This window comes from Notolepis coatsorum (assembly GCF_963971535.1).
Source record: "Notolepis coatsorum genome assembly, chromosome: 14".
Classification (NCBI taxonomy): domain Eukaryota; kingdom Metazoa; phylum Chordata; class Actinopteri; order Aulopiformes; family Paralepididae; genus Notolepis; species Notolepis coatsorum.
The window spans coordinates 80,820,536-80,964,714 of NC_140178.1; the positions used below are offsets into that span (position 1 = coordinate 80,820,536).

General features: G+C 45.1%; 3 protein-coding genes across 4 annotated transcripts; 2 read left to right on the forward strand and 1 right to left on the reverse strand.

Moving 5' to 3' along the window:
• Nucleotides 1-5,845: 5,845 nt before the first annotated feature.
• On the reverse strand, nucleotides 5,846-14,703 carry ankrd40 (ankyrin repeat domain 40; the record flags this gene model as incomplete). The annotated part of the gene is made up of 5 exons (XM_084329156.1): nucleotides 14,147-14,703; nucleotides 10,703-10,851; nucleotides 9,821-10,450; nucleotides 8,976-9,157; nucleotides 5,846-5,872 (listed from the first exon to the last, which is right to left on the reverse strand). Exons 1-5 carry the CDS (start codon nucleotides 14,278-14,280, stop codon nucleotides 5,846-5,848), a joined length of 1,122 nt encoding a protein of 373 aa, XP_084185282.1. The 5' UTR covers nucleotides 14,281-14,703.
• A 405-nt stretch (nucleotides 14,704-15,108) lies between these two features.
• On the forward strand, nucleotides 15,109-67,025 carry drc1 (dynein regulatory complex subunit 1 homolog (Chlamydomonas); the record flags this gene model as incomplete). Its single annotated transcript, XM_084329157.1, has 17 exons — nucleotides 15,109-15,242; nucleotides 15,441-15,528; nucleotides 16,874-16,986; nucleotides 18,748-18,931; nucleotides 28,671-28,808; nucleotides 34,019-34,105; nucleotides 34,395-34,517; nucleotides 35,406-35,545; nucleotides 36,105-36,236; nucleotides 36,341-36,653; nucleotides 36,882-37,004; nucleotides 54,087-54,176; nucleotides 54,440-54,526; nucleotides 55,656-55,828; nucleotides 56,682-56,828; nucleotides 66,136-66,238; nucleotides 66,625-67,025. The coding sequence occupies 17 exons, from the start codon at nucleotides 15,109-15,111 to the stop codon at nucleotides 66,679-66,681; spliced, it is 2,232 nt and encodes a 743-aa protein (XP_084185283.1). The 3' UTR covers nucleotides 66,682-67,025.
• Nucleotides 67,026-91,634: 24,609 nt separating this feature from the next.
• Nucleotides 91,635-115,068, forward strand: luc7l3 (LUC7-like 3 pre-mRNA splicing factor). 2 transcript variants are annotated; one of them, XM_084328433.1, is made up of 11 exons: nucleotides 91,635-91,863; nucleotides 92,570-92,639; nucleotides 92,756-92,795; nucleotides 93,278-93,422; nucleotides 94,407-94,481; nucleotides 96,713-96,817; nucleotides 102,268-102,429; nucleotides 105,031-105,416; nucleotides 111,480-111,718; nucleotides 112,302-112,528; nucleotides 114,355-115,068. In XM_084328433.1, the coding sequence occupies exons 1-10, from the start codon at nucleotides 91,765-91,767 to the stop codon at nucleotides 112,493-112,495; spliced, it is 1,515 nt and encodes a 504-aa protein (XP_084184559.1). In that variant the 5' UTR covers nucleotides 91,635-91,764; the 3' UTR covers nucleotides 112,496-112,528; nucleotides 114,355-115,068. The 2 variants fall into 2 exon arrangements, with proteins under 2 accessions (XP_084184559.1, XP_084184560.1); XM_084328434.1 differs by having other exon boundaries at nucleotides 92,573-92,639.
• The last annotated feature ends 29,111 nt before the right edge of the window (nucleotides 115,069-144,179 follow it).

Consider the following 144,179-nt stretch of genomic DNA (forward strand, 5'->3'; position numbering starts at 1 on the left):
ATGAGGCCTGTGGAAGAGTGGCCCATGAAGTCCGCGGCAGAGGTAGCGGCTAACACCAGAGAGGCTGTGTGTAGGCTCCAGAGGAGGGCGTTCACAGCAGTTCTTACTCGAGCCCAGCTGAAAAAGGCGTCAAGTTCGTCCGAGAAATCTCCGAACGAGGCGGACAAGGCTCCCGGGCTCGAAGAGCCCTCTAGCGAGTCCGGAAGCGAGGAAAAGCTCTGGGGGGCAGCCATCGTCAATCTCGTCAAACCTGAGAAGTTCAGCAGCTTGACCAAGCTCTGTGGAGTGATCAGCTGGGTCCGCCGAGCGGTGAACAAGTGGCTAATCCGAGGAAGAGCCATAGAGAGAGCAGAGTGGGAGGCCAAGCACTCAAAAGAGAAAGAGGGCAAGCCTGTCCTCGACGCATGGGAGCTTGGGGCCGCTTTCCGAGAACTTTGTTTGGCAGCTCAAAAAGGGGTAGCATTCCCTGAGTCAACACTGAACAGGCTCGTGGTAGTCAGGGAGGTGTCTGGGCTTCTGGTGTGCTTTGGAAGGGCCCGGGCAGCGGGGGAGTCAGGAGTGCCTCTGGTTCCCTATAGAGCTTGGGTCAGCACCCTCGTGGCGCGAGAGTCTCATGAAACCAACCATGAGGGAGTCGCTGGTACTATGTTGCGGATGAGGAGGAAGGCTTGGGTGGTTCAGGCTCAGCGGGTTGCAAGGAAGGTTGGCGACTGTTGCGTCTCCTGCCGGAAGACCAGAGCAAAGATGTGCCAGCAGGTTATGGCTGACCTTCCCTCCGAGCGGACTGAGCCGGCTGCCCCATTTGAGTTTACAACTCTGGATCTGTTTGGCCCATACATGGTCAGGGATGTGGTAAAGAAGAGGTCTAGGATGAAAGTCTGGGGTGTGGTGTTCTCTTGTATGGCTTCTAGAGTTATGCACGCCGATATGGTGGAGGGACTGTCCACAGAGAGCTTCATGGGCACTTACCAGAGATTCACAGCGCTCAGAGGACACCCAAAGAAAATCTGGTCAGACCGGGGCACAAACTTTGTTGGAGCTCGGCCTGCACTGAAGGAACTCTATGTTTTCCTAGAAAGTCTCGACAAGGATGAAGTAAGGGGAAAGGCTGCCAGACAAGGAACCGAGTGGATCTGGGTGTTCCACCCAGCCGACTCACCTCACAGGAATGGTGCGGCGGAAGCAGCAGTCCGCATTCTCAAGCAAGCGCTGAGTAATGTGGGAGGTGGCGGGGACCTCACAGGACTAGAGTTCCAAACTATGCTCTACATGGCAGCCAACTTATCGAATGAGAGACCGATCGGCGCCAGACTCCAGGTCCAAGATGACGCGGTAGAGGTGATCACCCCCAACACCCTGCTACTGGGGAGGGCTGGACCCACAGGGGACTCACGGAGCTACGAGTTCCAGGGCTACCCATTTGTGAGATTGAGAGCAGTCCAGACTGAAGTAAACAAGTTCTGGCAGCGGTGGAGCCAGCTTGCTGGACCAGGCTTGTTTATCAGGCCTAAGTGGCATAGTAAGGCTCGCAATGTGGCAGTCGGAGATCTTGTTTGGCTTGCCGATCAGAACGCGCTAAGGGGTCAGTTCAGACTGGGCCGGGTTGTGGAGGTGGCCCCTGACGTGAATGGGGTCGTCCGTGATGTCAAAGTGAGAACGTGCCCCAGCTGTCCAGTGGCCTCGGGCAAGCGTCCGGAGAAGATCAGCAGCGATCATAGACTCTCTATTGTCCTCAGCAGAGACGTCCGAAGACTCGTGGTGCTCTTACCTGTAGAAGAGCAATAACAGCACCCCATGAGAAGGTTGATCCGAAGATTCCACCGCCAAAGGAGAGCGGTTATTTGTTGTGGTCTCCTTGGGTCTAAAGTCCAGGATACCAAGTGGGAGGTGTGCAGCTTTCTATTGTGGTGGTGGAGTTTAGGTGCACTTTAGTCTGTGTGTGTAAATAAGTAATGTTTTGTGGTGTTTTTTATGCTGTGCGTTTATGTGAATGTTGATAGTAGTGGTAGTTGAGCTATGATTATAATTATGTTTTCATTTTCGGATGTATGGAGGCACTGTATGCTTGATTAAAGTTGTGAATGGAGATGTAGTCATTTCACATGTGATCCAGGGGAACGTAGCGAGGAGTGGGCTGTAATTGGTCGAGATACGTCACGTGGTGTCAGTGAAACTGTATACAGGAAGTTGCGGGGAATTTGACAGCAGCGAAGGGAGACGATTGAGAACCGGTGAGTGGATGTGTGTAAGCGATTTGTTTTAAGAATGATAGTAGTATTGTGGTAGTTATTGATTGAATGTGTCTCGTTTCAAGGTTTGTAACCTGTTGGAGGAAGAATTAAAAGCTTTTTGCAACTGAGTGGCATCCTGTTCATCCCTTCACCCCAGCTGCGGGTGTAAAGCAGCACACTGAACTTCCTTAACTGTCTCAGGTGGTAGAGGCGCTGCTTCGCCTTTTTTACGACTGAGTCTATGTGTGTTGTCCATGTCAGATCCTCTGAGATGTGGACTCCCAGGTACTTGAAACTGCTCACCCTGTCCACGGTAGCCCCGTTTATCCTCAGTGGTGTGGGTGTCCCCTGCTGTCTCCTCCTAAAATCCACGATCAGCTCCTTGGTTTTACCAATGTTCAGGAGCAGGCTGTTGTCCTGGCACCAGCGTTCCAGTACCTCAACCTCCTCCCGGTAGGCCTTCTCGTCGTTGTCCGAGATCAGCCCCACCACCACTGTGTCGTCCGCAAACTTCACTATGGAGTTGGAGCTGAACTTGGCCACACAGTCATGTGGGTATAGTGAGTACAGCACGGGGCTCAGAACACAGCCCTGGGGGGACCCGATGCTCAGGGTGATGGTGTTGGAGGTCTGACCCCCCACCCTGACCGCCTGGGGCCTTTCACTCAGAAAGTCCAGTATCCAGGCGCTCAGAGCGGAGCTCAGACCCAGCTCGATCAGCTTGTCCACCAGTCTGGTGGGGACTATGGTGTTGGAACGCTGCGCTGTAGTCAATGAACAACAGTCTCACATAGCCCCCCTTCTGGCGGTCTAGGTGAGAGAGGGTGCTGTGCAGTACTTGGGAGACCGCATCATCAGTAGAGTTGTTCCGATACCGATACCAGTATCGGAAATGCCGCCGATACTGCCTAAAATTCTGGTATCGGTATCGGCGAGTACCCTCTAATTCTGCGCTCCGATACCATATGACATAATTTATCAACAACACTGCGGTCTGCTGAGTGAGCATTATAAAACAAACGTGTTTTTAACCGACCGTGAATTAAAGTGTCAATGCCATTTGTCATTTTAACAGCAGATACTTTCTTAAGTTAAATGCCATCGTCCCGACAGAGCGCTGTTGACGGGAGCTCTGATGGGTTCCCTTGGTGGTGTTATTAGCATTGAACAGCTAACCGAAAGCTAGCGTTAACTAACGTTAAAGTTTTAGCTTTAACGTTACCTTGGCTAAAGTTGGGGCTATTCATAATCCAGCAATAATGGCTGCAGACCTGCAAACAAAGTACAGCAAGTTGGCACACGAGTATTCCAATGTAAATCACATTTTCACCAGTAACGTGAGTCTTTCCATCTACCGGTAGCTCATGCTAGCTAACCTAGTTCACGTTAACGTCGTCACTGATCGACCACCTCGCGTACAGCCATATCGGTGACAATGTTTAGCTTTTAGTGCCAAATGATAAGAGTCTGAGGCGGAGTCTCAAAAGAGAATGTTGAATATTTATTGTGCAAAAATCCCAACAGAGCCTCTGCTACTTAAACGGAGCCTTGTGGAAGCAAGTGCAGCAACGAATAATGTCCGTGTGGAACTAATGTGCCAACAACCTTTCCGTGGGTGAACTCATTGAGATAGTTTTCAATTACTGATACTAATACTAATCTATACAATCACCTGTTGTTGAATAAATACCATTACTTTATAGTTATTACTAAAAAACAGTATATATAAAACAGTAGCTGTATAAAAAAAAAATAAAAAAAAACGTTTTATAATATATATTTATATATTATTATTTTGTATGTATGCACTGGTATCGGATCAGTATCGGTATCGGCCGATACCCAAAGCTTAGGTATCGGAATCGGATCGGGAAGGAAAAAATGGTATCGGAACATCTCTAATCATCAGTGGACCTGTTTGGCCTGTATGCAAATTGCATAGGGTCCATATCACTGGGGAGGGAGGCACAAATGTGATCCTTGACCAGCCTCTCAAAACATTTCATGGCCACAGAGGCGAGTGCCACCGGTCTGTAGTCATTGAGACCTGTTGGGGAGGATTTTTTTGGTACCGGGATAATGGTAGACATCTTGAAGCAGGCAGGGACCACTGACTCCGCCAGGGATAGATTAAATATGGTGAACACAGGGGCTAGCTGGTTAGCACAGGACTTAAGTATGCGCCGTGTTATTCCATCTGGGCCAGCAGCCTTTCTGGTGTTCACCTGCATAAATGCTCTTCTCACACTGTGTTCCGTCAATGAGAGAGCGTCCCGCCCCCCCGCGGATGCCCCCCTCCAGAACAGCCGGCGCGCCAGTGATGTCACTAGCCGGTGAGCTAGCGTCGCCACTGTTTGCCCCAAACCATGCGTAAAAGGAGTTGAGCTGGTCCGCGAGAGAGGCGGTGTCGCTCCCCATTGAGGGGGCGCTGACTTTGTAGTCAGTTATCGTCCTCAGTCCCCGCCATAAGCCTCGTGTCATTCTGTGCCATTTGTGCCTCCATTTTGTCAGCATACGTCCTCTTAGCAAGTTTAACAGCCTTGCGCAGAGTGTAGACTGTTGTCTTGTACTCTTCCATGTTTCCTGTCTCTCTGCCCAGGTTGTAAGCAGTGGTGCGAGTTTTCAGAGCTGCTCTGATAGTACTGTCCACCCACGGTTTCTGGTTCGGGAACACCCTCGCCTTCTTTGTGGGGACGATACTATCAGCTAAGGTTGCCATGAAGCTAACAACAGTGACTTGGTTGTGGGCGAGTGCTCTTACCACTGGACTAAACCACCCACATCTCCTGATCAGTGGCGGCCGGTGCTACGTATAGTAAGAGGGGGGGGGGGGGGGGGGGTAAATTTCTTTTTTACATCATTTGTGCAATAGTCAATTTTGGTGAGTTGTTTCTATACAATTCACTTACGACATAAGTCATAACGCCGCGCGTACTGCGTTGTGTGTGAGAGAGAGAGAGAGAGATAGAGTGAGAGAGAGAGAGAGATAGAGTGAGAGTGAGAGAGAGAGAGAGAGAGAAAGAGAGAGAGAATTTTTTTTATCGCATATATTTATTATCTACAAAGCAGGCATGGCCATTGGCCAGCCCACCTCATTTCACTGTATTCCTTGTGTATGTATGTGACAAATAAACCTCTTGAATCTTGCCATATTCAATCAGTTTCAGTAACTACAGAACAGTACATATTGTAATAGACTCACTTGTTGTTGTTTTGTGGTCCGGGCTTGAACTTTCCATGATAAAAAGTGTCCATATAAATCCATTTTGTTAGCTCCAACATTGTCTGAATGTACAGTATCTCGTGATTATCTCTCCGACTCCTGAGAATACACTTCTTATTACCGAACCAGCTAAACGACTGAGTATAGCCTAGTTAAGCTAACTCAGATCTGAAATGAAAATACTCCTGGCTCCTCCTACAAGCATTATTTTCTGTCTGACGACTGACGAGTGACACAGTGGCGCACTGAGCTTGCTTCGAGCGCTAGAAAACCACGCCCCCAGACATAATATTTGAAGACCCTAATAGGCTAAATGTATTTGCTTGATCCATTTACATTGGCTGTGACGATACATTGGGCTGCAGTGACGCGCACTCAGTGAGCATTAAGTCTAGCACTCAGGCTTGGAGGTAGATGTCTATCAGGAGAGAGTGACGTGAATCACGCACAAAACAATGATTTATATTTGATATATTAACCCTTTATTCGCCAAGGACGAGTCATTCTCCGCCATGCGTAATCTGCCAATGACGCCGTAAGGCGTCTTTGAGATCAATATTTCAAAAATCTGTGATGGCAATCATATTTTACCCACGGAGACTTGGGATCTCCTGTTGATCTCCTCTCAACTCTCCAACGGTTCAAGAGCGCCATCTGGTGGCCGATCGGCGGATCGCCCAAACAGGAAGTGACGCGCCGGAAGTGGTGCTCATCCATATTCGGTCCGGGCACTCGCTATCGTTAGCGGGACTCTAGCTCGACACACTGGACAGCGATCAGTTGCCAATAACTCGATAAACAACATGATTTGGACGTATATACTATTATACAACCTGGAAATGGATCGCATATATCAACATCCCATAATCGAGAACTTTCTGCTCCACGCGGACCACCCAACGGTCAGAGGAAGATGCAGTAAGTTTCAGCGTGTTTGATTATTATTAAACGTATAAACTGCTGTGATCTATGTATCGCCCATACTAAATAAATGATAGATACTTGAAGTTGAATGGGCCATAGTAATGTCAATTTAGCAATACAATTTAAAAAGTTATAGCCCTGCAAAGAAGGGGAACATCTCCATAGACTTATAGTGGTGGCAGATAGGGGATTAAGATCAGAATAATCCCTGGCAGATAAAGGGTTAACATTATTGTGCATTTTAAACACAAACACTTAAAATTAGTAATTATTATTATTTTAAGCATGTTTATTGTATTTTTAGAGTCCAAAATCTACATCCAAAAAAAGAAGTCTTCTTATCCTTCTCTCTCCACCAGCGGGGGTGGCGCCCAAGCGCCCTCTATGGACCAGCCGCCACTGCTCCTGATACAAAGACAGCAGTACTATGATGGTTCATTTGAACATTTAATGGTTATGGTTAAGAAATAAAGTTAGGGTTAAGATTAGACATTAAGTTTGACGTCTATGGTTAGCTTATGGTAACAGTGTGGTTAAGGTTATCAGAAAAGTGTGTCTTGGTAGTCTTGAGGTAAATAAACTCGGCTCTCATGTGGGCGCCCTGGGTTCGCTCCCCAGCAGGGGAACTCAAACATTTTCTGAAAATGTTAAAAGCTTAAATTTTTTTTAACATATTTACTTATTTGTAATATGTACACATTGTAAAATGTGTATACAATACATACATATACTACTTATGGCTATAACATAAAATACAATATGTACCTTTTTTCCTGTAGTCGATTAGTACTTTAAGTGAGATCAGGCTGCAGAAGCTCACTGGCAAAAGGGGTAGATTTTGCTTAAAAGTTAAGCTATCTTAAATCTGATGAGAGGAAAATGCTATGGGCATGACCCTTTTAAAGGGGGTCCCTTGACTTCTCACCTCAAGATATCTGAATGATTGTATTATTGTATTGTGTTTTGATTGTTATGTTAAAAAAAAAGAAAAAAAAGATTTGATTTGATAAAAAAAATAAAAATAAAGATATCTGAATGAAAATGGGAGCAATCTGCCTTTTCCTGCTCCAAACTATCGTTATTATGTCGGCCTTTAGAAATCCACTATCGATCGACCTCTAATCTCAAAGCCACTTTGCATGCGAGATACATATCAAAACACTGTCACAATTGAATACATACATCTGTACGATCACAATGCATTTGTGTGGTGCTCCTCCTTGCAGGAAGCCATAATTATGTTGATGCTGTGTCTTTCCTTTGCCTTGTCTCACCCTTTAGACAGCTGAGCTGTGGCTAATGAAGTGGAATAGTGGATGTAGCCTGGAGGGCGTGGGGGGGGTCAGACCTGCCTCTGCTCAGGTACATCAAAACATTCCCTGAACGGACTGAGAGCAGGGGACACAAACAGGCTGGACAAGCTGGTCAGGAAGGCCAGTAGCGTGGTTGGGGTGGAGCTGGACTCTCTAGCGAGGGTGGCAGAGAGGAGAGCCTTGCTAAGCTCCAGACCATCAGGGAAAACCCCTCCCACCCACTATACACAGACTTGGCTGACAGGAGGAGCATGTGCAGTGCTAGGCTCACACTACCTAAATGCAGCACTGAACGGCACAGGAAGTCCTTCATTTCAACAGCCATCAGACTATTATAATGCATCACTGTGCTTCACTGAGCACAGAGTGACAGTTACCAGCTTCCTGAACTCTTAGTTTTGAAACAGCACTGTGCAATATTACACCTACTGTAGACTTCAGTATATTTTTACTGTATTTATTTACTGTATATTTTATTCAATTTTTATTCTATTCTTAGGCTATTTGTTTTGTTATTTTTATTCGTGACTTGTTATGTCTAAATGTTTAATGTTGAGCGATTTGCAGTGTCAAATTTCCCTCGGGATAATAAAAGTATTTCTATTCTATTCTATTCTATTAGGTCGTAATATAATATTGGAGGTGTATGAGGCTAATGTTATTAAATGTTATTTCGTTTTTAAGAATTGTAAAGGCTAGGCAAAAATAAGCATGTGCTTCAGCCTATTCCTTTTTTCGGTCATTGAGTTTGGATTTTGTGTGTGAGCTTACTTTGAATATGTACATTTGTGATTTTTTTCTTTTTTTCTTTTCGTTTTGAAAGTCCACACGTGTGTTTTTGATTTATCTGTAAACAAAGACCGAAAATAAAACTATTCATCATCATCATCACACTGTTGCGGAAGAATGAACAATGAACTTCATGTGAGCCGACAGATCAAGTTTCAGCTGGCTACAGAATGAATGCGTATGAGCATCACATTGATAGAAAAAGTGTAGAATGCTGTAATTTCTCTTATTATTTTGATTGATTTATAGAGTTATAATTTAACCCATCTCTGATGTTTTGATTTGTTCAATGTCAATATTTACCTTCACCATCAGCAGTGTCTAAAGGTATTTTTGTTTTGAGGATTAGGCGCCGATTCGACAAAATCGTATGTAGTTGAATCCCGACCTTCATTTCATTTATTTCAACTGATGGAGGAGTATGCATGCTTGCCATGTGTGTATGGCAGGACACTAGAAGATAATACAATTATCTATCTCTATCTATCTATCTACCTTTCTTAGCATGGTGTTGGGCAGCTTGCGTATCTTCTCCACGTGCTCTGTGCTGATGTCCAGCTCGCGGCAGCAGACCCTCAGCAGGGAGCGGTAGGTCAGCTCTTGGCGGTCCAGCTCCACCTCGATGAAGTCGTTCTCCCGCGCGTTGGGGTTCTGGATGCGTACCTTCAGCACCAGCTCTGGGCAGGGAGGAAGCATCAGTGTTACACTGTTACATACACACACAATGCATTATTACTAAGGACCGATATGAATAAAACAAATTTATATGACAATAACATTTTGTACATGCTATTTTTGTACATAATGTAACAATCCTTTACTGCGTCATTGTCACATTGAAGTAAAGTGACCCAAACAAACTCAGCACGGCCAAAAAAAGTAAACACACACACAACGGCAGTTACACAGAGAAATAATGATCAGGTTCAGTTGTTCACAACTTCACATCGGTCCAGTTTTACTCATCGGACCGATACCGGTATATGAAAAAATCACTATCATCGGCCGATACCAGTATGGTCAATGATATATCATGCATCCCTAATTATTACTGGTATGCACTTGATAAAAAGTAAGTGCAAACACAAGTGTCTGTGACCGTGTGGAAGAATCATGGATCAATCGTTGGATTAGATTGAAAACTATTGTAATATGAAACAAGTGTGATCAGACACCAAGGCTTTTTAGGTAGACACCTGCATAAAAAAATAAACCCTTATTGCTTTTCATTTAGCCGACGGTTCATTCTGAATCTGTACTGAGTGGGTGGGTCAATGACGCGCGACGAACCTTCTCACCCAGAAAAGCCTTTCGGAAGCGAGCGCTCCCCACCTCCTCACCTTGCACATTGACAGGGAAGGTGCTTGTGAAGAAGAAGGGCTGGAAGGCTGGCACGGGCCCTCCGTTCTGGCCACAGCTCAGCTGCTGGGGGGGGATGGACGGCTGCCGGCTCATGGCGGGGTTGGTGCTCGGGGCCTGGCTCCCGCTGCTGCTGGCCGTGCTGGTGCTGGGGGAAGCCAGCGGAGGCGAGCATGCGGTCCCATTGTGAGTCACCCCGTGGGGGTAGTCGGTGTGGTTGACCAGGTGGGGCTCTACCGACAGGTCCATGGGAAGGGTCCCATTAACGGCAGAGTGGTGGTGGTGGGAGGAGGAGGATGAGGCCGTACTCTGCACCACGCCATTTTGCTCAGCCACCGGGATGAAAGCCCCCGTCTGGGCCTGGCTGTGGGTCGTGGGAGCATTGTGGACAAGGCTCTGCAGCTGCTGAGGTTGGTGGGTGGGCGACAGGGAGGCCGGGTCGCTGTGCTGGTCCTCGCCATGGTCCCCGGAGCCGTTCTGGGCCAGAAGTTGGGCTAGGATGTCCTCCGCCTTATTGTCCATCTTGCTGTACATGAAGGGCGGGTTGGACAGATAGTTGGGAATGATTGGCAATTCAGGCTCCTTGACTTCAGGCATGTCCTCCACCTCAACTGTGACAGACAATACAATGTTAGTTATGTAGCACAGAATAGTCCAAACCATTGACTTGTAGCTTTTACCCCCAGTCATTATCAAACCCAGTCAATTCCAGCTATCAACACTCAAGGCTAGAATCCATATGTGGCCATATGTGTGAAGGAACGATCCATATTTATTACACATTAATACAATGTAATTTCATGTATCTACACCGAGGTGTCGTAAATACATAACTAAATGTGAAACAGAAATGCACAGTGCACCTCCTAACAGTCGTTTGATCTCTGGTCTGGAGGTGAGCTGGGAGGCCAGCTCGTCTTTCGCAGTGACAATGTCTTTGTCTGCACCCGAGTTGAGTAGGTAGGACACGACATTCTTGTGGTTCCTCTTGCATGCCCAGTGCAAGCACGTCCTGGAAAAGGAGGGGGGGGGGGGGGGGGGGGGTGATGGTGAGATAATACGATTTCAGTAAATGTAATTAACTGACTGCCCTTTACACATGGATCAACTTCAATCGCCATATTTTAAAGCCAGGGACACGTGAGTGAGGCAGACCCTTGACAAGTCACTTTTATAAAGTAAAACACCTTGACCTGGCATATCGCGCTGGGAAGGGAACGGCTCCCATCTACCTCCAGGTCAATGGTCTCTAACTACACACCCTATGTCTATGTCTTGTCGTACAAAACGTGTAAGTCGCTTTGGATAAAAGTGTCAGCTAAATTACTAAATGCATTATTATTTCCATATCATGTTTCCCACTGAGCTCGTTCTACTTTACTAAGATAGCCATAGTACTTGCTTCCCCCCCCCAGCCCCAAAGCCAACTTTGCAGGAAATTAATTGTGAATGTCAGATCCCTGCTTACACAAGCAAGACAAGACACCCTGGCTGGTCAGGCTGATAACAAGAAGCTAACGTTAGCTGCTGACTGAAGCTTTTTTTAATCCCCTGTAAACCTGTGTATGGCACGTACTCTAATGGCAATAGAAGAGGGCTCTCGGTGTGGGCAAGTTTCAAGCAACAGTGGCAATACTGTTATACACAACATGACAGTTAAGACTCTGGTTTGATTGATTGATTGAATTGATTGATTGATTGATTGATTGAAAACTTTATTAACAGATTGCAGAATGGGTACAATACAGTACAGCTCAATACACACAATTGTTAAGGGGATGCAGACCAGAAAAAGACTTTCGTCTTGTTTACATCAGGGTCCCCCATTTTCAATTCATCAGGACATATATGACATACATGACATACAGATAGACAGTACTGCTACATCTATACATTTATGACATACCAGATTTGCAAATACAGTACTGTTTGTGATACAAAAAGAGAGTATATACATTTGACGTAAAAACTGTACATTGGAGGAGGTTGGGTGGGGGGGGGGGTAGGAGGGGTTGGGGGGGAACACTGTACAACTGTACAAGCAAAACTGTACATTGGAATATTGACAAAACCATACTAGGTAATTTACTGTACATTGGAGGGGGTTGGGTTAGGACATTTACAGGGGCCAGTTTCGAATTGCAGTCTCCCGTAGGTGTTCTTTGAGAGTGGTTTTGAAAGTGGGTAGTGATTCACATTCCTTTACAGCTTTGGGTAGGGCGTTCCACATTGATGTGGCATAATTGCTAAACATGTTTAGTCCCTTGTTCGAGACGAATCTGGGTTTAACATGATTTGTGGAGCTCCCTCTGGTGTTGTGATCGTGGTATTCACTGACCTTTGGGAAGTATTTTGACATGTACATGGGTACCTTGGTCGTGTAGTGTATCTTGTAGACCAGGCCCATTGCAAGTTGTTGTACTCTGTCGTCTACTCTAAGCCATCCTAGGTTGTCAAAGTGGGCAGGGGTGAGGTGGGTTCTAGGAGTAAGGTCAAGCAGTAGTCTGACCAGTTTGTTTTGAGATGTTTGTAATTTTGTTTTTAGCGCCTTTGAGGTGCTTTGGTACCATGAGGTGCAAGCATAGTCGTAGTACCCTTGAATGAGTGCTCCTGCCAGAGTCTTCAGGGTATTCTTGTTTACCAGAGAGGAGATCCGGTACAAGAATCGAGTTCGTTGGTTGACTTTTTTTATTACATTGGATGCCATTTTGTCACAGGAAAGATTAGCCTCTAGGATGGAACCCAGGTAGGTAATTTCATCTTTCCTTGTGACAATATTGTCACCCACTGTAACTGAGAAGCCGTCGGTCTTGCTGAGTTTGTTATTTGAACCGAAGAGAATGGACTCTGTTTTGCCCATGTGTAATGATAGTTTGTTATCAGCGAGCCATATGCAGATTTTGCCTAGTTCCGAGCTGAGGGTTTTTTCAACCTATAACTTGTTCTTGTCAGAGACCAGCAAGGCTGAGTCGTCCGCAAACAGGAACAAGTTGCAGTCACAAGCTGACGACATGTCATTTGCATAAATTAGGAACAGTAGCGGTCCTAGTATGCTTCCTTGTGGAACACCACAGCTGACTGGGAGGGGGGGGGGGGATAGGGTACCGTTTACCTCCACCATCTGTTCCCTCCCCTCAAGGTAGGATTGCATCCAGCTCACTGATAAGACTATCAAAACCAATTGCTTTTAGCTTGTCAATCAGAATGGAGTGATTGACAGTGTCAAAGGCCTTTTGTAGGTCCAGCATGACCATGCCGCAGTATTTGCCCGCGTCTACCTCTTGTTTGATGTGGTCGTTCAAATAGAGAAGGCATGTGTCAGTGGAGTGGGATGTTCTGAAGCCAGATTGGAATTCGTAGATTAGATTTTTTTCCGCTAGGTACTTTTCGACCTGTTCGTAGACTATTTTTTCCATGACTTTCGAGATGAAGGTAAGAATAGAAACAGGGCGGTAGTTGCCTGGGTCTAATTTGCTGCCCTTTTTGTGCAGAGGGGTCACCCTTGCAATTTTTAAGTCCTTGGGGACGTGTCCCTGTTTTATGGAGAGGTTTATTATGTGTGTGATGACTGGGGTGATGGCGGCTGCTGAGTCTGAGGAATTTGGAGGGGATGTTGTCATGGCCAGTGGCCTTGTTAGGTTGGAGGGCGCTCAGTTTTTTGAGTACCTCATCTGTTGTTACCATTTCCAGCTTGAAGTCGTCCTTGCGGACCCCTAGGTTTTTGTAGTAAGCTACTATGTGTTCTACCCCATAATGCCCTGAGTGGGAGGGTAGTTTGTTTACCAGTGTTGTGGCTATGTTTGTGAAGAAAATGTTTAAGTAATTGGCTACATCCAGCTTGTCTGTGATGAGCGTGTTGGCCGTCTTGTATGTTTGAGAATCTGGTTTTAAGTTTTTTACTGCAGCCTAGTTGATTATTGAGTAATTTCCAAAGTTCACATGGTTTGTTTTTGTTTTCCTCAGTTTTGTCATTGATGAAATTCTTTTTTGCAGTTTTGATCATGGAGTTTAAGTCGTTTCTTAGTCTGTTTCTTTCCAGTTTGAGTTCATGGTCACCACCACACAACCTTACTAGGGGTGAATGAATGAATGAATGAATGAATGAAAACTGTATTTAACAGATTGCAGAATGGGTACAATACAGTATGGCTCAATACACACAATTGTTAAGGGGATCATGCAGACCAGAGAAATACTTTAGTCTTGTTTACATCAGGGTCCCCCATTTTCAATTCATAGTTGGTAATTGCAAGGCAGACTAAAACGAAGCTAGCGCTCGACGTGCTTTATGAAAGCCACTACTTTACCATCCATTTATTTCGTTCTGCGAGTTGACATTGACTCCACTCTCCACCAAGTCCCGCACTTCGTCGAGGTCTCCGAGGGCAGACGCCTCCCTCAGTCGCTCCTGCAGCTCCTTGTCCAACGACGCGGTTGACATTTTGAAATGGACGATTCGCTTAACGTGATCATAGGAGACACAAATGCCCTTTTGTTTGTCTAAGTCGTTCACACTAATCACCGGTGTCGTTGTCAACCGATTCTATTCGACTGTGTTTAAAAGTGTCTTGGAAAGTCGAGAAGAAGTGACGACAGCGTTAAGCTAACTAACTATAAGCCACCCCGGCGGCCACCTAGCTTGACAGGTCGCTAGCTTCGGCTAACGCAACTTCTTCTTGTTGATAATACCGTAACGACACGTCAGCCTCGGTGGACAGATAACGTTAGCAAGTAATTCCTCCGCAATTACGTCGATTAGGGATACTATTATTGTTGCACACACATTTTATTTACAACACTCGAATTGGCCACGATGGAAATCTTCATGTCGGTGTTGTCAACACTCCGTCCGTCGGTGTTGCTGCCAAAGACCACCGCCACCCCGGGGGACATGTTTCAGTGTAACAACTGTGAGCAACTGTTAGTTCCTCTCTGGGAAACTCAGAACACACGTAGTCATGGAGATTATAAGTCACAAGCGTTCTTCTGCAAAATGTCTAAAGTCACAATGAATGCAAACAATGTAACTTTTATGTTACTGAATATATCTATAAATAACATTATAATAAAAAATGCTGAACATTACCAGTATACTGGTTGTCTATGGACAATGCCATGGCAACAGTTACAGTCATCAAGAGAACCGTCTCCATAGCAACGTTTACCAAACTTGTTACTGATGTGCTACTAACTGGTACGGTGGTACTACCGACCCTACTAAAGCTAAGGTACTCTTCAAAGGTAGTGTTTTCAAGTGTTTTCTCCAAACATGAGTCAAGCTGGCGACTCTAATGAGGATCCAGAAGAAGCGGCCGCTGAGCCCTCTCTGGACTCTGAAAGTTCACAGGAGAGAATTGCTGCTCGTCGCCTCAAACATGCACGAAAAAATGAAGCCAAGCAAAGGTACGATAGCTTTAGCTAGCTAACTGGAGTAAGTAATTATTGCTGACTGAATTACATGATAGGCATTTGCAGACAAGCGTTGTCTGTGGCCCATGGTGTACTGCAGAGGTAGCTTGGGCAAGCTAAACTGTAGATATGTGCAGAGCTATTCGTTTCCCCATTTATGTGCATCATCACCTTTGATACCCCCTTCCTTAGACAAGAGCGGGGAGATGACGCTGGTGAGAAGAAGGAGACCAAAGAGAAGGCGAGGAAAAGCCAGCAACAAGTGGAACACAGTGAAAGGGTTTGTTGATCCATCAGCAATAAGTCACCACATTCTCTGCACATATCAATACAAAGTTCAAGTTTAAGTTTTGTTTTATTTGTCACATATAAAGACAAGTACATACATTATTACAGTGAAATGCTTGGTTCTGTATATGAGCCCCCTGAGAATGTGCTCCATACAGTAAACAAGTACAAATAATAAAGTCCAAACACTATACAAAATATACAATACAAACCAAGGTACAACCTAAAGTACAGAATGCAAACTTAAAAAAATAAAAAATAAAAAATGCTCAAATGAGGTATGGATGTAGTGCAAATAATGGTGTAGTGTTAAAAAGTGTCTAAAGTGAATGTTAAAGACTCACTTCACAACATAATTTTTTTTATATTGCCCTGTGTAACTGTAACGGAGGTACCGCAGTCTATCCACAGTCACGTGGTACAAGTAGTTCGGTGGCTGTGGATGGTAAGCGGTACTGCAAGTAAACTCACTCCCCAGAGGCATCCAAACTGAGCGCTTAGGAGGGATATCCTTTCTTGGCGCAGCGGTTTGTGATGTCGGCCCCGGTGCGGGAGACCGGGGTTCAACTCCCACTCAGGGCAATCCCTTAAAGGAAAACTCCAACATTTTGGGAAATTAGCTTATTTAACATCTTCCCTGGAGTTAGACAAGAAGATACATACCTTTTTTGTCTCTGTGCGTGCATTTTAGCTTTGGGAATAGACGCTCCGTTAGCATAGCTTAGCTTCATCACTGGAAGTGAGTAGGGGCCGGAGCCTTACAGTGCCTTACAGTGTATTGCAAGGTCTGACATTGACCAAACTTGATATGCATGACCTTGGTGGGCTCTAGGTCAACTCCTGAAAAGGGGGTCAATGTCAGACCTTGCAATCAAAAGTTAGGGGGCACACTGAAATTATGGCAAGGGTTATTAGCCCCCTAACTTTTGATTGCAAAGTCTGACATTGACCCCCTTTTCAGGAGTTGACCTAGAGCCCACCAAGGTCATGCATATCAAGTTTGGTCAATGTCAGACCTTGCAATACACTGTAAGGCACTGTAAGGCTCCGGCCCCTACTCACTTCCAGTGATGAAGCTAAGCTATGCTAACGGAGCGTCTATTCCCAAAGCTAAAATGCACGCACAGAGACAAAAAAGGTATGTATCTTCTTGTCTAACTCCAGGGAAGATGTTAAATAAGCTAATTTCCCAAAATGTTGGAGTTCCCCTTTAACAGGAGTCGAATCGGAATTTGAGACACAACGCAGAGCAATACGGTTACATAACCCTATAAGTCATTAAATGCTCAATGTATGTCGTTGTAACTGTTGGGCCTGTTATGTCTGCTCCGTCACAGAGAATGATCGACTTGCATAGTGGTGGGACCGCGTTGGTGAGCAACATCCAGGTAGCAGCTGATGCCAGAGAGTCCCAGAGAAGGGCAGAGATGCAGGAGGCTCGCATGCTCAGGTGATATCTTGTTCAGAGCGCTCCCTTTAGCAAATTACTTCTTGTTTTCACATGCACTATTTTGTGTCCCAAATGTTATTAAACTGAATGGAATAGGAGGGACATAAAATGGCTGCAGAGGGGCATTGTGACATCATGTGAAAACAAAGGGTAGGATGGTGGATGATTGTGTTTAATATGATTATAAGATGGTTTGACTCAATTTGTATTTTTATTTATTCATTATTTAACCAGGGTAATCACGTTGAGATTGACATCTCTTTTTTAAGTTGGCCCTGGCCAAGAAGGCAGCACACAGCTAGTTTTGCATACAGAACAACATAAAACAATCACAAATAAAAGCAAGAAAGTAAAAGCACTCCATTGTGACTGGCTGAGAGGTGGGCATTCATTCCTTGAAACAATCGACTAAAATCAATCAATCAATTCAATCAATCAATCAATCAATAGAAGCAGAAACCAACTTGTAGTATTATATTATTGTTTAGTGTCTTATTTATGTTTGAACTCTAGGGGGCACCCCACCTCTATAAGTAACCTATAGCTGATCACTGTAATTCATGCACCTGTTTTAGGAGATACGTTTTTCCTACCTGTTTCACTGTTTGGAACTGACAAATAGAGCAATTGACAACTGTTCTGATTTAACCTTTCATTCACTATCATTCATTTTTGGACAATAAAACCCTGCAAACTGTACCAGCCACAACTTGGACATTCTTCTATATTTACATCACAAACTTTGTTACTGAGTAGAGAACTAATTATGGGTGCATCGTGACGCCTGTCAACACAATCGGGGAGTGACAGTCGGCCACTACAGCAACATTATGTTTCCATGTTCCTTTAAACACTGGGCTTTTGTGGTACCAGGGAATTTGAGATATTGCTAAAATATGCACATTTCAAAATTATGTTGTTTGTTGGTAAGCTGTTGTATAAGAGGGAAAGAATTACTTGTGTCTGGGACGTTTCACATTTGAATTTCTCTTTCAAGATTCAGATTCAGATTATTTTAATCGCCATTATGTTTACAAAAAACACATAGGAACGCGATACGACATATATACAGTACAGTGCATACACTTTATTTTTCACAAAAAAATATTAAAAAGTGCAAAACAGTGAGACAAGAACTAAGGGAAATACATTTTCTCATCAGGCGTTCAAACTGTAAAACATTTGCCTCTTTATTTTCCCTTGTGAAGGACATTTGGAATGGGACATAAGTTTCCTTTTTATTCATGCCTTGTGTAATTCACAATTTACAATTAAGTAATTTAGCTGATGCTTTTATTCAAAGCGACTTCCATATTGTGAACAAGAAGTCAGCAGGAGGGGTACATCTCTAAGGCAGCCTAGGGTCAGTGGCATTGTTCATCAAATAGTATCAAGCTTGAGTGTTACACTCTGAGTGCATAGTAGTATTGACATATTAGCAAGATAGTTAGTAGTATAAGAATAGTAGCATAGTATTAGGGTACATAATAGTAAAAAGTCAGTAACCTAAGGTTATTTTATATATATCAAAAAAAAATTCAGATAATATTTCAGCTGTCCCGACTGTGGTGGGGAGTTCATTCCACCATTGGTAAATTGTAGAAATATTTCCCATAAGACTTCCCCCACAGATTTTCTTTTTGTCCTCATTATGCAGTATATCATATTTTTCTGGGCTTGATTGAGGTCTGTCAAAATGCCTCTCACCTTTTCAGTCATTGAGATTGCACTTATAAATCCCTATCCTCATCCTCTGCCCAGAGTGGAGAAGCTAGAGAACGAGGCCAAGTCCAGCCTGGAGCAGTTTAAGGAGGTTACCAGGAAGTGGACCGAGGCTCAGCAGAAGGTGCTTCTTCAGGAGCGGTGGGAGGCTCTGAACAGCCAGCAGCAGCTGTGTGCTCAGATTCTCGAGAACAAGAACAAACTCATCAATGACCTCCAGCAGGTACTGTTAACACTGAGAGATCCGAGTCCAATAAAGAGGCAATTAGCCAATTTTTTTACCTGAATCCTATCGTTCTGTTGTCATAGCTGCAACTCACTAGAAGTCTGCTCTCCTCGGGTTATCGTCATTTGGCAGAGTTTCAAAGGGTAGCAGACGTGCCCAAGCTCTCGAAAATGTCATGTATGTTGTGTATGTCATAAATGTCTATATGAATTGAAAATGGGGGACCCTGATGGAAACAAGACAAACGGCTTTCTCAGGTCTGCATCCCCTTAACAATTGTATGTATTGAGCCGTACTGTATTGTACCCATTCTGCAATCTGTTAATTAAAGTTTTCATTCATTCATTCATTCGAGACACAGAACATGTTGGCAAGTTCTATGTCTAATTATCACATGTCCTCCTCACAGCAGAACAATAGGATCCTGGTTACAAATCTGCAAAATGAGGATTTCAAACGCCAGGTTACTGTAGATGTAACTCATTCAAGCACGACAGTATTTAGATAACAACAACAATGCTTTATTGTTTATTCTGCAAATACAGTCAAGGCACAGGCATTTGTTTTGGTGCAATGATGCAAAAGCCTATGAACAATCTACAAATGTACCACAGTACTACACAAGTACCACAGTACTACAAGGAGTACAACAGTACTACAGACACACATGGACATGGGTCAATGACAGCAGGACCTCACGTACAATGTACGTGGGACGGCATGACAAACAACAGACAGCAGACAGTACGCATTACTTTACATAAATACATTTAGTGCTACATCATGGTTGTGGCTGTGGAGGGAAGTGAAGTCAGTGTCCAGTAGTACCTTAGTCCTGTGTACTGTAAGGTGAAGTGTCCAGTAGTACTTTAGTCCTGTGTACTGTAAGGTGAAGTGTCCAGTAGTACTTTAGTCCAGTGTACTGTAAGGTGAAGTGTCCATTAGTACTTTAGTCCTGTGTACTGTAAGGTGAAGTGTCCAGTAGTACTTTAGTCCTGTGTACTGTAAGGTGAAGTGTCCAGTAGTACTTTAGTCCAGTGTACTGTAAGGTGAAGTGTCCATTAGTACTTTAGTCCTGTGTACTGTAAGGTGAAGTGTCCAGTAGTACTTTAGTCCAGTGTACTGTAAGGTGAAGTGTCCATTAGTACTTTAGTCCAGTGTACTATAAGATGAAGAGTCCATTAGTACTTTAGTCCAGTGTACTGTAAGGTGAAGTGTCCAGTAGTACTTTAGTCCAGTGTACTGTAAGGTGAAGTGTCCATTAGTACTTTAGTCCAGTGTACTATAAGATGAAGATTCCATTAGTACTTTAGTCCAGTGTACTATAAGATGAAGAGTCCATTAGTAGTTTCAAGTTCAAGTTCAAGTTTCAAGTTTCTTTATTAGTTGACATGCAAAAATACAGAATACCCTCACATGGAATGCTTTTTTCTGTTATGCCCCTATGAGGATCATAGGACGCTTGGATCATACACATACAGCTCATTACAGTAATATTCCACAATTATTACATTTTAGATAGTAATAATGGTACAGAGCATAAAAACACCTACATGCGCTTTGATGATGCATGTAGGGCTAGCCTTGAGACAAACATATGCGTATTCACCACCGCAAACAGACTGGCAGCCGACCTAGGCGCCGCTATGTGCGGAAGGAGGGGGGAGGGGTTGGGGGGGAGGGTAGGGGGGTTGGAGAGGGCTGGGGAAAGGAACGCCGTGAACCGGTCCTTATCTCCCTCGACTCCCGACTTGACCTTGAGGATTCCACTCTCCTCAGCGTCCAGGAATTTGTTGTGACTGACTGGCCACATTTCTTCCAGCCCCGTCGATTTAAATTTGATTATGAATAGAGTGAATTATAACTCTATTGATTTGAGTGGAGTGAGTTTTAACAACTCCGTCCAAATGACTGAATGCATTAGTCCAAGTGTCTTGGTCAGTTGATTTTGGTAGGTCCTGTGCGTGGTAAACGGATCCAAAATCTTCTTATTGCAATCCAAAAACTTCGATAATCCAAATGTGTTATGGTTTGTAACCGACCCCAATCGCACAACACAAGACAGGTATGATGGTTTGCCAAGAAACAGATATTTATTGAGAGACAGGGAAAAAAGGGCACTGTCCCTTTAAGGGAGAACACCGATACAGGAATATAACAAGAGGGGAAAAACTAGGTGCCTTTAAGAGGCGGGCAGGAAAAGGGTACACTAAGGGAAGGTTAATGAACGCTAGGGGAAACATTAAAGGAACGCTAGGGGAAGGTTAAAGGAACAGAGGAACTAGAGACTAGGAGATGTCGGGACAAGGAGAGCTAGGGAACAGGAGAACTGGGGACTAGGAGAACTAGGGACAAGGAACTAGGTGGAACTAGAAGGGGAGAACTTGGGACCAGGAACTAGGTGGAACTAGAAGGGGAGAACTAGGGACAGAGGGGACTGAGGCCCGCGGAGGCGGGCTGGGGACAGGGAGGAACAGGGGACTGGTGGGAAAACATCTGGGCCGCTCTGCAGAACAGAGGAGAGGGTTAATATTCAAAAGGGAACAAACGGAGCAGATGCAGAACAGTCCAAATAAACAAAGTAACAAAGTAATAATATCTTCGTGTGACAAACACACAGGGGGAGATGTAATGTCCAAAAATACTATCTAAGTGAGAACAAAAACAGAGTGGGAGATGAAATGTCCAAACTACTAACTAAGTGAGAACAAAAGAGGCATTACGCTGGGTGAGTGACTTAACAATCAAAACTCACCCAAGCGTATGCGTAATGGTACAGGAACAGCAGCGGGACGAGGGCAAGAGGCATTACGCTGGGTGAGTGACATCACAATCAAAACTCACCCAGGCGTATGCGTAATGGTACAGGAAACGCAGCGGGACGAGGGCAAGAGGCATTACGCTGGGTGAGTGACATCACAATCAAAACTCACCCAGGCGTATGCGTAATGGTACAGGAAACGCAGTGGGGCGAGGGCATCGCCACCGGGTGGCTGGCTGTCCGAGCCGAGGAACAGAGTGCTGGAACAGCGGCGGTGGCGAGGGTGTCGTCAACCGGGTAGCCGCTGTCGGAGCCGAGGAACAGAGTGCTGGAACAGCGGCGGTGGCGAGGGTGTCGTCACCGGTAGCCGACTGTCGGAGCCGAGGAACAGAGTGCTGGAACAGCGGCGGTGGCGAGGGTGTCGTCACCGGTAGCCGACTGTCGGAGCCGAGGAACAGAGTGCTGGAACAGCGGCGGTGGCGAGGGTGTCGTCAACCGGGTAGCCGCTGTCGGAGCCGAGGAACAGAGTGGCGCGCCACACCTTGGTGTGCACGTCGGAACCGAGAGACGCATCGGGGTGCGTCTGCGAGGAGGAGTGTGCCAAGCACGAGGATCTTTGGAAGATGCGCGTTGCGCGCTGGAGACTGGAGAGCGTGCCAAGCCCTTGAAGATGCGCGTTGCGCGCTGGTGACTGGAGAGCGTGCCAAGCTCGAAGGTCTGGAAGATGCGCGTCTGCGCTGGTCTGGAGAGCGTGCCAAGCTCGAAGGTCTGGTAGATGCGCGTCTGCGCGCTGAGGTCTGGAGAGCGTGCCAAGCTCGAGGGTCTGGAAGATGCGCGTCTGCGCTGGTCTGGAGAGCGTGCCAAGCTCGAAGGTCTGGTAGATGCGCGTCTGCGCGCTGAGGTCTGGAGAGCGTGCCAAGCTCGAGGGTCTGGAAGATGCGCGTCTGCGCTGGTCTGGAGAGCGTGCCAAGCTCGAAGGTCTGGTAGATGCGCGTCTGCGCGCTGAGGTCTGGAGAGCGTGCCAAGCTCGAGGGTCTGGAAGATGCGCGTCTGCGCTGGTCTGGAGAGCGTGCCAAAGATGCGCGTCTGCGCTGGTCTGGAGAGCGTGCCAAGCTCGAAGGTCTGGTAGATGCGCGTCTGCGCGCTGAGGTCTGGAGAGCGTGCCAAGCTCGAGGGTCTGGAAGATGCGCGTCTGCGCTGGTCTGGAGAGCGTGCCAAGCTCGAAGGTCTGGTAGATGCGCGTCTGCGCGCTGAGGTCTGGAGAGCGTGCCAAGCTCGAGGGTCTGGAAGATGCGCGTCTGCGCTGGTCTGGAGAGCGTCAGGACGACAGCTGCGCGGGGGGTCTGAAGTGGATGACTGGGATGCCTCCCGTGGAAGTCTAGGGAGCGCAGACCAGTCCCACTCTCAGGCAACGGCGACAGCAGGCGAAGGCTGGAGCATACATCTCTACGCCGGAGAATCAATACAGCATAGGCAGAACAGAGGACCTCCCGAAAGAGTCTAGATGTTTGAGAATATGATACGGCATGTTTACAACACGACCCCACGCCGAAACGAGGGGAAGAGCCCTGGTATTTAAAGCCCACAGGGGAACTAATTAGCCTGCCACCACAGGTGCGAGAGGTAATTGATAATAGTCCAGGTGTGGCCACTGAGAGTAAACAAGAGTAAAGAACGAGAGGGTGGGGGCTAGAGAGAGTGAGTGAAAAAGGAATTCCTAACAGTAGGCTTAAAGAAAACAGAGAAAGTTGGTGAGCAGCGGACAAAACCTCACAAAATGTTCACGTCTTCAAGTTGGTAGCCCGATTGAAAGAGGCAGAGAGGGTTAGGCTTATTCTGCTTTCTTGACGAAAATATGCAATCCACTGATTAGATCCATTTCGAATTGATTTGGGTGATTCCGTTGAAGAAGGTAGAGTCGACACGTCAAGACCGGCTTCAGGGAGGCAGTGAGCGGCGGTGATAGGAACGACCTTGAAGGCCTAGAGAGAGGAAAGAAATGCGACTTGTCTCTGCAAGAGGTGGGAAGGGAGTCCAGTGTACTATAGTCCAGTGTACTGTATGATGAAGTGTCCATTAGTACTTTAGTCCAGTGTACTGTAAGGTGAAGTGTCCATTAGTACCTTAGTCCAGTGTACTGTAAGGTGAAGTGTCCATTAGTACCTTAGTCCAGTGTACTGTAAGGTGAAGTGTCCATTAGTACCTTAGTCCAGTGTACTGTAAGGTGAAGTGTCCAGTAGTACTTTAGTCCAGTGTACTGTATGATGAAGTGTCCATTATTACTTTAGTCCAGTGTACTGTATGATGAAGTGTCCATTAGTACTTTAGTCCAGTGTACTGTAAGGTGAAGTGTCCATTAGTACCTTAGTCCAGTGTACTGTAAGGTGAAGTGTCCATTAGTACCTTAGTCCAGTGTACTGTAAGGTGAAGTGTCCAGTAGTACTTTAGTCCAGTGTACTGTATGATGAAGTGTCCATTAGTACTTTAGTCCAGTGTACTGTATGATGAAATGTCCATTAGTACTTTAGTCCAGTGTACTGTAAGGTGAAGTGTCCATTAGTACCTTAGTCCAGTGTACTGTAAGGTGAAGTGTCCATTAGTACCTTAGTCCAGTGTACTGTAAGGTGAAGTGTCCATTAGTACCTTAGTCCAGTGTACTGTAAGGTGAAGTGTCCATTAGTACTTTAGTCCAGTGTACTGTATGATGAAGTGTCCATTATTACTTTAGTCCAGTGTACTGTATGATGAAGTGTCCATTAGTACTTTAGTCCAGTGTACTGTAAGGTGAAGTGTCCATTAGTACCTTAGTCCAGTGTACTGTAAGGTGAAGTGTCCATTAGTACCTTAGTCCAGTGTACTGTATGATGAAGTGTCCATTAGTACTTTAGTCCAGTGTACTGTATGATGAAGTGTCCATTAGTACTTTAGTCCAGTGTACTGTAAGGTGAAGTGTCCATTAGTACCTTAGTCCAGTGTACTGTAAGGTGAAGTGTCCATTAGTACCTTAGTCCAGTGTACTGTAAGGTGAAGTGTCCATTAGTACCTTAGTCCAGTGTACTGTAAGGTGAAGTGTCCATTAGTACCTTAGTCCAGTGTACTGTAAGGTGAAGTGTCCAGTAGTACTTTAGTCCAGTGTACTGTATGATGAAGTGTCCATTAGTACTTTAGTCCAGTGTACTGTATGATGAAGTGTCCATTAGTACTTTAGTCCAGTGTACTGTAAGGTGAAGTGTCCATTAGTACCTTAGTCCAGTGTACTGTAAGGTGAAGTGTCCATTAGTACCTTAGTCCAGTGTACTGTAAGGTGAAGTGTCCAGTAGTACTTTAGTCCAGTATACTGTAAGGCAGGGGTTCTCAACCTTTCTGCTGCCAAGGCACCCCTGTGTCCAATAAAATATTCCAGGGCACCCCTATATACGATAAAGACTTTTCCGGTCCTGTCTTTTTTGCTACAATGATGACAAAAGTGCTTGCTTTCAAAATAAGGTCTAAACGGCGTTTCAGGTCTAAATGGCTTAGTACGGTTGACATTACACTGCTTTTAGTAGTAAATCAAATAGCATATATTTTTAAATAAAATTTCAGAAAATTATCACTAAAGTGCTATCTGTTACAGCTGCACTGTTTTCCATAAAAATTGCACATTTGGATAAGTGTGACCATTTCTCAAAAACAGAAAATCACGTATTTCTTTTAAATACAGAAAAGGATCACCAAGTTACCATTTCTCAAAAAATATAAATAAATACATAAGACTAGACAATTCCGCGCGGGGAAATTGTGAAAGTGTGGGTGATGCCTGTGCACCGCCGGCCAACGGGAGAGGGTCTATATTCCTCCGGAGGACAGCTAGCTAGCCGTTGTGGACACTCACCTTTCTAGACAGTCGGCCAAGCATCTTGTATGAGAAATGGACCAAAATTTCCCGTTTAAAGTCGCTTTGTAGCCAAGCGGTCCTGTTCCAAGATGCACAATGAGAAAGATCTGTTAAAGATCTTCTTCTTCTTCTTATTTGAATTTCCGGCAGTGTAGACGCATCGTGGCGTATTACTGCCCTCCGCAATTCTTTTTATGGGCTCTTCTTCTTCTCCTTCTTCTCCTTCTTCACCGTCTTTTTCTCCTTCTACTGGATCCCGTCATCAACTACATTGTCCATTGGAGTGCAGCTAATGCTGCTACTTCCTGTCTGGGCCCCCCTCCGCGGGACCCTCCTCTAAAGATCTTCTTCTTCTTCTTCTTATTTGAATTTCCGGCAGAGTAGACGCATCGTGGCGTATTACTGCCCTCCGCAATTCTTTTTATGGGCTCTTCTTCTTCTCCTTCTTCTCCTTCTTCACCTTCTTTTTCTTCTTCTACTGGACCCCGTCATCAACTACATTGTCCATTGGAGTGCAGCTACTGCTGCTACTTCCTGCCTGAGCCCCCCTCCGCGGGACCCTCCTTGCCCCCTGCTATCTTATCCTGGGCTGCTTTGTCCCTCGCAGCCTTGTCCCTCGCAGCCCCCTCAGCCAATTCTTTACACACCTCCTTCCAGTCCAGACCTGAATATAATATAGAACACAAATGTTCTAGAATGTTCTATTATGACATCATACTGTGACATCACAAATGTTCTAGAATGTTCTGCCATTCATTCCTTATGGACCAAAATGTCCTGCTTAAAGTCGATTTGTAGCCAAACGGTGCGGTGAAACCTTCCAAAAACGAATAGCAACTCAAGTTGGACCAAGCCGGTTGTTATACCTTACACGTGTATGTGGTGCGAAAGCTCTGGGAGGAGTTAGCGGACAAAAATCGGCGGAATAAATAATAAATAAATAGTATAGATTACAATAGTGTGGTTCACCCACACTAATAAGCACTCGTTCACTCAGTGGACATTTCTAGCTCAATGCGAGGTCTGCTGCTGCTGCTGGCTAATAATACTGTCAATACGTGGGGAGATCTTTGACAAGGCAACACGCATGTCATCCTCAAGGCTCAACTTGGCCCTATATTTTGTTTTCAGAGCTGTCATGGATGAAAAGCCAGCTTCACACCGATATGTGGTGCTGAATGGTATCATGAGATACTTGGTACTCAGCACCACACTCAGACCAACATGTTTCCAGGGGCACTTCACTGAAACGAGCTCTTTAGGTGGTATCAGATGAGATTTCAATGAGTTCTTCCAAGAGTTTGGATGGAGATGTGTCAGGAAGCTTTGTCTCAATGTTGTCTGTAAGAGTAACTTGGTGATCCTTTTCTGTGTTTTATTAAATAATGATTTTCAGGGTGCCAGGGTGGTGCACGGCCGTCCCGGGTTAGACTCCCGGACCCGGCGACCTTTGCCGAATGTCTTCCCCCATATCTCTCTCCCATCCTTCCTCTCTGCCGGACTTGTCCAATAAACAAATGAAAACGCTACCAAAACATATTAAAAAGAATTATGATTTTCAGTTTTTGAGAAATGGTCAAACTTATCAAAATGTGGTATTTTCATGGAAAACAGTGCAGCTGCAACAGATAGCACTTTAGTGACAATTTTCTTTAATCATATTAATTTTTTTTTGAGAAATCTCAAGGCACCCCTGGCAGCTCTCTGAGGCACCCTAGTGTGCCTAGGCACCCCTGTTGAGAACCGCTGCTGTAAGGTGTCATAAACTGAACTGGATAAGTAGCTTAATAGGGCACTGACACAATTCCTGAGTGGCAGTTGAGAGGCTGAGTGTACAATGCAAGCACATGTTTCCGATATCTGCGGGACAGCTTTGTTATTGTGTACACTTCATGTTCATGTCTGCATCTCATTCATTCATTCATTCATTCATTCAAACCTTTATATAAGTTGTGATATTGTCGTTGAGGTTACCCTCATTCACGATGACTTATACACAGACAAATTGAAATAAACACAAGACCAAAACAAGAAAGAATAATCAGCTAAAACAAATGCACACTAAAACGGAGTGGTTTGTGATCATGGTTCAAAAACTGTCCAAAGGTTACGCAAATGTCAACCTTTAGGGTGTGTGTGTGTGTGTGTGTGTGTGTGTGTGTGTGTGTGTGTGTGTGTGTGTGTGTGTGTGTGTGTGTGTGTGTGTGTGTGTGTGTGTGTGTGTGTGTGTGTGTGTGTGTGTGTGTGTGTGTGTGTGTGTGTGTGTGTGTGTGTGTGTGTGTGTGTGTGTGTGTGTGTGTGTGTGTGTGTGTGTGTGTGTGTGTGTGTGTGTGTGTGTGTGTGTGTGTGTGTGTGTGTGTGTGTGTGTGTGTGTGTGTGTGTGTGTGTGTGTGTGTGTGTGTGTGTGTGTGTGTGTGTGTGTGTGTGTGTGTGTGTGTGTGTGTGTGTGTGTGTGTGTGTGTGTGTGTGTGTGTGTGTGTGTGTGTGTGTGTGTGTGTGTGTGTGTGTGTGTGTGTGTGTGTGTGTGTGTGTGTGTGTGTGTGTGTGTGTGTGTGTGTGTGTGTGTGTGTGTGTGTGTGTGTGTGTGTGTGTGTGTGTGTGTGTGTGTGTGTGTGTGTGTGTGTGTGTGTGTGTGTGTGTGTGTGTGTGTGTGTGTGTGTGTGTGTGTGTGTGTGTGTGTGTGTGTGTGTGTGTGTGTGTGTGTGTGTGTGTGTGTGTGTGTGTGTGTGTGTGTGTGTGTGTGTGTGTGTGTGTGTGTGTGTGTGTGTGTGTGTGTGTGTGTGTGTGTGTGTGTGTGTGTGTGTGTGTGTGTGTGTGTGTGTGTGTGTGTGTGTGTGTGTGTGTGTGTGTGTGTGTGTGTGTGTGTGTGTGTGTGTGTGTGTGTGTGTGTGTGTGTGTGTGTGTGTGTGTGTGTGTGTGTGTGTGTGTGTGTGTGTGTGTGTGTGTGTGTGTGTGTGTGTGTGTGTGTGTGTGTGTGTGTGTGTGTGTGTGTGTGTGTGTGTGTGTGTGTGTGTGTGTGTGTGTGTGTGTGTGTGTGTGTGTGTGTGTGTGTGTGTGTGTGTGTGTGTGTGTGTGTGTGTGTGCGTGCGTGTGGTCAGGAGCTGAAGGTTAGTGATGGCCACTATGTGAAGGACCTGAGGAAACAGTCGGACGAGGTGAACCTGATGCTTGAGAGGATGGAGGAGCAGATCAATACCCTGATGAAGACCTACAGGGAGGAGCTGGACCAGATTGAGGTAGGCTACTGTAGGTCCGGACCGAATTACAAAAATTTTGATTGACATAGTGGCCCACCAATCCAATCTGTCTTCATGCACTACTTCCTCCTCCCACGTCAGTGCTCTGACAGGACAGTAGATTGGAGCAGAGAGCAGCGTTTGACCTAACATTACAATACTTAAAGTTGAAGAATATTTAAAGGGGAGGGGGGCGGGGGGTTAAATGGTTGTGTTGGTGAAGCTATCATAACTAAGGGAGGCAAGAGATGCAGACATTAAGCCATCAGTTAGACCCTTAATTAAACATTGAGAGAACTTGGAAGACAATATCTCTCTGTACCTTTGTTGTGCTGTGTTTGGCCTTTGGGCTACGCTGCCAGTCACATTAGTGCTTGTGTGTTGACTGACTGTAGAATGCTGTGTTGACTGACTGTAGAATGCTGTGTGTTGACTGACTGTAGAATGCTGTGTGTCGACTGACTGTAGAATGCTGTGTGTCGACTGACTGTAGAATGCTGTGTTGACTGACTGTAGAATGCTGTGTTGACTGACTGTAGAATGCTGTGTGTTGACTGACTGTAGAATGCTGTGTTGACTGACTGTAGAATGCTGTGTGTCGACTGACTGTAGAATGCTGTGTGTTGACTGACTGTAGAATGCTGTGTGTCGACTGACTGTAGAATGCTGTGTGTTGACTGACTATAATGCTGTGTGTTGTCTGACTGTGTGTTGATTGACTGTAGAATGCAGCGTGTTGTCGGACTATAGAATGCAGCGTGTTGTCTGACTATAGAATGCTGTGTGTTGTCTGACTGTGTGTTGACTGACTGTGTGTTGATTGACTGTAGAATGCAGCGTGTTGTCGGACTATAGAATGCTGTGTGTTGTCTGACTGTGTGTTGACTGACTGTAGAATGCTGTGTGTTGACTGACTATAGAATGCTGTGTGTCGACTGACTGTAGAATGCTGTGTGTCGACTGACTGTAGAATGCTGTGTGTCGACTGACTGTAGAATGCTGTGTGTTGACTGACTGTAGAATGCTGTGTGTTGACTGACTGTAGAATGCTGTGTGTTGTCTGACTGTGTGTTGATTGACTGTAGAATGCAGCGTGTTGTCTGACTATAGAATGCTGTGTGTTGTCTGACTGTGTGTTGACTGACTGTAGAATGCTGTGTGTTGACTGACTATAGAATGCTGTGTGTTGACTGACTGTAGAATGCTGTGTGTCGACTGACTGTAGAATGCTGTGTGTTGACTGACTGTAGAATGCTGTGTGTCGACTGACTGTAGAATGCTGTGTGTTGACTGACTGTAGAATGCTGTGTGTTGACTGACTATAATGCTGTGTGTTGTCTGACTGTGTGTTGACTGACTGTAGAATGCTGTGTGTTGACTGACTATAGAATGCTGTGTGTTGACTGACTGTAGAATGCTGTGTGTTGACTGACTGTAGAATGCTGTGTGTCGACTGACTGTAGAATGCTGTGTGTTGACTGACTATAGAATGCTGTGTGTTGACTGACTGTAGAATGCTGTGTGTCGACTGACTATAGAATGCTGTGTGTTGACTGACTGTAGAATGCTGTGTGTTGACTGACTGTAGAATGCTGTGTGTTGACTGACTGTAGAATGCTGTGTTGACTGACTGTAGAATGCTGTGTGTTGACTGACTGTAGAATGCTGTGTGTTGACTGACTATAATGCTGTGTGTTGACTGACTGTGTGTTGATTGACTGTAGAATGCTGTGTGTTGTCGGACTATAGAATGCAGCGTGTTGTCTGACTGTGTGTTGACTGACTGTAGAATGCTGTGTGTTGACTGACTATAGAATGCTGTGTGTTGACTGACTGTAGAATGCTGTGTGTTGACTGACTGTAGAATGCTGTGTGTTGACTGACTATAGAATGCTGTGTGTTGACTGACTGTAGAATGCTGTGTGTTGACTGACTATAGAATGCTGTGTGTTGACTGACTGTAGAATGCTGTGTGTTGACTGACTGTAGAATGCTGTGTGTTGACTGACTGTATAATGCTGTGTGTTGTCTGACTGTAGAATGCTGTGTGTTGACTGACTGTGTGTTGATTGACTGTAGAATGCTGTGTGTTGTCGGACTATAGAATGCAGCGTGTTGTCTGACTGTGTGTTGACTGACTGTAGAATGCTGTGTGTTGACTGACTATAGAATGCTGTGTGTTGACTGACTGTAGAATGCTGTGTGTTGACTGACTGTAGAATGCTGTGTGTTGACTGACTATAGAATGCTGTGTGTTGACTGACTGTAGAATGCTGTGTGTTGACTGACTATAGAATGCTGTGTGTTGACTGACTGTAGAATGCTGTGTGTTGACTGACTGTAGAATGCTGTGTGTTGACTGACTGTATAATGCTGTGTGTTGTCTGACTGTAGAATGCTGTGTGTTGTCTGACTGTAGAATGCTGTGTGTTGTCTGACTGTAGAATGCTGTGTGTTGTCTGACTGTAGAATGCTGTGTGTTGTCTGACTCAGGGGCGTATCTAGACCCAGCACTTCAGTAGGGCACAGATGGGCACCAAAAGCTATGAAGCGGGAGCGCTTAGCGCGACCGCGGAAACATTTTTGCCCGGTTTTGGCCGGTTTGTGGGCGAAAATGGGTGGATTTTGTAACTATTTTTTTTTTAACTTTATTTCGGTTTTAGGGTTAGGTTAGGGTTATGTTATTTAATTATTTTGGGGAGCCAGCCCCCCAAACTCCTGAAATGCATAGAAATCTATGAAATAAATAAAACAATCTGACATTTATATTAAAAAGAGCTAGCCCCCCAAACCCCTAAAATACATAGAAATCTATGCATTTTGGAACAGTTACTATATATATAGTCAAGAAAGCATTTAGTCATACTTAAAGTTTAAAGTGCTTTACTTGAATTGAACATTGCATTGAACATTGAACATTGAGGAGACATCATTAGAAAGCACAATGTATGTTTCCATAGTTACGCAGATGACACACAATTGTACATCTCCGCTGAACCTAATGATCACTTAGCATAAACAAATGGATGACGAACAACTTCCTAAAATTAAATGAGGGCAAAACTGAAATCCTTCTAGTCGGTCCTATAACAAAAAGAGAAATGTTACAGAGCAATATGGGGCAACTTACTCCTTGGATCAAACCCGAAGTTACAAGTAAGTAACCTACACTGGCTTCCGGTAACATTTAGAATTGATTTCAAGGTCCTCCTCCTTATATACAAAGTATAAACATTGCGATCATCTACTCTTGGTCTATTGAAGGTTCCAAGCCACAGTCTAAAGAAAATCGGGGATGCAGTGTGGTAATATTGCCTTGGAATTTCATAATTAATAGGTGTGAATAAATTGGAGAACCATAAATATAAAGCCAGATGTACCTTTCAATAGCAGAGTGGACTTAGTGGCTAAACAGTCTCAACTGTCAGTTGAGACAGCTGCATCAGATAACAGCTGCAACAGTTACTTCAACCCCCACTCAAGCAATGACTAAATTAGAGAACTAACGACACCTTCTCGAACTGACTGTATGTAAATGCTGATCAGAGAACACTAACTCACAAACAAAGTAATCGATTAATCAACTGTTTAGTATCAAAAGGTCTTATATGATGTCTGGTATCAGTCTTGGAAAGCACTGACTGTACTTGGATGATATTAGACATCTATAGCCATATAGAAGGAATGTTAAAGTTATATATTATTCATTTAAGAGGAGATTTCTGTTGGGACAGACCCAATCAGGAAGACACTGACGGGGGCCACTAGCGTCCCCCTCTGGGTATTGAGTCAAGATCCACACGGGAGATCAAAGGGGGGGGCAGCCGGCCTCCCCCCAGAGAAACCCAGAGGGAGGGGCTGCCAGCGCCCACCGGACACCCCCACAAGAAGACGCCGCTGGATTGGACCAGCGATATGTATTATTGGCTAGAAATGATAGTATATAGGGCCCTACACAGGGTTATTCAGGAGCTCTCGGACCCAACCAGGGGTCTGGGGGCTCCCCCACCGCTTCGAAACGACCCAGAAACAACCGTGAGCTGATGCATTGTACGTGAGTAACTCATGGGAAACACCAAATGGTTGTTTATAGATTAGAGTAATGTTGTACAGATCCCTGATCTGTAAACCAGATTTACTCATGTATAATGTGTACAGTAAACCATGTATGTTCAAATTATGTTAACCAAGTGACTGTTTGATGTGCAGTATTTAGGTTTGAAGATGCAAACCTGATTGTGATATTTCTGTACAACAGACAGCTGTTAAATATTCTCTGATCATCTGTTGTATGTAGAAGTCAACCTTCTATTCACCTTGAACTCCTGGCTCTGATCAAATAAATCAGCTGAGTTGAACTACAATTCTGGTTTGTCTGGCGTACACGTTTTATTCTTCATCTGCATTAAGCCAGATGTGGAGACCAACCATTCTATCAAGTATGAATCTTTCCTCCTCCTTCCAGATAATCAATCTCATTGTAATTGTGCTACAATAACCACAAATTATTGTAGAACGTCTGTGGGATTTTACTACAGAAATGGTGCCGTGACCCGGATTGCTAACTATGCACCAAAGTTATGGAACACACTACCTATGGACATTAGGGAAGCTAGATCTCTTAATATTTTCAGAAATAAGCTAAAAACGTACCTCTTCACCATAGCCTTCTAATACACCCCGCTGTTGATTGTACTGTAGCACTATTTTACTCTGGCCATTCTATTGCATACTTTTACTATCTACTATTCTATTATTGCACTGTATTATTGGTGTGCAAACCAATCAACTTACAAAAAAGAGCCTGTTGGAGGATTTCAACAAGATAAATGCGACAACAGTGTAAAATATTTCACTATAATATTTAAAAGCAAAGTAAAAAATATTATAATAATTATTTGATCATGTTAAATGATCATTTGATCATGTTAAAAAAGGGAAAATAAAAAACATTTGTTAAAAAAAAAAAAAAAAAAATTAATCAGTGGGGCACAGATGCTCATCAGTAGGGCACGTGCCCTACTGATAGTGGTCTAAATACGCCGATGGTCTGACTATAGAATGCTGTGTGTTGTCTGACTGTATAATGCTGTGTGTTGTCTGACTGTAGAATGCTGTGTGTTGTCTGACTATAGAATGCTGTGTGTTGACTGACTATAGAATGCTGTGTGTTGTCTGACTATAGAATGCTGTGTGTTGACTGACTGTAGAATGGCTCTGAGCAAGAACGCAAGATGCTCCTGACTGGGAACAGGAAGAAGTGGGAGCAGCACATGACCAAGCGCCGGGACAAAGAGGTAGGATGACTCTCTCTCTCTCTATCTCTCTCTCTCTCTCTCTCTCTCTCTCTCTCTCTCTCTCTCTCTCTCTCTCTCTCTCTCTCTCTCTCTCTCTCTCTCTCTCTCTCTCTCTCTCTCTCTCTCTCTCTCTCTCTCTCTCTCTCTCCAGATCTTTATCTGTTTTTTATCTGTTAACATTTTTCTCCATCCCCCCCTCCCTCCCATCCATCTATCCATTCCTCCCTCCATTTATACATACATCCCCCCTTCAATCCCTCCATCCCTTCTCCCCTCCATCCTCCTGCAGCTGTACAACCTGAATGATAGGATGAAGAAGGTGGAGGAATATGAGGATCTGCTTCAAGAGCTGAGAGCAACGTATACAGAGAAGTACAATGAGGACAAGCTGGAACTGGACACTGAAGTTCAGGTTAGCACACACACACACACACACACACACACACACACACACACACACATACAGTACACACACACACACACACACACATGTACAGTACATGTACACGCACGCACACACACACACACACACGCACACCCACACACACACACACACACACACACACACACACACACACACACACACACACACACACACACACACACACACACACACACACACACACACACACACACACATACATGTGTACACACATGTATCCTGTATTGGGGTCAATATGTTTTTAGAACATCTATGGATACAAAAATAATCTTCTCCACCACACTGTCTGGCTACCTATTAGAGCAGAGATACCATAGAACAATATCACACTGTCTGGCTACCTATTACAGCAGTGATACCATATAACAACATCACACTGTCTGGCTACTTATTACAGCAGAGATACCATAGAACAATATCACACTGTCTGGCTACTTATTACAGCAGAGATACTATAGAATGGAGTGGTATTGCATGATATGGACATTTTCACAGATATTGCACTTGCAATGTACCATCATTTTAGGTTTAGGCCGTGAGCCAGTAGGGTTGGTCGTTACCATCTTGGGGGACTAACTTTCATAGTGCTTTTTGGGAAGGTATATACACCCCTACTGCTAGAAAAAATTTGATAGCAATGCAGCAGTTGCCACCAAATGTGTGCCATCACATCTTTTATAATGCTACCAAGCATATTTTTCAGGCCTCCTGTCCGAAATTACATGCCCCAAATTAATAATGATAGTTCCTGAACCATAAGGCCTATATGCATGTTTCTGGTCTCCTTTGATTAGGTAACAAGCTAGGGCATATGAATCCACAACTCTGCGGGACATTGTTTATTTTTTCTCTGTGTAGGAAATTCAGCAAGACCTGCAGCAGACGAAGGCCTTCAATGAGCTGACCCAGGAGCAGTTGGAGTACAACAAATATGTACTGCAGAAGAGAGATGAGGAGAACTCCATCATCAGGTCCAACCAGAAGAGGAGGATCAACAGGTAACTCGCACACACTGGCCTGGATTCATGGGAAATAATAGGCCCACTGATCTAAGATCAGCAACCACATCACAGACCATAGAAACGTCACAGTGACTTAAAAGGGAATGGGTTTCTCTTTTATTTGTAGAAAGGTTTCAAATTCAGATTCTCTTATTGTCACAGCGAAAAACGTGAGATGCTTGTTTTTCCCGGCTCCTCAACCGTAGTAGATTTGTAAACACAATACACAACGATTTATACAAACTATACTATACAATACAGGTTGCTTTACTGCAGAGTAAAATGAGAGGTTGGGAAGCTGATCGAGAGAGACGATCGAGGTGTCAGGAAATCGAGTGAGGGTAGAGCTAAGCATCATTATGACCTGTCTGTATGTATGTGACCCCCCACCCACTCACTCACTCACTCACTCACTCACTCACTCACTCACTCACTCACTCACTCACTCACTCACTCACTCACTCACTCACTCACTCACTCACTCACTCACTCACTCACTCACTCACTCACTCACTCATTCAATACTCTTGACTGAAGTGTGATGTATATGTCCCAGATTGCAAGATGTGCTGAACAACCTGAAGAAGGATTCCAGCCAGAAGAAGCATTCTAAAGAGGAAGTCCATGACATGTCTGAGGACTACAAGCGTGCCAATCAGCAATACAAACACACCCAGAAGAAGAGCAGGTAAAGTCTGGCCATATTCATATAAAATATGTTTATGGAAGTGTGATGTTGCTTCTATAGTGTCCTCAATCCCTCTCCTTCCCCTCATTCCATCTCCCCTCCAGACACTTTGCGGTCATCGACGCCAAGCTCTTCGAGGAGGTGCGGCTCATGAACGAGGAAGAGGTGAAGCAGCTGCTGAGGAAGGCCCTGGACATCGACCGGCTCATCTATGAGCAGCAGCTAGGTCTGGTCTGGGAGCGTCCTTGCATGGCCTTCATGGAGCGCTCTGGCCCCATCCAGCCTCAGAAACAGGCCCAGAGGACCGCCTGCCATACCGCCTCCCTGCTGATCGGTACCGGGGAGACCAGTCAGGCGAGCCTGGGGATGAGGGACACCTCCGTTGGGCCTGAACTTGGCTCTGCCACTGACAGCATGGTAAATATCATTCCATCTACTAATCTGTCAATTATGGGGAAAGACGTCTGATGTATATTTGTTCATTATACATTACACATGTCGTCTTATCTTATTTCATCTCATCTCATATAATCTTATCATCTAATTGTCTTGTCTTGTCTTGTCTTGTCTTATCTTATATTATCTGACCTGACCTTACCTTACCGTACCATAACGTACATTACCATACCTTACCTTACCGCCAAGGAGAGCATGGTGGAGAGCAGCAGCAGGATAGAGACGGAGAAGGAGGAGAGCACAGGGGACGAGAAGGAGAACGTGTCGATGAAGACGGTTAAGAAACTGCTGGAGTTGCTCTGTGACGAGGCGGTGAGTAGGGCAGTATATTGATATTTATCGTTCATCATCTGTTAGTGATATATATATTTTCTTCTTAATTTTGTATACATTTATTTAATATTGTAAATTGTGATGCACACTTTTATCATCTAAATCAATCATAAAAAGGTCAACACATCATATAGGCTAGCCCGACATGAAAACGAATGAAGTAGCTGCAGTTCTGTTAGCCAGTGACAACAAGGGTAACAGTGATGACATCTCATACTCTCCCTGTCACGGCTCGGCATATTGAACCCAATATGCAGAAGAAGAGAAAAGGCAGACCGGTCTTGTTAAAACCCAGTATGGGTATATTTAATAAGAAGTAAAAACAGGTATCCAGGCAGAGGTCGATTTACACAGGGGAGAATCTCATATAGTCCAGGGACATGTGCGGGACAGGATAGTCAGCCAGGCAGAGGACAGGAAGAAACAGGCTTGATCCGGGGACACATGGAAAGTTGGGTGGACACGTAGGGAGCGGGGTAGCCAGAGACACACAGCGGTTGATGACACGATTTACGCGGAACGGACCGATGAACTTTCATGAACGCTAATTTCCAACATTCCACCTTAAGAGGAAGGTCGTGGGTAGATAGTACCAGTAGCCGAGTTCTGGAGCGAGTTGTGTGTGTACTCCACCCAAACCAGCTGCCGACTCCAGGAGGTAGGCTTGGAGGCGACAACACAGTGTAGAGTCATCTCCATATCCTGGTTGGCACGCTCAGTCTGCCCGTTAAGACAGCGGGTGACAACCAGAGGATAAACTGGCTGATGAGCCAATGAGGGAACAGAACCCCCACCAGAACTGTGATGAAAACTGTGGTCTCCGATCCGACACCACATCCTGGGGGAGACCATGGAGTCGAAAGACATGCTGGACCATCATGGAAAACCGGTCTAATATGGTTAGGACGGCGGTTTTACCGTCTGAAGAGGGAAGTCCTGTGACAAAGTAAATGGAGATGTGTGACCATGGCCTGCATGGGACGGGTAGCGGGTGGAGGAGCCCAGATGGAGCTGAGTGGGTTGCAGGCGGTACAGGCCAATACGAAAGCCCATGTGTCTGACTCCATGGTAGGCCACCAGAATAGTTGCCACAGAAACATCAGAGTGCGGCTAACCCCGGGGTGATAGGTGAGTCTGGAGGAGAGCCGAATGAGCGGAGTCCGCAACGAACAGGCGGTTAAGCGGACCATTGCCGGGGTCAGGGTCGGAACCAGACTCCTCCGCCGAAAAGAGACGGGGGCATCAACATTCTGTGAGGCTGGGCGATAGGACAGCATGAAGTTGAACCTCCCAAAAAACAAAGCCCACCGGGCCTGACGAGAATTGAGACGCTTCGCTGACTGAAGATAGGAGATGTTCTTGTGATCGGTCCAAACGATAAAGGGGAGAACCGTTCCCTCTAGCCAGTGGCGCCACTCCTCTAGCGCCAGCTTCACAGCCAACAGCTCCCTGTTGCCAACATCATAGTTCCTCTCCGCTGGGGATAGACGTCGAGAGAGGAAAGCATGCAGATGGAGCTTATTGTCTGTATGGGACCTCTGGGACACAACAGCTCCCGTATCCGAAGCGTCAACCTCCACCACAAACTGTAAGTTGGGATCGGGCTGGACCAAGACTAGCGCGGAGACGAAGCAGCATTTGAGGTCGAGAAAAGCAGCATACGCCTCAGGAGACCAACGGAAAACGGAGTTAGTTGAGGTGAGAGCACAGAGGGGTGCGGCGACGCAGCTATAGTTGCGGATGAATCGCAGATAAAAATGTGCAAAGCCCAGGACTGTAACTGCTTCACGGAGGAGGGTTGGGGCCACTGGGTGACCGCAGAGACCTTAGCGGGGTCCATCTGTACCTGCCCCTCGGAGATGATATAGCCCAAATAGGATACAGAGGATACATGGAACTCGCACTTTTACGCCTTAACGAAAAGCTTAACAGCCGTTGGAGAACTAGGCCAACATGACATTGATGAGTCTCCAGGTCCTTGGAGAATATTATAATGTCGTCCAGGTACACGAATACGAACTGTCCATTCATGTCCCTGAAGACGTCATTCACCAGATTCTGGAAGACTGCTGGGGCGTTGGTAAGGCCGAACGGCATCACGAGATACTCAAAGTGGCCGATAGGGGTATTAAAAGCAGTCTTCCACTCATCATCCTCCCGAATGCGAACGAGGTGGTAAGCGCTGCACAGATCCAACTTGGAGAAGACGGTGGCACCATGCAGAGGACCAAAGGCAGAGCTGATGAGGGGCAGCAGGTACTTATTCTTTACCGTGATGTTATTAAGACCCCGGTAATCAATACGCGGTCTTAAGGTTCCATCCTTCTTGCCGACAAAGAAGAACCACCGCAGGAGACGACGAGGGATGAATCAAGCACCAGGGATTCCTGGATATACTTTTCCATCGCTTCCTGTTCCGGGCGCGAGACGTTATACAGACGACTACTGGGCAGGGGAGCCCGCGGCAGGAGGTCAATGGCGCAGTCAAGTTCAAGTTCTTTAATAGTTGTCATACAGAAGTACAGAATACTTTCATACAAAATGCTTCTTACTGTTACGCTCCAGAGACTGTGCTAGACAAGATAGTATCAAATAACATAATAACATAATATAGCATGAATTTAGAAGAAGAAAATGAGGTCACAGTGTTCGGTATAGACATATGTACAATGTTCTGAGTTACCATATAATATACAATACACAATACTATGCAGTGTACTAATGTACAGTACTATCTAGTGCAAAGCAGAAATGGGATGAGGTACAATTTTAGGTACAATTTACAGTAAGGTGTACGAGTTGTAGTGCAATCCTTCATCCATAAATATAAAGTGTGGGGAGTGGGTGCTACAGTGTGTTTGTTTAAAGTGGGTGTGTGCTATAAGTGTGTGGAGTGGGTGCTACAGTGTGTTTGTTTAAAGTGAGTGTGTGCGTGTGGATGTGTGTGCTATGTGCGTTTGGTGGTTGTTGTTGTGTAGTGTTCATTCATTGTTCGTTTAGCAGCCTGATGGCCTGGGGATAGAAGCTTCTTCTGAGTCTTTCTGTGCTCGCCTTGAGACTCCTGTATCGCTTGCCTGACGGCAGCAGTTCAAAGAGGCAGTTGTTCGGGTGACTGGAGTCTTTAATGATTCTCTTAGCCTTGCCCTTGCAACGCTTGTAGTAAATGTTCTGGAGGGTGGGGAGCCCCCCTCCAATTGTGCGTTCGGCTGAACGTGTCACTCTTTGTAGTCTGCTTTGGTCATGTGCAGTGCTATTCCCAAACCAGGAGGTGATGTTGCCGGTCAAGATGCTCTCTATTGTACATGAGTAGAAGTTCTTAAGGATCTTCTGGCTGACTTGGAACTTCCTTAGGCGCCTGAGGAAGTAGAGGCGTTGTCGTGCCTTCTTCACAACACTGTTAATGTGTGTGGTCCATGTCAAGTCCTTGGATATGTAGGCTCCGAGGTACTTAAAGCTGTTGACTCTCTCAACCGGTGCCCCGTCGATGCTGAGGGGGCTGTAGTCCTTGACCCCCGACCTCCTGAAGTCCACAATCATCTCCTTTGTTTTGCTGACGTTCAGGGAGAGGCTGTTTTCCTGGCACCATCCCGCCAGGACCTTGACCTCTTCCAGGTAGGCCCTCTCGTCGTTGGCAGAGATCAGGCCCACCACCACTGTGTCGTCAGCAAATTTGACGATTGTATTTCTACTCCGCTGAGCCACACAGTCGTGTGTGTACAGGGAGTAGAGGAGGGGACTCAGAACACAGCCCTGGGGGGCCCCTATGTTGAGGGTGATGGATGAGGAGGTGCAGTTGCCTGCTCTCACCACCTGGGGTCTGCCAGTCAGGAAGTCCAAGACCCACTGGCAGAGGTCATAGCCCAAGCCCAGGTCCCTGAGCTTGGCTATGAGTATGGAGGGGACTATGGTATTGAATGCCGAGCTGTAGTCGATGAATAGCATTCTCACATAGTTCCCCTGCCTCTTGTCCAGGTGTGATGCAGCTGTGTGCAGCACATGGGATATGGCGTCCTCCGTGGACCTGTTGGGGCGGTATGCAAATTGCAGGGGGTCCATGTTGATGGGGAGGGAGGAGCAGATGTAGCCCTTTACTAGCTTCTCGAAGCACTTCATGGCTATGGAGGTGAGAGCTACAGGGCGGTAGTCGTTGAGGCAAGCAGGCTTGGATTTTTTGGGTACAGGGATAATAGTGGACTTCTTCAGGCAGGTGGGGATGACAGCCTGTTCTAAGGACAGGTTAAATATGTCAGTGAATACTGGGGCCAGTTGGTCGGCACAGACTTTTAGGACGCGGCCGGGGATGCCGTCTGGACCTGCTGCCTTCCTGATATTCACTTTTTTAAAGGTCCGCCTCACCTCATGCTCTGTTACCCTGAACACTGCGCCTCCATCAGCAGCCGACCCCCCCCCCCCCCATTGCCGAGGCTTGTGAGCTGGTGTTGTTATTACCAGCATCAAACCTCGCATAGAAGGTATTGAGGTCATTTGCTAAGGAGATGTCACTGTTCAGTTTGAGGGAGGCGCCTTTGTAGTCTGTCATCGTTTTGAGCCCCTGCCACATAGCTCTAGAGTCAGCTTGTTCAAACTGGAGTTCAATTTTATCCCTGTAGCGTCGTTTGGCCTCTGACACAGTCCTCCTTACGTTGTATCGCCCCACCTTGTGGTCATTCATGTTGCCTGCCTCTAGGCCGTCGTTGTATGCTTTGGTGCGCTCTCTCAGAGCTTCACGGACGGATTTGTCTACCCAGGGTTTTTGATTTGGGTAAACTTTCATTTTGGTAGTGGGGATTGTTTCTTTCACCCTAGTACAAACATAGTCCAGCACTGTCTCCGTGTAGGCATTAATGTTATCTGTGTCGCGGAACACATTCCAGTCTGTGTTGTGAAACACTGACCGGATCGTATCCTCTGACGTCACATCCCATTTCTGCACCTCTCGCGAGACTACGGGAGTACTTTTAATTCTCTGTCTGTACTTCGGTGTAAGAAAAATTGATGCGTGATCTGACTTACCGAAGCCACTATCAGAATGAGCCTTGTAGCCACCTTTAAATTGCGTGTAACAGTGATCTAGGATGTTACCGCCTCTGGTGTTGCAAGTCACATGCTGATAGAAGTCGGGCAATACCTTTCTCAGATTGGCGCTATTGAAATCTCCCAGAACTAAAATGGCGGCGTTAACATTCGCCTCTTGGATTCTATTTACCTCGTCGTGTAGTCATATGGCCGATGGTGCGGCAGAGACATCCCCCGTTGTTTGGAGAACACAGCAGCAAGGTCATGATACGGCCTGGGAACGGAAGACAAGAGCGAGAGAGCAGCCAGGCAGGGACTGTGACACCCCCCACTTCTGCTGAACCTTGTGATAAAGATGCTAGGTAGTGTGGAGCAACTCCGCCCGGTGATCAAACCCCACCTAGACCCACTCCAGTTCGCCTACCAGCCCCGACTGGGGGTAGAGGATTGTCATCTACCTGCTGAACAGAGCCTACACTCACCTAGACAAGCCAGGGAGCACTGTGAGAGTCATGTTCTTTGATTTCTCCAGTGCTTTTGATACCGTAAGGCCTGGGCTGCTGGGTGAGAAGTTGGAGGCGATGCAGGTAGAGGCCCCCCTGGTGTCCTGGGTTGTTGACTATCTGACGGGCAGACCACAGTACGTGCGCCTACGGAGCTGTGTGTCAGACAGACTGGTCAGCAACACCGGGGCCCCGCAGGGGACAGTCCTCTCTCCCTTCCTCTTCACTGTCTACACCAACGACTTCCACTATTGGTCAGAGTCCGGCCACCTTCAGAAGTTTTCTGATGACCCTGCGATAGTGGGATGCAGGGGCGTAGCTGGGGGGCGGGGGGGGGCAGGTTAGGGGGCAGGTTAGGATGATTCCAAGGGCCCAGAACTGGGGGGGGGGGGGGGGGGGCAGAGAACACTATTATTATCTTTTTATTAATATGGTTTTATTATTATCCTAAAGTAAGTTGATGTAGTTGACTCAAAAGTATAATTGCCTGTATTAAAGAAAAACGTCACAAAAGAAACAAACAGGTGGTTGTTACTCTGTTTGACAGAATGAGCACCCCTCCCTTCATTCATTGCATGATGGTTCAGTCCATGCACAGCAGCGCAAGCAGCTTGCAGCGTGAACAGTCAGACTGACAGGAACATGTCCTCTCTACAGCTCATGAATCAGGAGCTCAGAAATGAAAGAAAAAAACATCAGCATTGCAAGAGGAAAATAATAAAAAGAGGTTGACAGCTAGTCGCCAAGTATTTTCACAAGAAAGGTATTTATTCACAGAACTTGTTTTGAAGCCCATAACAGCTTGGCCAACATTTTGTGGCTGACGTTAGCTACCTGTTGCTATAAAAAATTTGATCAGTGTAGATGAGCCCAGTGAATTTGTATCCAGCAGCTATGCCCTTTTGCTATGGCTAGCTAACCTAACCTGTATAATGTTACATGCTAATCACATCTGCTCTAATGCACAGAGATGCAGCTTCAGGATCAGTACCCCTTCCCTCAGGCCAGCTCCCAGTTGAAGGAGAGGGAGGTAAGCAGCAGGGCTTGGGGTTAATACACAGATTTTAAATATGCTTACCATGCATTGAATACAAGGTAATATTCACATTTAGTTACTCTAGTTCTTCCAGTAATTGCAATACCATTGACCACTGGCACATTACATTGAGGTTGTTACAGTAGCTATAGCTAGATTTGAGCAATTGGAAAAGATCTATACAAATTATTATTATTATTATTATTATTATTATTATTATTATTATTATTATTATTATTATTATTATTATTATTATTATTATTATTATTATAACAATTAAGAGATAGCTCGAGCTGTACTGTGTTATTACTATTATAGGGCATTTTATAAATTATGTACACTATGGATACTCTAGAGCCAGGGCCCTCGAGCAAGGCAGCCAACGAGGAGAGCAGAGGTGAAGAGGCAGAAGTACCAGTACAAGAAGAAGTTGAGGACCATGAAAGCAGCACAGATGAGGAGGAAGCAGCTATGGACAGTCAATGTCGGGGACAACGTGAGGCTCCGACACAGGATTCCACAGATACTGAGCCAGCTGTAGTGGTGTCTGAGGTAGAATTGAATTGAATTGAAAACCTTTATTTATCCCAGAGGGGAGATTCAGATTACAGCAGTCCATTACAGCATAACAGAAATTTTAAAACAGTTAGTGGAAACAGTTAATACATACACGTATTACTATGTGTTAAAAACAAGATGGACAAATACATAGGGATAAAAAGAGCTAAAATAAGGCTAAAATAGAGATAAAAGTGGTGAGAAGAAAAGGAAACAAGTCCAATCATGATGTTAAATAATTAAATGAATTGGTTACAGTCCACAACCCAGCTCCTCCAGTCCACGGCAGTTAGCCCGCCCTGGCCCTGCCTGGTTGTGGAGCCTGATTGCCACCGGCACAAAGGACGGAAGGTTATGTATATAACCTAGTTATGAGTACTGGCTAAGCGTCCCGCTCTTAAGCCTATCGAGATATACCTCATCTCATGTACCTATTGTACTCCATCAACGAAAAAAACAAGTACACCCACACCTGCCAGGTCCCGCCCCTATGGAGGCGTAGCCTATAAGACAGTAGGCATGGTCACCAAACACTCTTCCTCGCCAAAAATCCCGTTTCCAGTAAAAGATCCCTCAAAAGGGAACTCAGGGCCGCTTAAGAGCGGGACGCTTAGCCAGTACTCATATAACTAGGTTATATACATAACCTTCCGTTATATTATCGTACTTGGCCATCGCGTCCCGCTCTTAAGCCTATCGAGATATGGGGTAGAGCAGACGCGAGGCCCGACAAATGTACCCCCTGAGGACCCGTAAGCCCACATCAAGGGGTTTGGGGAGCCCCGTCACCCCATCCTTCCTAATGAAGGGGGGGCGCAGTCAACTCCACCTGAGTGCGAGCAAGAGGGAACTAGAACCCCTTGAACACACAGCACAGGCGGAACCACGTGTGACCTAACACACTGTGGCCCATACCCACACACTCCTGCTACCCTACCAAAGGACGGGAAGCAGGAAAGGCCACAGACCCCAGAACCGCCTGGGAGACAGAACCCCTGGTCATGTCCATGAGGTAAAACCTTACAAAGGGGCCCGGGGAGGACCATGAAGCTGCAGCACAGATGTCCTCCACCGAGGCCCCACCCAGGAGAGCGGCAGAGGCAGCCACCCCACGAGTGGAGTGCGCCCTGACGCCCCCAGGGGGATCCAGCCCGGCCAACGTGTAGCAGAGGGCAATGCCCTCGCACAACCAATGGGACAGGCGCTGTTTCGATAGTGCCTTACCGGCACGAGAACCACCAAGACAGACAAAAAGCTGATCGGTAACCCTGAGGTCCTGAGTACGGCTGAGGTAAATTCCCAAGCACGGACCGGACATGACAGGTGAAGGCGCGCATCTAACTCACTAGCGTGAGGAGGCGGACGAAACGCCTGAACCACAATATCCCTGGAGCGGAAGGAACTCCGTATATTTTTAGGCACGAAGGCAGGATTAGGCGGCAGAGTGGCACCGCAATCGGAACGAAAGACAGGCACTCTGGTCGTACCGAGAGAGCACAAAGCACACCCACGCGTTCAGCGGAGGTGACGGCCAGCAAGAACGCGGTCTTGAACGACAGCTGTTCCAACGGCGCTTGCTCAAGAGGCTCAAACGGGGCCAAGGACAACCGACGAGGACCAATTGAAGATCCCAACTCGGAGCCAAAGAGCGTTGCACCGGCTTAACGCGTCGAGCGCCAAGCAGGAAACGCTTCACAAGAGGGTGGCTGAACAAGACATCCCCCTCAAATCCCTCATGATAGGAGGATATAGCTGCTGCATATACCCTCACCGTCGAAGCCGACAGTCTATCAAGGAGAGACTGGAGGTGACTAAGGACAGCATCCAGGGGGCAAGAGACTGGGTCCCGGCCCCCCGCCTTACACCACACATACGCCATCTGCCCGCGTAAAGCGCGACAGTGGAGGGAGCATGCGCATTCCGGATGGTATCAACCACAGAAGGGTCCATCTTCTCCAGACTACCAGTAGCTGGATCAGGACCGGGAACCACACAGCTGCGCCCCGGTCCGGCACCATCAGGAGCAAGAACCTGCGCCCCTCAACGTACCCGTCCCAACAACTGACCTAACAGATGTATGGGGAAGAATCCCAGGCGGCACGGCATCGGTCCCTGACCTGCCTGGCTATGTCCGGACGTAATCCCCACCCGTCAGGATGAGGACCGCCCCGCGACAGTACACCTGTACCCACATTCACCCTGCCGGGGATGTGGGGAGCCCTCAGGCCGCGCAGATGGAGGACGCCCATAGCCAGCCGCCCGCCGCCTGGTGCAGACGGGGGGAGCGTACTCCTCCCTGTCTGTCGATATACGACACTGACGTCGTATTGTCCGTCCTGATCAACACCGTTTGAGGACCAGAAGGACTGCTTTCAATACCAACACATTGAACGTAGCGCAGACCGGGCAGCATGGTTTGCCAGCTGCCCCCTACGGCGTTGGCCCGACGCGTCACCAGCGAGGGAGGCGTCGGTGAAAAACGTGACGTGACGTCAGAGCGTGTCGACAACACGCTCTGAGAGGGATGCCCATAGCACTCCAACCGTTGACTGGGAAGAGGAGTACTCTACTTCCAGTCTACAGCAAACCCCAGGCTGGTAGGGACCTGCCTGGTACGTGACCCGACGATCCACCTTGACCGCGAAGGACCAGAACGTCGTCAGGGCAGAATACACTTCGTAACCCCTGACGACGCAGAGGCCCCAGTGCGGCCTCCACGCACTTGGTGAAGATGCAGGGAGCCAGAGAAAACCGAATGGCAGCCTCTGGTACGCATACGCTAACCCTGCAAAGGAAGCGTAGGTAAGCCCTAGGATGGAAGATCGGAGATGCGAATATGCATCCTACAGGTCTATGGAGGAGAACCAGACCCCCACCTGACAGTGTTCAACAGGTAGGAGACGATCCAAAAAATGCTGAACCTTCCCATGGGACAGGTCCAGCATGGGTCTGACACCCCCCCCCTCCCGATTTCTCAGGCACCAGAGAACACCGGGAAGAGAACGCCACAACGATGGCTTGCTTCGTCCACAGAGATTGGATCTCATTGACCAGAGCTGTCACTGCTGGTGACCCTGACAATAGGGTCTGTACCAAACCCGAAAACGGGTGGGGTTGTGTAAACACAAGTCCCCGCCTCAGCATTCTCTCCATCCACCTCGACATATGGTACTGCCGTAGTCATATGTGATGACACTCCCAACGCACCCGCCGCCATGTGGCGCAGGTCCGCCAGGAACTGTAGATAGTCGCCCCGGTCCCACCCGCTGTGCGTAGCCAACCCTGGACCCTTGCGAGCAGAGCGTTTCGTGGAGTCGGTCGGAACCTGACACTACCCACGAGGCAATCGCACCCAAGGGGGGACCCCGACAGAAAGGGCCGTTTGATACGGGGGAAGCTGACATCAATCTAGGTGACAAAAAAAAAACACTGAACACCCCTCCAGAACATGCTGAGGAGTTGTTCTGCAGCCGGACATGCAAGGCGTGAGGACCCCATGGGTTCCACACACCGTAGCCCTGCAGTGATATTACTACCACCCAAATCACGTGCGCCTGCGAAACCACTGCCAATCTTTCAGGAGTGGGAGGCACCAACATGATACCTGGCCTGGCGAAGGCGAGGCCGGGGAAGCCCGCACTGTGTGCCTCAAAAGGTTTCGAGCCCCCCTGCTTACAACACTTATAGTTGACAGACGTAACACCAGGCTCAACCAACACAGGTTATGGTGTGGGAGCCGCTTGACAGCACAACATTCTCAAAAACAGACCCAGGCTCAGCCATCAACTGGGTGTCAGCCCCTGTCCCCATGAGAAGCGAAAAGTGGGGCCGCCCGCGCTTCAACGAAGGCACGCGGCCCGCAGCCAAAGGAAACAATCAGAGCCCCCTTTTTCCGCTGGTGTTGGGGGAGGGAGTGATCGGAGAGCGGGCTGCTCGCGGCAGGACGTCGACGGCTTGTTGTTCAAGCCGAGCCCATCCAACATGGCCGATCCCTCGGCCGCCAAGGCTGTCGGCCTTGTGGACACCTGTCGATTCAACGCCCAGGATACCTCTGGCGGGGGAAACATGGCCGCCTGTCGAGGGCCTCGTCATTGCCGCTGATGAGGCCGTGCTCTCTCTTCTTCCGGCTGCGCGGTGTGAGGCGGTGTGGGGCCTAGGACAATACCGCCCGCGCTCCAGCAGAAGACCAAAAATCCCCTGCGGAGAGGGGAACCCTGAGCGGTTAGTTTGCGGCTAGGTCAAAGCTAATAACGTCAACAACCTCCGATGTGTCGATGTCGGCTGGCCCTCAAGGCCCCGCCACCAGACACCATTTTTTTGATAGAAAAAACAGCAATTCGAACACAGTTACTAATCGCTGCCAATTCCATACCGTGGCGGTACAGGCTTTAGCAGCCCACCAGCCACTCGCCAGGCCGACCCACCTCATGGCGTCGGCCGGGCGGGGCACTGTCTCAATATGTCAAAAGCAAAGGACTGATGTTAACACGGAGCACCATTGGTGGTTGCAAACAGCAACCTCCACTGTGGTGTGCACCATGAAGGGGTTAAATGAATAAAAGAACTAACACCACAAAATACTGTAGAATGAGCAAGCCCATGTACACAACGTTAAAGGGAGGCGGACCAGAGAGAACCAGTCCCGCATTCATTCATAATATTCACAACAGCACACCAGCCCTAGCTTAGCCCATTTACCCAAAAAGGTAAACAAAGCCCCCCCCGCACTACTCCCCCAATAGACACCGATTGACCGTCAGCATGAATGGTTGAGAGGAGAGAAAGCTGTAGCATAGACAGACATTCTCGTAGCGGAGAGACAGAACAAAACAGTAGCCCACTACACTACTATAGCATAGCGTTCAACGCTACTATGGACAGAAAACAGTCAGCTGAGCCACAACACGGGCCGCCGCTAAGTCCCATCCTGCAGTAGTATAGCTCTACTGCCATCCGCCGGGCCTCAAGCATCGGCTTCCGGGTGGAAACACCGTTCAAAACCCCGCCGGGGCACAGGAATAACGCTACCTGGCTAGGCTACCTAGTCACGGCACACCCTGTTGTCAACCCATTTACCCGTAAAAAGGGTAAAATAGGACTCAGCAAAACCCCCACATTAGCTACCGACTGACCTTCATCGATGAACCGGGCAAGAGGAGGGAAAAGCGGCAAAATCCCACGGCGGAGATATTAGAACAGCGTAGCAGTAGTGTTAGCATATAGCATTAGCATTAGCATGTAGCGTTAGCATTAGTTGTTTAACAGCACGCTTCCAGAATCGTTTGGAACCCGTCCACTGCAGTGAACCGTTCACCAAACCATCCCGCCCCTGACGCCGACACACAACATGGTTGTGTAACAAAACAACCCAGCACTAACATCAATGCCTGATGACACAGGGCCTACCTGTGTACAAGCTGGCTCGATAGCCAACCTTGCACGCTGCTCCTGGATCTGCTGTCACCAGACGAGGAAACATCAGAATAGGCCCGACGTGTCGCTGAAACATGCCCCGAAGATTCCAGGGGTAAGCAAACCTCCGGTAAGCATTCAACATTACGCAATTTCTCTAATCTTTTCATAACAACTAGTTACATAAGGTGCACTGCGACCGTGATGGAAACGAAAATAGAGGAAGAGTGTTTGGTGACCATGCCTACTGTCTTATAGGCTATGCCTCCATAGGGGTGGGACCCGGCAGGTGTGGGTGTACTTGTTTTTTTCGTTGATGGAGTACAATAGGTACATGAGATGAGGTATATCTCGATAGGCTTAAGAGCGGGACGCGATGGCCAAGTACGATAATATAACTGCCCGAAGCGCTTTGTGGTATGTCAGGGGGGATAAGTCTGTGGCTAAACATGGACCGCATTGCGGTCAGCTCATCATGGAGGGGGTGGCATGGGGTTCTCAAGGATAGCATACAGCTTTCTCCTCGTCGTCCCCCACCACCTCCAGACTGTCCAGGTCCGCTCCCACCACAGAGCTTGCTTTTTTTTACCAGTTTGTTTATTTTGTCTGTGTTGGTGTTGCGCCCCCAGCATACCACAGCGAAGAAGAGGGCACCAGCAACCACAGTACTGGTAGAACATCTGCAGCAGTTTGCTGCAGACATTAAAAGACCTGAGCCCTCTCAGGAAGAACAATCTGCTCTGTCCCTTCCTGTAGGGCCTCGGTGATGTCCGTCCAGTCCAGTTTACTATCACTTGACCCAGGGTTGTTCCCAGCCTAGTGCGACTCAAGGTTCTTTAGTAGACTATTGCATTGGTCCATTCATTGAAGATGAACGCAATGCCACATCCTTTACTAGGCTCACCCACCAACAGTTCAGGTGCTGAACTGCTGATCCAAATGTATAGGTAAAAACCATATTATGCGTTTATCAATCAAATCAATCAAAAAGAGACGCACATACATATACACACCTGAGATATACACTCACACAGGTGGCAGAGACGCACATGGATACGAGACACACACAGAAGGTAGGATTACAGTCACGTACCTGAGAGATGCACACACACACACGTATGAGACATACACACATACTTACGTGAGACACGTACCCACATACACATATCTGAGACACACATTCATACATGTTCTCACGCACACCTACATATATTTGAGACGCATCCTCTCACATGCACTATGGAGAAAGATGGCATCCCGATAGAAGATGCAGCACATACCTGCTCGCAGGTAGATCGGTCTACATGTAACGTATGTGCATCAGGGATATATATGCACAATGTATAGTAATGTTTTTTAATTTCCATGTCAGTTGTTAATGTGGTTGTATGAGTCTTTTGTATGTTTTGTATGATGTTACGAAAAAGAAAAAGACAAATCTTGGATGTTGCATATTATGCTGTGGAAAGATGTCTTGTGAATATTGGAAAGATTTGTGCAAAAATATAAAAAAAAATAAAATCAATCAAAAAATCTGACGTGCGCTCGCATGGGTTGGGGGCCCACAAACACATTCTTTCATGGGGCCCAGAATCTACAGCTACGCTCCTGGTGGGATGTATAAAGGACGGTGATGAGAGGGAATACCGGGAACTGGTAGTGGACTTCGTCATATGGTGCGATAAAAACCACCTGCAGCTAAATGTGGCGAAGACCAAGGAACTGGTTGTGGAGCTGGGGAGGAGGAGGAGTGCACCTATGACCCCCGTTTCCATCAGGGGAGTTGATGTGGACATGGTTGAGGTGTACAAATACCTCGGTGTGCACATCGACAACAAACTGAACGGGTCAAAACACGCAGAGGCACTGTACAAGAAGGGCCAGAGCCGACTCTACTTCCTCAGAAGGCTGAGATCCTTCAATGTCTGTACAAGGATGTTGAGGATGTTCTATGAGTCGGTGGTGGCGGGCGCCTTCTTGTACGCTGTGACCTGCTGGGGCAGCGGACTGAGAGCAGGGGACACAAACAGGCTGGATAAGCTGGTCAGGAAGGCCAGTAGCGTGGTTGGGGTGAAGCTGGACTCCCTAGCGAGGGTGGCGGAGAGGAGGAGCCTTGCTAAGCTCCAGGCCATCAGGGAAAACTCCTCCCACCCACTATACACAGACTTGGCGGACAGGAGGAGCAGGTTCAGTGCCAGGCTCACACTACCTAAATGCAGCACTGAACTGCACAGGAAGTCCTTCATTCCAACAGCCATCAGACTATACAATGCATCACTGTGCCTCACTGCATCACTGAGCACAGAGTGGCAGTTACCAGCTTCCTGGACTTAGTTTGAAACAGCACTGTGCAATATTACACCTACTGTAGACCTCAGTATATTTTTACTGTATTTATTTACTGTATATTTTATTCCATTTTTATTCTATTTTACTCTACTCTTATCTTAGGCAACTTGATTTGATTTGTTTTATTATTTTTATTCGTGACCTGTTCTGTCTAAATGTTTAAATGTTTAAATGTTGAGCGATTTGCAGTGTCAAATTTCCCACAGGATAATAAAAGTATTTCTATTCTATTCTATTCTATTCCCAAACCCAATAAATAATGCATCTATAACAACAAACAAAACTACTTCATTAGATTAGATTAGATTAAAATGCATTGTTGTTATATAGCATAAGTACAGTACAGCGAAAATAAGTTTGGCATCCAACCAGAGTGCAAATGTACCAGTAAAGTGCACTAGTAATATTCAATGTACAGGTGATTAAACTGGGTGTACCATATATAAATTAGTACTACTGGGTGTAGTGCTAATCAGATAGATGTACAGAGTTGTAATACCAATATGTACAGTGATATTGTATCTATCTATTGAGCTATATTTTATTTAGTTTATATCCCACATAATTTGATTCAACCTCTTATACAGTCGTACAGCCCTGGCCTATATTTTATTTCATAAATATATTATTCCATTGTGCTTAACGTAGCTCATATTTCATTTTATTTTACTCAACCACTTTATTGTATTATCTGTCTGTTAATGTCTGTCCGCTAATGTCGCACCAGTAACGTCCAAAGCAAATTCCTTGTATGTGAAAAGTATACTTGGCAATAAAGACCTTTCTGATTCTGATTCTGATTCTGATTCTGATTCTGATACGGGTATAAAGACAGTATGGTCGTAGGTCATACTGGCCAGCGTAACTAGTAAGAGTAGGTAAGGGATATGTACAGATATAGATATAGTATCTACACATATGTAAAACGATTATGTACAGGTATGTACAGACAGGTGGATATATATACGGTAAGAATAAATGTATATAGTTATATGGGTTATATGCAAGTGTATAAGTAGGTATATGGGAGGATTATATGAAGACAGATATGTGTATATATAATATATTAGGGATGCTCGATATTGGCTTTTTTACCTATACCGATATTGTCCAACTCTTAATTTCCTATACCGATATCAACCGATACCGATATATGCAGGGGTCCCCCCCCCCCCCCCCCCCCCCCAAACGGAATAATTTCAGGTAATTAACATTACATATCTCTTGTCATGGAATTAACACAACATTATGCATACTTTTGACAATAAATAAAATCAGAATCTGTTCTTACTTGCTTGCCTGGGTAAATAAAGGTTAAATAAATGTTTAAAAAAAAAAAAAAAATTTATCGATACCGATATTTTCCGATATCACATTTTTATGCCAATATCGGCCGATAATATCGGACATCCCTAATATATATATGTGGTAAATATAAATATATAATGTAAGTTATATTATCCTTATAACAAAGATATCTGTGGAGAAATAAATTCAAAACTAGATAGTGTTGCAAGCTCACAGGTGGTTGAAAGACGAACACAGCAAGCTGACAGTGTCTTTGTTGCCTAGAAACATTTCAAACCTTTATTTACACTCAAACACTTGAGGTTCCCCTCATTTTCAAATGTGTCGAGCTTACATTTAATACGTTAAATAATAAAAACAGATCAATATGAAGGTAAGAAAAAAGTTCCGAAAATAAAACAAGTAGCCTGCACAACGATAAAATAGGCATCAGGAAAATAGGCATCAGCAGGAAATATCCATGATGCAGGAGGTGCACGGTTGACTTTGTGTTTGTTTGTTTTATTGTATTTTTTTTATTCAAGTGTAGTGCTTGAAGATTGAATTTGCATGTCATATTTGTGTCTACTCATCATCAAATCTGTTAAAACAATTACACTGTGAACGAGGAAGGTTTAGAATCATAGCCCTAAACTGACCATAGGTCAGCAGAGAATCGGCTCATGCTGAAGATCATTCCAGGAAGTTGGAACATCCAAACATAAGGTGGATAATAACGAATGAGTTCACATCTATGTTGTTGATGTACGTGTCGTTGATATACTGTAACAAGTAAGCTGAGCCTGACCCCAAAAATGGCTGGACCAAACCGATACATAAAAAGAAAACTGCCCACTCTCAACGGTTGACTAATGGTTCCTCCCCCACCCTCCATCCCAGGGCTTCCTGATAGAGAGTAAACTCCTGAAGCTGCTGTCTCCCCTCGAGAAGGACAAGCAGTCCCTCATGAAGTTGGACTCCATCTTCCCTGTGAGTTCATATTGCCCCCCCCCCTCTCTGTCCTAGAGAAACCTTGGAGACAATGCATGCGTGTGTGTTCCGGTGTGTGTGTGTGTGTGTTGAGGATAATTGCATGCCAATTAAAGACCTCTGAGCAGGTCCTGCATTATTATTATTATTATTATTATTATTATTATTATTATTATTATTATTATTATTATTATTATTATTATTATTATTATTATTATTATTATTATTATTATTATTATTATTGTTGTTGTGTCTTCCTCCAGGCCATGGGAGTTAAGAGCGAGGAGGATGTGTACAAGCTGGCCAAGTTTTTGATGAAATACAAACGCCAGTGGAGGGAACAGTCTGAGGTAAGAAGCAGGGGCGGTGGAAAATATTCAAATTAGAGCTGGCCCGGCTGGGACTTTATCGCATTAATTGTGATTAATTAACTTTACTGCTCCCGGCAGCCCTTGGGGGGAAGGACGACGGGATGGGTTAAGAGCAGAGCTCAATCGCATCGGCGACCCTGAGAAAAACAATTGCATGTGTGTGTGTGTGTGTGTGTGTGTGTGTGTGTGTGTGTGTGTGTGTGTGTGTGTGTGTGTATTCCTCTGTGATATGGGATTAAAATGTGATTCATTTCGATTAATTAACTATAAAGTCTCAAATTAATTGGATTACACTTTTTTAATCGAGTCCCACCACTAATTCAAATAGAACTCAATCTGTAACATTTTACTCCAGATCGATTAAATTAATTTAAATTGGTGTGTTGATTAAATGGTCCATGTGGGATGCAGCGTGACTCTTTATCCATTAGAAAATATACTTTATTCTTAAAACAATGACATTTCAGTCGCTGGGGACATTCATCTGACAATGTCCCAGCAACTGAAATGTCACTCTTTTAACCAGAATGAAGTATATTTTTTTATAGAGCGTTGTGTCTCATCCTTCATGGATTCTACACCATTTGTTTGAGCCCAAACCTTTTACCTCAAGCCCTGCCCTCTTTTCTTGATCCTCCAATCACAACTGTTGCTTCCCTTTGTGATTGGAGGATCAAGAAAAGAGAGCGGGGCTTAAGATATGTCCATTATTAACATAATGCTCCGAACTAATAACTTGGTGTAAGTTATTAAATTCCTGCTGACTGAATCAGTCCAATCACATTTGTATACTGATCACACTTTTAAAAGAAACTATAGAAATGTATTTAAAATAATCAAACCAAACTGTACGTATGAATGGACCCTCAGAAGAGAAGAAGTCTTTATTTGTCATGCAACAACACACGCATGTAAGATGGGCAACACACAGGAACACACATGCATTGGGTCGCCGATGAAATGCCTCTCTGCCCTTGACCCACCCTGTCACCCTTCCCCCCAAGAGCAGCTGGGAGCAGACAGTATTTGTTACTTGAAGATGAAACTGAAGATTATTTTAAGTTACGAGTTACAAAAATATTGTAGTTACCACCGTCTCCACCAATAGCACCAGTGCTCCCTCTGCCAGCAGGATGACTGTACAGAGGAGAGTGAGTCCAGTGCCCAGGCAAAAGGAGGAGACAGCAACAGTGCCGTTAGTAGCATGACCTTTGACCTCATCCATCCTGATGATGTCCTTGCCGCGTTGAAAGCCTTCACAGCCCAGCACAGAAAATCCAGGTCGGCACCAATTAACCTGAAAGGACCAGTTAGGTTTTCACACGTTTCATTACAAGCCCAGTATGCCTCTCTATGTAGTTCCAATGAATGAAGAACCATGTAACTCTATTTTAAGTTTTCAGGGGAACAGTGTTTTCAAATATCACTGTAAGTTACGTTAGAATGTTGTGGCCATTTAAAGACAGACGTTGACGTGATTTGGATTGACTTTACAACTGCAAATACATGGGTTGTCCAAAAAATGTCATCTAAATCCATTTAGGTGACTTAGGTTTTTCAGTGCAAGGGTTCATTTGTGGAAACAATTGGACGGAAACATACACAGTCCACATCCAAAAATGCTACCTTGCCTCTCTCAATTCAATTCAATTCAATTCAAATGGGCTTTATTGACATGGGAAACATACGTTTACATTGCCAAAGCCAAACAAAACAAAACAATCAAACAGAGAAAACAAAAGAAATCAGTACATTACAGACGGAATTTCTTGTACAGTCTTTATGGTGGTTGCATTCTGCTGGATCTCTCTCTCTCTCTCTCTCTCTCTCTCTCTCTCTCTCTCTCTCTCTCTCTCTCTCTCTCTCTCTCTCTCTCTCTCTCTTTATCCCCCCATCTCTCTCTCTGACTAAATGCACTGTACCGATTTACATGTCGTAACAAAGTGATAAATGAAGTGACCTATCTCAAGCCCCACTCTTTTTTCTTGATCCTCCAATCACAACATGCTGAGGTTTGTCAGAGGAAAGCAACAGCTGTGATTGGAGGATCAAGAAAAGAGGGTGGGGTTTGAGATAGGTAAATTGTTTTCCACCCAGATAAGTTGGTTCTCATCTCCTTCTGATGTGATTTCAGGGAGGGTTTAGGGCCCCATCAGGCCACTATGCCCCATCAGGCCACTATGCAGAGTCAGGATGCAGCCTACTGGGAGAGCATGGTTGACATCCCTGCGGCCAAACGCAAGGTCTGGGATGCACTGGGTAATGCACAAGAGAAGTACCAGTAAGTAACATGCATGCACACTAGGTGTAACTGAGGGGTACAATTCCCTGACTGTATTGAGAGTATGGTATTATTAAACCACTACTTAGTTATGTACTTTAATTACTGGCCATACAGTACACGGTATATCTGGTGAACACCCACACAAGAATACAACAATGACACCTAAAGTTCTATTTGGAGGGATTTATTATTATAGCAACGGTAGGTTACAGAATGAGAATTATGAATGGCGCTTATAAGGCGAAGAACACTTAAGTAGGTCAAGAGCGTAAGTCCATGAGCATAATAAGATGGGTATAACTGACGCCACCTGTAGCATAAGAATTACATAAGGCACACTCGTAGTCAGCTGGAGACACTAGGGGGTTCCCTCCGGTTGTAAGCCGGCAGGGTAGAAGAATGTTCGGGAGCAAAGTCTGAATCAACGCGGAATAAAGAAGCTCCAGCTACGGGAGGCGGTACATTACTCCCTTGATCGGCAGACAAAAGCAGCAGCTATAATCCAGTATGCGCGACAGCATGGATGAAAGCCAGCCAGCCTCGGGTCCTAGAGGCGGGCTCGAGGGTGCTCCTCACAGGGGTAGATCCCACACGACAGTGGGGTAGACGGTTCTCTGCTCCAGCAGCCACAGTACCAAAGCAATATAATCCAGCCGGAAAAGGCTCTGCATTCGCCGGTGTAGATTCTCCTGTGCACTATACTTCACATTAACTAGGTCGAACTTGACGTTATTTCACTAAACTCTGACACTTTTACTATCCTATTCGCACATGTTATAAGTGCTCTATTTAGACGCAAAGTTGCTCACTTCACTTGGTCGTTGACTCGTGGTGAAGGCTTTAACGTTTTTGGTATAAGACTACTGGTAATGAACAAACGATACTTTGAACGAACGAACTGAATGAACGAATGAACTGCTGCTGCTTTCCACCTGCGCCGTATTTATATGTAAGGTGAATTATCTAGTGCCAACCTCAGTTCTGTCTCGTATTACTGCGCAAACCTGGACATGTTGAGACATGCCTTGGCGGTGGCTTTGAACTCGCCATTGGGGGTATGGTCGTTGGCGCCTAGGGGTCGCTGTCTAATAGGAGAACGAATATTATGGTCTGGCCTGTACCTAGGTAAAGGGATATTCCGTGTATATATACAAAGAATATACAAGGGATATCAAACGATATACAAATATTATACATGGGATCTCAAGTAATAAATATATATATTCGGTTTAATCTGACCCTTTGTAACAGCCGCCTCCTAATTAGTCCGCACCTAATTAGATAAGCAGAGACAGATTAACCGTCTTGTCCACTACTCAATGTCCGTTGTGGGGAGTAGGGCAATTCACAAAGTCAGTGGGTCATGATCGTCAGCAAGGGAGTCAGGGAGCCTTGGCAACTCTATCAGCCTCGCCACGGGTCGGGTGTATGTCCGTCCCTGGATAAGAACTTCTGCCGCTCTGACCTTTCCGTCGGCACCAGTGATCACTTTGCTTACGCGGCCGGCCGGCCACGCAGCTCGGGGTAGTGACTGGTCTATGATCATGACGATTGTGTCCACTTTTAAGTTGTCCCTGTCCTTGACCCGCTTCTGACGGGCTGGACGGGATGGTAGGGGGCTTAGGAGGAAGCGGGCCTGAGACTGGTTGATCTGTGCTTGGCTGTGCCTCCACATCCTCCGTCTGTTCCTCTTGTTTGGTCTGTACCCCATCTGAGGAGGGGCCGGTTCCGGCCGCCCCATCAAGGAGTCGCTTGGGGTGCTGGGTTCGAGGTCAGCTACGTCTGGAGCGCAGCTGAGGGGGGTGGAGTTCGGAACTCCCTCTTGTGCCCACGGTTCTCTCACAGGCCTCTCGCCTAATGTCAATAGCCTCTCAACGGGCTGTACGAGAGAGTGGCCGGTGTCGCTCACCTTTGTGTGCAGGCAGCGTGTAGACGTGGGTTTACTGTCAAGTCCGTAGAAAGGGCCCTGGAGCGTCCACCCCAGTCGGGTCTGAACCGCGACTGGGCATCCTTTGGGTCCGATGTGGGCCGCCTCAATTGGGAGAATGAGGTCCGCGTGGTCGGAGCCGATGAGCAGGGTCGGTGTGGCGCCGTCGATGAGCGGTATAGGTAGTTGACGTAGGTGCACGTACTTCGCCATCAGCTGTGGGATGGGGTAGGTGTACTGTGACAGGCCTATGTCGTGGCTGGTGAAGACGTTAGTGATACTATACTGCTTCTCGGGCTGGTCCACCGCTGCTATCTTGAAGGAGACATTTTCACCCTTTATGGTCTTCTGGTCTCTTCTGATGGTACGGATTGTCATTGTTCCTTTGGCACCCCGCAGGCCCAACTGGGCTGCGGCGGAAGCGAGGAGGAGAGTCTTTTCAGACCCATCGTCTAGGACAGCGTAAGTGTCCAGGACCTTGTCCTCGTAGCTCAGGAGCACTCTGACCACTTTGATGAGCACTCGGGGGGTCCCGCTATGCTGGTCTATATGGAGCACTCCTGTTGGTGGGTTGCCTTGGATCTTCTGGAGTGGTGCCGACTCGCGGTCGTCCGAGTAGCACCGTGACTCCCAGTGTCTACTGTAGCAGTCGGTACACCAGGGGGCGGTCTGGTGGATCTTCGGTACTGGTGCCACCGCCTCGGCCTGATACATTACCGTGACGGGCCCACTTTGTTGTCCTGGCGGACGATTGTTGATGTCATGCAGGACCTCCAAGTGGGCGCCGTCACACTTGCTGCATCTCTTCTTTAAGCGGCACTCAGCTGCCATATGGCTGCGCACGCAGCGGAAGCAGCGGCGGTTGGCCTTGATCCACTGACTCACCTCGTCCGTGGTCAGCTTCTTGAAAGTGTCACATTGATACAGCCGATGTCCCCCTTCACAGTACTGGCATTCAATCTTCCACTCCTCTTTCGTCGAGGGGGTGTTGTGGTTCTTGTGCTGCGGTACTGATTCTGCTTGGTGCATAACGGTCACCGACCGGCGGTTATCATTTGATCCCCGAGGTCCATCTCTTGGGCTTGGTCCACTCCACACAAACGTGTCCAGTCGTAGGCTGCTGACCTCCCTGGCGAGGAAATCAGATAGGTCTAGGAGGGATGCCTCTGGGCCGTTGGGGTCGCGGTGGTCTCTCTGCCGCCGAAAACGCTCTTGGCGGGCTGGAGGGAGCTTCTCTAATATCCGTTCTACATTAGAGTTAGCATACAGTTCATGTCTCCCTTTTTCCCTTTGGGACCCCAGCATCCCTACCAGGGATTGTACCTTGATAGAGAGGTCATCCAATGCTCTATTGTCTTTGGCTGGGGGGAGACGGTCAATGTCTCTTATTTCTTGTATCACGTAGTCCCATATGCGTCCATAACGCTGGTCGAGGGCCACTAGAGCCGCGGAGTATGGGGTGCTTGAGTTGGAATATGCCAGCGCTATATTATGCGCTCTGGGCACCTTGAGATGCTTGAGGAGGATGGCATATTTGTACGACTCATCGGGGACGTCGGACATCATAGTCTCCAAGCACATCCGTAATTCTGTGTACTGTGCTCTGTCCTCGCGCGTAAAGTCTGGGAACGTCGGTGTGCCAAGGTACGATGCCATGGATGGCTGGCACATCGGTGAGCGTTGGGGAAGAGGCCTCCTGGGCGAGTCTCCCCGTACGTGTTGTCGTGGGTTGGTACTTGGTGGGTACCAGGGGCCGGGTACCCAGGTGCTGTTCCTCGGTGCTGACTGTACGTCAAACTCACCCGTGAGTTGGGTCGGGGGTTTGTAGTGCAGTGGCTCGGGGCTGACGTCGGGGCTGTACTGGGCCTCCTGGTCCAGAGTACGTTGCTGCTGGTCGGCTTGACATTCCTCCTCTTCCTCTTCCTCTTCCTCTGCTAGGTCCTGGAGTCTTCTAGTCAGTCTCTCGGCTACGTAGGCCGGTTCTTCCCGGTGGCTGGGTCTCGTATGGACCGGTCGGGGAGGGGGTTCGGAGACGTAGACAGGATCCTCCTGTTGGCGGGGTCGCTTGGTCGGGTAGGGGAATGTGCCCTAGACCCTTGTCGTGATGATCTCCGGGAGCTCCGTGCGGAGAGAGGGGGTGTCGCCATGGCAATCAATTGTTCTATCATCTGCGCCTGCAGCCGGTCGCGCTCTGCTTCGCGCTGGGCATGGGCGGCGTCGCGCTCTGCTTCGCGGGTGGCATTGGCGGCGTCGCGCTGTGCATTGGCGCTGGCATGGGCGGCGTGGAGCTGTGCATTGGCGGCGTCGCGCTGTGCATTGGCGGCGGCGTGCTGTGCATCGGCGCGGCCTCTTTCGATGTTCTCTTCCGTCTGAAGGCGTCTGGTCTCCAGTCTTATGCGGTCGTCTTCACTCCTTTGTTGCGCCTGGAAGCGCTCTCGCTCGATTGCAGCGTGTTCGCGCTCGCTCGTCTGTTGAGCCTGGAGGCATTCTCTTTCCATGGTAGAATGTTCGCGCTCACTTAGTTGTTGCGCTTGAAGTCGATCGCGTTCGGTGGAGGCTGCCAGGGTGGCGATGAATGCCTGCGCCAGCATCTTGTCCGCTTCACTGGGGGAAGACACTGACGGAGGTGATCGGCTTCTGGCAGTGCTCGTTGGAGATCTGTTCTCTGGGCGCGCCTCGAGATCCATCTCCTGGGCGCGCTTCTCTTCTCTTGGTTGTGTGTCGGGTTCTGTCCCCGGAGCGCTTTCTTTATCCTGGAGCTCTCCGGGGACTATTCCGTTGACGTTGTCTGGGGGTATAGTCATGTCATGTCCCCCCTGGTCCCCCCCGTGAGCTTGGTCAGTTACGTTAGAACTCACTGGGTTCTCTACTGGCAGGGTCGCCTGGTCGGTAGGTTTTGACATGCTTTGACTATCCGCTTTATTTATTTTATCCGCATTTAACGTCTTTATAAAGCTAGGTATTAGACTGACAGCGTATGCCTCTAGATAGGGAGGTGGCTGACGTCTGCGCTGCGGGCGTTCTAGCTCGGGAGAGCTGCTTGGGGAGTGTTCACCGCTGGCCATGGTTAATATCAATATTATATTAGATATTACACTGATACCCTCCGGCTCGAAGGACCGATTGTAACTGAGGGGTACAATTCCCTGACTGTATTGAGAGTATGGTATTATTAAACCACTACTTAATTATGTACTTTAATTACTGGCCATACAGTACACGGTATATCTGGTGAACACCCACACAAGAATACAACAATGACACCTAAAGTTCTATTTGGAGGGATTTATTATTATAGCAACGGTAGGTTACAGAATGAGAATTATGAATGGCGCTTATAAGGCGAAGAACACTTAAGTAGGTCAAGAGCGTAAGTCCATGAGCATAATAAGATGGGTATAACTGACGCCACCTGTAGCATAAGAATTACATAAGGCACACTCGTAGTCAGCTGGAGACACTAGGGGGTTCCCTCCGGTTGTAAGCCGGCAGGGTAGAAGAATGTTCGGGAGCAAAGTCTGAATCAACGCGGAATAAAGAAGCTCCAGCTACGGGAGGCGGTACATTACTCCCTTGATCGGCAGACAAAAGCAGCAGCTATAATCCAGTATGCGCGACAGCATGGATGAAAGCCAGCCAGCCTCGGGTCCTAGAGGCGGGCTCGAGGGTGCTCCTCACAGGGGTAGATCCCACACGACAGTGGGGTAGACGGTTCTCTGCTCCAGCAGCCACAGTACCAAAGCAATATAATCCAGCCGGAAAAGGCTCTGCATTCGCCGGTGTAGATTCTCCTGTGCACTATACTTCACATTAACTAGGTCGAACTTGACGTTATTTCACTAAACTCTGACACTTTTACTATCCTATTCGCACATGTTATAAGTGCTCTATTTAGACGCAAAGTTGCTCACTTCACTTGGTCGTTGACTCGTGGTGAAGGCTTTAACGTTTTTGGTATAAGACTACTGGTAATGAACGAACGATACTTTGAACGAACGAACTGAATGAACGAATGAACTGCTGCTGCTTTCCACCTGCGCCGTATTTATACGTAAGGTGAATTATCTAGTGCCAACCTCAGTTCTGTCTCGTATTACTGCGCAAACCTGGACATGTTGAGACATGCCTTGGCGGTGGCTTTGAACTCGCCATTGGGGGTATGGTCGTTGGCGCCTAGGGGTCGCTGTCCAATAGGAGAACGAATATTATGGTCTGGCCTGTACCTAGGTAAAGGGATATTCCGTGTATATATACAAAGAATATACAAGGGATATCAAACGATATACAAATATTATACATGGGATCTCAAGTAATAAATATATATATTCGGTTTAATCTGACCCTTTGTAACACTAGGGGTGTAACGACCTTCGGTTCAGTATGCGCTGTGTATCGAACAAATGCAACGGTATGTTAACCACCAACGGAACGCACCTGCAGAACTTTTTTTTGCGTGCAGAATTGAATTCAAAACTCCATGTTCACCCCTTCCCAAAATATAACTTGTGCAAAGGGGCAGATGTTCATTCAGCCCATGCACAACACTGAGAGATTACCTGCAATTTAGCATAGCCTCATAGTGTGGCGAACACACACACACACACCCACACACCCTCTCTCTCTCAGTGCATGACCCTCTCTGCGCCGCCCCCTATCTCCCTGTCTCCGGCTGTCTCGGAGCGAGTGTTGAACGTCCCGTGATTAAGACGGGGAGGACGCAACCCTCTTTGCGCCACCCCTGTGCCTCAAATAGATCCGCTATCAGCTCTATCTTTAATCTTTCAAAATGTTCAGTTGCTATCGCTATCAGCTCTATCTTAAATCTTTAAAAATGTTCAGTTGCTATTGCATTGCACTCATCTGTGTTTCACTACACACATGAGTGCATGCTTACCAACTGTCCGCAGGGTGCGAACCATGGGTAAGCTCGGTGAGTCTTTGGCTCCCCTAGATCAGACATCAGCTCCCCTGAAAACATGATTTGTGAATTTTTGGGGGGTCTCTAAATTACTGAAAATAAATGCTATTTTTGCCATGCATTTCTAATTTTTCTGTAATTTTCTGTATCATCATCGTGTATAATTATAAACGTAGGCTATTTTGATGTATGATTAATGATTCGCGCATTAATTCACACACACGTAATATGGCAACATGCATGCTATTCTTGCAATTACCATTTGGAGCGCGGCGGCGCTGCAGCCTGCAGGCACGCACAAATCAAACTTGACCCACGTTGTAACCTGTGAGTGACAGGATAGTTTGACAGGTAAATAAGGTAATCACTCAGGATAATGTCGAAACGAAAAATGCAACAAGTAAGCCTTTTAACCAATTTTGGTTTCACGAAGAAGGGGAAGCAGCCAATCGACTTGACAGAGCAGGAGGCGGGATCATCTACGTCTTCGATAGCAGACAAATTGACAGCTGCCGACGATGCTGTTACACCTGCTGCTGGCGCTGCTGCGGTGGGGACTATGTCTCCGACAACGCCCGGTGACCGTGCCGGCGCCGGCGGTCGTATCAGAACACAGGATAGCCCTATACTAAGTCAGGAGTCGGAGAGATAATCACGATACTGTAGACAGTGTTGGATCTATCCAATCTAACTAAATGGATACTTTTTTTTATCATGGAATGTGCTGTGCAAGCCCAGACCGTCCAGACGGCCGGACCACAACAACAAGTGAGTCTATTACAACATGTGTTCTGTAGTTACTGAAACTGATTGAATATATGACAAGATTCAAGAGGTTTATTTGTCATATACATACCTACACAAGGCCTACTACAGGCTATGTCGAGTACAGAAAGCGATCACAGTATCCTCCGACAGTCCGACTCCTCCCTGCGAGGCCCCCCAACTATGTTTGTTTCTGAAGTGTGTGTGTGTGTGTGTGTGTGTGTGTGTGTGTGTGTGTGTGTGTGTGTGTGTGTGTGTGTGTGTGTGTGTGTGTGTGTGTGTGTGTGTGTGTGTGTGTGTGTGTGTGTGTGTGTGTGTGTGTGTGTGTGTGTGTGTGTGATATATAGAGAAAGAAGGGGGGCTTTGGTAGACTATTGCATTGGTCCATTCATTGAAGATGAACGCAATGCGACATCCTTTACTAGGCTCACCCACCAACAGTGCAGGTGCTGAACTGCTGATCCGAATGTATAGGTAAAAACCATATTATGCATTTTCATCAATAAATAGATGGCCAAAAAAGAATTCTCTCACGCGCTTACGCGCGCTCGCATTCACTGGGGGCCTACAAATACATTCTTTCATGGGGCCCACAATCTACAGCTACGCCCCTGCTCCCGGCTCCCCCGAAGGTCCGTCTGCAACACTACTATCACCGACATCTAAGAAGGGAGATCCCCCCTTGAATGGCCCTTCTAAGGTTTCTCTCCCCCACACTGCCTGTGGTGCATTTTTTCCTATTGCTAGGTTTTAGTGAGTTTTTCCTTACCTTCACGTGGGGTATGTCTGGGAGTGTTTGCATTCATTCATTTATTTTGCATTTATTTTAAATTTGTTGGACCTTATGGTGTTCTTGTTTTGTTCTTGACTTATTGTTATGTTTCTTGTTGACTTGTTTAAAGAAGACGTGTCTGGCCCATGGGGACATTAACGTGTGTTGTCGGGCCTTACAAATAAATTTGATTTGATTTGATTAGGATTGGTGCTAGATTGAGAAGGGGCTGTCTCTCTGAGATCAAATTAATGATCGTTTACAACATATAGAATGGTCAACACACAGCAACGTGCCTCCGAACAAGGTGTGATAAACATGAAGTGATATATTTTCCTTGCATGAAACGGGACCTGCATGATGCTTCTTTCTCTATTCAATAACGTTTTACCCTGAGGGATGATTTACAATAAAGTGTTAAAAAAGAAGGCTACTTACATTCTTGACGCCAGAACTCCCAAAATAGCTTAGCATAAAAAAGAAGGTAGGCCAGCTGTAGTTTACATAGCTTACATAAAACTGTCTCGAGGTTCCACAAGTTAATCAAAATCTGAAGTATTTCCAATCGGGGTTTGAGATTGCTCAGAGTGCAAATCACTGTTTTAGCGACCGGTTGTTGTTATTAGTACTCGCACGTTCAGCTCAATGACGTTGCGTGTCTCCTATCCGTCATGCAGTGCATTCAGGCCCACAATCTAATATATATATATTTTTTAGAAATCGATTATTAATTTGAATATATAATATTCGTTGACAGCCCTACTTAACAGTTACTGCATCACCCCTGAATGGAACATGGAAAGCTAAATGTACGTACCGAACCGTGGTTTTTGTGTATCGTTACACCCCTAATGCACACACACAGACACACAATTCACATACACCTAAACCCAACTAATTGATTGTTTTTCTGTGTTCCCAGCACTGTCCTGACTGAGAGGTCTAAACTCATCACGGACACACAGAGTCTGAAGCAACACAACACTGAGCTACGGTTGCTACTGCAACAGTTTTTGAACTCAAAGGTGTGTGGGTGTGTGGGTTTGCATTTTGTGTGTTGTGTGTATATTCTGGCATCTGTCTCTCTTTGCTATGCTGGGTTCACATGTCATGTTAAAGGGATGCTTTGACATTTAGAATTGACTCTGTTTATATTAAATGGAATGTTAGTATTGTCAGCATTCCTCATTGAAACAGGCATAGGGCACAGCTAGAATTTGAAATTAGCTGTACCCTGTGGTTTCAATGAGTGGATGCTAACCATGCGTGTGTGTGAGTATTTTGTTCTGCTAGGGAAACTGAAGGAAGAGTATACAAACTTTTCTCCACAAGTCCCTGGGGAAGAATTAGTAACCATTCCTTTAACTCTTATTCTTAACCATGTCTGGCCTTTGATTCTTCTTTCTGATAGATCAATGCAGAGCTGAAGATCCCGCCCACCCAGATGATGCAGCTGGCTCCTAAATGACAAGAGAGTAATCAGAGGAGCTGTAAAAGAGTGTATTCAAAGTGTATTATGAAGATAATATAGAAAATAAGTTGTGTTAAAATAAAGCCTTTGTTGTGGATATTATTGTAGTTTATTTGTACCCTTCCAAAGCAGATGATATGTACAGTAAACATAGGCCAAGTTCAATATCCAAAACAAAAAAGATTGATCAATATCATATCTAAGAGCCTGTCAAATTGCCTGTTTTTCATCAGCATCATCACAAAGACGGGTCTGTATTTTGGCAACAAGTAGAGTTTTGCCCCAGTTGAATTATATGGGATTCACCAAGCCAGCTGGCTCAAACCACTGAATTAATACTATAGAATAAAGATCTCTTGATTGTTATAGTCTGTTGATAAATAATATGATAAGACCACTTGCTAATGTCCTCCACCTACTCATTAGGACTAGAATAATTTTGACTGTTTGTTATTTCGTTTATGTGATTGATATTGTAGGCCTATAATATTCGATTGCAGACATCTTGGTCGCAAACGACAGGTGATTGTAATCAAATAGTGGATATTCTGTGGAAATGTAACGTTCAAAAAAAAAAAAAAAAAAAAAATATATATATATATATATATATATACACCAAATGAGGTTAAAGGTTGTAAATTATTTGGTAAATAATTCCAGTAGGAAGGGGCCCTAAAAGTAAAAGCTATTTTACCAGTTTCTGAGGAAACTTTTAGAACATAAAAGAAAATATGACCAGAATATGTGTATACTGATCAACTGCTTCAGATAACCGGGGTAATTGAAGTAAATACACTTAAAGATTAATTGAAGCCAATAGAAGTGTATACTAATATCACTCGTATATCATCACTATTATTATTTTTACCTCTTAAATCTGTCTTTGTTTCAACACTTACTGGTGGTCTCTTCCACACATGCATATATTTTGGTTTACCTGTTTTTTTATGTTTCCCCCACGCCCCTTCCCCAAGCATAGCTGTCTCTTAATGATATGGTACAGACATGATGCTAATTGAGAACGTGTTGTAAAGTATATCTGCATATCTGTACTGTCTTGATTTTGTGCTGAATAAAAAAAAACAAGTTGGAAGAAGTGTCTCCTATATAGGGAAGGCTAGTCGAGTGCATCTGACGTAACGGTGATTCGTTTGATAAGCAAATCTATACAGGCTATTCTTAAGGGACCCCCCAAAGTACCAGAAAATACCAGAAAATACCCCAAAGTATACCCCAAAATACCAGAAAATAACCCAAAGTATACCCCAAAATACCCCAAAGTACCAGAAAATACCCCAAAGTATACCCCAAAATACCAGAAAATACCCCAAAATACCCCAAAAGACCCCAAAGTACCCCAAATACCCCAAATTATACCCCAAAGTACCAGAAAATACCCCCAAATACCCCCAAAGTATACCCCAAAGTACCAGAAAATACCCCAAAATACCCCCAAAGTATACCCCAAAGTACCAGAAAATACCCCAAATTTTGGGGTATTTTCTGGTATTTTCTGGTACTTTGGGGTATACTTTGGGGTACTTTGGGGTATTTTGGGGTATTTTCTGGTATTTTGGGATATACTTTGGGTAGGGATGCTCGATATTGGCTTTTTTACCGATACCGATATTCCGATATTGTCCAACTCTTAATTTCGATACCGATACCGATACCGATATCAACCGATACCGATATATGCAGGGTTTCCCCCCAAAAAAACTGAATAATTTCAGGTAATTAATAATTTCACTGGATGCATTCAAAAGGCTTTCTAAATGTAAGCATTATCTGTGCAAAATATGATAATTAAAAAAGTTAAAATTAACATTACATATCTCTTGTTGTTGAATTAAACCAACATGCATACTTTTGACAATAAATAAAATAAGAATTGGTTCTTACTTGCTTGCCTGGGTAAATAAAGGTTAAATAAATGTAAAAAAAAAAAAAAAAATTGATACCGATATTTTCCGATATCACATTTTACTGCCGATATCGGCCGATAATATCGGACATCCCTAACTTTGGGGTATTTTCTGGTACTTTGGGGTATACTTTGGGGTATTTTCTGGTATTTTGGGGTATTTTCTGGTACTTTGGGGTGATTAGTAGGACCCTTCAGGGACAAAAGTTCAATATGAGGTTTAAACAACAGTTCAGAATCTATCCACGGACCCATAGCAGGTATTATCATTAAATGACAACCATGGCCAATGAACTGTGGCATTGTAAATGGACAAAAAATTTCAGTATAGCCCTTTTATCCAAAGCGATTTACAACTTATGCCTCACAGTCACCCATTCACTCACACACCAACAGTGGAGGCAGTCATGCTAGGTTCCGAACTGCTCATCGGGAGCAGTTAGGGGTTAAAGTGTCTTGCTCAAGCACACTTCGACACGCTGCCCGGAGGAGCCGGTATTTAACAGGGAGCCTTCCAATTACCAGACGACCACTCTATATCTGAGCCACTGTCGCCCCCATCAATAAATTAACCCAATCTCCCTGAGTCCAAGCTTCTCTATCTCGACAAGGCCACATTTCAATATTCATACGATTCACATTTCTCTCCACAGCCGATAAAAGGATGTTTGCAATGATAATATACAGTATATTATCACAGTAATTATCACGCAAGCATACACACAAAAGCACCTTAGTGACTGCTGCTAACTTAGGGCTGGGCGATATGGCCAACATTTTTATCACGATAACATTTTTCATATCGTTCGATATCGATAATTAGCGATATTTTTATTAGTATTAAAAAAAGTTAAATTTTTTTTGTATTATTATTTAAACAACAAATGTTTATTTTGCAGCAATTCTTTGTCGTTGCCGCCATCTTTAGTGTTACAGCCCCTCACACTCCAGTTCTCATGGCTGTAGCTGGTTTGAAAGCGAAACTACCAAAAAAAGTGGCTGTGGCTCCAGGGGATTTGAACAGTTCTGGCTCTGCTAGTTTCTTTTCTATCTTTTGGTGCTTTTTTGGTGGACAAACCACCAAAACATGCACCGTGACTCGCGACTGGATACTAGCTCTGCTAGCACACATAGCCTACTGTGTACAGATGGTTTCAAACTGTATTTTAAATTAGAAAGCTAACAAAATAAAAAAATGGACAAGAGATAAATTAATCTTAATTTGGTCAGTATTCTCATTTGGACAAGCAAAGCCATTACTTTAAGTTGCACTGCAGGCAAGAAAGACAAGTCTGTCCACTGTCTCTGGTTTTAAAGCTGCCTTGTTGCAGGTCACAATACAGAAAAAAATCAATAATAATAAAAAAAAAAATATTATCGATATTATTTTTATTATTGATTATTATCGATTATTAAAATATATCGTGATAATTATCGTTATTGTTGTGAAGGATCAGATTAAACCGAATATGTATATTTATTTATATATATATATTTAATTGTATTTGTATATCGTTTGATATCCCCTGTATATTCCTTGTACAATATGCATTGAATATCCCCGTTTCTACTAAACAGCCCATAATAGTTTCATTCTACCATTGGACTAGAACCTGGCGCCAGGTTGCCATACCCCTAGGTTCAAGTTCAATCGTGCCGCCTAACATGTCGAGGCAGCCCCCGGTTCCGCGCAGTAATATGCCGGGCGAAATACGTGTGGTACTATTTGTTCATAGCGCATATATATATGACGCTCGTAAAGTAGAACTTTCTTTTAGTCCAGTTCTTTACCCTCCAACAGAGTGACAGACGCAAAAGCCTCCCCACGAAGCACGTGCGGTGTAGTAGGGCCTACTTGGCCCAGAATAGGCATTGAGATATCGTGTAGATTAATAGTTGAATGGTCATAGTTTGGCACCATACCGTCGAGTTGGACGTATTCTATTAAGCTAATAATAGTCTATTTATGTATGGTGCATCGTTCGGTTCGAGTTCTACAGTTATCAGTACCCCCCTCGTTCCTGACGTTATCTGGACGCTTATCCAGGCTGGTCAGACCCCTAGTGGTGATTGCATCCGAGGAGCTCCGGGTCAAGAGCGACTGGACCTGTATATTGGATTACTCTACCCGACGACGGCGAGCCTTCCACGGCTCTTGGATTATGCTTTATGTGCTTTGATTATTCCATGGATAAAGGCCAACACTGTCGAGTGTTGGAATTACCCCCCGGAGAGGACTACAGGTGAGGCGGCGCTCTACACGTGAGGTCGCACCACGTCTCTCCGTTGTGGACCGGCAGATACCGTTCCACAGAGGGTCCAGCTGTGTTCGTCTACGGCCCGAGGTTCTGTGGGCACTGGGTCTAAGACTTTGGATTCTCCCAAGACACCGTCGGCCAGATGGGATACCGCCAGCGACTTCTCTAACCCCCCCCTCCTACTGTCTTACAACCAGCGGAACCCCCCCCCCCCCCCCCCCTTAGTGTATCCAGCTATAATTATTTAAGTACTATCGCTATCGTTTCCTAAATATTCCAGGTTGTATACTTACTCCCTGCGCAACCAGAGATTGGACATTCAATGTTGATTTACCTACGAATACTCATTTGCCATAAAAGTGCATACTTAACATTTCAAATCATAAATGTAATTAAGTGAATATTCTGTACACCCTTTGCTGTATTAAATATTCGATTTGGTCCATTTGTGTTGGTTCGTTTCATCAGGTGGGAAAGTGTTCATCATACTTATATCTTGTACTGGGTGGCCAGAAGTTAAAGTACATGAGGTAGTGGTATTAAATATCATATCTAACAATACAGTCAGGGAATTGTACCCCTCAGCTACAATTGGTCCTTCGAGCCGGAGGGTAACTAGTGTAATATTAATATAGTGTTATTAATATCGAAATGGCCTATGATGAACACTCCACGAAACGATCCTCCTAACCTAGAACGCCCGCGGCGCAGACGACAGACACCTCAGTACTTAGAGGCTTACGCTGTCAGTCAACTACCTAGCCTTCGACAAACGGTAAACGTAGTAAAAGTAGAAAGTAAAATTATGTCTGACCTTAACGACCAGGTTTCCCCGACCACAGAGGCCCTAGTAGGTCCTAATGTAACTGACCAAGCCCACGGTGGAGACCAGGAGGGAATTGACATGCCTTTACCCCCCGCCACTACTAAAGAAGTAGTCCCCGACACGCCCCGGGAGGAAGACAACCCTACAGAGAGAGAACTCTGCACGGAAGAAGAAGAGGAGAGCGTCGAGGAACTAGAGCTCCAGGACTCCCCAACGAGTACCCCCAGGAGCGGTTCACGCAGGAGCGGCTCACCTCCACTACCGCCTTCCCCCAGCGAAGCGGAGAGGATACTACAACAGGCGTTCCTCGTCAGCCTGACAGCCTCTACCGAACGCGATCGGCTCCAAGCACAGACGCTTAGCGAGCGCGAACGTCTCCAAGCCCAGGCGACCAGCGAGCGCGAACACCTCCAAGCACAGCAACGGAGCGAAGAACAGCGCACAAGTCTGGAGATGAGACGCTTCCAGATGGAAGAGAATATGGCAAGAGACCGCGCCGACGCCCAGCGCACCGCTGCCGGTGCCCAAAGAGACGCAGAGCGCGACAGACTACAAGCGCAACTAATAGAGCAGCTGATCAAAAGGACAACTCCCTCTCCCTCCGCCAGGGGCTCAAGGAACTCGTCGAGACAGCAGTCAAGAGCAGCGTCACCGCAACGAGCAAGCGACCCTGAACTTGACCAACAGACCGAGTCTAGACCCCCCGCAGACCCCCTTCCCATACCGGTCCAAGCGAGACCCAGCTACAAGGAAGGAGCGGCCTACACTGCGGAGAAGCTAAATAAACGATTACAAGATCTGGAAGATTTGATAGAAGAAGAAGAGGGAGAAGAGGAGAACCAAGCCCGACGACAGCACAGTACTCCACCGGACCAGGAGGTCCCATACAGTCCAGGCTATACCCCCGCGGCGCTGCGCTACAGACCCCCGACTCTATTTACGGGTGAGCACGACGCACGACCAGCCCCGAGGAACAGTACCTGGACCAGCGGGCCATGGTACCCTGCCAGTACCGGCCCACAGCGAGGCGCAAGAGGGGACTCGCCCAGGAGGTCTCTCCCCCAACGCTCGCCGATGTATTCGCCATCCACGGCGTCATACAACGCCACGCCATCAATCCCAGACTTCGCCTATGAGAGTCGAGCACAGTACACGGAGCTCCGGATGTGCTTAGAGACAATGCTGGTGGATGTCATTGATGAACGCCACAAGTATGCAATATTATTGAAGCACCTGAAAGTACAGCGAGCACACAATATAGCGCTAGCCTATGCTACCTCCTCGACCCCATACACAGCGGCCCTTGCAGCGCTGGATCAAAGATATGGACGTATATGGGATTACGTAATCCAGGAGATAAGGCATATTGACCGCCTACCCCCAGCCACAGACAATCGCTCACTAGATGACCTGTCAATCAAAGTGCAGTCCCTGGTGGGGATGCTGGGAGCTCAACGGGAGAAGGGCAGGCATGAGCTGTACGCCAACTCTAACGTTGAGAGGATTTTGGAGAAGCTGCCACCCGCAAGACAGGAGCGCTTTCGGCGGCAGAGGGACTACCGAGATCCCGACGGCCCCGAGCCATCCCTCCTTGATCTGGCCGACTTCCTGGCGAGAGAGGTCAGCAGCTTACGACTGGACACCTTCGGGCGGAGCACGCCAAGCTCCAGAGAGGGACCCAGGAGAATAAATGATGGAAGAAGATCGGTGACTGTCATGCACCAATCAGAGTCAGTACCGAGCAGTAAGAGTCACAGCACCCCCTCGAGGAAGGAGAAGTGGAAGATAGCGTGTCCCTACTGTGAGAAAGAACACTGGCTGTCACAATGTGACACATTCACAAAGATGAATGCAGAAGAAGTGAGCCAATGGATAAAGTCCAACCGGCGCTGTTATCGATGTGCGCGGCCCCACATGGCAGCCGAATGCCGCCTAAAGAAAAGGTGCAGCCGGTGCGATGGAGCCCATCTAGATATACTACACGATAGTAACGGAAGACGGCCTACACCTGCACCACGGAGCGGCACCAAGGCAAGTGTCATGTACATTGACCCCGCCAGCAGCAACGGAGCTCAAGTGCTCTTAAAGGTAGTCCGTGTGACATTGAGCTACCAGGATAAAGTCATGGACACTTACGCCGTCCTTGATGACGGGTCAGAGAAGACCCTTCTGCTCGCCTCCGCTGCGACTCAACTGGGACTGCGGGGGAGCAAGAACGAAATGATGATTCGGACAATAAGAAGAGATTTAAAGACGATAAAGGGCGAGAATGTCTCCTTCACTATCGCAGCCAACGGGCAGCCAGAGCGACAGTACAAGATCACAAATGCTTTCACCAGCCAAGAAATAGGACTCTCGCAGTACACCTACCCTGTCACCAAGTTGATGGATAAATATGTGCACCTGCGCCAATTACCTATCCCGCTCATAAACGGCACTACCCCGACCCTGTTGATAGGCTCCGACCATGCAGAACTCATAGTCCCGATTGACCGGGTCCATACCGGTCCCCGAGGCTGTCCTGCAGCCGTCGAGACCCGCTTAGGATGGACATTACAAGGCCCCCTCGCTAAATCTCTCAACCGAACCGCAGCCACTAGCTGCTTCCACTCCCGAACGACAGAAGAAGACACCACTCTCCTGCAGCATGTCGAGAGGCTATGGACCCTAGAGACAATGCCCTTTAAGAACGAAAAGAAAGACATTCGCTCTAAAGAAGACATTTACGCCATCCACCTACTCGAGCAGGGGACAAAGAGAGTCACAGTCGGCGGAGTGATGAGATACGCAACTCCACTCCTGAGGAGAGAGGGAATGCCCCCCTTTCACGCAAAGAAAGACGCCACGGAGCGCTATCTACTGAACACAGAGCGGCGCCTAGTCAAAGACCCCGCTCAACAGAGTGTGTACCGAGCTGAGATTGAGAAGCTAATCACAGCGGGACACGTAACAAAGATTGACATTAAAGAGGCCGATCAGACGACCGAATCATGGTACGTGCCGCATCACAAGGTCCATCACAATGGCAAGGATCGCATTGTGTTTAACTGCAGCTACCAGATCGGATCCCAAAATCTGAATAAAGAGCTCTTGCCCGGCCCCACACTCGGCCCCTCCCTACTAGGCGTGCTACTGCGCTTCCGCCAGGACAAGGTGGCTATAAGCGGGGATATCAAAGGGATGTTCTTGCAAGTGAGACTAGTAGAGGAGGACAAGCCTCTGCTACGGTTCCTATGGAGAGAGAAGATCGGAGATGAGAACCCATCTATCTACCAGTGGGAAGTACTCCCCTTCGGAACCACATGCAGCCCGTGCTGTGCTACATTTGCACTACAGAAACACGTCACAGAGGACCCAGCAGCAGATGAAGAGGTCCAACACAGTGTGAAGAACAGTTTCTACGTAGACAACTGTCTACAAAGCGTCTCGACTCAAGAAGAAGCCGAGGCTCTCCTAATCAAGTTACGCGCCTCCCTGATCAAAGGAGGCTTTGATCTCAGGCAGTGGGCCAGCAGTGACCCGCACGTATTGCGCAGCCTCTCCTCCGCAGACAAGGCTGCCAGCAGCGAGACCTGGATGGCGACAATCCCAGGAGAAGCCCAAGAAATGACACTAGGATTAGTCTGGCGCTTCAAAACAGACTCGCTCCACTATAGACACAAACCCTTGGCTACAGAGCAAGGAAGGTCGGCGGCGATACCGACCACCAGACGGAGTGTGTACAGAACACTCGCCAGACAATATGACCCGTTGGGATGTATTCTACCTTACACCACCAGGGCAAAGATGATTGTACGAGCACTATGGGACAAGAACCAGGGCTGGGACGACCCAATACCCGCACACCTTGCCTCAACATGGAGAGAGTGGGAGACGGAACTCCGCTCACTCCCAGGTGTCAACATACGCTGCAGCTACTTCCCATCCACAGTGAGGCCAGAGACATGCGAGATTGAGCTACACGTCTTCAGCGATGCCTCCGAAGTAGCCTACGGATCGGTTGCTTATTTGCGGGCCCAAGAGATGGGAGGAGAGATACACACTGCTTTCATACTGGCCCGCTCAAGGATAGCCCCACGTAAGCAACAATCTATCCCACGTCTAGAGCTCTGCGCAGCCCTCGCAGGAGCGCATCTAGCCACGTTAATCCAACGTGAACTCACCATTCCGGTGCATAGAACAATCTTGTGGTCAGATTCCACGACAGTACTCACATGGATTAAGTCTGATTCATGCAGATACAAAGTCTTCGTGGGAGTCAGAGTCACCGAGATTCAGGAACTAACAGGAGAAGCAAGCTGGAGATATGTGGATACCAAACACAACCCAGCTGACGTCATCACCCGGGGAATGTCCCTGGATGACCTAACCCGTCACAACATCTACAGTGACGGACCAGCATTCCTCCAGCTCCCGGAAGGAGATTGGCCCACGCCCACCCCGAGGGAAGCAAGTAGCGAGGAGGCTGAGAACAAGAAGCCTATGTTCTGTGGACTGAGCACTGTCGCCTCCACAGACCCGAACATAGATGACTGCATTACCCTAGAGAGTGCGCAACAAAGGACCTTCCTGCGGCACCACCCAGAGATTCAGTCCACCACTGACATGTCAGCAGCTGACTACGAAGAAGCAGAACTTCTTCTACTACAACGAGCCCAGAGAGACTCGTTCCCCGATGAGCTAGACTGTCTACAGGGAGGAAACCCCGTCCCATCAGACAGCAGACTGATTCACCTGGCACCAGAGAGTGACGCACATAATCTCATCAGAGTGGGTGGTCGCCTGCGGAGAGCCCCCGATCTACCAGATGACATTAAGCACCCGATCGTCTTGAACAGCCAACACAAGGTCACAGAGCTGATCATAAAGAAATACAACGAGGATGTGCACCACGCCGGAGCAGAGAGAGTCTTCGCGGAGATCAGACGTCGTTATTGGATATTACAAGGGAGAGAAGCAGTACGGCGCTTCCAGCGAACCTGTCTAGACTGCCGTAAGTGGCGCGCGCAGCCCAGCATACCACGGATGGCTGACCTACCCCCCTGTCGCCTCCGAATCTGCGACAAGCCATTCCACTCCACAGGCATGGACTGTTTTGGCCCGTTGTATATAAAAAGAGGAAGAGGCACCGAGAAGCGGTGGGGTATTGTATTCAAATGCATGACCACCAGAGCGATACATATCGAGCTCCTTCCGACCATGAGCACAGACTCATTCCTTATGGCCTTCCGGAGATTCATATCACGGAAAGGACAACCGTCTACATTGTTGTCTGATCACGGGACCAACTTCAAAGGCGGAGAAAGAGAGCTGAGAGAGAGCTTCCAAGCTATGGGCCCAGAACTTAAGACCCACCTCGCTCCAGCCCAGGTTGACTTCCAGTTTAATCCCCCGAACGCACCCCACTTCGGTGGAACCTGGGAACGAGAAGTACGTTCTATAAAGACAGCCCTGTATGCCGTACTCGGAGCCCAGACTGTGGCAGAGGAAGTCCTAATGACAGTCCTCACAGAGATCGAGGGAGTATTGAACTCCAAACCCCTCGGTTACGTCTCCAGTGATGTAGCAGATGTCGACCCAGTCACCCCCAACACACTCCTAATGGGGCGGCTGGACCCCGCGCTACCCCAGACAATGTACAGGCCCGAAGAAGCGAACGGCCGAAGAATGTGGAGGTACAGCCAAGTACTAGCTGACAAGTTTTGGAGCAGCTTCCTACTTCACTACCTACCGTCTCTACAGACCCGCCAGAAGTGGGTAAAAGAGAGAGACAATTTGACAGAAGGAACAGTCGTCATGATAGTTGACCAGTCACTCCCCAGAGCTATGTGGCCGGCTGGCCGCGTAAGCAAAGTGATCACCGGTGCCGATGGCAAGGTCCGAGCAGCTGAAGTACTCGTCCAAGGGCGCACCTACACACGGCCCGTGGCGAGGCTCATAGAACTGCCCCGACTCCCAGATACTATCGATGATGACCATGACCCTATGACTTTGTGAGTTGACTGACCTTACAGCGGACCTTGAGTGGAAGACAGTGCGGTTAATCTGTCTCTGCTTAGCTAATTAGGTGGGACTAATTAGGGTGCGGCTGTTGTGAAGGATCAGATTAAACCGAATATGTATATTTATTTATATATATATATTTAATTGTATTTGTATATCGTTTGATATCCCCTGTATATTCCTTGTACAATATGCATTGAATATCCCCGTTTCTACTAAACAGCCCATAATAGTTTCATTCTACCATTGGACTAGAACCTGGCGCCAGGTTGCCATACCCCTAGGTTCAAGTTCAATCGTGCCGCCTAACATGTCGAGGCAGCCCCCGGTTCCGCGCAGTAATATGCCGGGCGAAATACGTGTGGTACTATTTGTTCATAGCGCATATATATATGACGCTCGTAAAGTAGAACTTTCTTTTAGTCCAGTTCTTTACCCTCCAACAGAGTGACAGACGCAAAAGCCTCCCCACGAAGCACGTGCGGTGTAGTAGGGCCTACTTGGCCCAGAATAGGCATTGAGATATCGTGTAGATTAATAGTTGAATGGTCATAGTTTGGCACCATACCGTCGAGTTGGACGTATTCTATTAAGCTAATAATAGTCTATTTATGTATGGTGCATCGTTCGGTTCGAGTTCTACAGTTATCAGTACCCCCCTCGTTCCTGACGTTATCTGGACGCTTATCCAGGCTGGTCAGACCCCTAGTGGTGATTGCATCCGAGGAGCTCCGGGTCAAGAGCGACTGGACCTGTATATTGGATTACTCTACCCGACGACGGCGAGCCTTCCACGGCTCTTGGATTATGCTTTATGTGCTTTGATTATTCCATGGATAAAGGCCAACACTGTCGAGTGTTGGAATTACCCCCCGGAGAGGACTACAGGTGAGGCGGCGCTCTACACGTGAGGTCGCACCACGTCTCTCCGTTGTGGACCGGCAGATACCGTTCCACAGAGGGTCCAGCTGTGTTCGTCTACGGCCCGAGGTTCTGTGGGCACTGGGTCTAAGACTTTGGATTCTCCCAAGACACCGTCGGCCAGATGGGATACCGCCAGCGACTTCTCTAACCCCCCCCTCCTACTGTCTTACAACCAGCGGAACCCCCCCCCCCCCCTTAGTGTATCCAGCTATAATTATTTAAGTACTATCGCTATCGTTTCCTAAATATTCCAGGTTGTATACTTACTCCCTGCGCAACCAGAGATTGGACATTCAATGTTGATTTACCTACGAATACTCATTTGCCATAAAAGTGCATACTTAACATTTCAAATCATAAATGTAATTAAGTGAATATTCTGTACACCCTTTGCTGTATTAAATATTCGATTTGGTCCATTTGTGTTGGTTCGTTTCATCAGGTGGGAAAGTGTTCATCATACTTATATCTTGTACTGGGTGGCCAGAAGTTAAAGTACATGAGGTAGTGGTATTAAATATCATATCTAACAATACAGTCAGGGAATTGTACCCCTCAGCTACAGTTATCGTTTTATCTCCCAGCCCATACCTTGTATTAGTTCGTATAGATAGAATATACGTTATGTATTATGTTTAGTCTATAGTTTAGTTTATAGATTTAGTATATATTTTAGTTAGTAGTCGAGTCAAGTCAAGAGTTTTATTTGTCACGGCATACAATCATGTGTGTATGAAATGCAGGGGGTGTGTGAAATGCGGGGGGTCATGCCCGCAGCGATTGTGCAATAATACAAGTAATAAGAATAGGAATGAGAATAAGACATTTGTGCAATAATACAAGTAATAAGAATAAGACATAACAGGTATAATGTACATAGTTTACAAAAAGCATGGTAAGACATGCTAAGGTCCTGCGATAGTGAAATACAATGTTAGCTACGGATGAGGCACTGGGTCTTATGTACACTACTATACAATGCTATACTATACAATCTACAGTTATACAATGTTTCCTTATGCTAGCTTGCTATATCCATCTGATTACTATACAAGAACCACTCCGTTCTTTTTTATTTTTTAAAGTGACCTTTCCATTGTGTAAAGTGACCATTGAGTGTGAGCGTGTGCAGCATGTGTGTGTGTGTGTGTGTGTGTGTGTGTTCATGCTAAAGTGACTGTTAGTGTGTGTGTGTGTGTGTTGTGTGTGTGCTCATGTGTGCTTGTGTGTGGAGAGTTCAGTGTTCAAGACTCTGATGGCCTGGGGGAAGAAGCTGAGCCAAAGTCTCTCTGTCCTAGTTGCTGGTGTTCGCAGGCGTTTGTCTGACCTCAGCAGCTTGAACAGGCTGTTGTTGGGGTGGTGAGGGTTTTTCATTATTCTGCAGGCTCTGGATTTGCACCTCTTGTTATATAAGACCTGCAGGGGTGGTAGTGCAATACCCGTAGTACGCTCAGCTGAGCGCACCACTCTCTGTAGGGCCTTCTTGTCCTGTACCTTGATGATTGAATGAATGAATGAATGAATGAATGAATGAATGAATGAATGAATGAATGAATGAAAACTGTATTTAACAGATTGCAGAATGGGTACAATACAGTACGACTCAATACACACAATTGTTAAGGGGATGCAGACCAGAGAAAGACGTTTGTCTTGTTTACATCAGGGTCCCCCATTTTCAATTCAGTGACATTTATGACATACACAACATACATGACATTTATGGCATAGGGACATACATGACATACAGGTATTTAGTACTGTTACATTTGTGACATATACGATATGCAAATATACAATACTGTCTGTTACCCATAGATCCTGACAGAGTATACATATGATGGGGAGGGGACTGTACATTAGGAGGGGGTGGGTGGGTGGGAGAGAAATATACATATGGTGGGGAGAGAATATACATACGGTGGGGAGGAGACTGTACATTAGGAGGGGGTGGGTGGGTGGGAAAGAAATATACATACGGTGGGGAGAGAATATATGCGGTGGGGAGGAGACTGTCTATTAGGAGGGGGTGGGGGGGTTTGGACATTTACGGTGGCCAGTTTCTAATTGCAGCCTCCCGTAGGTGCTCTTTAAGAGCGGTTTTGAATGTGGGTAGGGATTCACATTCCTTTTACAGCTTTGGGTAGGGCGTTCCACATTGATGTGGCATAATTGCGAAACGTGTTTAGTCCCTTGTGTGAGGGCCGACGATCCACTCCACTGGTTAAATTACTTACTTGTGAGTAGTACGTTCGTTGATAAAGAAAAGTAATGTCCACAGCTGCTCCAGTGCAAAGCAAAGATATCCAAATGGTTTATTTGCGAAGTCTTTCTTTACAGAAGTGGTCCTAAATCTACTTTCCTAAATATTCCTGTCACTCCTACAGATACTAATACGAGTGGCTCCTTACCAGCCACAAGTACTACTACAAGGTAAGAAAACTGTATCTTCCCAGTCTCCAAAATCACCGCTGACTCGACACATGCAAATTCCTTCATTGGCTTCTGGCTTCTGGCTTCAGTCCATGGTTGAGTCCATCCGTTCAGTCCCATTCCGTCTGGTCGAAGATGCAAAAGACCCGTTCGCGTGTGGCTTTATGACAGGTCATGAGTGCAAGAATGTGACAATTTGACCATGTGACCGCGGCAACGCCCGCCGCTCCGCCCGCCGCTCCGCCGCTCTGCCGCTCTGCTCTGCGGTTGCCGCGCCTGCCGCGGGGCATGGCGCAGCCAATCAGGGAAAACGCGGAAGCAAAAGCAGCACTCATGACCTGTCATTAAGGAATAGGCGACCCGTTCTGAGGAAACACCCGCTTATATAGAGACCCAAAGGTTCTAGAATGTTTGGTTATGACATCGTACGGTGACATCACAAAGGTTCCATAACTTTCTATCATGACGTCATCAAGTTTCAAGTTTCTTTAATATTTGTCATACAGAAGTACAGAATACTTTTATACAAAATGCTTCTTACTGTTACGCTCCAGAGACTGTGCAAGACAAGATAAGTATGAAATAAAATAACATAGTAAAATTAGAAGTAAAAAAATGAGGTCACAGTGTTCAGTTTAGACATATGTACAATGTTCGATGCAGAATAGACGGAGTTACCATACAATATACAATACTGTGCAGTGTACTAATATACAATACTATATAGTGCAAGGCAGAAATGGGACGAGGTGCAATTTAGGTACAATTCACAGTAGGTGTACGAGTTGTAGTGCAAATCCTTTATCAATAAATATAAAGTGTAAAGTGTGTTTGTGTGATCTAAAGTGTGGAGAGTGGGTGCTGCAGTGTGTTGTTTGTTTGAGTGAGTGTGTGCGTGTGGGTGTGTGTGCTGTGTGCATTTGATGGTTGTTGCATAGTGTTTATTGTTCGTTTAGCAGCCTGATGGCCTGGGGATAGAAGCTTCTTCTGAGTCTTTCTGTGCTCGCCTTAAGACTCCGGTATCGCTTGCCTGACCGCAGCAGTTCAAAGAGGCAGTTGTTCGGGTGGCTCGAGTCCTTAATAATTCTCTTAGCCTTCCCCTTGCACCGCTTGTTGTAAATGTTCTGGAGGGTGGGAAGCCCCCCTCCAATTGTGCGTTCGGCTGAACGTGTCACTCTTTGTAGTCTGCTACGGTCTTGTGCAGTGCTATTCCCAAACCAGGAGGTGATGTTGCCAGTCAGGATGCTCTCTATTGTACATGAGTAGAAGTTCCTAAGGATCTTCTGACTGACTTGGAACTTCCTTAGGCGCCTGAGGAAGTAGAGGCGTTGTCGTGCCTTCTTCACAACACTGTCAATGTGTGTGGTCCATGTCAAGTCCTCGGATATGTGGGCTCTGAGGTACTTGAAACTGTTCACTCTCTCAACCGGTGCCCCGTCGATGCTGAGGGGGCTGTAGTCCTTGACCCCCGACCTCCTGAAGTCCACAATCATCTCTTTTGTTTTGCTGACGTTCAGGGAGAGGCAGTTCTCCTGACACCACTGTGACAGGTTCTCTACCTCTTCCAGGTAGGCCCTTTCGTCGTTGGCAGAGATCAGGCCCACCACTACTGTGTCATCAGCAAATTTGATGATGGTGTTGTTGTTCCGCTGTGCTACGCAGTCATGTGTGTACAGGGAGTAGAGGAGGGGGCTCAGAACACAGCCCTGGGGGGCCCCTATGTTGAGCGTGATGGATGAGGAGGTGCAGTTGCCGGCTCTTACCACCTGGGGTCTGCCCGTCAGGAAGTCCAAGACCCACTGGCAGAGGTCATAGTTCAAGCCCAGGTCCCTGAGCTTGGCTATGAGTTTGGAGGGGACTATGGTATTGAATGCTGAGCTGTAGTCGATGAACAGCATTCTCACATAGTTCCCCTGCCTCTTGTCGGTGTGATGCTGCTGTGTGCACCAGCACCATTTTGGGTACAGGGATGATGGCGTCCTCCGTGGACCTGTTGGGGCGATATGCAAATTGCAGAGGGTCCAGGTTGATGGGGAGGGAGGAACAGATGTAGCCCTTCACTAGCTTCTCAAAGCACTTCATGGCTATGGAGGTGAGGGCTACAGGGCGGTAGTCGTTGAGGCAAGCGGGCGTAGATTTTTTGGGTACAGGGATGATGGTGGACTTCTTCAGACAGGTGGGGATGACAGCCTGTTCCAAGGACAGGTTGAAGATGTCAGTGAATACCGGGGCCAGTTGGTCGGCACAGACTTTTAGGACGCGGCCGGGGATGCCATCCGGTCCTGCTGCCTTCCTGATATTCACTTTTTTAAAGATCCGTCTCACCTCATGCTCTGTTACCCTGAACACTGAGTCTCCATCAGCAGACCCCCCCCCCCCCCCATTGCCGTGGTTTGTAGGCTGGTGTTGTTATTCACAGCCTCAAACCTCGCATAGAAGGAATTGAGATCATTTGCTAAGGAGATGTCACTGTTCAGTTTGAGGGGGGTGCCTTTGTAGTCTGTCATTGTTCTGAGGCCCTGCCACATGCCTCTAGAGTCAGCCTGTTCAAACTGAAGTTCAACTTTATCCCTGTAACGCCGTTTTGCCTCTATTACTGCTCTCCTGACGTTGTATCTTGCCATCTTGTGTTCTTCCATGTTGCCTGTCACCAGCCCGGTGTTGTATGCTGATGTGCGCACTTTCAGAGCCTCACGGACGGATTTGTCTACCCAGGGCTTTTGATTTGGGTAGATTTTAATTTTGGTGGAGGGGATTGTTTCTTCTACCAGAGTACAGACATAGTCAATTACCGTTTCGGTGTATTCGTTAATATTGGCTGTGTTATCACGGAATACACTCCAGTCTGTGCATTCAAGTGCAGCTTGGAGTGACTCCTCTGACGTCACGGCCCAACGCTTAACCTCTCGCGAGACCACCGGCGTTCGCTTGAGACTTTGTTTGTACTTTGGCAAAAGAAAAATGGCGGCGTGACCGCTTTTACCGAATGGACTAAGAGCCTGTGACTTGTACCCATTCTTAAATTGCGAGTATACATGGTCTAATATGTTCTCGCCTCTGGTGGGACAGGTCACATGCTGATAGAAATTCGGCAACACCTTTTTAAGACGCGCGCTGTTGAAATCACCCAGAACCAAAATGGCAGCGTCAACATTAGCTGTCTGGAGTTTGTTTACCTCGTCGTGAAGTTTTGAAAGTGCGACCCCAGTGTTCGCGTGTGGTGGAATGTACACTCCGATGAGGATCCTGTGGTTCTTGAATGTTTTACGTTCTAGAAAGTTCTACTATGACATGTTTTACGTTCTAGAAGGTTCTAGGTTCTAGAATGCTCTATTATGACAAATACGATGGTTCAATGACTTTATCTAAATCCAATGAATATTAAACATTCATATAATCCAATAACCGAAATATATATAGCTTTGGCTCTTACACCTTGTTTGAGCCGAATCTGGGTTTAACATGATTAGTGGAGCTCCCTCTGGTGTTGTGGTTGTGGTTTTCACTGACCTTTGGGAAGTATTTTGACATGTACATGGGTACCTTAGTCGTAGTGTATCTTGTAGACCAGGCCCATTGCAAGTTGCTGTACTCTGTCGTCTACTCTAAGCCATCCTAGGTAGTCAAAGTGGGCAGGGGTGAGGTGGGTTCTAGGGGTAAGGTCAAGTAGAAGTCTGACCAGTTTGTTTTGTGATGTTTGTAATCTTGTTTTAGCGCCTTTGAGGTGCTTTGGTACCATGAGGTGCAAGCATAGTCGTAGTACCCTTGAATGAGTGCTCCTGCCAGAGTCTTCAGGGTATTCTTGTTTACCAGAGAGGAGATCCGGTACAAGAATCTAGTTCGTTGGTTGACTTTTTTTTATTACCTTGGATGCCATTTTGTCACAGGAAACATTTGCCTCTAGGTTTGCCTCTTGCTGTTTCCATACCAGGCAGTGATGTTTCCGGTCAAGATGCTCTCTACAGCTCCGGAGTAGAAGGACTGGAGTATCTTCCCCGATACTCTGAACTTCCTTAACTGTCTCAGGTGGTAGAGGCGCTGTTTCGCCTTCTTTACGACTGAGTCTATGTGTGTTGTCCATGTCAGGTCTTCTGAGATGTGGACCCCCATGGTACTTGAAGCTGCTCACCCTGTCCAGTATAGTTTGTATAGATATAAATATACGTTGTGTATTATGTTTAGTTTATAGTTATAGATTATTCTTCCAGTACAGTTAATATGAATGTATGTAGATTTTAAAAAGCTGTGACAATAAGCGGCTGGGTGGCGCAGCGGACATTGTGCTCGTCACCAACGCATGAGACACCGGTATCGAATCCGGCTGTCGGCGTTGCCTCTGGCTTCGGCCGGCCGTCATACTAACTCAATTGGCAGAGTTAGCGGGTGGGAAGTCGATGGGTGGTAATCTGGACGTTGTAAACAGCGACTCCTACAGGTCGGTTGGGGCGACTGCACAGCAGAGACAGGAAAATGGCGGGGGCAGTGTGAGCCTCCTACACGTTACTCCTCGCCAAATGAGAGTCTGCGCTGGCAGGTGAAAAGATGCGACTGGCTACCTACACATGTATCGGAGGGGACACGTGATGGGCTTCTATCCTCCCTACAACCGGCCAGTGGGGGGCACATGCAAGCAACGATCAAGACAGGGGAGGGGAGAATTGGAACGGCTAAATTGGGATGTGAGAAAAATAGAAAAATAGGAGAAAAAGTGGATAGAAAAAATAATAAAAAGCTGTGACAATAAAATAATCTGAATCTGAATTACCTTTATTGAAGGACCACTGACTGTGCTCTGTGCCATAAAGCGGCGAGAGGACCTTTCCTTTTTCTGTAGATCGACTCGTATGCAGCCACAACCACGAAACAAGTACTGATGCCCAGAACCGCTGCCCAGTTTGATAGTTGGTCTGCACCTGGAGATCCATTAATTTCTAGGTTCTGGATCTTTGGCTCTGAATGAAGCCTCAACAACTAGTTGAACTGTAGTCCTGAGTTCCGTGTCTCTCTTGGATCCTGCGGGAGGGATGCTAGCACCCAGCCAACATGTGTTATATGGGCTTCATTGGTGACAAGTGCACATGGGCTCAAAATAGATTATATTCAAATGTATTGTCATGATACAGCACAAGTACAGTACAATGAAAATAAGTTTGGCATCCAACCAGAGTGCAAATGTAACAGTAAAGTGCAATAGTAATATACAATGTACAGGTGATTAAACTGGGTATAAAATACATTAATTAGTACTAGTATGGTCATAGTCATACTGGCCAACAGAATAGGCAGTCCATCTGGGTCCACATGGGCTACTAACCCATGTGAGCTAACTGTGGGGGGCCAAAGTGAGATAGTTTGGGCAATATGTATGGGATTGGGCTGGTGGGCATATTATCTGGGGACCCGGGGTTACCCATCTGGGTCACAGATTGGACATTTGGTCTGATGATAGGTCTTATCTGGGTGATGAATCGGCTACAGTAGGTAGGTTAATAACCATGGACTCAAAGTGCATCACATATTGGACCCATCTGGGTCTTACCTCAGGACAATATAGGCAAGCAACATGTTGTAGGCAAACCCAACCAACATTTACTTTTTCTCTGATATAGAATGAATGAATGAAAACTTTATTTAACAGATTGCAGAATGGGTATAATACAGTACGGCTCAATACACACAATTGTTAAGGGGATGCAGACCTGAGAAAGACGTTTGTCTTGTTTACATCAGGGTCCCCCATTTTCAATTCATATAGACATTTATGACATACACAACATACATGACATTTATGGCATAGGGACATATAGGTATTTAGTACTGATACATTTGTGACATAAACGGTATTCAAATATACAGTACTGTTACCCCTAGATCCTGACAGAGTATATATGATGGGGAGGGGACTGTAGATTAGGAGGGGGTGGGTGGGTGGGAGAGAAATATACATACGGCGGGGAGGGAATATATACATGCGGTGGGGAGGAGACTGTCTATTAGGAGGTGGTGGGGGTTTTGGGCATTTACGGTGGCCAGTTTCGAATTGCAGCCTCCCGTAGGTGCTCTTTAAGAGCGGTTTTGAATGTGGGTAGGGACTCACATTCCTTTACAGCTTTGGGTAGGGCGTTCCACATTGATGTGGCATAATTGCGAAACGTGTTTAGTCCCTTGTTTGAGCCGAATCTGGGTTTAACATGATTTGTTGAGCTTCCTCTGGTGTAGTGGTTGTGGTATTCACTGACCTTTGGGAAGTATTTTGACATGTACATGGGTACCTTAGTCGTATAGTGTATCTTGTAGACCAGGCCCATTGCAAGTTGCTGTACTCTGTCGTCTACTCTAAGCCATCCTAGGTTGTCAAAGTGGGCAGGGGTGAGGTGGGTTCTGGGGGTAAGGTCAAGTAGTAGTCTGACCAGTTTGTTTTGTGATGTTTGTAATCTTGTTTTAAGAGCCTTTGAGGTGCTTTGGTACCATGAGGTGCACGCATAGTCGTAGTACCCTTGAATGAGTGCTCCTGCCACTGCCAGAGTCTTTAGGGTATTCTTGTTTACCAGAGAGGAGATCCGGTACAAGAATCTAGTTCGTTGGTTGACTTTTTTTTATTACATTGGATGCCATTTTGTCACAGGAAAGATTTGCCTCTAGGATGGAACCCAGGTAGGTAATTTCGTCTTTCCTTGTGACAATATTGTCACCCACTGTAACTGAGAAACCGTCGGTCTTGCTGAGTTTGTTATTTGAACCGAAGAGAATGGACTCTGTTTTGCCCATGTGTAATGATAGTTTGTTATCAGCGAGCCATATGAAGATTTTGCCTAGTTCCGAGCTGAGGGTTTTTTCAACCTGCAACTTGTTCTTGTCAGAGACCAGCAGGGCTGAGTCGTCCGCAAACAGGAACAAGTTGCAGTCACAGGCTGACAACATGTCATTTGCATAAATTAGGAAGAGTAGCGGTCCTAGTATGCTTCCTTGTGGAACACCACAGCTCACTGTGAGGGGGGGGGGATAGAGTACCGTTTACCTCTACCATCTGTTCTCTCCCCTCCAGGTAGGATTGCATCCAGCTCACTGATAAACTATAAAACCAATTGCTTTTAGCTTGTCAATCAGAATGGAGTGATTGACAGTGTCGAAGGCCTTTTGTAGGTCCAGCATGACCATGCCGCAGTATTTGCCCGCGTCCACCTCTTGTTTGATGTGGTCGTTCAAATAGAGGAGGCATGTGTCAGTGGAGTGGGACGTTCTGAAGCCAGATTGGAATTCGTAGATTAGATTTTTTTTCCGCCAGGTACTTTTCGACCTGTTCGTAGACTATTTTCTCCATGACTTTCGAGATGGAGGTAAGAATAGAAACAGGGCGGTAGTTGCCTGGGTCTAATTTGCTGCCCTTTTTGTGCAGAGGGGTCACTCTCGCAATTTTGAAATCCTTGGGGACATGTCCCTGTTTTATAGAGAGGTTTATTATGTGTGTGATGACTGGGGTGATGGCGGCTGCTGAGTCTCTGAGGAATTTGGAGGGGATGTTGTCATGGCCAGTGGCCTTGTTAGGTTGGAGGGCGCTCAAATTTTTTGAGTACCTCATCGGTTGTTACCATTTCAAGTTTGAAGTCGTCTTTGTGGACCCCTAGGTTTTTGTAGTATGCTACTATGTGTTCTACCCCATAATGCCCTGAGTGGGAGGGTAGTTTGTTTACCAGTGTTGTGGCTGTTTGTGAAGAAGATGTTTAAGTAATTGGCTACATCCAGCTTGTCTGTGATGAGCGTGTTGTCCGTCTTTATGTTTATGTTTGAGAATCTGGTTTTAAGTTTTTTACTGCAGCCTAGTTGATTATTGAGTAATTTCCAAAGTTCGCGGGGTTTGTTTTTGTTTTCCTCAGTTTTGTCGTTGATGAAATTTCTTTCTAGACGTTTTCAGTGGTTGATAACCAAATTATTGTATGAATGTTTCTTATATGCAAGGCTCTGTCTGTAGTGAGGTCTAGTAATAATTTCTAACCAATCATTGTTGTGTTACTACAGTCGGTCGATTCTGGACTCACAGGTAAATTCCTCCCTGGCAAATAAAACAGCCATTCCAAAAAGTCCACAATATTACCCCCCCCCCCCCCCCTCCCCCTCTCTCCCCATGAAAGCATTGAAGTCCGTGTTTCAGTGCTCTGTTGTGCATTTTGCTGACTGGAAAGTTACATAACCGCTATATATATTTCATTATTAAAAAATGACATTTATCGCGCTTTTATTTTGAAGGCAAAATCGCTGAACCGGAAGTGATCCTGTGGCCAAGAGCAGAGACACACGTCTCCTTCTCCTCATGTAACTCGCCTTTGTGGCCTGAATCGCCAAATGGTGAACAACATAATCACCAACATAATCTCACACATGGGAAAAGGTAAACATTTGAAAAAAGTAAATAGAGAGTACGTCAATGGTGATAATTATGTTGGTTTGAGTCCTCAGGTCACACGGGAAGTGGCTGTTTTAGTATGAATAATTACCGTTATAATGTTCCTATAAAAATGTAAGTCAGATTTAATCATGGAAATGTAGGTATCCGTGGTTGGAGAAAACGAATGTTCCATATTGTCACCAGAGCCTTATAATGATAATGTTAGAAGGCTCTGATTGTCAACATGTAATTCTCGAAGTCAACTTCCTGTCTTTCTGTCTTGATTGATTGATTGAACATTTTATTAACAGATTGCAAAATGGGTACAGTACAGCTCAATACATACAATTGTTAAGGGGATGCAGACCAGAGAACGTCTTGTTTACATCGGTCCCCCATTTTCAATGCATCATAACATATATGACATACACAGTGCCGTCTGGGAGAAATGCGAGGCCCTGTGCGAGATTTAAACGCGAGCCCCCCCCCCCTAAAGGTAAAAAAATAAAAATAAAAGATTAATATAATTTTATTTTTATTTTTTATTATTACATTTTATTTAAAAATTTTTTGCATACAGTCAACGTATTCTTAAATAATAGCACTGCCCGAGGCTGGGCATACAGTCAACATATTCTTAAATAATAGCGCTGCCCGAGGCTGGGCATATGATACAGTCAACGTATTCTTAAATAATAGCGCTGCCCGAGGCTTAGTGGCAATGCACCTGTACAGTCGTACACCTGGCTGTAACAGGGAAAATGCATAAAACACCCCTGGAACCTGATAGACAAGCTTAAAGCCAGGTTAATTTTTCAAGCACGACATGCAGATTTGCAGTTTTGCCTTATTTTAATCGAACTCTATAAGCTTAGTACACACGTCACAAACTGCACAAGTACAGTGTGAGCAGACCCTGTTGCATGATGCAACACACCGAGTGAGAGAGAGAGAGACCGAGAGAGCGTGAGAGAGAGAGAGAGCACGAGAGAGTGCGCACGAGAGCGAGAGAGAGAGCAAGAGAGCGAGAGCAAGAGAGAGAGAGCAAGAGAGAGAGAGAGAGAGATCGATCCACGGCGGGAACAGAATAGATTGCATTAAAAACTCACCAAACGTCCAAGAGGAAGGAGACAACCGTGGAGATGACAAAGTTCACCAGTCCATATTGTCCCCCCTGTTGGGATGAACTTGGGAGTCTGTTCCTAGTTTATCTGCCACACATTAGCACTAGATAACGTAGCTATCGCTAGTTAGCTGTCCCTGCCTTTAGCTAAGCCGACATGGCTAGCCTGACTGAACGTTCTAACACGCAACAACTTTCATCTTCAGTCCATCTGCCGAACGTCCTCTTCGTCTTGGCATAACCGAATCACTATACTTGGTATTGATAAGCTTACGGCACGCAGCGTTATTTCTTCTGCTCCGATGCTGCACATTTGGTTTTCAAAAGTAGGATGCTCTTGGCCAAGACATCCACTCGCTCCCGTGGATAGCGCCGAATAGACCCCGTACCTGTACCCCCTCCCCTCATGGATAATACCGGTCTTCTTGACATCTCTCTACCGACTACCAGACCGATGCCAACCAGCTCCCCCTAGTGTTAGTCCTCCCACGATGCTTTGCAAAAAAGTAAACGAGTCATTGAATGAAACCAATAGTATATCTGCAGAGCCCGGAACACTATTCTACAAAGTGTCTAATGTGAAATATATAAGCATGTAAGCAAAACTAGATTTTAGGTCTGTGATGGAAAGTGATTGTTAACATTCTATTTATTTATATTTTTATAAAAAATAAAAAAATATATATTTTCTTTCCCCATTTGAGACGGCCCTGGACATACACGACATACAGATAGACAGTACTGCTGCCTACATCTATATACATTTACTAAGTGCATGTCTATGGCTTGGGGGAAACATGCACTTAGAATCACCAGAAAGGCTTTCGAAATAGTGAAATGCCATGTTGACCTCAATATTTTCAAAACAAATTATATGAAAAGGTTATGAAATTAACAAGAATGTGATAAAATATGTAATAAAAACGGAGCTCAACGCATACATTTGATGTTAGAAATCCGATTGTTTCCCCAATACCAAGATGGCGGCGGTCTCGTGACGTCAGAGTGTCTTCGAGAATATTCTTCCGGTTCATACGCTGCGCAAAGAAGCTGGCCGGACGACGAGAGGACTGAGGAGAGAGAGGAGAGGACGGCTGGAGGAGCTGCCATTTTGATCAGAAGAAACGCTTTTGCGCGCAATAAATGGTGTAAACTATCTACACGGGGAGGTCAGGATACTCTTGGTTTAGAGTTTGTAGGTAGAAAATGCTTTCCGCAGCCCAATTACTCGATGAGTTGATGGGCCGAGATAGAAACTTGGCCCCCGACGACAAACGATGCAACGTCCGATGGGACCACGAGACCGTAAGTTAGCGTCTGTGTTAGCTCACGTTAGCATCCTGGGCTAACGTTATAATAACCACTTTGTGTGAAAAACTATTTATTATTATCCTACATTTTTTGCTAACGTAATTGGACTTGCACATGTCTGCAGCATGTCTTTCGATTTAAATGTATGTGGTAATTGGCTAATGAGCTTGCTATTGTTGACTAGATTGTAGCGTTAAGGACATTTTGTTTTCTGTGTTGTATTAGCAAGACGGTCCAGTGTGTCCCCTCTCTCTCACACAAGGCCCGCGTTAGATTGGAGGCACATTCCCACCAAGCATTACGTTGATGTGATTTAGGCTTGACGATAGCGTTTTGTTTGTGGACAAATGCATATAAATTAATAACATTACACGTTCGATTTGTAAGATTGCAGGAGACGCTCACTTGACTTGTTTTGGGGGACCGTTACCATGGTGTGGTATCCGCTTTCACAGGCCAACCAAGAGGCTAGCCAATACTTTGATATCTAGAGTTGAAATGTACTACAAGTATATAATAGCAGGACGCTTCTTCTAGTACATTGAACAGCTCAGAATGGTTGCCTGCCATGTTGGATCCCATGCCATTCTTTACTGTAGCATCTGTCGTCCCATAGTATGGCTTTGTTGTCATCGTGTGGACTTAAAAAAAAATAAAAACTGGAAAAGCCTGAAGGTACTGAATCACCTGTCTCCCTCAGCAGGTATGCAGATACTACCTCTGTGGTTTCTGCCCCGCTGAGCTGTTCACCAACACCCGCTCTGATTTGGGTAAGACAAGAACTTGCGAATGCATTAGTGAATAGTTATGTCTTCTACTAGTCTATGCATTTGTGCACCTCATTTAATAATCACATTGCTGTAATTAAATATTGTCATTTCCCCAGGTCCCTGTGAGAAGATCCATGATGAGAACCTTAGGAAAACGTAAGTTGTGTTTATGGCAGCGAAGAATTGTGGTGTGTGCAGGGGCGTAGCTGTAGATTCTGGGCCCCATGAAATAATGTATGTAGGCCCCCAATGAAAGCGAGCGTGCAAGCAAAAAAAATGTTGGCCATTTATTTATGAAAACGCATAATATGGTTTTTACCTATACATTCGGATCAGCAGTTCAGCACCTGCACTGTTGGTGGGTGAGCCTAGTAAATGAATGGACCAATGCAATAGTCTACCAAAGCCCCCCCCCTCTCTATATATCTCACACACACACTTCAGAAACAAACAGTATCAATGAGGGCATCAATAAATACACCTGAGTGATGTCTAGTAAAAAAAGAAAAAAATCTGGGCCCCCCCCCCAGTGATGGGCCCTTGGAATCATCCTAAGCTTCCCCCCCCCCCCCAGCTACGCCCCTGGGTGTGTGTACACATTTCCATGTAATAAGCTGTTTCTACTCTACTCTGTCTAGGTATGAGAAAAGCTCACGATTCATGAAGGAGGGTTACGAGCGTGACTTTCTGCGCTACTTGCAGTCCCTCCTGGCTGAAGTAGAGCGAAGGATCCGCCGAGGACATGCCCGCCTGGCACTTTCCCAAGCTCAACAGAACGCAGGGGTTGGTACCCACTTTTCTTCTGTTTAATATTTTGGCTTGTTGGATGTTCCATATGAATCTAACCTTACTACTGACTTGACACCTTTTTGAAAGCAAAATGCAAGCCATCACTTAGAAAATAGGGCACATTTTAGTCCTCATGAGTGGAAACTGTTTTGGTCAGATTCCATATGAAATGTCCCTAGGCTTGTTCCTTTTTAGAATTGTGTTTTTATCATTTTAGTTTTCTTTTGTTTACATTTGCATCCAAATAGACCGTTTTTACAAGTTGTTCTATGATCTACAAGCTGAATACATTTCCTACCTCATCGGCCCTGTTCAGACCTGGCATTAAGATCATATCTGTGTGATCCGACCGCAAGTGAACAGCTCTAAGTACGGCTGTTCACACATGACTTTAGAATGTGGTCTAAGTGGCCCAGCGTGCAATTGTGAACTTTCTGAGGCACCTTTTTAAGGGTGGGAGTGAACCTTCTGAGACGCACCTTTATGGTGGGAGTCAAATGGCTGTATTTTTAAATAAAAATAGCAGAGTCTTGACATTAGAACAACATCACTCTACCTGAAGGTAAGATGCTTTGAAACGGGGCACTTTTGTCCAGCCACATATTTGTATGGCTATCACATTCCACCAGATGTGTCATATATTTGTTTGCAGTGGAGTTTCTGTCTGGCCTTGATAGAAAAAGTATGAATTCTACTTAACCAATCTTCCGAAGCTCCTTTATCAGGGCCATATTCCATACCCTGAGCTTCCTTGATATCGTCAGGAGTAAATTACATCAGGAAAATACAAACTAGGAGACATGGGTGCTTGAACCATAAGTTCAAATGGCAGTTATGGGCAAAGTGTCAAGCGATTGTTTAACTTAATATCGAACCTGTAAATGATTAACAATGGCATTTGTCATAGAATGAACTGGCTCGTTGAGATTATCCTCGCCACCTTGTATTAAGAGTATTTTGCACGATTTCTTTCCTCAGGGGCCAGGTCCATCAGGGAAGAACGATGAGAAGGGCCAAGTCCTGACTGAGAAGATCGAGGACCTGGTTGTACAGGTTAGTGTCAAACCTCATAACACCCAGTGTGACTCAACAACAGTGCTGATCTCTTATCTCTTCTAGCATAATTTGGTAGATGTTAAAACGAGGGGTGGAAAGGGTACATCAATATCCCTTTCAAGCAGAAGTACAGTTACTTTGAATGCATTTTACTTCAGTGAAACAAGATGCCTGGATAGTGTATCGAAGGACTCCTTCCACCCCAGACACCCGGGTTCAATTTCCAGTAGTGGTACTTCAGGCTCGGTCAGACATTCCCATGAACACAATTAGCAGTGGTAACAATTAGAAGTGGTATGCTGATGGATCTGGGGCGTTCACTTTCCCCATGCGTTACACTCCCAGTAGGGGTGGATCGGTTCACAAAATCTACGGTTCGGTTCGTATCACGGTCTTGGCGTCACGGTTTTCGGTTCGGTTTCGATATACGTTTTTAATAACAATAAAAAAAATTAACACTCTAAAAATACCATACATCAGCATAAGATATATAGCCTAAAAATAAACGTTTCAGTTATTCTCAAGGACATAGTCATGAGGCAGTTTGACATCAGGCTAGGCCTGCCGCGATAAGCAATAAATCGATTAATTGCCGCGATAATTAAAATTTATGCAATGATTTTGACGGGCGCGATTAATTGCTATTTGCGCGTTTGTTTTAATGAGGCGGAACCAGTCCAGTACCCCTCGTCAGTCACTGTCCGTGTGGGGGGCCGCTGGCCTTACTACAGAGCACAGCACGGGAGCTCCGTGGGGCACTAGCAACGCCACATATAGCTTAACTACATTTCTCAATAGTGTTGCTCCTTTTAACCAAATAGCGTTCTTTGTAGTGTAACGTTAGCTATTTTTAGACCCAAGTAGTTACTCGCTACTGCCCGGAGAAACTGGACTGCTAAATAAAGATTAAAGATCTAGTGTTGATGCTCATTCAATGCCAACAACATTAGCTAAATAGCTAACAAACGAAATACAACGTATAGCATAGCTACAACACAGAATAACGTTAATACAATTACATGCATCATTGTTTACAATGAACGGGTGGGACTAGTCAAAGGACTGGACACGGGGACAAGTTAAACATGAATACATTTATTATAACAGGTAATCGAGTTGCGCTCTCGTGCCTACGCACCACAGGGCTATTCTATTATATACGGCTTTGACGCTTCCTCCTCATCGTTGATTGCCTGTAGTAGCTCCATCTAACGTTAGTAGCTAACGTTAAAACTAACCTAAAGTTAGTTGCTCACCAACAATCTCAACATTTGTTTTATCATTAGCTCAAAAACACAGAACCGGACGAGATGCTGCTAGGATAATAACAACAATACTTCCGCTCCGGTCGGTGGGCTTCAAAATAAAAGTCTAAAACCGGAAAAGACGGAGTCCCGGTTGGCGTTAGTAAACACAGTTGTATGTTAGCTTTCTTGGATGTTGAATAAACGCCTATCTTTATTTTTCAACACCCCGCCTCTCACTCATTTTCTCCTCTGCTAGCTAGTAGCTACGGTAACATTTCATTGGCTGTATTAGAGCTGGCGGGCTACCATAGTTCGACATGCGTTTTATTGTACAAACTGTGGCAAGATGTGTGCAGGCCTATCTAATGTTAATGGCTATGTTTTTAAATTCGTAATGAAGATTGATTTATATTGCGCTTGCCATTTCCACAAACTGACTAGCACCTGCTGCTGCCTGCAGCCAGCGCTCACCTCTCCCGCCTCCATGCCAAATGCATTTATTTTGCGCATCCCCTGAACCGAACAATACACAGACCCCCCGAACCATGGAGGTCGTGCCGAATGGTGTACGGTTCGAATGTGTACCGTTCCACCCCTACTCCACACGCACTCCAAACTAGTGGAATCCATCCGATAGATTACAGTAATTGCGGCTCCATTTGTCTCTACACTGTCGATTTTAAGTGGTGCGCCTAACTTTTGTGGTGGTGCTCCTAAGATTTTCTAGTGGAAAAAGTTTGTCTGGAGCCCTGTAATTATAATTGGTTACTTTCTACCTTTTGCGCTCATATAATTTCACTTGCTCACTATATTATTATTATTATTATTATTCACTTTGTCTCGGTAACTTCTGATAAAAATTAGGATGGTGGCACACCTTATTACTTTCTAACCCATACCTTCTAAAGTGGCCTACATCTATTGTCCTTATTAGACTGCAGAGTAATCAAAAATAAGGAGTTGTATGCGTTTTGATTTCAGATCGAGGAGCTTGGCTCGGAGGGGCGTGTGGAGGAGGCGCAGGGTATGATGAAGCTGGTGGATCAGCTGAAGGAGGAGAGGGAGGTGATCGGCTCCACCCCCTCGGTGAGTCATCCAACCTCAAGGAGTCGCCTTCCGTCCTGCATTCCTTACTGGGTGGCATTGAACAAGGCCTCCTGGTGACGATAATGGTCACTGCTCGGCTGAGACATGTATTTCTGTAGGGCATTGGTTCTCAAACTTTTTACATCAAGTACCACCTGAGAACGTAGCTGGCTCTCCAAGTACCACCATATGGCCGACGTTAAAATACAGTCTATTCAGCTATGCACAGTTCATGCAGGAGGCAAATGTATTCCTAATACCATTATTTATTGTTAACTTTTGTCAGTCACAGCCACAATGTACAAAGGGGTAGCACTAGAACTAGCAAACTCTTCCACACAACTCATACAATGCAAGGGGCATTGAGAACATAATAACTAACATTCTCACATGGCAAGTGAGAAAATTAAGAACTGTATTTCAGCAAATGTACTTAATTCTCTCACTCTCACACTCTCACACTCACTCACACAGCATGTTGTTGTCCATTGACAACTCACATAAGCAGGGCCGGACTGGGGAAATAATTCAGGCTGGGAAATATAGTGTGAAATATAGCCCCAGTCAGGCCACTTTCTAAGTGGGGGTTGTAATGGAAATCTAAAGACGTCTTATCCGGGGTGTGCACACAAAAGGAAACTCGTCTCAAAGGGTCTCAGTTTGAAGGTTGAGTCGTTCCCACCACTGTCAAGAGTACATGGGATCCGACACACACAATCCACAAAGGGGAGTTATTTTATAAGGAAAAGGGAGTCCATCCTGTGATACATACACAATCGAGTGGGTCGGATGATCCCCCCCCCCCCCCCAGGCATATTTGTGGACTCATGTTTGTCCAGAACACAGTTCATCATGACCTGTAGCTTTGGACTTGAACACAACATGCCACGTTTACACAATCACACAACAGTCAGATATGAATCATTACTTGGTACATTTGAAACACACTGGTAATTATATATGTAATGATAAATGAAGGTACATACACTGGTAATTATATAGAACACCATATGAAAACTTCCCACCATAGGTTCCCCCACCAGGAATTATTTTGTTACAAAGACTTAATTTCCTGCATTCTGGTGCAGGAATTTCTTTATTTTTACCCTTTAAATTCCAGTGTTTGTGATGGGCATCACAAATTATTGAAAAAAAAGAAAACACGCATTCAATACATTTTCCAATTGTAACTACCGGTATTTAAATGCCAGTTTGTGTGATGGTATCATAAATTATTGTTAACACTTTGGCTGCCTAAGGTTAAATTCATGATATACCATAGATTGCCAGCGCTATTTGTCTATGGAGAAAGTCCCCTTCTTTGCAGGGCTATAACTTTTTAAATTCTATTGCTACATTGCCATTATTAGGGCCCATTCAAAGTCCTATATGTATTGTTCATTGTGTAGGAACGTTAAACTTTTTCATTCACATATTCATAGTAAAGTATGGTCTAATGTATAAGTATGTTTTCATCTCTTTCTGCAGCTTTCTCCAGAACGTGATATAGCCCCAAATGCATTATATTGATGATGAAATACAGTTTGATGGCAATCAGCGCGATATAAAAAATTCCAACTAGACGTAGAGCTGCCGCGATAACCGCATTACCGCGGTATCGCTGTTGCATCACGCTCACCGCAGAGTTAGGCTGAATACCGCGTCACCGCTGTTTTTTATCATAATAATAAAGTTGGCTTGCGGCTCTGCAGATATACCCTACTCGGTTCCAAGCGACCCTATTGGGTAGAAGTGGTACCAGAAAAGTCATGTGAAACATTGCAGACCACTGACTGGTCAGAAGAGAGACGCGTCACACTTTGTAGCCTCAGTCTGAACAAAAACAGAACGCCGGCGCCGCCATCTTTACTGCCTCGCTAAGGATGCATTTCGTTCAGGATTTGTTTGCGACAGAACCAAGCAATAAACAAAAAAGAATGGATTCACTGTGTATTCTGCCTTATTTATTGATGAAACAAAACCGACATCAACCCAATTTACCACCGAGCGGAGAGTTTAGTGTCACAACAAGATCGCTGATGTGTTAAGTTTGTTGTTGTTAATACTACCGTCAGCCGATATACACGAGAGGTAACGTTAAACCCGGGTTTGCTTGGTAGAATACACAATGAGAGGTAACGTTAGCTTTGGCAGAATAGACGCAACGAGAGTCTGGTTAATGTTGTTATTGATTGATTGATTGATTGAACCTGTGTTAAACTCTGGCTTGCTGCAAGCCCTCGGACATCTATGCCCACGGAGCTTTCAGTGTACACAAGCGAGCGGCCCCGCCTGCATTCCCACACGGAGACAAACGGAGTAGTACCTGGCTGCAGTGGAAAAGGAACGAAGTACCAGGTGCCTAAAGCGGGTTGAGTCGAGTAGGTACTATGCAGTGGAAAAGCGCCATTAGACTAGAGGCAGGCTATAAGAGTAGACTACAAAAAAAAAAAAAATGCATTCAAACTTTTTTTTTTTTTTTTTGCGCACTGTGCGGTAATTACCGCGGCGGTAGGAAATATTTCGCAAATTCGTGCGGTAAGGAAAATATCAATACCGCGGCAGCTCTAACTAGACGTACTTCTAGAAGTTACTACACGTCATCTGATGTTGACCGGATGGGCGAGGGGGCGTTTATAATTCCGTGGGCAGCGTTATACCAATCATCTAATGTGGGTCAAATGTTGATAATAGCGTTTAGTATCGAAGACGGTAACGTTACACGCTGAAACTCACCCCAGTCTCCGTGCGCCGTTGGGCGATCATCGTCGAGTAGAAATCTTATCATTATGGGATATATTTTTACCCGGTCCATCTCCAGCTTGTATAATGGTATATACGTCCAAATCATGTTGTTTATCGAGTTATTGCCAATCGATCACCGTGTAGCGTGACGAGCCAGAGTCCCATGACCTATAGCGAGCGCCCGGAAGTACTACGGTCGTCATGACAACCTCTATTCAACATCCTGTTTGGCGATTGCGCCGATCGGCCACCAGATGGCGCTCCTGAACCGCCAGAGAGCTCAGTGGGTCCTGCTGGTGGATCTCAGGCCAGCGGAGGGGACATATGAATCCGATCGCAGATTTTTGAAATATTGATATAAGGACGACGTAACGCGTCCTCCGGCAACTTTAGCATGGCCAGCAAAGACGTCTAAAGACGGGTCCCGGCAGTCAAAGTGTTAAAATAAACGCAAAGTAAAATATTTTCAATATATCAAATGCAAGGGATTGGGGCTAGGCATGTGTCAAATGATTAGCAACAACACAGACATTTTTTTTTTGCAACCTTATATTGGAAGCCCGCCTGTATTTGTCTGCATGCATCAAACCCCTGGCTTATATAAGAGGCCCGTCCTTTATTCGAGTACCCTCCACTATTAGAGGATTTACGGTATTGCGTAGGCTATAGTGGCTGATACCTTCCATAGTTTCTTCATCTTTTCATCAGAATTTCACTCATATCCAACAAACCATAGCAATAAACTCCACTTACATTTCTGTCGGACAACTAGCCATCAATTCAACATTAGCTTTAGAGGTCCTAAACTCTGGAACACTCTAAATTCATCATTGAGGTCAACAACCTCCTTATCCATATTCAAAAAACAATTCAAATCGAATAAAATTTCATCATAAATCACCATCACATTAAGTTACTCCTGTCCATCAGTGTTACATCTACTGTTAGTATGACTGCTTGTTTCCTTTTCCTCATTATATACGGTTAATATATTATTCTCTTCTTTGCCCTCTTGTTACTGACTCATGTCAATCTTCCATGTTTTCACTATAGTGTGCCCAGGGAACAAACTTAACTTTTTTGACTTACCAGCCATTAGGCTGGTAGATTTTAAAAACTACCAGCCAGGCAGATTTTTTACCAGCCAAAAATCATAAATAGCTTTTTAGTATATCGCCATGTGTTATTATTACTATATAATACACTCATATGCTATTTTCAATTAATATCCTCAACAACAAGGAATATTAGCATAATTTTGAGTGGACTGAAGGAATGAGTCAGCGTTAATAGTTTTAAAATTCAAATAATTTATTGAAACATAGAAGTGGGGTCGGGACACACACACACACACACACACACACACACACACACACACACTGTTTCAACTCACCACCCCTGCATCATATTGTAGTCTGTCTTCAAACTTCCACTCTCGAAACTTTTTTATATTTGAATATCAACATTATCTGTCCATCCTCAGTAATCCTCAGTTTACTATAATATACTCCTGTCCTCAGTCCTGACTAGTGACTTCATCGTCTTTCCAAACGCACGCACGCACGCACACACACAGGGAAGGGGAGTGTGTCCCCCCATTTCCCTTTCCCCAGTCCACACTCACACTGTCTGCTGTTCTCTATGGCTCTGCGCCTCTGCCTCTGATCAGGATTAGCTTGTTAGCTTACGCTAACGTTGTAATGGTACATTTGGTGGCGATGTGGGCATAAAGGAATGGCGACGGTGCAAAGCATGTAGATGCATTTGACCCGCTGTGAGAAGGAAAAAAAACACCACAGACTTATTTCGGGTTGTGTAGGCGCACTGCTGTGTAGCGCTGCTCTGCTTTCAGAAGCACGGACTGGGCGGATATGACTCGCGGAGTTTCTACAGGGTTTTTCAAAATAAGAGTATCATATGAACCGAACGTTGCTAGCTGCCATAGCCATAGATATTATGACTGGAGCTGCGCTTGGGGCGGAAATGAGACCCGCACAGGATTTTCAAAATAAGAGTATCGATATGAACTACATGCCAGGTGGCGGGCAGACCTCTCATTTTTACTCGCCAAACCTTAAATCTACACGCCATTGACGCTTGGCGGGTGCTTCTTTTGCCTTATGTCTCTGTTCCTGTTTTGTAGTTTATTTTGTAGACCATGCTACACATGTAATTAGTTCATATTGTTTATGGACAATGCGATGGGAGTGGAACTTTGTACAAGCCCTTTGGGCTTCGTTCCCTCCTAGCACTGTTTTTTTTTAAATAATGTGCTAAATAAACTAAACTATAGAAGAGCAGCTGTTCTATAGCCTAATGCACTTTCATATTTGAATGAGAGCCATGTAGCCTAGAGCACAAGTACATAAGGCTACCCTTTATAATCCGTAACATCCAGATGCTTGCTCTGGATAATTAGGTCTGCAACTAGAAAACAAATAGCTTGTGGAGAACATAGGCCTAATTATAGAATGCCTTTTCCCCCTTCAAATAAATGAACACTTGCCAGGTAAGAAGATGTATAGCTATACTGAACTTTTCAAAGCATTCTGTTAGTAATTGTTAGCAGCCAAGCAGCCAAATTTTGCCTGTATCTGTAATGCCCTAAAAGTCGGTACCTATCCCTTATGCAAATGAAGAGACACTTGACCAAGACTGTCTGATTGGTTGTCAATGACATGCTTGCAATGTGTTGTTTGCACCAGACCATTGAGAGCTTTGCTGCCCAGGAGAAGCAGATGGAGGTGTGTGAGGTGTGCGGGGCCTTCCTCATCGTGGGCGACGCCCAGTCACGAGTGGACGACCACCTGATGGGAAAGCAGCACATGGGCTATGCCAAGATTAAGTCTACTGTGGAGGAGCTCAAGGTAAAAGGAAGTTAACGTAGTTTTATGGAATACCGATTTTATTTTCAGTGATCAGTGTTTCCCACCGGATTTTCAGAGACTATGGGGGGTGAACCTCTAACCCTCTAGTAGGGTTGGGCATCGTTTGGATTTGAAAAAAATCAAAATTTAGAATCGAAATTCAAATATGTTACTTCCGGTTCCAGAACCGGAAGTTAGGAACCGGTTCCTATTAGAACCGGTTTTCGGTGCCCAACCCTACCCTCTAGGGGGGTCCGGGGGCATGCCCCCCCGGAATTTGTTGTTGTTGTACATTTTAAAGTTAAATGCATCAATCTGGTGCACTTTGAGAGCAAAATAAAGAGGCTAGATTCTATGATGAACTTTGTGCAAAAAACACAATCGACTAGACTAGTGCTTTCCAATCCCCTCCTTGAAGCACCCCAGCCGTTCAATGTATTTGTTAAATTCCACCACCAGCACACCTGATTCAACTTAACTAGCCCTTCTTTATTAGTTGAATCAAGGTGTGCTGGTGGTGGAATTGAACAAATACATGGAACGGTTGGGGTGCTTCGAGGAGAGGATTGGGAAGCACTGAACTAGAGCATACATTTGAGCCATCAAAGAAATGAAGCAAAAGTGGTTACCTGTGTTGAACTGGTTTATTTTTTAGAAAATAAAAAATACTATTACGACTACTACCACTTCCAATACTACTGATACATCCCTATTGGCAAACTTTATATTTAAAAAAAAAATGTTCATTTTGGTTCATTATACAACTGTGGCGGGACTAATTAGACTGTGGCGGGTCGCCACAGTCTAGGTCATTGATGGGAAACCCTGGTGATGGAATATATAGCCTGGTTGTAGAGGTGAAATTGTCTGGTGAGCTTCTTTAATGTAACTGTAGCAGAAATTGTCTGCTGAGCTTCTTTGGTGTAACGGTAGCAGAAAGGGTCTGGTCAGCTTCTTTAATGTAACGGTAACAGAAAGGGTCTGGTCAGCTTCTTTAATGTAACGGTAACAGAAAGGGTCTGGTCAGCTTTTTTAGTGTAACTGTAGCAGAAAGGGTCTGGTCAGCTTCTTTGATGTAACGGTAGCAGAAAGGGTCTGGTCAGCTTCTTTGGTGTAATGGTAGCAGAAAGGGTCTGGTCAGCTTCTTTGGTGTAATAGTAGCAGAAAGGGTCTGGTCAGCTTCTTTGGTGTAACAGTAGCAGAAAGGGTCTGGTGAGCTTCTTTGGTGTAACAGTAGCAGAAAGGGTCTGGTCAGCTGCCGATACCACTTCTGAGAACTTAACTTATTGTACAATACCAACTAGTGCCCATCTGACCCATATATGTATTAGGGATGCACCGATATGAAAATTTGCCACCGATACCGATACCGATTGTTCAACTAACACAATCGGCCGATACCGATATTTGTGGCAACATTATTTTTTTTTTTTTTTTTTTTTTTGTAATCTTTTTTTTGTTGTAATATATATATATTTTTTTATGAAACTACTGTATATTTGTGATACAAATTGTGCTCACCGATATGAACATAGGCCTCTTTACTTACTTAAAAAAAGGAAACATCAAGAAATAGCACTATCTCTCTCCCAGTATGTTCTGCAGGGCTGCAGCTAGATACTAGTTCTCCCAGTATGGTCTACCGGCTGGGCTGCAGCTGGATACTATTGTCTCAACCAGAGTCTCAACCAATGAAATTGATTGACAGTCGATTCTGCCAATTACGTCACACACCGCTTGCACCCGCCTCTGCTGTTACCACCAATCGGCAAGCGCGTATACATTTTTTACTTCCGCTTTTGTCCGCCATTGATTTTGACGAGAGGTTTTCTAGAACAACACGGCGGCGCGGCCGACGTTTAGCTTTTAGCTCCGCAGGATGACTTAAACGAGGCATAATGATTTTACTGCAACGATTGTTGTAATAAAACAAAGCCTTTCTATACATGTGTCTGATTGAAAACTTTATTAACAGATTGCAGAATGGGTAAAACTCAGGGCTCTATGAGCAACGGAAGGAACTGAGCTAGTATGAACGCGGGCTTGCTACGTTCGGGTAAATAATATGCTGATGTTATTGAACGTGTAACACTAACTATATAACGTTAATGCCACAAAACGAATGCCTTGTTAATCATAAGTAGTAACTTTGCAGTAGCTTGTGTGTGTGGGGGACTGGGGACCGTTGTGGAGGTCGCAAGTGAACTTTTTTTTGTCTTTTGATGCTACACAAATTGATGGATATTTATCGGCTACTGCCATCGGCACATTCAAGCTTGATTGCAGTCAACAAGGCACTTATCGGCCGATACCGATACCCGACCGATACATCGGTGCACCCCTAATATGTATGCCGTATAGATTTAGGCCATTCGTTTGGGGTCATTGCACAAAAATAATTAGGATATAATCTATTTTCTCCATCAAGAACGTTTGATTTATGTCAGGTTGTCCAGGATTATGTTCTATCCCAATTCCGTGCAGACGGTGGGCCACTGGGTACAGGTCAAACGGGACCTAATTCGACCATGTTTTGTAATGAACAAAAAGTAGTGTCATGCTGAGCTTGAATTTTGCACTCTGTTGTGTTTTTGTCCACAGGAGAAACTACGACGTCGCTCGGATGACCCCGGTGCCGGTGAAGAGACCCCGGCAGTCAAGAAGGACAGGGAAGACCGGGAGCATGAGCGGGAGGAGAGGGAGAAGAAGCGCAAAGAGGAAGAGGAGAAGGAGAAAGAGAAGGAGAAAGAGAAGGAGAAAGACCGCGAGAAGGAGAAAGAACGGGAGAGGGAGAAGGAGAAAGACAGAGACCGCGAGCGCGACAGAGAGAGGGAGCGGGACCGGGACCGGAGGGCCAAGCGGAGTCACTCTAATAGCCGCCAGTCCAGCCGGGCGTCGGATCGCAAGAGGAGCAGATCACGGGAGCGCCGGAGGTCCAGGAGCCGGGACAGGGAGAGGGAGAGGGAGCGGGACCGCAAACGCAGCAGGTACTTCTATTTTGATCCACTTTTTCTCCCATCCCAATTTCGTATCGTCCAATTCAACCCTCCCCTGTCTCGAACGCTGTTTCTTGCCTCCCACAAGCCGGCTGCAATGTGGACGAAGCCATACATAGCACGAGTCCCCTCCGATACTCGAGGTAGCAGCCGTCGCATCTTTTCACCTGCGCAGCGCGATCTTTCAGCGTCAGGGGTCTGCGCTTTGGAGGGACACCACCCCCATCGCTAAGTGATTCTACTGCGCAGGCGCACCAACCGACCTGTAGGAGTCGCTGTCCACAACGTCCAATCCCCACCCCTTAGTTTTCCCTCCCCCTAATACTGCCAATTGTATTAGTACGGACGACCAGCCAAACTGAAAACAATGTGGAGAGCTGGGCTCGAAACCCAGCGTCTCCAGCATTGGTGGTGAGTGCCTTGCCCACTGCACCACCTAGCCGCCCGCAGCAGGTACTTCTGACTACCTTTTGTCTGTACATTTTATGATATGGTGGTACTGAGTCATCGTTTGTTACAATATTCCTATTAAAATGGTCAAATGACTTGTATACACGCTGCAAATTAACGAGATGGTGCAACGCCACTATTGCACGATTTTGCGGGGAACCCTGTAGGTTTGAGTTTTTAAAAATAATTTTGTACCTCTTATTAGTCAAGGGATGTTTCACTGAACACACTTGCACTTTTACAGCAAGCCCTGCTTCACACTCTTCACAAGTGTACTCTGGTCCTCTTTTGGCTACCAAGCAGCTCTGCTGGAGCAGTTATGGGCCGTTCTCACCCAAAGCAGCCACGTATAGTAGTGCAGCTGCATTAAATAAATGTCCAATGTAGCGGAGCGTGTGCAGCCACAAGGTACTGATTTAGATTTGATTCAAATTTATTGTCATTATACAGCACAAGCACAGTACAATGAACAGAAGTTTGGCATCCGACCGGAGTGTAAATGTAACTGTAAAGTGCAATATACAATGTACAGGTGATTAAAACTGTGTATAAAATATATAAATTAGTACTGAGTAGGGGTGGCACAATACCACTTTTTCATGTCCGATATCGATATATCTGCCGATTCTGATACTGTTCCCCCCTGCTCTTCAAAACAAAACGGTGTTTAACCTAGCCATCTATACAACATCATGCTGAAACTGTGAAACAAATGTCTTACTCCCTGCTTTTTATTTAGTTAAAATCTTTTAGTTAACCTCTTAAGCCTGACTGGTCCGGTACCGGTCCCGAAATGACATCACGTCATAAATCAATCTGTCTAGTAGGCTTGGACGGTATTACGGTATACCAGGGTATTTAGAAATCCCGACGGTATTGAATATCAATAGTCAAAATCACAGATGCGTTTCAGTATAATTACACTGAAACGGAGTTTTGACAGTGGTTGGTTGCTCAGGAAGGCCATCAATGGACGGGAGCAGGAACTTGGTCTCACAATAACCCCAAGGAGATCGAGACGACACCCCGCCATAGTCCTAACAGACCTTGACTACGCGGACGATATCAGCCTGCTCTCTGACCAGGTGGAGCAGGCACAGGAACTCCTGTGCAGAGTGGAGACGGAGTGTGCCAAGGTTGGCCTTAGGCTAAATGCCAAGAAAACCGAGGTCAAACATCCTCCCGGATCATCCACCTCTAAGGACAACAGGAGGCTCTGCTCTAAAGGAAGTCAGTGATTTCAAGTACCTGTGCTCGTGGGTCAACTCGTCCGAGCAAGACCTTAAAGTGAGGAAGGCGCTTGCGTGGAGGGCTCTGAACGGCATGACCAGTGTGTGGAAATCCAACCTCCCCCGTCAAATCAAGCTCAACTTCTTTCATGCAACAGTTGAGTCTGTCCTTTTGTATGGCAGTGAATGCTGGACCTTGAAGCCCACCCTGCAGAAGTCCTTGGATGGGTGCTACACCAGAATGATGCGTGTGGTGCTCAACATCAACAGGGATGAGCATGTCACTAATGCCAACTTGTATGGGGGGGTGCTAAAGGTGAGCGATAAAGTGGCAGTCAGGAGAATGAGGCTGCCAGGTCACTGCCAGAGACACCATGAGATGCCAACCAGCAAACTTGTGCTGTGGGAACCAACACACGGGCATCGATCACGAGGACCATATTAAACCTACGTGGACGTACTCAGGAGAGATGCGGGAACAGAAAGCACCGGCGAGCTAGCCAGATGCATGGAGGATCGGGATGACTGGAAGCACCGATGGAGGGCCCGTCCGAGGACGACCTAGAGAGAGAGAGAGAGAGAGGTTGTAGTGCACACACGCGCCAGCAGAGGGCGAGACCAGTCCTCACTAGTGGAGCGAGTGGATCACAACGGTGTCCACGTTTTACGGTAATGTTGCGACAGTGCTGTTAAAAAAACGTAAAGCGTTGTGGTAACGAGAGTTGATGTGTGTGTTGTTGTGGAGCAAGCAAATAAACGGTAAAACGTTACGTCGCAGTCCGGTGCGTTTTTGAATACACAATACTAACGTTACTAGTACTACGGTGCTGCAGGCTAACTGGCTACCATTCTGAGAGCTAACGATAGTAGCAAATTTCGACCGGAAATAAATCCGAGCGGCCATTTTACTGTAGTCATTATTTACATTTACATTTAGTCATTTAGCTGATGCTTTTATCCAAAGCGACTTACAAGTTCTGTACGACAAGTCATCAGGAAGGGTACAACTCTTATCAGCTGAGTAACAATGTTCATCAAAGTGTTGCGTGTTACAGTGTAGGTTAGTTTATTAGGACAAGTGCATGACAGTACGGTTAGTTAGGGTTAGATTTTTTAAAGATTTTTCCCCCCATTATTTCAGATAATGGTTGAAGTGCGTCTTTAGTCGACGGCGAAAGATTGGACGGGATTCGGCTGTCCTAACTGCGTCCATTCGACTACCAACGGAGTTGTGCGTTTTGCCAATCTGATTGGCCACTGACGTTTCTGGTCATGTGACATGTGCGTGACGAGCTGTGTCTTTGCCCATTTCCGCGTCGAACAGCCTGCAAACTACCTAACGCCTAGTTTATCACTGGTTATGCAGTTGGTTAAGGTTAGAGTTTGGAATCAGGGCTGGCGTTCTATCGCCATGCTCTAAGACAAACTCTAACCTTAACCAACTTCGAAAGAGTGCCTAAGCTTAACCGTCGAAAGAACTTGCCGTCACACGATTGGTGCACATGTCACATGACCAGAAACGTCAGTGGCCAATCAGATTCGCAAAACGCACAACTCCGTTGGTATTCGAATATAGGCGTCCTAATTGGGGTGGTTAGTTCATTCCACCATTTTGGGGCAAGGACTGAGAATAGGCGGCTTCTCTTTGATGACCCTCCCGGTGCTTGGATAGGAGTAGGTCTGAGGCGGCCAGAAGATGCAGAGCGTAGGGGTCTTGAGGGTGTGTAGTTGGAGACCATTGACCGGAGGTAGGCGGGAGCGGTTCCCTTTGCCGCACGGTGTGCTAGGTCGAGGGCCTTGAAGCGGATACGTGCAGCAATCGAAAGGCCCTCTTTCGAATTTGGTTACGGTTAGAGTTTGGAATCAGGGCTGGTGGTCTATCGCCCTGCTCTAAAGACAAACTCTAACCTTAACCAACTTCGAAAGAGAGCCTAAACTTAACCAGTTGGAAACAAGGTGTACAGTAATAAAATTAGCAATCAATCAATTCAATAACCCACGCTCACTTAAAACAGCGCACCAACCAGCTGCTTCTATAGAAAGTAGGTAAAAAAAAGAAATCAATCAATTCGCGCTATTTTTATTTTGTTCCACAATGACTCATGACTCATCAATTACATCATCCAACATTGTTTAAGCAACTAAGACATTCGCCGTGACAATCGTTTTTCATTTAGTCTTTATGACCCTATCACCATTATCCTTTCGTAATGTTTCCTGTCTGGCTTGTCCGCCATCTTGCTTTAATTCCTAAAACCACGAACGCGCATTGATAGTGATGCGGTTGTGGGCGGGTCCTGGGACCAAGAGCGTGGGTTATGAAAAATACCCATGTGTAAGTTGACTGTTTCAGCCAATCAGAATCGAGAAATTTGCATGCCGTTGTATAATCTTCCATTTACTTGGGTATGTATTTTTAGGCGGATTTTCAGAAAATAGGGCTAGAGGTTAAGCATTGGGCAAAAATGTTGCTATTTATTTTTTAGTTTGATGATTGCATACCCAAAGTAATTAGCAATTTATTATACTTTATACTAGAGCTGCCGCGATTACCGCATTACCGCGGTATCGCTGTTACATCACGGCCACCGCAGAGTAGGCTGAATACCGCGTCACCGCTGTTTTTTATAATAATAATAATAAATGACCCTCCTCTCGTTGGGCTTGCGGCTCTGCAGATATACCCTACTCCTCTATCGAGGTTCCAAGCGACCCTATTGGGTACCAGAAAAGTCACGTGAAACATTGCAGACCACTGATTGGTCAGAAGAGAGACGCGTCACACGTTTTTTTACGTCCTGAATGTCAGCTCATCACAACACGGCTAATAACGTTAGCTTTAACTCTCCGCCGGAGTGGACTACCATCGCTCTTCAGGAGTACTAAACGAGACATAATGATTTTACTGTCTGCAACGAATGTTATAATAAAAGCCCTTCGTTCTATACACTTGTCTGATTGAAAACTTTATTAACAGACCGCAGAATGGGACAACTCGGCACGCTCTGAGCAAAGAAAGGAACTGAGATATGAATAGAGTATTGCTTGCCTTGCTATGGTCCGGTAAATACGCTGATGTTATTGAACGTATAACTATATAATGTTAATGCCACAAAACGAATGCCTTTATTATAAAGTAGTAACTTTATAGTAATAATAATAAGAAAGGGTTGGGGGGGTTAGGGGTAACCACCCCTGCCCGCGACACCGAGTGAACTGCGCACGACCAGAGGGGAAACTTCGAATCCGTGTTTCACTTTCAATAACTAATGCGTGCTTGCCGAATCCCAAACAATATTCATGCTGCAAAGTCATCCTCTAAAGATAGACATTTAGACAAAGGCAGGCTATATGCTATAAAGAGTAGACTACTACTAAAAAAAAATGCATTCAAACTTTTTTTTTTTAATTTTGTGTGCGTGCGGTAATAACCGCGGCGGTAGGAAATATTTTGCAAATGTGTGCGGTAAGGAAAACATCAATACCGCGGCAGCTCTACTTTATACGTATAGCACATGCATGAGTCTGGTCTCCTTTGAAAGATAACATTTGGAAGTTTTGTACACGATAAAGAAAAATCCCTGAGTGCTAATGAAATGGAGTAACAGGGGTTTGAACACACTGAAGTAAAAGTTGTTTACTCATTTCTGTTTAGTGGTTGCCAGATGCCTGTTTTTAAGTTCCAGCTGAGAGGTAGGAGCTGGAAAACATAACGGTTCCATAGCCTGAAGTCTTATGTAGTACATGTCCAAAGTTTATAAAAATCCCACGGAAAATGCGTTTCACAAAGGCTTTTGTAATGTGTGTACCGGTACAAATTCAGCGTGATTATCCAAAATTGCCATCCACTTCCATCCATTCTGACGCTTGAGTCAGGACAAAGGACTTCTTCGTCTGCTTTCCCCACTCTCACCCGCCCGTCTATCGCTTTCGGAGCAGATGCTCCTTGGCTATAACGGTGATCAAAAATGTTCGCCATCACCGGTGATTGGTCAGTTCTGAACCGGACATGGTCACTTGACGGAGCGGCCTGTCAAAATGCCACTCGCCGGATATATCGTCATGTAACTCGATACCCGAAGCACGCAATTGGTTGAGTGTGGTGGCGATCGAAATGCGTCAAATTAAACATTACAACAGTGTATAGGACGATCGGCAAGAAATGGAGCTGGTAGAACGCAAAGTGCCGCCAGTGCGTGACGGCCCGCCATTGGGCCATCCAATGTTTAAGAGGTTAATTAAAGTTTGTGGTGTTGCTGCCACCCCTAGAAAAGGGATATGTACAGATGGGATATAGTATCTACAGAAATGTAAAAGGATTAAGTGCTTTGCGAGATTTTTTTTCTTTTTCTGAACATATCCTCTTTTTCTCTAGGAGCCGCGACAGGGAAAGGAGGCGCAGCCGCGAGCGGCCTGACAGGAAGCGCCGCTCCCGCAGCCGCGAGAGGAAGAAGTCACGCAGCCCGGAGCGCAAGTCCCATCGCCACCGGAGCCGCAGCAGGGACAAGGACAAGGACAGGGACGGGGACAAGGACAAGGACAGGGACAGGGATAGGGATGGGGACAGGGACAAGGACCGGGACGGGGACAGAGAGCGGTCATCCAGAGACAAAGGTGAGACCACAGGAACACATAATCAATACGATTGAAACTGCACGATTCCCAATACAATTGGGGCGTCAAACCCTGGAGGTGGGTGTGACCCATCTCTTTACGCACACATTTGCTGAAAGCATTTGATACATGCAGAATAGAGTAAAACATAAAGAAATATCAACAATAAAACGAAAATAACGAAAATAATTTAAAATGTAAAGCTTTAGTTTTGAGAGAGGGAGGATGATGATCGGGTGAAAGGGATCTTGAAGAGGTGGGTTTTGAGGACCCGTTTGAAGGAGGGGAGGGTGGTTGATTGACAGATGTGGATGGGTAGGGTGTTTCAGAGGGATCGGGTGTTTTTGCTATTATGAGTCCGGTCGCCATAATTGTGCGTTGTCTGTATCGGCATACATTCTTAATCGGCATGTAGAAGAGCGTAGCCCAACAACTAAATTCTAAATATATTTAATTTGCGCATTGTTTTATTGAAAAATGTTTGGCGCATCATTATAATGAGTCATGGTTTAGAATTTAAATGACATGATTTAAAAGGTAAATGTTTTATTTATTTTAATTTGTATTATTCCTCCTCTCCCAGACCGTAAGGAGACGGAGGAGAGGAGGAGTGGCAGCTCCAGGAAGGACAAGCCCTCGGACAGCAGCGACGCAGACACGGCTGCCACCAAGCAGGTGGAGTCCAAGGAGACAAAGGAGGCCTCCGCCGCCTCCTCGCCTGTTCTAAACGGCCAGCAAGAGCTCCTCCATTCTGAAGGTGACATTCAGTCCAATTAAAACTGATCTGATAGGACCTCAGATCAGCCTCAGGTAAGTCCGCCCTCCTACCCCCTCCACCCTGGCTCTCACCTCAACCCCCTGCCCCACCCCATCCTTTCCTTCTCCCACACCCTATCCTCTCTCCCTCACCACCCCTCCCCCACCTCCCTCCGTCCCTTTCCTCCCTTTTCTTTCAGTTCATTGCCTATGATTTTGTCTTATGTACTGTGTGCGTATATCTTTATCCTGTTTTCGGATAGTGCATCGTAAGTATGCACTGAAGATGGGGGACTAGGCCCTGATGAAAGAGAAGAAGGTAGAAAAGAGGCAAAGCCAAGAGGGAAAGACCAGTGTAGCCCTGAGAAAACAGGCCCGGAGGTACTCCTCGTTTTGTATCAGTTTTATCTGTCCACCACCAGAGATAAAGTATAAACCAAATGGAGTAAAAACCAATTTACATCAAGTCATTGACATTTTTTATTCTCGTCTGTATTTACTTGTTTTAATATACATATATATATATATATATATATATTATAAGGAGTATGTGATAACTTTGTTACTTTACATAAACCACATATGGAACAAATGACAAGCCAGTGTGTGTCTAATATATATATATATATATATATATATATATATATATATATATATACATTACTTATTCAGATTCTATATCCACATATATAAACTCCTAGCCTTATTGGGCGTAATGTTAAAATAAAATCTATGGTTTCAGGGTTGTATATGTGAAAAGGAAAATACAGATTTATATTGCCGTGATGATGACATCTCTTCCTAAATGCCATGGATTTGTCCAACTCACTGTGCCTGATAATGCCATGCAGTGTGTGTTTGGGGGTGGGGGGTTGTAGCACCGTGGGGCCTAACGTAACTAACTAACTGGAGGGGGTAGGGTTTACCGAATGAATTGCAGCTGACTTCCATACCTCACACAGCGTTGGTGTTGTGAGCAAGACCACATGAGAAAAAGGCAAATTAAAAATCAAGGATACTCAGACTCTCAAACTGTGCAGGTACTCACCCCAGGTACTCCTTTCTCTACCCACATCCATTTCTGAATGCTGTTGCCTGTCAAAAAAAAGTGCTTCTCCAGAAACGTGAACTTGACAGCTTGATTGTATAATTTTTATTTATTTTTATCCTTTTAAATTTTTCTAGTTACTTTTCAGACATCTTTTGGAAAAGATGGTTGTTTTCTTCTGCAGTACAAACTTCTGAGACACTGATGGAAAATGTGTCGTTGCATGGTCAACCTGCTTGATATACCCAGTCACTGGCTTAATGTCTCTAATGAGTAAACATGTCAGTAGTGTAACAACACTTTAAGTGGAACATATTTCTTTACGGATATGACTGATGGGTTTAGTTCAGTTGGTAACATGTTGTGCATGTTGTGCTTTTTAGATGGTAATTGTTCCGACTTATCTCTCGTTGTGGGGATATCAAACGGGTTGCCACTAGCCTAAAGATTTTGATAAAAAATTAGCAGCTTGAACTAATGTAAACTGTATGTTGTACCATACGTTTAGGCCAACGATGGAAATCTTTAGGTAGTCAAGGTACCGGTAATCAGGATCACTTACCATAATGCCTAGATATTCTGTCCCAAAATGCAACTAGGCTCACCAGGTCCACAGCACTAGTAAATTGTTACGTTATTTTTTTCCCAATACCAGTATCTGTTCATAGTCTGCGGTTGACTTTACTCTGACTGGTTAAAGGGGTATATTGGAAAACGAAATGTCTGTTTTTATGCTGATCATACTGTAATTTAACAGCACCAAGTGCTGTTGCAAGCCCTTGTTGTGGGGTCTTTGCTAATATGGTGTCTTGTGAACATTTCTGCTTCACAGGGGAAGCTGGAAAATCTGGAGGAGGAAGAATCAGAAGAACGCACCCCATCGTTACCCTGAACCCCCCCTCCCTGCCACTCTGCTGCTTAAAAACAAGGTGAACCACAAATGTAGTGGCTTATACAAAATAAATGTGTAAAAAGAGGGAAAGAAAAAACACTAGTTCTCATGTCCCTTTACTTGTTTTGTTCAGTTTTTTGTTTGTTGGTTTTTTTTGATTTTTTGGCAGGTTGGGGCTAGTTGTGGTTCATTTGACGATCTCTATTAACTTCGTCTTTATTTTTTTTGCCATAAACTTAGCTACCAAATCTAGAACAATTACATGATGGATTTGAGAATATCTACACGTTCTCCTTGTTTCTTACTATTTTAGTGAACATTTATTAAAAAGAAAAAAAAATCAGTACTTGTGGCTTGTTTGTTTGTCAGGTTCCACTTCACCTCTTGACCTTTTTTCTCTTTTTCTCTTTTTGGTTTGTTTTGAGAAGTCATTTGAAAGCGTATGTACAATGTTAGTCCAATGTTAGGGCTTGTTTATCTTTTCTCTCCTCCACTTAGAGCTCACATTGATCGCTCTTGTCCCCTTACTGTAAAATATACACAATTAAAATTTTGATCGAAAAGTCTTTTGACAACTGAATGGTTTTTGTTTTTGTTTATTTTGCTCTGATTTTAATGCCCATGTTTGTCTTGATGAATTAAAAAAGCATAAAACTTGAAGGTAGTGGTTGTGATTATTTTCTACCCTTTCTCATGTGTCTCTTGGAGCAGAGGTTCTCAACACTTAAAAAAACAGACCGCCCCCTGGGCCCTACATAGTCAAGCAAATGGTGAACTTTTGACAATTAACTTTTTTTATTTCCCCTTTACAAGCTATTTAACGTGATTGGTGAAGGGCTTTAGACTTTCTTATTTGAAAAAAGCATACTTTATATCATATATATAATATATATATTTACGTATATATAGAGAGACTATCTTGCAGAATGGAGGTCTCTGGTCCCATTAGATACTATCCTGCAGCATGGAGGTCTCTGGTCCCATTAGATACTATCCTGCAGCATGGAGGTCTCTGGTCCCATTAGATACTATCCTGCAGCATGGAGGTCTCTGGTCCCATTAGATACTATCCTGCAGCATGGCGGTCTCTGGTCCCATTAGAGACTATCCTGCAGCATGGAGGTTTCTGGTCCCATTAGATACTATCCTGCAGCATGGAGGTCTCTGGTCCCATTAGAGACTATCCTGCAGCATGGAGGTCTCTGGTCCCATTAGATACTATCCTGCAGCATGGAGGTCTCTGGTCCCATTAGATACTATCCTGCAGCATGGAGGTCTCTGGTCCCATTAGAGAGACCATGCTGCAGCATGGAGGTTTCTGGTCCCATTAGAGAGACCATGCTGCAGCTGGGCGGTTTCCGGTCCCAATAGACTCAAGACTATCCTGCAGCATGGAGGCTCTGGTCCCAATAGAGAGACCAGCCTGCAGCATGGAGGCTCTGGTCCCAATAGAGAGACCAGCCTGCTGATTGGAGGACTGGTCCCATTAGAGAGAACAGCCTGCAGCAGGGAGGTCTCTGTTCACATTGAGAGAACAGCCCGCAGCAGGGAGGTCTCTGGTCACATTAGAGAGACCATTCTGCAGTTATTGGCCTTGAGCAAAACACTGAGCCCTTGCCTATTACCTGTGCATCTTGAAAGGCTTTGCTGATATAAGGCAATTTGGTGTTTCAAATACATTCTAAATAGATGTTTGATGGGCAGAATACATGCATACCCTGTTGTGAAATCCATGTAGGCTACGGATCTTTCGGTTGTCCAGACAGTAGACTCTGAGGTGCTACAGCATTAGAGGGTGGCCCCAAGTAACCACCACCTTTTTAATGTTTTGTTTTGAACAATGAATGATTATACTCCCTTGGCAAGATGGCAGCTTGCCCCAGAAATGTGATACGACATCAGCTTCCCAATTAGTGGGATTCTAGTAGAGCCATATGAAATCCGTTTTATATATATCTTTTTTTCCAAATTCAATTATTTTTTAATATTTCAGAATTCTGTATTTTGCTTTGTACACATTTTACCATCAGAAATAGTGTCTAATAAGTGGGAATGAATAAATGTCCACAATTTAATAAGAAATAACAGTCCATTTAATGTTTTTAAGTGCTGCAACTCAGAAATACAGTTCAATTTTACACACTATTTTTCAAATAATATTGTGACAAAATAAAAATACACATTTCAAGTGTAAACAAACAATGGATACAGCTAGCTACTACTGACATTATCACAATGTAAGTAGCCTAGCTATATCTATTATATTGTGATGAAATATAGTAATGCATAATTTAGGCACTTTTAGTTTATAAAGGACAGTGTACTGACAATCATTTGCATTAAACAAATAGATGGGTCCACCAGATTTAGCAATAAGCTATCATTTCTAGTCTTTATGTACTGCAACGTTACATAGCTATTTCATCACAATAGTGTCAGTGATTAGCCTCGCCCTCTAGCTGATCACCAGGGATCATCGATAGAGAGCTGGGCTGCGGCACTGCAGATATACCCTACTCTGTTTCGAAGCAGTGTTTTTCCGTGTTCCTGACATGGCTGGGCTGCGGCACTGCAGATATACCCTACTCTGTTTTGAAGCACTGTTTTTCTGTGTTCCTGACATGGCTTTTGGAGAGTGATCTTCGCACGTGTTTTGCGAGTCCAGTCCATGGCATGTTGACAGAATTTGCAAAACACCTTATTGCCGGTCATATACAAGTCATTAGGATACTGCGCTGCTCTGAATTTAGGGCCTAGTGTGGAATTTCTTCCGACGTTAACACCGAAGCAGCTAGACGCTTGGACATTGCTGCGTGTTGTGTGTAACGCGCTGTAGTGTCCCCGGTCATGTTCGCGTTGCACCAAACGTTCCATGTTCTCCCGAACATGGAATTTCAGTCCATATTAGGGCAAATTCTGCAATATTCCACGTTTACAGTTGATTCCATTTGTATTGCTCAATTCCGCGATTCCGTGAACGTCTATTTCATATGGCTCTAGCTTCTAGCTGCAATGTATTGAAGTTGAGACCAGTGTAAACATTGAACATTTTGTTTCCGAACATAAATAAACCCTTCACAGCCACAGAAATGCATGGGAAATGCAATAAAACCCTTTACCTGTTGCCTAGAGATAGTCCCTGTATCAAGAGCCACATATCAACTACAGAATAAACGCATGCCTCCATTCTTGTTTTTCGTGGTGGGCCCACACATTTGCTCATGTTTGGAATTTGTTTATTTGGACCATTGCTTTCTGTGTCTAGCCTTTAGGACTCAAAAACCTTCAGAAGACCCTAGATTTAAATATCACTTCAGTATACACACTACAGGTGTCTATTCCTTGATTTGCAAGTGGTGACTCCTCAAGTTATGACTATTTTATTTTAGTATATAATGAATTATAATCATTGCTAATTTAGATAATCTGAGGCAACAACTCCGTTGACATTTAACAACAACCCTAATTAGGGTGTTATGTGCAACTTCAATGTCTTGTATTTCCCAAACGGAATGTTTCTGAATGCATTTGGACAAAGAACATTGGGTCGTTCTGGTGCCAAAATGGGTTAAAGCTTTTTCGCTTGTCTTGATGGCCTAGAATATGACACGCCCACTGATGATGTCACGGTTTGCAAGGAAAAATCTAAAATGTTTCGGTTCCATCTGAGCACAGGCTTTTCACGTTCCGAACCAATTATTTCCGGTGTGAACGCGCCGGCCGGTTCGAGATTAGGTTCGGGAACCGGCACAGAGCCCTGCCGGTGTGAAAGGCCTGTGTCCTGTCTCACCAAGTAGCCACTAACTCATCATGTCTTCATATTGTTCAGCTAATCCCATATCTTCCCAGTAGTTCAAAACTTTTAATCCCTATCTGATTGGATCAGATTTGGATTTTGGGTAGTTCAAAAACAGGATTAGGATCATTCACTTTGGCCAAGAGGCACAAGCTGCTCACTGAATCAAACCAGTTCATATACACTGCTCAAAGAAATAAAGGGAACACATAATCATTACAATGAAACTCCAAGTCAATCACACTTCTCGGATATCAACCTGTCCAGTTAGGAAGCGACACTGATTGTGAATACATTTCACCTGCTGTTGTGCAAATGGAACACAACAGGTGGAAATTAGAGGCAATTTTCAAGACAACCCCTATAAAGGAATGGTTCTGCAGGTGGTGGCCACAGACCATTTTCCTGTCCCCATCCTTTCTGGGTGATTTCTGGTTACTTTTGCATTTTGCCAGTGCCCTCACCACTTGAGGTAGCATGAGGCGTGTCTGCAAGCCACAGAAGTTGCTCGGGTAGTGCAGCTTATCTAGGATGGCACATCAATGCACGCTGTGGCAAGAAGGTTTGCTGTGTCTCCCAGCACAGTGTCAAGAGCATGGAGGAGATACCAGGAGACAGGCCAGTATACCAGGCGACGTGGAGGGGGCCGCAGCAGTACCGCTATCTGGTCCTTTGTGCAAGGAGGAACAGGAGGAGCACTGCCAGAGCCCTACAAAACGACCTCCAGCAGGCCACTAATGCATGTTTCTGCTCAATCTGAGAAGCAGACTGAGGTTGAAATGAGGGCCCGACATCCACAAGTGGGGCCTCACTGTGCTCACAGCTCAACACTGTGCAGCCAGAGAGAACACCAGGATTGGCAGATTCGCCATTGGCACCCTGTGCTCTTCACGGATGAGAGCAGGTTCACATTGAGCACATGTGACAGACGTGACAGAGTGGAGATGCCATGGAGAACGTAATGCTGCCTGTAACATCCTCCAGCATGACAGGTTTGGCGGTTGGTCAGTGATGGTCTGGGGAGGCATATCCCTGGAGGGCCGCACATACCTCTATGATGTGCTAGCCAGAGGTACCGGGATGAGATCCTCAGACCCATTGTCAGGCCATATGCTGGTGCAGTGGGCCCTGGGTTCCTTCTCATGCATGAGAATGCTCAGCCTCATGTGGCTGGAGTCTGTCAGCAGTTCCTGCATGACGAAGGCATTGATGCTATGGACTGGCCTGCCCGTTCCCCAGACCTCAATCCAAGCGAGCACCTCTGGGACATTGTCTCGCTCCATCCACCGACGCCACATCGCACCACAGACTGTCCAGGAGTTGACTGATGCCCTGATCCAGGTCTGGGAGGAGATCCCTCAGGAGAACATCCGTCGTCTCATCAGGAGCATGCCCAGACGTTGTAGAGAGTGCATACAGGCACATGGAGGCCACACACACTACTGAGCCTCATTTTGAATTGTCTTGAGGAATTTCCACAGAAGTTGGATCATCCTGTGATCTGATTTTTCCACTTTTATTTAGAGTATGATTCTGAATCCAGACCTCCATGGGTTAATTATTTTGATTTCCATTGATCATTCTTATGTTATTTTGTTCTCAACGCATTCCACTATGTAATGTGTTGTTTAAGTGTTCCCTTTATTTTTTTGAGCAGTGTATATAAGAAGAAAAAAAATTCTTGGTGACAGACTTCTTCAGACAAACATTTCTGAATAAATTTTTACTCATACATTTCTTGAATGTAGAATTATGTAAAATACGTTCCAGGGAACGCAAACAACCCTGGAGTCGGCGCTGGTCTTTTGACATGTTTCAAGATGGCTGCCGCCCGTGTTTCCAGCTACGGTCACGTTTTTGATACTCTGTGTTTTCTAGCCTGTTGTATCAAGTGTTTTGACCTGTTTTTATCAACGTGACCCAAACCTGACGACACACAAGCAATCATCAGACAATTCGGAGACTGTTTTACTCACAGATATACTGTTTTGGGCCTCTGGCTCTGAGGAAATGGACCCGACTTCGGATATCACCGAAGCAAGGGCCGAGCTGAAATCCATAGAACAACTCATCGTGGATCTCCTTGGCCGTCAAGCTGATCTCCTGTCTCGGTTGGACTGTATAAAGCCGTCTTCACAAAAAAGACAAAGACCCCACTGAATGCGGTAGTTACCGTCCTTTAAGCCTCCTCGGAACCGATGTCAAACTGTACTCTAAGATATTAGCCATCAGATTGCAAAAGCATATGACGTCTTTAGTTCATCCGGACCAAACAGGCTTCATAAAAGGTCGCCTGATCAATGATAACATAAGGCGAATACTGCACGTACTAGATACAGACAAAGAGGACATCACACCTAAGGCGATACTATCCCTGGATGCTATGAAAGCATTTGACAGGTTGGAATGGCCGTTTCTATGGGCAGTATTGGAAAGGATGGGGTTAGGAAAAGGTTTCATTGATATGATTAAAGTACTATACAAGGACCCATCGGCCAGGATTACAACAGGCACATTCATCTCCGATATCTTTCCGGTATCACGCTCAGCCAGACAAGGTTGCCCTCTTAGTCCCGGACTATTCGATCTATCATTAGAACCTTTAGCACAATTTATAAGACAATCCCAACACATAGAACCAATAGTAATCAAGGGCACACATCATAAAATTAGTTTATATGCGGACGACGTAATATTGTTCATGCAAAACCCCAACAACACATTGCCGCTTATACTCAAGTTGATAGAGAACTTTGGTGATTTATCGGGATTTAAAATAAATTGGCCTAAGTCGGCTTTTCTTCCTCTTAACACCAGTGCAAAAAAAGAGACAACCCTCCCAGGTGCGATACCCATGGTCAAACATTTCAGATGCTTGGGTGTGGAAATATTTCCCACCATAAGACAAACGGTGAAGCACAATTACACAAAAATACAGAACAAAATCAAGGACGACCTGGACAGGTGGGCAAAACTTAAAAACTCAGTACAGGCAAGGGTATCAATAGTTAAGATGGATGTATTACCAAGAATCAATTTCTTCAGCTCAATGCTTCCGTTACCTCCTCCAGAGGGCTACTGGAAAAGATTACAAACCTCCACATACAAATTTATTTGGAATAACAAACCACCTCGCATAAAAAGATCCACCGCACAGAGAAATAAAGCAGACGGTGGCATGGCAGTCCCAGATTTTTTACAATATTTTAATGCCTTCACATTAAGACCATTGAAGAAGATATGGTTTGACCCCGAGGCTTTGGTATCTTGGAGAAAATTAGAAGAAAACATAGTAGCCCCACAGAGATTGAAAGACATAGCATACACTAAACTTTCAATCAAGCATTGTGAGCGAGAATTTGGCCCAATAATAACCCATGCAATCAGGACATGGCGGGAAACACAAAGGAAATTTCCTAACCCTCAAGTATGGCATAATCACACTCCCATATTCAATAACAATGCTCTCTTAATGGGAAAACGACCTATAAGATTCCCTGTATGGGAAGAAAGAGGCATACACTCATTAGGGGATATTTTTAATAACAAGGGCCTCTGTAGTTATGTCGAAATATGCATAAAGTTTGACCTTACCGAGTCCACATGGCTTTTTTACATACAGTTACGACTTTGTATGAGATCTCACGGTGTTCCATTACACATACCAATTGAACACCACAGATACCACACATTTTTCTATGAAAGAGATACATTGGGAGGTTTTGTATCAGGTTTTTATTATCAATTACTAACGTCCTCGTATGAAACCCTTCAACTAGACAATGTCTGGAGGAGGGATATACCAGACCTGGAAAATGACTTTGATTGGCAAGGAGCCTGGGCAAATGTCCGACTTACATCAAGGAACCCGGATCATCAACAAATCAATCTGAACTATATTCACAGGACATACTTGACTCCTATAAGGCTGTGCAAAATGGGGCTTATACAAGACTCCAAATGCTCCCAATGTACAAATGGGGACGAAGGAACATTTATGCACATGTATTGGGACTGCCCACCAGTTAAGGCATTCTGGAAAGATGTGTCCCAACAATTATCAATACTCGTATTTTGGAATATACCTGTACACCCCGCGGTATTGCTATTGAATGATGTTTTTGAGTTTGCAGTGAATCCACAACTAAAAAGATTGGTTTTATCGGGTATCACAGTAGCTAAAAAACTGATCGCATCACGTTGGTTTCAACCGGAAAAAATGTGCCGGAAAGTGTGGTTTCTTACATATCTCGATGTGATATATCAAGAAATATCTACAGCAAGAATTCTGGGGCTCAATGAATCCAAAATGTCAATGTGGTTAGAAGTGGTGGAGAGAATAAAAGCTAGCCTATAATGGTGATGTTTGGTTAGGAGTGAGGGATAATGGAGGCACTATCCAAGAGGGGGTCCGGGAGGGGGGGGTTTGAGCTGGAGCATATGTGTGTAGGGTTTTAGAAAATAGGTATTAGGGGTATATTATATACTAACATTTATATAATTGTAACTTCGCTGGATATACACTGTATACGGTTAAAATGTTATTATTGACTTTTTGTTTTATCCTGTTTCTGTACTTGCATATATTTTAACCACCTTTACTGAAAGTTTAATTATACATTGTGTGTTGAGTACTGACTTTTAATAAGTTTTGTTTTGCAATAATAAAAAAAATTAAAAAAAATAAATAAATAAAGCCGTCGGGCGCTGCCCCACCGCCTGTTCGTTCATCCCGGGTGACAGTCGTGAGAGGTAAAAGGAAGCTGTCTCTTCCTTTTTTTTATCCCATGAACTCCCCTCCAACCGTTACGCTCCCCTGTCCGAATGCTCTGATACCCCCGTTTTACCTTCTTCTGGCGCTCCTGGTGACATCCAAGGAGCAGTTTCTTTAAAATGGGTGCTCCCGTCTAACGTTGTTACTCCGTTAGCCGACTTCCCTAAGCTAGCGATAGCCGATAGTAGCAAGCCCCGCATCGGCGCATCCCCACACAGCATTGTTATTCAGTTAATGCCAGGCCTGTAAGGGAATCTACAGCATTGTTATCCAGTTAATGCCAGGCCTGTAAGGGAATCTACAACATTGTTTTTCAGTTAGTGGAAGGGAGACCCAGTTGTAAATGGTTAATGTCACCAGGCTCCGAGGACCATGCCAGATATTTTCATTATTCAGATGGAAATTCATCTCGAAGGCATCTCCTTCACACACAAATACACTTTCAGATGTTTGCTCTCATGGCAGTTGTGTTTATTTCCATGCTGGCTGCTGCTATACTAACTTGCCCTGCTTAAAACAATTATAACATTAAGGGGGATACTGCTCTGTTTTAACTAGGAGTAATACTATTATAGTAAATACTATCTCATTCCCCTGATCTATTTGGTCTGTGATCTCTGGATCATTGGCGAACAGCCACTAATATTCTCATAACCAGAAATGAGAGTAGAGAGTTGGTCCACCCCTTGTTACAATGTGGGGTTTAGGTAAACAATTGCAGACGAAGGTCACAGTTTTAGAACTGGAGAACTAGAAGGGAAAAAAATACAAAATGCACAGGATTCACAGTTAACAGAGCCATATGGATAACAAAAATCAAGAATAGACTTAAATACGATATCTTATATAGATAAGAAAACAATGCCACCCCTTCTAAGAATTCACATGTCTGTGTCCCAGGACAGTCAACACATACACTAAATAAATTTTTTATTTAAAATCTGGGGTTGCTCCCTAGACCGTGAATCAGGCGGCCTGCTTGAAATCATATTCACGATTATTTGGATTGAAATCATGATCATTAATGATTATTGATCACTCATTGATTTGAGAACATGACAACGTACCATTCTTCTCGACCAAAGGCTACCGTTCTGTCATCTTCTACAAGCTGAGGGAGTGCACCGATGTAAAGGAAGGGTGCGCTGCGTTTATAACAAGATAAAATGAGAGTAACGCAGCCTGCAGCACAATAATCGTTTTATCGCAATTATCTTGTTTCATGATCGTGGTAAGCCAAAATTGTGATTGAAATTCAAACTTGATTAATAGCAGTCTTTTATGAAGCCATGGAATGTTTCGCAGTCTTTTATGAAGCAATAGAATGTTTCCTCAGCACTAGTCTCTCTCTCTCTCCCCCTCTCCCTACCGCCACACATACACAAACAGCCGCACGTTCTGTTTGGCACTGACCTTTCTAGACCATGTGCCTGGGGGGGATGCGGTGGGTCTTTTCCAGAACTCATCATTGGAGCGTTGATGGCAGCCGGGGTGCCGTATGGCCTCTCTCGCCAAAGAGTGCCGTTTTGGAAGCTGGCCAAGACAGGAACACAGAGGCACCGGCGTGTAGGCTGTTCCAATACCCCTCCCTTCCTCCCCTTCTTGGTAATCACTTGACTCCATGGTGTGAGAGCCTAAGGTGTCATGTTTTAGGCTTATTAACGATCAACCCGGATACATCAGAGACGACCCTAGGCAACAGGAAGCAAATAACTATTTTGAGTTGTTAAAATCATGGGCAGGGTGGAATAAAAGCATATGTTGTCTTTATAGTCTCTAGACAAGACAGAGATTAGTCTCAAACTGGCCGGAAATTCCAATATGGCAGACTTCATAGGTCCTTATGGCAAAGTGTACAGGAGCCAGTATAGAGCCACATACGGAGACGGAAGTGGGGATGGATTGGCCACACCTTGCGTAAACCAGCAGCTACCATCACACGCTAGGCCCACGTGGAACCCCCAGGGGAAGCGGACGAGAGGAATGCCCAAAAACAGCTGGAGGCGGGACACTGAGGCAGAACTGAAGAGACATGGTACCAGCTGGGGAGAGGCGGAGAAGACGGCCCATAGCCGTGCTGGATGGAGAAGAGTCGTCGATGGCCGAAGAAGAAGAGACCCGTCTCTGGATTCCAGTTTCATGACTGTATGACTGATGATCAGGATATAAACAAATCTGAAAATGTAAAGTTCAGCCTGATGGTGGGTCTAGACCATAGGTGTCAAACTCATGGCCCGCGGGCCAAATGTGGCCCGCCACGTCATTTGATGTGGCCCCCAAGAGCTCTGGTAAAAAAAATAAACAATTTTTTTTTAACATTAATCTTGGGTTAAAAAATAGCGGTGTTAAAATAATTGTGGGTTAATGCATTAATAAAGCTTTAACTTTGACAGCCTTAGTTATTACACATTCTTACACATACATGTATGTTGAACATCTGAGGTATTGATGAAGTAACAAAGGAAAAAAGCCAAAAGCACTTACTCCTCAGACATTCTTTGACAATTTTACAGCCCAAAATACAAAAAAGATCCAGGCGGAATAGGTAACAAAGGGTTGAAGAAATATTGTCTGAACTGTGAATGAATGAATGAAAACTTTATTTAACAGATTGCAGAATGGGTACAATACAGTACGGCTCAATACATACAATTGTTAAGGGGATGCAGACCTGAGAAAGACGTTTGTCTTGTTTCCATCAGGGTCCCCCATTTTCAATTCATATAGACATTTATGACATACACAACATACATGACATTTATGGCATAGGGACATATAGGTATTTAGTACTGATACATTTGTGACATAAGCGGTATTCAAATATACAGTACTGTTACCCCTAGATCCTGACAGAGTATATACATATGATGGGGAGGGGGGACTGTACATTAGGAGGGGGTGGGTGCGAGGGAAATATACATACGGTGGGGAGGGAATATATACATGCGGTGGGGAGGAGACTGTCTATTAGAAGGTGGTGGGGGTTTTGGGCATTTACGGTGGCCAGTTTCGAATTGGAGCCTCCCGTAGGTGCTCTTTAAGAGCGGTTTTGAATGTGGGCAGGGATTCACATTCCTTTACAGCTTTGGGTAGGGCGTTCCACATTGTTGTGGCATAATTGCGAAATGTGTTTAGTCCCTTGTTTGAGCCGAATCTGGGTTTAACATGATTTGTTGAGCTTCCTCTGGTGTAGTGGTTGTGGTATTCACTGACCTTTGGGAAGTATTTTGACATGTACTGTCAGATGAAAACTGGCTGTGTGACATAACCGAGCATCTCGCTCAATTGAATAAGAAGCTGTAGGGACGCAAACAAGTCCCACCCAAAACTTGACCAATATGAGACAACCCTTATTTTGTTATTTTTTAGTATAGTTACAGTTGTGTGTTCATGCAGACACATAATAGCAATTTCATTACGAATTGAAAATGGGGGACCCTGATGTAAACAAGTCGAAAGTCTTTCTCTGGTCTGCATCCCCTTAACAATTGTGTGTATTGAGCTGTACTGTACTGTACCCATTCTGCAATCTGTTAATTAAAGTTAATTAAACTATCTTCCATTAGTTGGATGTATGGCATCTGCAAGGTTGTGTGCAGCCATTTGTTTTTGTAACATCTGCTACATCTGTCCCACGTGTTCTTTGCAGCTCACAGTTGTTAGTTCAGCCCCTCTTGACTGTGACAAAAAGGTTTTGAACAAACTTAATGTCATAGCTTGTATTTGATGATATTCTTCTTTGTTATTTACTTGAATGGTTTGGTCATTGATTGATGGAGTAATATGGGGTTCTGATAAACTAAAATTATTTGTTAAAATAACATAAGCTAACACATATTTTTACATCTATGCAAATGCATATGCAATATGTATAACTTGAATAAGTAATAAATACAGAAACAACATGTTTAACAATATGTAAATGTGTAGCTACATTTATTTTACATTACATTAACATTTATACGGTCTTTGGCCGGGCCCTTTGAGGGCAACCATAATGCTGATGTGGCCCTCTGTGAAACTGAGTTTGACACCCCTGGTCTAGACTGAGGAAAGATCATGGGGTCACCAAAATGTGTAGGCTTCTTCCTCTAGGGGTCATGAATGTGCGCAATACATTTGAAAATATTAGGGCTGTCAACGTTAGAATGTTAATGCAAATGCATATTAACGGCACTAATTATTTTGACGCATGACACATTTTAATATATATTTTTACTCACTTCTCACTGAACAATATGCCCAGACAATGAAAATAACCTCATGGTACTGTTTGAGAGGAAGAAAGAGAGAACTTCAGTTGTACTGTACAAAAGTATATTAGTCTGTAAAAGGTTGGAAATAAATTAACATTGGAATCCATTCAGTTGGATTTGTGACACTTTTGATTCCACATAGATGTCCCCCAGGCCCCAGGGGATTTTAGGGCCTTTTGGTAGAGCATATCTTACAAAATTCCATTTGAAGTGAGTCCAATGATGCAATCAATATCCACAAAAATCCTGGGGGCTGATTCCCGGTCAGTAATCCAGGCACGCTATCAGTTGGGAGGAATTGACAGACCAGTGACGCCAAACTGTCCAAGGATAGCTTGACTCAAAAAGACGGTGCTAAGATGAGGCCAAAGTCATTGGGTCTCATTCACCAACATTGCCATAAGATTTCTCTTACGGCAACCATCTAAGACAAACTCGCCGACAATTACACCCAGATTCACCAACGCGTGGATAACCTGTCCTAAGTGGCCAAAACGATCCCAGCTGGGAAGCCCACAATGAGAAATGTCACTCATTGACAAACATGGCACGTTCCTGTTGACTTCATTTGCATACAGACACGCCTCCGGCAGCTCCTTATAAAGCCAGCCAACAGCCGTGTGCAAATGAAATCCCAAAAATTACACGTTCGAAGAGAAGAGTAACATAGAGCTAATTACAGCAATGCGGAGATGGAAGTACTCCTGCTGGGAGTGGAACGGAGGAAATTAATATCATCAGCACACACACACACGCATATCTGTGATCTAATAAAACAAGTCATTAGAATAATATAAGCCTACATTGTACTGTACATTCATTACGCACGTAGACTATACAGTGTGTGTGCTCGCTGCGGCAGGTGGCCAGGAGCGCGCAAAAAGACGGTATAAATAGGGAATATTAATACAGTCTATTCCACTATAGGTATAGTGTGCTGTATTTTGACAATACATTTTAATCTAATCAAATTTGTATCCGTCGCAAAGCGCTTCCTCGCTACCTGTTGAATACGGGGCAATGCCGATTCTTGTTTTGTGCACGGCTCTCGCATTATAATGAGCTGGAGGGGCGTGTCTGTATGCAAATGAAGTAATGATGTGCGTTCCAGTTTGTGAATGAGTGACGTACGACCATGCAGGGACACGCAACTGTGATCATTTGGCAAGTTAAAACAACCTCTCCACGCGCTGGTGAATCCGGGGGTAATTGTTGTCTGCTTTCTCTTACGACCTTCCAAGGAGGTTGTCGTAAGATAAATCTTAAGACAATGTTGGTGAATGAGGTTCATTCTACTCAATCACATCAAAGATGCTTTCCAGACATGGGTTTGGTTAGGACCAGCACCAGGGTAATCATTGCTGAGATGAATGTGATTTAAGATGATGTTTTGAATGTACAATTGTCTGTCCCCCTCCCTCGCCCTTCTCCTTTGTCTCCCCCGGTCCCAATGTCTCGCAGGGTGGAGGTGAGGACAACAGGACTGTAGTTAATCCTACAAATGTCTCCCACCTTGGCCGCTACGTAGCTAGTCATAGGTAAGATGTGGCCAATTTGGCAACTATAACATGCTCACTATAAGAAAATTACCCATCAATTACACGTTGCATTATACTTCATCAAAGAGGTGGATAAACCCAGCTGTGTACACTGCTCCTGGCGAGAGCCTCCCGCCATGTGAGCTGTCTCGCTCTCTGGTTCTCTGGCTTTGACCTCGGCCCACTGGGTAGTGGGTTCCCGGATATGATGGTTTCCGAGAAGCGTGGCCCCCCGCTCAACCCCCTGCCTCTCCCAGGACAACAGAGGGAGCAGGTGGGCCGAGGATGGAGCGGTTAACTTCTGGGACAGGAGCAGAGATGTGGAACATTGGGCCCCCCTGAATGGGAAACATTGGTTTTCACGGCTATAGCTGCGGTGCTCAGATGGGAAGACAGATTGACAGTGTGGCGGGAGGGGAAACGCTTGGTTAAGAACTGGATGAATGATGCTAGTTTCGGTGGACGAGTTGCTCTCTTGTATCACGGTACTTCGATGATGTACGGATCGAATGAAAATGGATACATTCTTAGGCGGTAAACGGTAAAAATAACTCATATAGAAAAAGGGTTACTCGAGCACCGGATGAGGATGACCCATATTTAGGGTGACAAAAAACCTTGCCTCTTTGTTATAAGTGTGGGCTTGCTGCAGTGATATGTCCCTGAATCAAGTTCAAGTTTCAAGTTTGTTTATTAAATATCACAATAAAATACACATACTTTACGGTGAAATGCTTGGTTCTGTATGAGCCCCTGAGAGTTTGCTTCATACAGAAACAAAAGAGGAATATATACAATCTAAAGTAGTAAACATTTGTAAACAGTGAGGTACAATGCAGAAAATGAGGTACAAAACTTTAAGGTAAGGTGCAATTGCAAATGAGGTATGAATGTAGTGCAAATCTCTTTAATAATAGATAAATATAATGTAGTGTTAAAGTGTCTAAAGTGAGTGTTTGTTTAAAAGTGAGTGTGCGTGTGGATGATGTGTGCAATCTAGTGTGCTTGTTGTAGTGCTCGGCCTGAACACAGGGAGGCAGTGTTGCTCTTTTTTGTGACTGACTTGTTCTAGCCAAAGGCTGTGGGTATATCTGAGCTTGTGTGTGTGTGAAGCGGTGGCTTCAAAGCGATGCAGGTATTTGTAGGGACACCAAGTAAACACAAACACACCTTTTTGCTCTGATAAATCCACAGCCATCGGCTAAGCATGGTAGAACCCTGAGAATAGCAGCTATGCCATTTTAAACAATGTTGCACACCAGTGGAGGCTGCTGACCAATTTTTTAGGTGAAGCACAAATTATTATATTATATTATATATTAAATTATATTTTTAAAACATCCCCCACTGTGTGTCAGTGGTCAGTGGACACAGATGAAAACATATTAACATTAGGTGACAGCGCACCTGACCAGATGAAATCACATTAGGCGACAGCGCACCTGACCAGATGAAATCATATTAGGTGACAGCCCACCTGACCAGATCAAAACATATTAGGTGACAGCGCACCTGATCAGATCAAAACATTTTAGGTGACAGCGCACCTGACCAGATCAAAACATTTTAGGTGACAGCGCACCTGATCAGATCAAAACATTTTAGGTGACAGCGCACCTGACCAGATCAAAACATATTAGGTGAAGGTGACAAGGAAGCCACAGACTCATACCCCCCCGACACTCAACTAACCGCCTCGGACAGTCCTTCATACCAGTGGCCATCAGGCTCCACAACAGTGGGCAGCAACTGCTGCCAGACATCGACCTGGGACTTATAGGAACCCAAGGAGGACAACTTACACTACCTTAGGCATACTGCACCTTATGTGGATACTGTGATACTGTGAATAATGAATAATGTATATTTCAGTTAGTTAGATAGTAAATTATAACACTACCTTATGCATACTGCACCTTATGTGACACTGTGAAAATATATTTCAGTTAGTTAGATAGTAAATTATATTGACCTATTTGTTTACACAGCTTGTGTTGTTTTCACTACCTGTACCCCCCCCTTCCCCCATGCTGCTATGATGCCTGAATTTCCCCAAGGGGATCAATAAAGGAATATCTTATCTTATCTTAAAAGGAAAGATGAAATTCCCTACATGGGTTCCATCCTATAGAGGCAAATCATTCCTGTGACAAAATGGGATGCAATGTAATAAAACTAAGTCAACCAACGAACTAGATTCTTGTACCGGATCTCCTCTCTGGTAAACAAGAATACCTTGAAGACTCTAACAGGAGCACTCATTCAAGGGTACTACGACTATGCTTGCACCTCATGGTACCAAAGCACCTCAAAGGCACTAAAAACAAGATTACAAACATCACAAAACAAACTGGTCAGACTACTGCTTGACCTTACTCCTAAAACCCACCTCACCCCTGCCCACTTTGACAACCTAGGATGGCTTAGAGTAGACGACAGAGTACAGCAACTTGCCTGGTCTACAAGATACACTACACCACTAAGATACCCATGTGCATGTCGAAATACTTCCCAAAGGTCAGTGAATACCACGACCACAACACCAGAGGGAGTTCCACAAATCATGTTCAACCCAGATTAAAAAAAAAAAAAAATTAATAAAAAAAAATAGTCATAACTTAGAAATGAGATTGCATAGGTCTATGAATCGATATCGCGATTCTGTTTTGATTAATTGCCCAGCCCTACAGTGTGTACAGTAAGTTAGCTTGGTGATTATCATTGTGATGTAGGCTAAACTGGGTAGCTACTGTTAGCATACAAGCTTTTACAAACACTAGCCTACTTACTTTTTCATCCACAATGTTTTTTCTGATCCAGATGCATAAATCCACTTCTTCATGTTGCTCAGTTGCTGGTTTATACTTCGGTCCTAATGTTGGCGCAAAGTTTAATTTAGCCTGACTTTACTTGTTATAGCTGTACAGCTTACTTCTACTAAACAACAACTAAACTACTTCCTTGCTCTTTCAAACAGTCAAAATGGGTCCATCTGCAGGGTCGGAGATTAGGTTTAGCTCTGGCCAATCTCAAGTTTCTCAAGTTTCTTTATTAGTTGTCATACAGAAGTACAGAATACTTTTATACAAAATGCTTATTTCTGTTACATTTTGTATAAAAGTATTCTGTACTTCTGTATGACAACTAATAAAGAAACTTGAGAAACTTGAGATTGGCCAGAGCTAAACCTACCCTGCAGATGGACCCGTTTTGACTTTGCAATGCAGCAATCTCTGATTGGATTTGCAAGGCTGCCAATCATATTCAACCTCCATGTATTGGATGGCAAGGGCTGTCAATCATTCAATCCTCCATTCAAAGGCAAGAGTTTAACTGCACAGACCGTGCTTAGACGAAATTAATAGCCTATTTCGATTGGCTGTTATTTATTATTTATATAACATTGGGTCACACCTGTGAAGTTTTCTTCACGAATAATTACTGCAGTCATTACTGCAGTGCAGGCCTGCTCAGAGCTGTCAATTTTGGCCATTTTTTAAAAAGAAAAAATTCACTGGCATTTTTTTTACAGAGGAAAACTTTTCTAATAAAAAAATATAAAATAATAATAATTAAAAAAATAATTTTTTTATATATATATAAATAAAATAAATGTATATATATATGTAAATGAATAATAATTATGAATTATGAGTGAATTTGTGTTTCACGTGTTGTCATAGAGAAACCTCCACTGTTGCACACACACACAGATCTTTCCACGTTATTAGGAAAGCTGTGTTACCCCCAGGGAAATATGACAGTGGCATCAGGGGGCGGGGGGGACAGGGAAGAAAGAGAGAGAGAAAGATGAACAGGATGAGGGGAGCAGGAAGAATGAGAGAAAGTGACGCACGTGAGAGTCAGTCGCATGTGAGGCATAAATAACTAGTGGAAAAGGATAATGGAGATAGAATGTCTCTCTCTCTCACACACACACATGCGGTACTCTGCAGTGAAGGTCGAGGGGTAAAGCGCCATGTAGGTTATGTATCAGAGGGCCGTCCGTCTGTGCCACAGTAAGCACCGTAATGCAGCTGTCACCGCACTGTCTGAGTAATACTACTCCCCCAACACACACAGCTTATGTCACCTGTGTTCTAAAATGATAGGATTTCTCTCTCTTGGGGGTGCCAGTGGCTCAGGAGATAGAGCAGTAGTCTGCCAATCCGGAGGTTCGCGGTTCGATTCCTGGTCCACCCGGGCAGCGTGTGTCGATGTGTCCTTGAGCAAGACACTTAACCCCTAATTGCTCCCGATGAGCAGGTTGGCACCTTGCATGGTTGCCTCCGCTGTTGGTGTGTGAGTGAATGGGTAAAAATGTGAGGAACAAATTGTAAAGCACTTTGGATAAAAGCGCTATATAAATGCAGCCATTTACCATTTCCCTTTAAAAAGTATTCATCCTTCATGTTCTTTGTCCTGATGGCACTATAGGAGTTCTTTGCCGTGATTAAGGGTTCAAGGTTGGTTTGGACGTATCGTTAGCTTGAGTGTCCTCAGCATCACCACGGTTCTAAAATTCACAATAAACAACATGCATCATTATGCAGTTACTAAGGCTGCTGTCGGAAGCTCTTTCTTTTCAACCGACATAGAAAACCCAGAACGTTAGAGAGATGGGTTCACAAAGCCCAAACAAGTGTGTCTTATGGGCTCACAAAGCCTGATTTGAACCCATACTATTAGTGACCAGACTGCTGGGCTGGAACCACCCCTTGTGTAATGAAACTAAACACTGTTATTTCCCCTCATTCTCATCCGTGTAGGTAATGGTGGGTGAAGCCTCTGAGTTATCCTGAAGGGATAGAAGGACAGCTTCTTCCCAACCGCCATTCGGACCCTGAACTCCCTTGGCCCCCCTCTCCCCCTTACACTAACCAAGCTCCTGACCTGATGGACTAGACTCTTCCGCATGTTATGTTGTGCTGTGTCGTGCTGTGCTGTATTTATTGTGTCATGTTGTGCTGTATTATGTATCTATTGTGGGAAGGGGGGGGGGGGTAAATGTATCTATGTTCCAGTTGTATGTACTATAGAGCTTAATACACTCTGTACCGATCACGAATACCACCAACCTGGTTGTGTGGCAATAAAGGAATCTTGTATCTTGTGAGGTGAGGGTGTGGACCTCTCAGAGGTGGTGCTGGTGATGGATGGAGACGTGGAGATAAAGCACGCCTTCCAGTTCAGTAACTTGAAAGCTTGTGTGTGAGGAGGATGCATGGTGGAGGAGAGAGCTTGTGTGAGGAGGATGCATGTCGGAGGAGAGAGCTTGTGTGAGGAGGATGCATGGTGGAGGAGAGAGGCAAGAGAGCAGGTATCATGTCTCCTGCATTCTTTTTCTCTCGCTTTCTTCCAGTTCCTCCCTGTCTACCCCCCCCCTTTTTTTTCTCTATCTGTCTCTCTCTCTCTTGTTCCTAACAGATGGCTCCACAACAGGAACCAGGCTCCCACACAGGCTCAGAGTGTGTGTCTCTATCTATCTATCTATCTATCTATCTATCTATCTATCTATCTATCTATCTATCTATCTATCTATCTATCTCTATCTCTATCTCTATCTCTATCTCTATCTCTATCTCTATCTCTATCTCTATCTCTATCTCTATCTCTATCTCTATCTCTATCTCTCTCTCTCTCTCTCTCTCTCTCTCTCTCTCTCTCTCTCTCTCTCTCTCTCTCTCTCTCTCTCTCTCTCTCTCTCTCTCTCTCTCTCTCTCTCTCTCTCTCCTCTCTCTCTCTCTCTCTCTCTCTCTCTCTCTCTCTCTCTCTCTCTCTCTCTCTCTCTCTCTCTCTCTCTCCTTCTCCTTCTCTCCCCATCTCTTTTCTGCTGTGTTTGCAGTCCTAGCCCAAGATGGTCCACAAGAGCCAGGGAGCCTACATCCAACCCCACAGCTTCAAAGCCTGTCATGGGCTTATAGGACGGAGGAAAGCACGGCTCTTGCTGCCAAGTTGTCTACACCCTTGTAAGTGGGGGGGGGGGGGGAGGTGACGGGATAGAGAGAGAGAGAGAGAGAGAGAGAGCATGACACGGGGTGTTGAAGTGTACTGTAATTTACTATGTTCCTGCTGAGCAAACGGACGCATTATGATGCAAATAAAGCATAAATGGAGAGACACACAGAAGTGCTGTGAACAGCTTTTACTGTCAGGTGGGGATCTATTCACAGGGAAAATGCTGGGTGTGTTATGCAGGTGAAATCTATTTAATCTTTTGTCCACATAAACGCACACACACACACACACACATACACACACACGCACACACACACACATGCACAGACACACACATGCAAGCCAAAGGAGGTGCCGAATCATCCCCACTGTGCAACATTGTCGCCATAGCAACACCTCAAACTCACCTCATCTAATCTGTACCATAACAACCAATAGTCGCACAAGCGTGCAAACATATGCACAGCGGCGGGGTAAAATAGTCTCTAAGGCAGAGCGCTAGCAGACTTGGCTCTCTGTCTCTAAGTCAGATCTAGCAGACTGGGCTTTGTGTCTCTAAGTCAGATCTAGCAGACTGGGCTCTGTGTCTCTAAGTCAGATCTAGCAACTGGGCTCTCTGTCTCTAAGTCAGATCTAGCAGACTGGGCTCTGTGTCTCTAAGTCAGATCTAGCAGACTGGGCTCTGTGTCTCTAAGTCAGATCTAGCAGACTGGGCTCTCTGTCTCTAAGGCAGACCAAACAGACTGGGCTCTGTGTCTCTAAGGCAGACCAACAGACTGGGCTCTGTGTCTCTAAGGCAGACCAACAGACTGGGCTCTGTGTCTCTAAGGCAGACCAACAGACAGGGCTCTGTGTCTCTGTGATCAAAACAAATGTCACAATGAAGCGTCAGGGGTGTGTCTGTGTGTGTGTGTGTGTTCGCGCCTGCCTGCCTGCCTGCCTGCCTGCCTGCCTGCCTGCCTGCCTGCCTGCCTGCCTGCCTGCCTGCCTGCGTGCGTGCATGCAGAAAAACCATGGGGTGACATTTTAGCCTGAAGACGGACTGAGGCTCCGCCATCATTACAAGATCATTAACAACTTCTATGTTTAGCCATTGATGCGAGAGTGGCGCCCAAAGGCTGCTCATTACCAGTCGATTCCTCCACGACTCATCGCGTCCCTGTCAATCACGACTGATCACCAGCATCCTCCATGGTGACCACTATCGACCCGCTCATTGTCCCCCAAGAGTTGCTGATTGATGTCGGAGCTGTTCGATCAGTCTGCACTTACAGATATTAAGAAGAAGATTCATGAAATGGGGCTTTTAAATACGTTTTTACTTTTTATTTAATACGTTTTTATGTTTTTATATGATACGAAAAATATGACTTTCTTGGCCTCGATATTGTATATATATATATATATATATATATATATATATATATATATATATATATATATATATATATATATATATATATATATATATATATATATATATATATATATATATATATATATATATATATATATATATATATATATATATATACATATATATGTTTGCCAGTAGCTTTGCACACAAAAGTGTTTAAAATGCTTGTTGCAGAGGTTCACCGCTGTTATGAACGGGGGTACGTTTGAGTGGGCACAGCAGATATTAGATGTTAGGCTTTTGTTTATTCTGTCATGGCCAAACATGTTCAATTAACCCATTCTTTGATCATCCTAAATCATCCTCTGCCAGCGCTATTTGTCTATGGAGATGTTCACCTTCTTTGCAGGGCTATAACTTTTTAAATTGTATTGCTAAATTGACATTACTATGGCCCATTCAACATCAATTATCTATCGTTCAGGATGTAGGAACGTTTAACTTTTTCATTCACACATTCATACTAAAATACCGTCTAGAGTATAAATATGTTTTTATCGTTTTCTGCAGTATTTCATAGAACGTGAGATATAGGCATAAATGCATATATTAGATTATCAAATGCAGTTTGATACCGATCAACGTTATATTAAAAATGTCAACTGTACATGGTCCTAAACGTCATGACTGATCATCTGCGGGTGAACGGAGGGGGGGGGGGGGGGGGGGGGGGTCGTTTATAATTCAATGACCGATGTTAAATGATTTATGCAGTATGGGTGATATATTGATCAGAGCAGTTTGTATCGAAAATGATAAAGAAAAACACTGAAACTCACCCCAGTCTCCTCGTAGCGTTGGGCGATGAGAGTGGAGCAAACAGATCTCAATTATGGGATGTTGATCGATGCGATCCATTTCCGGTTTGTATATTACTAATACACGTCCAAATCATGTTGATTATTGAGTTATGGCAAAGATCCATATCGACGGTGTCTGTATTGAGCCCCGGGACGATAAACGAGTGGCCGGACGAAAATAGGGGACAGACCGAGCTACAATGGGCACTTCCGGTTTGGCAACTCGTCGATCGGCCACGAGGTGGCGGTATTGAAGCGTTGCAGAGTTGTGATGGCTCAGACAGCATCACCCAAGACTCCGTGGGTGAAATATGAATACCATGACGAAAATATGAAATATTGATCTCAAACACGCCTTACGGTGTGATTGGCAGACAACCCATGGCGGAGAAACCCGCCTTAACACGTGATTGGCGGAGAATGGGTTAATCATTCAATAAATAATAATAAATAATAATTTAGGACCTGCTCAGAGGTCATTAATCGGCATGCATGCGATGCATGTATGCGATTCGTCTCTGCGATTAACCCATCCCGTCGTCCTTCCCCCCCAAGGGCAGCCGGGAGCAGACAGGCGCAACGTGAGCCGCGCCAGGGGACCAATGAAAGTGCTCCTGTCCGTCTTCGTCAAGGACGCCACAGCGTTAGCGATCTTGTTGTTGTGCATGTTTTTCCATTGGGTTTATCTTATCGGGGGGGAAACCCTTGCGAGCACAGGGAGAACATGCAAACTCCACACAGAAAGGCCTGGGAGATACCCCACCTGGGTAACTGGCATCATGGAAACCTGGTCCCCAAGCGGGAATCGAACCCTGGACCTTCTTGCTGTGAGGCGACAGTGTTTAACCACTACACCACCGTACCGGTTGTGATGTAATTTCAATATCTTTCATGTTGAATAAAACAATAGGCTTGTATTTACATCCCCAGTATCATCATCATGTTTCATCATCTTCTATGCTACAACCTATCAATAAATCTGTCTCCAATATATTCTGATTAGTCATGTTGAATTAAAGGTTCATGAATGTCCCATTATGAACTCCATTACACCCATAGCTGTAACTTAACCCTCATGTTGTGTTAGGAATTGGCACCACTGACCGTTGTTAGCGGGTCAATGTTGACCCGGGGTCTAACTCAGTCCTGACCACTAAAAAGAAAGGAGTATCACTCAATATAGTTAATACTACATCCTAACTAACATTATATGCATTCATAACCATATAATCCCATTGTAATTTGATTTTATGGCCCCCGAGACACATCATGTCCCTTATTTTTAAGATGAAAATGAGATTGTTCAATCATAATATACTAAATGTGAAACCCATAGTTAATAATGTTTTCTGACTATAATAGAATAATATTAGAATATAACTTCTGAAAAAAAGTTTAGTATATTTATTATTATTTTATTTATTTATATTTAGTATTTTTATAGTATAGTTTTATCTTGCCGGGTCAAGAATGACCCTAACACCACAGTCATACCTTTTCTTCTGCAGGTATACCTTCATAATTTTCAAAATGGTGAAACATAGTTTTGCTGTGCTTATATATGTGTTGTGGAGGATATCATAAAGCCTTGTTATAATAAAATCAACTACTGTACATGGTAGTTATTACATATTATAACCTTGAAACGGGTCGCTGGAGACCCTAACACCACATCAACCAATATGGTAACTGTTGTCAACCCTGTTATATTCTAATATAATACAATTAAATTACAAATGAAAAGACAAAATCAACCCTGTGAAAGGAGAAATTACAAGTGCTCCAACCAAGCCACATCAAAAGGAAATGTCTGGTGCTCTCAGAGAATCTGGAATCAGGGAAAGAGATTCGGTCCATTGTAGAACACTAGAGCACATGGATTAAAAGCAATAAACGTTATTTACAACAGTCCAATCTTTCGCCATTGACTAGAGACACACTTCGTCAATCATTATCTAAAAAAAAAAAAAAAAAACTCTAACCCTAACTAACCGTACTGTCATGCACTTGTCCTAATATACTAACTTACACCGTAGCACTCAACACTTTGATGAACATTGTTACTCAGCTGTACCCTTCCTGCTGTCTTGTTGTACAAACCATGTAAGTCGCTTTGGACAAAAGCGTCAGCTAAATGACAAAATTAAAATTTAGCCTTAGACCTACTCTTATCCGAGCTCCGGGAGGGTCATCAAAGAGAAGCCGCCTATTCTCAGTCCTTGCCCCACAATGGTGGAATTAACTACCCACCCCAGTTAGGACAGCCGATACACGTCCAATCTTTCGCCGTCGACTAAAGACGCACTTCTTCAACCATTATCTGAAATATATATATATTTTTAAAACTAACCCTAACTAACCTTACTGTCATGCACTTGTCCTAATAAACTAACCTACACTGTAACACGCAACACTTTGATGAACATTGTTACTCAGCTGATAGAGTTGTACCCTTCCTGATGACTTGTCGTACAGAACTTGTAAGTCGCTTTGGATAAAAGCGTCAGCTAAATGACTAAATCTAAATGTAAATGTAAATGTAAATAAATGTAAATGTAAATGTTGTATTGGGAACCATGCGAAATAAAAGCAATGCATAAAGTGCAGACAGAGAATGAGTATAAAATAGACAGAATAAGAGCAGTGGAATAAAATAAACATAAATTAGCATAGAATAGAATAGTTCTTATCAACAGTACAACAATCACAGTCTGGATGCATTGAGTCCAAATACAAGAGTATGTATTAAAAGGCTAAGGTGAAGAGGTACGTTTTTAGCTTTAGAATAGATGTCACCTTTGGATCGGATCCCTCATTTTGGAACCACACCCTTTCCTGTAAAAGTAGGCAAAACTAGACAAATATTATAGAGATAGAGCTTTTTGATGCGGCACATATTTTCTTAATGTCAAAGCATAGCTCTTGATGTCCCATATTATATCGGTTGCTTTGCCAGTAATGGGATTTTGTGTTGGAGGAAAATGGGCTCATTTTGCACCACACATAGAATTTGAATTGATAGAGAGGCTGTTCCCATTCCAATGTGCATGACACTTGAATGGTTACCAGTGACAATTGCTAATACAACCTGAAGATTCAAGATTCAAGAGTTTATTCATCACATACATACCAGGGCATACAGTGAAATGCGGTTGGCCATGCCCGCTACGATTGTGCAAAAATACAATAGTAATAATAGTAAATAAAATAAAAAAAATTAAATAAGTAGAATAGACATGATAAAATAGACATGTTAATAAATCACTTAAAGGCACTGGGTCCTATGTACACTACTATACAATATACAGTTTTTAGTTCTATGTCCCTATGCTATACTTGCTGTTACTAACTATACTATGCAATAATCACAAGTTATTTTCTTAAAGTGTCCTTTTCCCCCTTCCTTTAAAGTGTCCTTTTCTTGTGTGTTTAAAGTGACCTATGGTGCATTTGTGTGTGAGCAAGTGCAGAATATTGTGTTGTGTGTGTACAGTATGTGTGTGTTCATGTGTGCTTGTGTGTGGAGAGATCAGTGTTCAGTGTTCTGATGGCCTGAGGGAAGAAGCTGAGCCTTAGTCTCTCTGTTCTGGCTGCATAGTAGAATCTATAGAATCTGAAGGTAGAATCTATAATACTGTCGAGAACCTTGGGTTGTGGTTGTCTTTGAAGGCTATACAAATGAAGTAAAGGTGCTATAGAGAACATTTTATGTAGAGTAATCATTTAAAAAATATACTACATCTACAGAGCTTTTAGAAATGTGTGAAATTATTATTAATAAAAGTATTGTTTTCCACCTAAATGAATGTTGTTGTTTACATGTTGCATGCATGTATCCTCTCCCTACTTCCCATCTCCCCATGTGGAATGCACCTGATTGAACATGCTGGTGCTCTAGTGTGACATCTAGTGGCTGAATGTTATCTATAGCACCTTTAAAGACTAATGACAACTAATCAAAAACGAATGGGTTTCACCTGATCTGAACTGTTGCCGCTGTCAGAGACTCTGCGAGATGATCGGTCAGCTGGACTTGATCGGTGAACTAGTAAAGCAGAGCAGAGCGAGTGGCAGGGTGTATCTGGGGAGAGGAGTGTGATGCGTGTCGGGGTTCAAGCTGCCTGACCAAGGCACCATCATTGCACTCACAGTAAGGGACCAGGGGGCCGTTTGTAGCCAGTTAGTTCCTGTGATGGGGCTGAGGATAGTTAGGGACCGGGGAACTGTGTCCCCCCCCACCTCTGTATCCCCCCCCCCCATGCTGCGTTGACACCTGCATTTCCCCAAGGGGATTAATAGAGGATCATCTTATTTTATCTGACACGCTGTCAGACGCTCTCTTGTTCCAGCGCTGGACCAACGATTCCCCAACGGTCTGAGGCGGACCAGTGCCACATAAGCACCCAGAAAGTGAAGTCATTTGAAATAGGAAAAGGTTAGGTGTTAAGTGTTTTTTGTTTAGTTTAATTACTGTATAGTTACTTGTCCTATTATTTTAATACAGCAGCAGTAATCTACCCGTGAGAACAGGGGGAAGCTGGGGGATTAGCTGATAGGTATGGGAGGATACACACCTGTCTAGTAGTGTGAAATTAAGTGTTCCTATAGCCCTTTATTGCATTAAGTTCAGTGTGTTTGCTTAAATGCACTTTGCAACATCACATGTGTGTGTATCTGCATGCTGATTGTTTTAGTGTGCTTACCTGCATGCAGGTGGTTTGTCTGCTGTGATATTGAGGGTGGCTAGTTGTCTGGGGGACAGACTTGTTGTCGTATGTCATACCTGGGCCAGCCCTCTACTTTCTCCTCTACAGAGAACCTGCTGGTGTTTAATTAACTGTACATTTTGTACAAATAAAAGAGCCTATATTGTTCCCTTATGTCATTGTTAAGTGTGTGTTGTTCTTAGGTCTCCTTTCATTGTGCTATGACAAAAGTCCAGAGGGACGGAAACATTAGGATGATCAATAATTCTGACGCAAGAGCAGTCTGTGGGATCTTCCTTTTTTCAAGGCTGAGGGGACACTTTCCGCACCCACATATTTTAACCTGTTGGACTTGCAACAGGGCACACTACAATATATTATTTTGCATTTGTTAGCCATGCTAGCGATCTAAACAATCAATCCATGCAAGGTGAAAGACTCACATCCATGCTGATTTGGTAAAATGACATCCAGCCGTTTTCGTTTGAAACAACTCTTAGGGTGCTTTCTCACTCACCATCGGGGTCGAATCAGCTCCATTCCGTCTCGTTCCGTCTTTGGTTGCGAACTCCCCCCCCCCCTCTCCCCCCTCTAGTTTGTGTACACACTTCAGTCTTGGTTCGCTCCGGGTTCTGTTTACGGTTTGCGTTGTGAGCCTGTAAGCTTGCCGTAGGCGATGATGTCACGCTCGAAAATGTAAACACAGGAAGAGTGTTAACAGGCGGTGGAGACTGGATGCTGATATAAAATAAACAAATAACCAATAAATATGAAGTTATATTTGAACCTCTATTGTCAAGCCTTGTCAATATAACCCACCCCCCTTTTCTCACGAATGGAACTGGTGTTGTGGAGTCCGCTTTTGAGCGTTTTGCAGGGTTAACGATAACGCTAAGCTAACGGCTAACGCTAGTTAGCTTAGCCTATTACTAGTAACATTGCTTGCATCAATTATATTGAATGTCATTGATCTACCGGTCGATCACGGCCGACTGGTTCGGCACCACTGGTCTAATAGAAATAAATGCATTCGAACAAGAAACCAATGTATAGACATAGCAATGGCAAACAAAATTGCCAGGCCTAATGTCGCGGGTGGGGGTCTAGGGGTATCTGTATGGGGGGTGTCTATACCTGCGGAAACCAAAGAGGAGGACGTGTCCCGGGATGGTCTGGAAGAGGACCTAAAGGCATACCTGGCTGATGGAAAAGGCAAGTAAATATCAGCTAATAATGATATGTGAAGTACCGTCGCTGTACTGCACCATGCTGTCCCTGTTGTGTGTTTAGACGGAGAGGAGTCCAGGAGGTCCTGACGAGAGCGGAGAGAGCCATCTTGGGAGGATGGTGATTTTGTGCAGACGACAGCTACAGCAGGCGAGTGCAGGACCACCAGGGGGGGGTAGCGTATGTAAACATTATACAGGCTACACATGTGTGCCCTCTTCTTCTTACGCAGCTGGGGAGCGTCGTTGGAGGGAGCGCGAGGTGATTGGCTGGCTGGCGTGACGGGGGCGGTGCCCGGAAGTGCTGGTGCTACTGAAAGGAGAATCAATGACGAACAATGGCAGAACGAAAACGGGAGTCGAGAGGACGCTAGCAGAGGACGCAGGGCTGCGAGGATACACAGCTCTTTTTGTGTTTTACCTTTCCTCCAGTGGAACCAGTTCATAGCGGCGACTGCAGTGTTTCCTCCAGAGTGGAAACGAGTGGAGCTTCAGACCGGAGGGACATTATCGCCACACCGGGCGCCATGAGTAAAGAACACAAGACAGTGGAATACGTGCCTAAACAAACAAACTATTTTCCCGAGTGGTAAATGAAGACATAGACGAACGGTGACTGCATTTGAATTAGGAATATTATTAGTGGCGTAAAGCTGAAGATTATCGGAACGGCATACAGTAAAGCCAGTAATACTGTCGAAGACTGGAACCTAGTGTTGTGGATTCTCCATCCTCTGTGAACTACCTTTTTCTCTCTCTTTTCTAAATCATATGGAGGATATTTAATCAATTGTGCATTGTGACGAACCCGTGAACGGGGGGGGGGAACCGGGCTCTTACTGACTGTGCCTTTCATTACAGGCGGAAGGACATTATTGCACGCCTGGTGCTTGGAGGGCCTAAAACACCCCAGTACAGACCGAACAGTTTTTAGCCCGAAGCCGAGAGGGGCTACGGGAGCGGAAGGAGGTGACGTCCTTCCGGCCCTCAGCTTCGGGCCCCGGTTATTAATAACCTTTCTTTTTGTATTGTTTGTAACTCAGCGCTTCCACTGCCCCAGACCTAGGTTAGGATATGGGAGGAATATTCTAGGCCTGGTCATAACCCCTAGTAGTGAACAACACCCACTATCCTATCCAAACCCCCTTAATTTACCGTGTGAACACTTAGTGTGTATTTATCTACCTATATTCTCCCTAAAGCATTTGCCGTGGCTCCCCGAGGGATAGTGTGATATCAATGCTTATTTCAGGACGTTTTGCAGTGAACCGTGTGGTATAGTGTGATTCTAAGT

Excerpts from the sequence above, each read along its gene's own strand:
- luc7l3 (XM_084328433.1), top strand. The coding sequence starts at position 91,765 with ATGCTTTCCGCAGCCCAATTACTCGATGAGTTGATGGGCCGAGATAGA. Across the intron at positions 96,818-102,267 it reads TGATCGGCTCCACCCCCTCG|ACCATTGAGAGCTTTGCTGC; the intron begins GTGAGTCATCCA and ends TGTTTGCACCAG. Across the intron at positions 102,430-105,030 it reads CTACTGTGGAGGAGCTCAAG|GAGAAACTACGACGTCGCTC; the intron begins GTAAAAGGAAGT and ends TTTTGTCCACAG.